At 40.3% G+C, this 133054-nt stretch overlaps 2 protein-coding genes and 1 long non-coding RNA gene across 5 annotated transcripts in view; 2 read left to right on the top strand and 1 right to left on the bottom strand.

Moving 5' to 3' along the window:
• mtfp1 (mitochondrial fission process 1) overlaps positions 1-2005 on the top strand; it is a 6390-nt gene extending 4385 nt beyond the window's left edge. The window contains exon 4 of the mRNA XM_026296695.1: positions 1-2005. This exon is cut by the window's left edge and continues 179 nt beyond it. The gene's annotated coding sequence lies outside the window, so the exon portion shown is untranslated.
• Positions 2006-11895: 9890 nt separating this feature from the next.
• LOC113125070 (mediator of RNA polymerase II transcription subunit 13-like) lies at positions 11896-79398 on the top strand. 2 transcript variants are annotated; one of them, XM_026298350.2, is made up of 31 exons: positions 11896-13303; positions 27510-27747; positions 53979-54063; positions 56121-56204; positions 65435-65580; positions 66178-66384; positions 67291-67455; positions 67874-68030; positions 68139-68243; positions 68744-69400; positions 69706-69919; positions 70431-70509; positions 70643-70764; positions 70983-71079; positions 71275-71489; positions 72203-72381; positions 72639-73567; positions 74177-74356; positions 74531-74760; positions 74876-75074; positions 75159-75441; positions 75539-75791; positions 75897-76085; positions 76197-76420; positions 76541-76683; positions 76947-77105; positions 77304-77468; positions 77752-77912; positions 78329-78493; positions 78681-78790; positions 79214-79398. In XM_026298350.2, exons 1-31 carry the CDS (start codon positions 13232-13234, stop codon positions 79344-79346), a joined length of 6345 nt encoding a protein of 2114 aa, XP_026154135.1. In that variant the 5' UTR covers positions 11896-13231; the 3' UTR covers positions 79347-79398. The 2 variants fall into 2 exon arrangements, with proteins under 2 accessions (XP_026154135.1, XP_026154134.1); XM_026298349.2 differs by having other exon boundaries at positions 71272-71489.
• Positions 72980-85526, bottom strand: LOC113125073 (uncharacterized). Of its 2 annotated transcripts, XR_003295097.2 has the most exons (9): positions 85473-85526; positions 79392-79519; positions 78348-78496; positions 77863-77927; positions 77279-77450; positions 76903-77135; positions 74874-76676; positions 74149-74351; positions 72980-73414 (listed from the first exon to the last, which is right to left on the bottom strand). It is a non-coding gene; the product is annotated as an uncharacterized LOC113125073 (long non-coding RNA). The 2 variants fall into 2 exon arrangements; XR_004463189.1 differs by lacking the exon at positions 85473-85526 and having other exon boundaries at positions 74149-74279; positions 79392-79516.
• Between the last annotated feature and the right edge of the window lie 47528 nt (positions 85527-133054).

The following is a 133054-nucleotide window of genomic DNA, read 5'->3' as shown; positions in this document are numbered from 1 at the left end:
CAAGATTCCACAGTTATGGTAGTTAAAAATACATAAGACAAAACAGAGTTTATTTCCAAATTGTAAAATATATAAGATTTATATATATATATATATATATAATATATAAGTTAAAAGTGAAATCATGCTTTGTGAAGAATCTCCTTGGGCATCTTTAACTTTAACCTCTCAGGGCAATTTCAGTAGCAGCATCAAAAATGTTTAAATAGGAATGTGATAGTATGAAATATGTATACTGTAAATTTTCCATTTGACATAGTGAAAGCCTGATTCTTGAAGCATTCTTCAGCAGGGATATGTTGTGTTGATATATATTCTTGTGGTCATGTATACACAGAAAGACCTGTGGTTGCCCTCATGAGCTAGAGTTTGGAGTCGTTTTTGGGGCCTCAACTCAGTGACCACTTGTCAAGTGATTACATCCAAATCAGCCATATTTGGTGGTACTGTAAAGATGGGCCAGTTTGCCATGATATCCCTTACTTATATTATTGACCTAAAGCTAGTGTTAGACTGTTTCATGTTTCCTTTCTTAAACAAAGCTGTCTTTGACTTGGAATAGATGTTTCAAGGGTGTCTTCATATGCACTTTTTGTATTCTACCCTGTTGTTGTTGGCCTGGCCATGTTGCACTGGGAGCATTTTTTTCCACTATGGTTACAGTCTGTATGCAGTATTTGGTTCTCGTAAACTAAGAACACTTACAATAACACTGTTGTATAATATAGTGAACCTAAAGTGTATGATTATGCACCAAGACCTTTTCTCTGTATGTCTGTAGTCGGAACAATCCATGTAAAATCTAACAAAAAATTTTAGATTAAAAATGTTCAGACAGTCCAAGATCAGACATAAAGCCACTTTAATTCAACCTAATTGGCTCCAGATTGCTGTGAGACAGTATGGCATCACATTGAGTAATCGGACTTTAAACGGCTGCGAAGTGTGGATGTATAAATTAAACAGGTTTTGAGCCTTCTATCTTGTACAAGTACTTTCAATTTAGAGTTACACTTCTCACATAGTTGAGACGACTGCTGTAGTAGCTATGCAGACAACAGTTTGAGAGATTCACTTTGAAGACACAGATATTGTATGTTCATTGTTGCCAAGGCTTCTCTTTGAAGAGCCAAATAATATACTGTGTTTCATGTTGAACTATGCAAGGGAAACAAGACAATGTGTATATACATGAGCTTTAGAAATTACACATATGATATGTAAGGTTAAATCATTCTTGAAAAACAAGGGAAATATGATATAAAATGTTGCTTCAGCTTGGTGGAACAGTCACTTTTAGGACAAAGAGGTAACATACTAAAGGTACTAGTTACCAGAAATGGTAACTGCAAATTTTTGTGTTGGTATTGAGCAGCAATATATTCTATTTCATGTTTGTCACTTTGCCATGATGGGGAGGGAGATTTCTTTTATCTTTTTATTCTTTTTGTCTTTTTAGATAATCTGTGTATAGATGAAAACCTAAGCACAAGTAGAGACCTAAGCACCAAAGTGTTACTGCACCTATAAATAATGTTACTAATTATACCTTTTGCTTTCATGTCAACATGTCTGCAAATTAGTGTATCGCTTGTGAAAACTGACATATATATATACATATATTACATATATGGATATTCAGTCATTTTAAATTTTAGACACAGCTTCATTGTGTTGTTATTGCTACAAAAAAAAGAAAGTGTTTACTTTTTTTGGAACATCTTCTGATGTATTCTTATGTGGCATTGTGTTCGGATGTGGTTTCTCTGAGTCACATTTTCAGCTTTAACTGAAAAAAAAAAAAATATATTACGAAACCTCAGCCTTTGTTCCGTTTACTGTTGTTCACAAGATGGAGATTAGTGTTTCAAATGTGAAAGTGCAACTGTTGAATGCTGAGTCTCCACATACTACAATGGAAGTAGAAGTTTAAATAGCTCTGCTATTGTAGCTTCTGAAACACTGGAGGAAAACCTGTAGTCAAATAAAATAAATAACAAAAATGTTTTTTGTTTTTGGTATGTTTGGTTAATGCATGGTGACACAATACCATGTTACTTTAAGTCTATTGTACATGTTAAATTTATTTCCTTTATTTTTAATATATCTGCAGTGCAGATCTTTTAAAGGCAGAACCTATTTGTAGCTTTGGGAAATGTTGACAGATCTAGCTCAGGAAAAATATTGATGTTTTACCTAAACACAGTTTCAAGAGACTATAAGAACACCATTCTCCAGTGTGATTTCAAACAGCAGCATAACAACTTGCTCATCGTGCCGGCACAGTTTCCATTTCCTGCATAACCTGCCATCACTTTCAGATGAAAGCAGTGTAATTCAGGGGATGGTTTAACCAATGAATTGGAAGTGCTCAGAAGCATGTGAGAGCAGGTGATTTGAAAGTCCAGTTGCAGTAATTTATCCTGATTGAGTCAGGAGGCACAGCTGAGGCCAATTCTCCAGATGAGATGTGTACATAAAAGGCTGAGAACATCCAGCTTGCTCCATGCAGCCATGTTTGTTTTTTATCTTGTGTTTTTGGTGCTTCTGGCCACATCAGGTGCTCAGTCAGGTAAGAAAAAATGGATTTTGCCTAGGCTGAAGGTTTGATCAATATGGGTTAATTCTAGTTGTAAAGGGTCCTGTGGAAAATACCGCACTTACTCCACTACCACTGTCTCACTCATACTCCTGATATATTAACATTATACAGGTTTTCCTCAGTACAACCAGGGCCATTGGGTGATTGCAGATGAGAACCTGCAGTATGAAGACACTGACAGACAATCTTTAGCAGCAGTGGAGAGCATGTGGTCCGAAAGCCTTCCAGAAATGGTTGAGCTGGTGACAGTGAAGGACCAGAGCTGGACACCTTCAGAGGCACATGTTATAAATGAACAAGGTGGGTTTTTCAGTAGTTTAATTCTCCATTGCATCATGTCTACAACATGTTTATCAGTTGCATTAAGCATATTGTCTGTGTGCATAATGTTGGCTGTTTCAGACTACATTCACTGACTGCTACATGTTTTTGTTTCCTGTTATCTGCAGGTGAAGAAAAATATGAATCAGCCGGGTGGAAAATTGCTCTGGTGGCAGCCGTCCTGCTGGTGTCTGTAGTGGGATCTCTGAGTGTGGCATATTACCTGTGTGTCTGGAGAGGAGGCAGGATTCACTATCAGCCTCAGAAGAATTATGCTTAAATAGAAATAAACTTTTGTGTGGAAACTCCCTTTTAAATTTTCTCAATTTTTGACTATTAGAATTGTTTGATTTGTGAAGTTGTCCCATGTTGTTTGCTCGCCTCATCGACTGCCATTTAAATCTGCCAAAAAAGGAAGTGGGACAGGAAAGAAAAAAAAACAAAAAGTCACAAGTTGCTATAAATGGGGATAATTGTTTGCTGTTGAAGCCTTGAGTTAGTGTGGTATGTCCTCTTAATGCACCAAAGGTCAAAGTTCTCTTAAATGGCCAGCTTTTGCTAATGTCATAAAATGACCCTTTGCCCCAATGTGTGTGTATGGATGTTCCTAGATTTGGGGAAAGCTCATACATGTCAGAGCTGCCCCTCAGTTGTCTGTTTTTGGCTGATTTGGACAGACCTATGTACTGTGGGTATTTGTTGGTAAAACAGAAATGTCTTTTCTTCCCCACCTTTATTCAGTTATTGTAATGCCCACTAGAGGTCATCACTAAAGTGTTTGTGCCATGCTCCTTCTGTTTAGCCATATAGGACTGCAGCATGCCTTCTGTTGAACTACATAGTTTTTGTTTTTAATAAATGGACCACCAGTGGACTGAACCCCCCCCCCCCTAGCCTTCCAGTGCTGACAGGTCACGTTTCAGCAGGCCACGTTTCATGGCTTATGTTCTTTCTTGAGAGCATAGCTTTAAAAATGATGCTGACATGTATATTTAAAATGGTGTATCATTATCACTTCTATGTTTGTATACATATTTAGAAACTGCATGTTCTTTTGACAATCTGTATCTGTTCAATGTAAATTACTTAATATGCTCAGTGCATAAACAGTTAGCAATATCATACAGACCTGCTGAAAGGTGCTGTGAAACTCTGAATCCTAGGCCTCTACAACTATGATCCAGGTATTTCATTAAAAAGCTGCTGTTCCCCCAATCACCAGAGCTGCAAACTCCAGTTTGTTATTGTTTGCTGTCTTTGGCAAACAGTATTAGCCTGAATCAGAATTATGGTAGAATTGGCAGGCATGTGGTTGGCAAAATCTGTGTATAAAGAGTAATGTTTTAATTCAGTGTCAAGCAAACAGGCTCAGATCAAATCTACAAACATTTATAAGCCCCCTTTGGGCAATATCAGGTGGCACTAGGGGGGCCAAGGAGACAAAAAACTGATGAATTGAATTAATCTCCCCTACTGTGATGGATAGGCCTGTTCACAGGGCTTTGGAAAATGGGAGCATTGTTCATCTGTCACTCCGATTGCCATGTCCCTCTATGATTTGTGCCTGGGTTGTGAAGGCCACAAGTGGCCAAAAGACCTCCCTCTCTTCTTCTCACTTGTCTCACTGCTTTTTTTTTCAGGAATTCCCAGCCTTTCAATTGCTTCCACCCCCACAGCCTGCACTGATATCCATACAGCCAGATGCAGAAAAACAAGCCTCCGGTCAAGACAAGTAAATATAAGTATCTCTCACTTTTGCCTTTTGTTATATGCAGTTTCTGGGGCTGCATTGTAACTTTCAGTGTATGTGTTCATCAGAATTTAGATACAAAATCATTTAATAGGCAGTTTAAAACCAGTCTCTACCACCCAAACAGTTTTATGTCTACATGTAGGATTTAAAGCTTACTATTGTGCATCCACTGAAGTGAATGGGGTGTGTGATTATATGATGAAATCTCAAAAATGGCTGTTTGCCATAATGTAATTGTTACAAATGTTTAGGTAGCACAAAACAGAATTATGTTATTTAAAATAAAATACACAAAATATGTCTTAAACAGAAAATAATTAATGTAATGTTTTATTTAACATATTTTATTTAACCCCGTGTGTGTGTGTCTGTGTGTGTGTGTGTGTGTGTGTGTGTGTGTAGTCCAACAGTTTGTAGTAACAAGCAAAACGAAATCCAGTAATGGCAGTGTGGGCTTTTGCACCTTATGACAGATTTTCTGTTTTCTTTTAAGATACAGATTGTTTAGGCCTAAATTGTGCATTGGTGTTGCCAACTTATTAGCTCTGAGTCTTGAGCCTCTATTGTTTCTCTCAAACACCTGTCCCTTCAAAGGTGCCTGACCCGCCAAAGAAACAGGTGCTAAAAGGTGACTCAGAGGAGAAAACGGCTCTGATTTCTTTGTGGCTTTTGTGCTGAGTGTGGATTAGAAAGTGAGATCTTTTTAGTAACTAGATAATACATTGCTGTCTGAGAACTGAGGATGCCGGTGATTGCTTTGTGAGAAGTGCAGCAGGTGAAAAGGAGGGAAAGCAGTAGCCATGGTGAATAAATACTGTAGGGTAAGGGGTGCATGCTAGACCGATGGATGTGCAGAGGCCCTTGGCCTAGAGTGCATGCTGGGATGGGTTCCAGCCCCCAGGACTGAATAACTAACTAACCCCAAACACAGCAGGATAACCAGGTACAGAAAATGTATCGATGGATGAAAAGAAGAGAATAGATGATGGCCTGACTCTACAGCTGTCTCATCAACATACTTACCATCATAATCTTAATATGTCAATGTTTAACCAATTATAATAATTACAGTATTATTTCAGCTTTATTATGCCAATGTTTACGAATTCATGGCACCAAGCAAACAAGAAGATATTGAGATATTTTTCAGAGTAAGTGAAAACTTTGACCTTCTGGTGGAACTAGAGGAAAAGTCAGAGGATCACCAAAGTCATCTTCCTGGATATCTATAAGGAATTCCATAGTAATCCATGCAGCAGTTGAGCTATTTTAGTCTGGATTAAAGTGGTAGACATGCTGGAAAAATAGACCAACGTTACTGTTTAGGTCGTTAGTCACAACTAACAAAAAGCAGCATCAGTCCATAGATGTAATTTGATTCCCGGGGAATTAATTAAGCAAAGCAGAGATTTTAGCTGTTCTTCTGTGAACCTGTGAGTTCCAGTTATAAATCCTGTTCTTTGATTTGACACCCAGATAAAGGGCAGAGTGAACAAGACTCCCCCTAAAATAGCATAAACTAAAATGATTAACACAATCATTAGTAGGCAATGGGCCATAATTTTATTAGACTACAAGGGTGGTTACTACACTGTGAGCTTGCTCTCTTTCAGATACACACACAAAAACAGCTCCCAGTGGCCCCCTTTAGTGAGGGACGATGTTTGTGGAAAGGCCATTTTAAGGGCACTAACTGAAATGTTTAACGCTCACTGGTCGATTTATTGAGGTCAGCAGAAGGCTACCTTTTGAGAAACATAAGAGCAGGCTATATGTTTGGATTGATTTTCATGAGTGATTTTATGCTGTGAGCAAAAGAGAAAGAAAAGACAATCACGGCACATCAAATCATGGCACAGAAAAAGGGAAGGCAACATGAAAAATCAAGGACAAGGCCAGAGCCTTGTCACTGAACGTTAAACTAATAAATATCCATTTCTGTCTGTTAAACAAGAAGACAAAGAGCATGAAGAATTCTTCTAAATGAGGCTTTTATTTTGATCAGGTTCTTTACTTTGGAAATAGATCAAATTAGCCCATTATTGGTAATTCACAGTTACTGATTTTTATTTTGAAATTGTTCAGAAAATAAAGACAAATGTACTTGAATGAATTTCAACACATGAAAGGTCAATAAATACAACATTTAGGGTAAAAATGCAGGATTTAATAAAATAATCAGCACAAAACGCACATACAAATAAGTTTAACAAAAACAACTTATAAAATAACTGATGCAAAGAGAAATTTTTATTCATGTAGATCAGTATTTATTGGCCAAACGTACTTCCCTAAAGATTCAAGTCAAACCAAAAGCAACATGACGGTGCTTGTTTTGACTGAGAAACTGTCAGTGCTGAAGTGGTGATTTTTTTTATTTTTTATTTGAGTGTGTACAGTGTGATACAGGCTGTGTGCTCTGAGCGATGGTAGAGCTCTCTCTCTCTCTCTCTCTCTCTCTCTTTGTGAAATGAATTAGGAGAACATGAAAACTGAGCAGACCTTCAGCAATACATTATGTATGAGGCGCTTGAAGGCTCCTACTGAATTCTGTTCAGGTGGCATCAGAGGGTGCAGCCAAGTGGAAATGCTGGCTGGTCACTTAAAGCACACCATCAGTGGTAATCTTTCTACATGAAAGCGCCGCATACGGCTTGGACTATATTCTGCTACTTACAGATTGAAATATGCAATACAACTATAGGTTTTTATTGTGGCCACAGAGGAGGTTTACTGGAGTAACAGGGGATTAAAGGCTTTGTTCTAACCTTCAGGCTATCTCTTTAACCTGCATGACTTTAACCTACTATTTGCAATTTAAATTAAAACCTATATTTTTGTTACTGTCTTGCGCTTGATTTACTAGTCACAACATATCTAGTGTAATCATCCCTGTCTGCAACATCAGAAGAGGCTTGTGGTGCACATATCAGTGTATTAGCGAGTCTGACATCTTGACAAAATTCCAAAATCAGATAACGTACCATATGATTCCTCATCCTCTGTTGTTATGAGATAACATCTAATTTCCCATCTCTCGAGTCATCTTACAAAGACATCGCCTGCTCCTCGTGAAATCAATATGCTGCGGAAACACCATTACAACAGTCTTCACAGTGGTTGAGTGAATCCCTCTAGATCACAGATGAGCATGCACACAGAGACACACACATAAAGAAACAGGTGCACAAGCACGCTGTCACCTCCAGTGTGTCGTTTGATATAACAAGACTAATTCAAAATCTCAAAAACCACAAGAGTGCTCAGTGTGATTTAATTATTTTTCAGTGCCCAGAGACAAACTGTTGGCATGTTGAGAAATGTGCATATAAAATCAGACCAGAGCAAAACCAACATCGGGATGAATTATACTGGGCATAGTGGGCTCACAGGGGAAATGTCAGCAGATCCTTTGCCAGGCAGACAGTACACTACAGTCATTAGTATTAAAGTACAGAGGGAGGTAACATCTAGCATCACAAGGCTGGAGAGGCAAAAGAAAACAGCAAAATATTAAAATATATAATAGCACATTGCAGAGCAAAGCTAGATTTACTGGATCATTATGTCTTTCAATGCGCAAAAAAAATCTTCACAATGTTTTATTCATTTGCTAAGAGTAAGAGTATACAGCCATGCTTTCTATTAGGCTGGAGGCACAGCATTGCTTTGAGCTAGCATGCTGATGTTTAGCAGGTATAATCTTTACCATTGTGGGCATTTAAGTTTTGCATGTTGGCATGCTACCATTCCTGACGAAGGTGAACAGGTGATCATTTGTGCAAAAAAAAAAATGTTGTGCCAATCCGTCAAATAAGTGTTACTACACAGGTTATTTCAATAAAATGCTACATGCTACATTTGATAATATTATATAATCTCTTGAACTGAATGTCTTAAATCATGTGTGGGGTTCTGGTAACTGGTGATAGACTGATCGTTAAAACAATAGCTAGTTTCAGCTCAAATTTCAGGGAAAACAGCCAATAGACACAAAACAAGTGTTTAAGAGGAAACAGATATGCGCATATTCAAGGTATGCACTCAGAGAGTGTAGAGATACAGTAAACTGACAGGGAGACAAACACTCTGCAAACGCAGAGCAGTTAAAAAACAACAACAATGAGCTGATTACAGTCTAAGAGGAGTTAGAACTGAAGACGTTCTGTGATTTAAAGTCTCTCCCTCTCTCTCTGTCTCCAGCACTGCTATAATTTTCCTGGGTGGAATGATGGATGAGGCGGTGTCAGCCCATGTTCATTATAATGCACACCATCTATTCTTCTCAGCCAGACTCTCTGCGCTCCAGGAAATGCCAGAGAGGTATTGGACCCTCAAAGAGAGGAGAAACTCTCATCTGATTTTATGGAGAGAATTTGCTGTTAGGTGTGTGTTAACTCAGTGCACGGTGATCCATCAATCACTAATGAAGATACTGCAAGGCTACTGCTCTGACTTAAAAGTACCACATTCCTCTCTAGGTAAGAATGATAAACACTCTTCGATGTCCATGCAAGCATAATCCCTTGCAATATGCTCATCCTGAATTATGAATGAGCACTCATACAGTTTATTGTATATTCTGTATTGTGTTGTTTTGGTGAAATGTAAAGTTCCCCTGTAGCATTTAAATGCAGTGTCAGGTCTAATGAGTCTTTTACTCTCCAGTTTTCATATTAATAATATTATACTGATATATTACCAAGCAAATGTGAGCTTTGTGAGTTATGCAATGAATTTATAGCAGCAAATCCCCACATAACTGGTTTGTTTGGTGCAGCCTGTTTTAATGTGGTGATTTACTGTCTACTTAATGTTATGACTTGGATAAGTTTAAATCTATTATTTTTTTATAATTTTGTATTATTTAATATTTATTTTATGTTTTTTCATTTGTTTTTGCTTTAATTGTGAATAAGAGAAATATTTAAGATTTGCAAATGATGAGAAACCCTGTTTTCAAAAAACACCCACTAACGCTTCTATTATGTATTAGTATAAGACAGGACCCTAAACAAAAAGTTTACAAATACTTTAGCAGATTAAACACACATGCAAATGTCTATCCACTCTTTCCAGACTAAGTCTAAACACATTGTCTAGACAAACACATTATCTTTAATCAGCGCAATAATGCAGCTTTTCTCTCCACACACAGATCAAGCCAGTGGGGGCCTGATGAGGGGCAATGCGTGGCATATTGAAATAGATTTATTCAAACTGATAGCATCTCATCCCATCAGCTCCACACCGTGTGTGCCAAACAGTGTGTGAGAGTCTTTTCAAAGCCTTTACGGATGTATTGAACTAAAAAGGGAGAAAAAAAGTGACCAAATGAGGTCTGGATCATTCCTGGAGCAAAGGGATCAATAACCGCCAGGCTAAGCGCTTGCTCATCCATCTGATTCATATCTTTTTTTTCCCCACTGCTTTTCAGATATAAGAAGAATCACTAAAGGCTCCCTCTCTGTGGCAATATGTACCAGATGCAAGTTGTTTTCTCAAATGCATAAAGCTGTATGATGTTATTAATGTGAGACTGGTAGTTATAATATATGGAATATGTCAGTATATGCTGATCTTTACTAGAGATATAGGGCAGCACAGGGAGTTGTCTAGAAATAGCTCACTGTTAGAGTTACGCTCTGAGGTGACATATCTTACATGTAGAAATAATCTTGCATTCGGTCCGGAACAACTTATAAATTATAAAATAGAAAAAACACTACTGACTGTGTGCGTATGTTTATGCAGGTCACACAATGGTGGGTTGACAACCGATCACACTTGTTACCTCTGCTTCTTTAGGCAGGTGTTATTTTTAAAGGCTCTGACCTGGGGTGAGTGAACTTTGCTCATCACTCTCTCTTAAACATTTAGTCTTGAACAGTCTCAGATAACTTTCATGTTGATACACTGACATGCAAAACAAATCTCTGGAAAAAGGCTCTGATAAGAAGATAAATGGTTCATTTTATTAACCTACAATGTGTGCATTTAAAAATCATTTCTGTTTTATGACTGCAAATGAAAAGGTCCACATTTCATTTACCCGGGAGGGACAATGGGGTTGAGGGATAAAAGCTTATTGACTGAAAAAATTTCAAGATTTTTTTTTAAATGTAGGGAGATCCGTGTACAAAGGTCTGCAGCTATTGATTAATACTTGTTTATTTATGGCTAAAATTCTATTCAAAGCAAAGCAGTCGTGTTACTTTGGTTTACAAATCCAGCTGTGTTCCACACCTGGATTTGAGCAGTTTATCCCATTCTTCATGGCAGGTCCTCTCAGTTTGCTCAGACTCAGACTTACATTACAAATCTACATTATTTTCACCTTATGAAATTTATATAGCAAATGCCTATTTACATACCCAGCAGGTACTGAACAAAAATACCATTCAGTTGCTGTTGTGGTAATTGCCACCTGCTGAACTGAAGTCTGATATTCAAACTCCTTATACTGTAGCTCTGTGTTTGCTCTCTACCAGCTCCTTAGGGAGCTGTGTTCACCAGCTAATTGTAAACTTTGTCTGTCTGGTGCTGGGGCAGGTAAAGGTGCAAACCTCAGAATCAAAGCAAAGAGCTTGTTGATAATTATTTGTTGGCTGACCCATGTCAGCCACACCTTCCATTTGTTTATATAAAAACATTATTTTGGGTAGGTTTCATGGAAGTCAAGTATTGTTTGAATAGCTGAAAACAATACTTGATTTAAAAATAGTGCATCAATAATTTTCAAAATAAAATAAAGATCCAAGTGCAATCAGGTGACACATTTGCTGAGTGTTAAGACTAACCTACATAGATGTCTCTTATGAAACAGTGTGAGCGCAGAAAGTCATGCTGACCTCTATTCTGTCACATCCTCTGTTGTGAGACCACAGTTACATTATGTAACCGACGCATAAACATAATCACACCCTGCAGCGATACAATAAACATATTACATTATTTCTCTTCATGCACTTTAATGGACGCACGACCAAAAACAGCGGAGTTACATTTACAACAATAAAGCAGACCCCAGCAGTGCTGACTAGGAGCGCGCACGACTGGCACGGCGTCTCCAGCGTCGCATCCAGTCTCTTTATCAAAGATACTAAACAGTCCTGTAATCCCAGACTTTGATCACGTGAGCGCAAACTTGGCCAAATGGGAAGGCGAGTCTCGGTAGTACGTTTCCGACCGCCATTACATTACAATGCGAGGTGGGTTGGACGAAAAATGCTACAGCGGCGCTTCGCGTAAAGCAAACAGACACAGAGTGTATACATGACACACTCCGGGTACGCGCACACTTACGCTTATTTACCAATATAATAACAAGATAAACAGGAAGGAGTCGCCGCCGGGGAAATCACGCACACGCTGGGGATTTAATTCAACAATCAAATCATTTCTCGAGAAGGAAGAGGACGCGCTTTTAAATGTCGAGCTGGTTTAGGAAGAAGATTCTGCAGCATGCACCATATTCTTTATGTCAGTGATCGGCTCCAGACAAGGACTGTCACTTCTGCTTGAACTGTGTATTTAAAAACATTCATATGATGTGTGTGTGTTTTTTGTGCAACATTGATGGTGTTGCGGCCGTGAGAGGACGTTTCGTAATGATTTTAAACTGAAAGGAAGGAAGGATTTTTTCAAGCCTCCGTCTACAGCAGCCTGCTTGTCGTTTTCCTCATAGTTTTTCTTGTCTCAACGCTGTGTGACTCATGATTCAGGTTTACTGGGAATCCGCTCGACTTTGTCCGCCCTGCCACGGAGGAGCACTCTGGGCTTTTCTTTTTTAGCGACCCCCTCGTCTGCGGCGCGTTGAATTCAGGAGCAACAGAGGGATTAAACATTCCTGCTCGCAGCGCCTGTTTGCGCGACGCACACTGGGCTACATTGTGAGAGGAACGGTTGTGGTAAGAAAGAAGGCTATAAATAGCTCATGCAATTCTCGAAAACTATCACAAGTGGTGCATCAGCTTGTGGAGCAGACGGAATCAGATATCCTGCATGTAACGTCTCTAAGTTCATTGCTTTGCAGAGCGGCCAAATATTTTTAAAGAAGTTTTGACTTTAATTTGACAATCCCCCCCCCCCCCGGTGGGGGCTGATCCTCGGCGCGGAAGAAAGGAGTCGTTTTCCTATGGATTATTTGATTTCATGTAGAAACTAACAGCGGAAAGCCTGATATGGAAACGGGCTGATCCTCCTCTGTGCGTGGATTGAAATGGATACATATCTATGCTCTCAGCCTTTGACAGCGATCAGATTTGGAATCGCCCTGACCTGGATCGTAACAATGTTTTGATCCCCGCACACGCTTGGATTTACAACATTATATCCGCTGGGGCTTCATGGATGCGTTCTGCACTTCTTTTTGAAAACGCCCATTCCTCTGGCCGACCATCCCGAGTCTTATTATCTGGACCTCTTGTGAGGTTATAAGCCTGTTTGTTTTGGGCAGACTCGTAAGGGAACCGATTTGTCAGCCCCGCTCGGTGTTTGATACCGATGTAGGATTCCGACATGCCCAGCACTGACGACCCCAACGGCGGACGATTATGACTACAACGGCGAATTGGGTGGCTAACGGGGCAAGCCTTGAGGACTGCCACTCCAACATCTTCTCTCTGGTACAGTATAAATAAATCATGCTCGTTACAGACACGCGAGGCAGCCGTGGGAGGCACGCTTAAATGTGTGCGTGCCGTACAAAGGTGAACCAATTGCTGCTGTTGTTATTTGACAATCATTAACACGGGTTAGTGATCTGCGAAGAAAAGAAAAAAAAATTCAACCCAAATGCTTAAATTGACACGACTTAAAAGGAATAACTGCAATTTATTATCTTATTTCAGCCAAAACATGCCTCTTAATGCGTAAAAATAAAATGTCCAGATCTCACCAAAATAAATAGAGCAGTTATTTATCCTGGTGTTTATGGGTTTAGCAGATAAACAATTGGTAAACATTCATTTTTCATCCCATCCAGAGAGCACAGTGAGCTCTGGCCATTATCCTCCTCCCCTTTTAACAGTCATTTCACTGGAAATCGAGCTGGAACTCTGTTGCATTGCCAAGCAACTAACTTGGACAGAAGGCGTACTGCTGCCTCTGTCAAAATGTTTGAGCAGCCAGAAAACAGCAAATGAGATTTTCTGATCTTCAGCAAAATAACATCCCTGTGCAGAGTTTTCTCACCGGGTTTTAAATGGGGAGATTAGAGAAAAATGGTGAGTGTGGATTGAAAAGCACATGAAATCTTGAAAAAGAAAAAGGAAAATAATTATGTCTCAGAGATAAGAAGGCTAATAAGACTTTAACAGACAGCGGAAACAGCACTTTCACACTTGGTTTATCTGAAAAGGGTGTTTTTGAATCTATTGGCAGTAACATTCTTGCAGGACTCAGTGGTTTTGAGGGTGGAAGAGATTGAGCAGTGTGTTTTCACAGTTTTCATCCTGCAATCAGCGAGTTAACTCTCCTACTACAACGGGCAGCCAAGTGGAAAGGCATGCAATAGACTGAGCTCAGGCAAAGGCTGCTGAGAACCACAACAGCAGAGAAATCCTGAGGGCTTTTTAGGTGACCGTGCACGTTTGTCAATCAGCAACAGCAGCCAGCCTCAAAGCTAAGTAAACAAATGTCACATGGCATGGATTTTCATTGTTTTTCGGTGGATAGAGAAGAGAAACAAACCATAGTTATCACACAGCTTGCAGAAATCCCTAAAAATTCAAACAACACTGGAGTTTTTTTTCATTCTGATGTTGTTCAATCATTCCTGTGACTGGAAAAGGAGAGAACAACGCTCCAGTGTCAGACATCTTAAATTCTCTCAGTCTGACACCTACAGTCAAAAACAGTGGTGACGTCTCTGTCAGCGTCTCAGCCGAGGTTATTCCCTTGTGGAAAAAGCTTTCATTCACTCGCTGTGGCATTGTTGGCCATCGTGGTGGCCCTGTGAGCATCCCTTTCAAACTGCGGGAGAAAGAGACCATCCATCAGCTGGCTTGTTGAGAATATTTATGACTGGCTGGTGCCACAGCGGTTACTCACTGGCAGCACTCTTAACAGGGAAGTCCAGGACTGAACATAACGCTAATGACACAGTGTCCTGCTACAGAGTGTGACTGAAACAAAGAGACAGCGCAGGCAATTAGAGGGATGCAGATAGCATCCTGATGTTAAGAAATGAGACACACATTTACGTTTATGAAGTGGAGACTGAAACCTTTTTATTGCCACTGAAAGTGAATGGCTCAAATCAGTAGTGATTAGTGATTATTGGCCAAATAAAGGAAAATTAAAAATAAATGCTTTTATGAATAACTGTACAGGTATGCTGTCTTGGATTCTACCACTTATTACTTTCACTGTTAAATCAATTAACTGATTGACAGAAAAATTATTAAAAATCTAGTTCATTTAATAATAATCAGATTTTGCTAAGGAAATGTGAGCTCACAAAGATTCTAAGATGTCCCACTTTTCTGTATGTTGTTATTGAGAATGGATTACTGCTCATCCATCAATCTAAAAGTGTCATCTTTTATTTCAGAAAATTGTGACATTGACATATTTCACAATTTTATGGACTAACAACACGCCAATGATAAAATATTCATTAGTTGCAGGCCCAACATGGAAATGTAAAGTTCCAGATATGACAAAAAAAAAAAAAAAAAAAGGAAACTGAGGTGGCATATTTAATCTTTTCTGCTGGCTCAAATTTGCTCTGTTTTTATGTAAACATCTTGTGACTAACTAGTGTGTTCTTGGGTCTGACAGCTTGTTGTACAGCATTCCTTCATGCACTAACCTTGTCCCTCACACTGATTTCCTGGCCGTTACTACAACCTGCATCTATAAAATGTACTTTTGAAAGCCTAAGTGCCCATACTGTGGAACTTTATGGGGCCGCAGCAGATTACCGTCATGTGCTCTGTGAAGTCGGTGTCAGATACTTGAGATTGCTGTGATCACACAACCCACAAAACAACTGTCTTGTGTGCTGGAGATCATCCATCTGTGACAGAAAGCAAACAAGACCCTTGTAAGTGGGAGAAAAGATCTGTGCTGGAGAGCTGGGTTAAAGTGGTGAAGGAGGAGGGCAGGGTGAAGGACGAGAGGAGACGTAGAGGAATGTTTTCAGCTGAAGGAGGGAGTTAGAGAGAGAGAGAGGCTGAAGGACTGCAGCGGAATCTGTTTTCATTTTAGGAAAGTATTATGACTGATGTGCATTTCCTGACTGCTAGCCTCAGCCTGTCTGAGAGACAAACTGAGAGTGAAAGAGTGAAACAGAGCAAGAGAGAAAATTAAAGATGGGGCAATGTAATGAGAGAGAGAGAGAAAACAGCCATCTTTCCAGGGACTGGACAGGTTCTTAAAACGGAGTCCCAGCCTGAATATGTAAGGTAAGGAGGACACAGTTAAGATCTTCTCAACACAGGAAGCTTCAGTGTGTGTGTGTATACTGTGCACACTGTAAACCATCCAGACTCAGGAGACAAACTTCAAACACCCATCACATTACACACACACACACACACACACACACAGATGTATTCACAAACACAAGCGCCGACACAAAGACAGGAAAAAAAAGTAAACACCCACATGCCCACACAAACACATGCATCACAAATGCAACAGACAGGCACAGTAAATTTTTCCACACACAACTTGTTTTATCACTTTTATTTGGGCTGCGAAAGCATCCTATATCCCAAGGACGCAGGCTTGTACAAACATAGGTAGAACGCAGAGACCTTAATTAAAGGACTTCTCCTGTCCCCTCGACAAAGGCTCGTGGAGTGCAACAATGGTAATTAAGTGTTCTCAAGTGGAGGTCTAATGTGATCAACTAAGAGGTGCTCATTAGCCAAACTGTATTCCAATAGAGATCTTGCATGTATAATAATGATGCTACAGTCTGGTATGGAAATAATGTGCTGTGGGATGCAGCTGAGGGAAACCCATTACCAGCAGTGTCTTGATTTATGGCAGGTGAGTGGCCGTGGCTTGTAAGAAGAGGCAGGTAATCAGGAATGGTGCCTTTTTAATATAGACTGTTTGCATTTCCTTGTTATTAATGGCAGCGGATAGTGGGTATTGCAAGGATGTTTAGGTATGAAAAAGAGGCAGTTGTTGGATGAAGTGTGTGTCATGATCTGCTGAGCCAAAGAATTGGTCAAGTTGCAGTTTATACAGGGCTGTGTTCAAATTATTCAATTGTTATTATCATTTTTTGGTCTTTTCCTTTTGTTAAAAAAAATAAAAATAAAAATCATCACTAGGTTTATCCTTCAAATCAGGAACTGTAATCTTATGAGATTAACTTCACATTCGCCTCATAGTGTTTAACTGTGAAAATGATAAACATGTGGTTTATGTTGAGATATCTAAAGATGACATTGAAGCGACAGCAGTGTCCTCTCACATAAGGAGAGGATCAGTCCAGGTTTCCAAGGCAGCAGCCCCAGTCTTCTGCTGCGTGCCCTATGGAGCAGCTCCATCTGGTTGCTTCTCACTGAACCGTCTACCCCCTACGCCCAACCTGTGCTTTTGGCTCTGCTCGCTTGCAGTTTTGACAGCTAGCACTGGCTTCACCTTGAGTCTGTGTGCGGTGCCTCCCACTAGTCTGCCCCTGTCACTGCTGTGGGAATCCCTTGTCATCGCAATAGGACTCAACCAGACAGTGGCCCACCTGTGTGAACATGGCGTGCTGTATGTCAGGGACACACATACAGGTTACTCATATAGTTTCCTGCCATAACAAAATGGCCTGTGACGAGCATATTGTTGTCGACTAGCCTCTGACAGAAATAGGGTGGGGTATGGATTGTGAACAGGAAGACATGACTCTCCTTGCTTTGTGCATGTTTTTTACTATACATCTCTTTTCTACTAAATTCTCCCATGTGTAGTCATGGATCTTATCTGCACAGTAGGCTTGTCAGGGCCCTGCCACAGAGGTGAAGAACGGTTCAAAGACAGACGAGGGGTGGACGAGAGGGAGGGACCTGCCGCTCGTCCTGGAGCTGGGGATGGGATGGGCAGGAGTATTTTGGAGCACAGTGGCTTGAGTGTGAAATATGTAAGCTCCTCAGTGCCAGCTGTGTTCTATTCTTAGTGCACACTGGTGTTTCTGCATGTGTGCAGGGCGACAGAAGGCTGAGTGGGAAAGGAGGATTGGCAGGAATGGGTAGTAGCTGGTGCCACTGAGTGTTTGCAATAGCTGGAAAGTTGGTTAGTTAGTTGGCATTAGGGCAGAGAGATGCATAGACAGATGAACAAATAGATGTGTAATTGGCACAGTGTTGCTGCTGCAGTGTTTTGTGTATGTCAAATTTCTGTGGTAGAAGTATTATTAGCTTAAGTAAAAATACCCCACTGCAACAGCACAGTGCAGTACTCCACTACAAATACTTTTACACCTATAAATAGTTTGTTCCTCTTAGTTGTCTTTTATATATAATGTACAATGATGGGTTTGGATTATTCTTACCTGTGCATCAACCTGTAAACTGACTATTAATTGTAACTGCTTTTTATATGCTGAAGATTATTTAATACGCTTTGTGCTACAACAAAACCCTTAACAGGGTAAGTGTATAAGTTATTAAGTTCTAAAAGTCTGTTTCATTTGAATAATAATGATGATTCCAACATTTTTCATTGGACATAAACTTATCCAAAAGTTTATCTTATCACGCTTAAATAAAATTTCAATATTTTATGCTAAGATGTACTGGAATAGACACATTAAGAATGGAAATGCTCAAGTTAAGTACAAATACCTTAAAGTTTACTTAAGTTCAGTAAATGTGTGCAGGCTTAGATATTTCCCCCAAATGCTGGTGCTTTCCCCACAGATTAGAACCAGTTTCCTTCTAACTCTTAGACTTCAGAGATACTGTATATTGATACAGGGCCTGTGGTTTGAACTGAAATTCTAAGGCCTGCTGGCTGATTGGTAGAGAAATGCCGTGGATCTCCGTGTCGTCACACAGTAGTTCTTGGCTTTGTATCAGGGAGATTGGTTTGCAAGCTCTTCACGTGACCACAAACGCCTTGACAAAGATGATTTCTTTAAAGGGAGAAATTGCCCTGCTTGTAACTGGGCAAATATTTTCTGCAAGCCAGACAGCTTTGCCAGTGTTACGGTTGGCTGGGATTCAATTGCAGTTAGAGCACACTTAGGTAAAGGCTTGTCTTTTAGTGCTGCAAAACAAGGGGAGAGAGAAAACAATGTTGTCGGCTGTGCTGTTGCAAATTCTAATTATCATGTGTTCATGTTCCATTGAGAGATTATCTGCGACCAATCAGACGGGTACTTGATGAGAACAAACACATTATGTGAGGACCGTTGATTCACAGCCGTTTTTGGTGCATTGATTCTTCCTGTGCTGCCACACGGTCTCTCTCTCTCTCTCTCTCTCTCTCTCTCTCTCTCTCTCTCTCTCTCTCTCTCTCTCTCTCTCTCTCTCTCTCTCTCTCTCTCTCTCTCTCTCTCTCTCTCTCTCTCTCTCTCTCATCTTGAATTAGGCAGACACCCATGATTTTTCAGATGCTAATGAAAATTTGTACAGCTCAATTTCATTCCTGACCTGCTTCACAGAATAAATGGATGTCGCAGTATAATAGCGTGGCACAAAAGGTTTGATAGTGTATTTACCAGACATGTCTGGGTGAGCAGGGTGTCACAGGGGCACAAGTGTTCAGGCAGGATGGTGTTTGAAAAGAAATGGACATGCAGTGGTACCGTTGCATCTGTTTAAAGGAGTGAATGGACAAGAGAGGAGCCATGGGAGACCGTGTGCGCGCAGATTGTGTGTGTGTGTGTATGTGTGTGTTAGTAGCAGTGCAGAGGACTGCAAGTGATAAAGCTCTGATTGCCTGCCACTCCCACTTTGTAAGCAAACAACAGATTAGAGACAGCAGCCAGGTGAGTTGCAGGTTGAAACCTGTTCAGGTGTGACCTAAAGTGAAATTAATGCTGAACCTGCCTACTTCCCACACACACACACAGACAGACAGACACACACACACACACACACACACACACACACACACACACAGATCTGCTTTCAAGGCTTTTTTCTTTATATTTTGTTTATGTGGTGTGTAATGAAACAAGGAAAAGTCATGCTGACTTATGTAGGCCTGCCATTTTATCTGCAATAGCATCCCAGTGGAAAAAATCAATGCAGGAAATTACAAGCCAAATGGGATATTTTTCATACCGCTTATGCCCCATTTGCCCAATTTCAGGAACAATCACGCTATTAACTACTTGTAGGCATTTCAGAAGCCTCCGTGCAGTGCTAATTGTACAATTACTGTGCTGAATAATTTTTTAATAAAATTCAATTCATTCTCTCACTAAAGCAACTCAGTGAGTAATCCTATACTGCGCTGCTGATGTGTTGCTTCAGGTAAACCCAGCACTCTCCTGACGCATGTGTGACGTGCTTTATAATATCTTCTGCCAAATTTCAGCTCCAGACATAAGAAAAGAAGTGGAGGTGTAGACACAGACAGTACACTCCTGTGTTTTTTAGAGTTAAGTAAGGGACTACAGAAGTGCTTGAAATGTTATATTTCCACTGTAACCCTGGAGACAGAAATCTCAAAAATTGAATACCTTGCTGAATTCCTACAGATGTTGTATGTTGCCTAGCAACAGTTTTTACTTCTCTGTCCTCTGTTTTTCCTTCTTTGTGATCCTCAGTATTTCTGTCTTTGTCTGTCTTTTTTTTTTTCTCCATGCCCATGGCTAGTCACAGTTAATTAAGTTACACCAGAGAGATGTAAAGCAGAGACTGATTTATTTATTTGCATGTTAATAATTTAGGCTAAGCAGGGCCCCTGTGTTAGCCTGTCCTTAAAGGCTTTAAAAGCAGCCTGACGCTGCAGCTTTGTCTTGTGTTATTTGCCAAATGGCCGGGGATCCCGTCAGCCTGTTTAGACTGGGCAGCGCCACTGTACACATTGTGTTGCTTTCCTCATTGGTCTTCCACTCCTGTCACCTTCTGTCTCCCACCTTTCTTTGTGTTAGGTGAGAAGTCATGGCTTGATGGAGGCTTTCCGCAGCGTGATTGGCAGGTCTATCCGTCACTCAGCCCTTGGGACTCTCTCTGCTCTAATTAGGTCGCTTGGCTTGCTCACCTCCCAGGGCTGGATGCTACAGCACAACACAGATCAAATGACGGCCCCTTGTTTTGCAGGGACTTGTAAAGGTGCCGACATAAGGCAGAGGAAAAGCATCTGTTTGCTGTCTGCAGCCCCAGAGGCCTTCTTTCTACACCTGTTTGGTGCTTTAGTGTCACTCGTACTCCCTCAAAAGTGCCGTAATGTGCATCAGTCATTTGTGATGTAAAATGCCAGAGGGGTGTGAGACTCCTTGTGGGTTAATTTGATATCAGGGGGGTTAATTGATGAAGGGGGGGGTCGTTGCCTGTTCTGATTTCTGCCACTCGTTCTAACTGGTGACTTCTCACAGCTGACTTAGCTCCGCTTGTCTTTGTCAATGATTTTTCAGCTTTAGCATTGTATCCCCAGCATGTGCAAGAAAAATGGTGTAATCCTTAAGATTTCAGTGCTGGTTGATTTGATGACATCTTGGTTACTGTGGCAACGGCACGCAGGGTGTAATACTATAGCAAACTCTTGCAGAGCAGCTGCTTTGTCAGAAATATAGCAGAAAAGCAGGTAGTGTCTGTTTCATGTGCAGCCAAACAAACTTTAATGATGAGCTCAGTCCGTATTTTGGTTTTTCCATCAAACCATGAGCAACTGGTAGTTCTCTATACAACAGCAGAGCATGGTAACAGAGTTGACTGGATATATAAAACTGATCTACTGTCAAATGGCCAAAAGAAGTGTTTTTCTTATTTTGTAAACATTTCTGAGGAATGGTTACGGTCAACACTAAACTCTGTGACAAATATATTTTGTTTCCTCTGACTGTTTCACAATAAAAGCCACCCCATGATTTGCCAGATGAATGCTCTTAATATGAGCTGGCTGTGATATGGCTGTGGGAGAGTGAACAGTAAACAGCGAGACTGATATCAGTGAGGTATAATTACAAACAGTGCTGGGGTTACATACATGCATTGGTCTCTGTGTGTAGGCAGACAAACTAAACCAAGTGGGGAATTGACAGCAAGTTACTGTACAGATTGGCACCTACAGAATGTAAATACTGTTGAAAAGTGCAGACCACACAGTAATTGGTATCAAATGCGAGGTCTGATTTAATGAAACCTGTAACTTACAAAAAAGAGCGTTTCTGCTGAAACTTAACTACCTTAAGGGAGTTACATTGAATCAGTTTTTTCTGCATGCCCGTTAGAAATAATCAAAGTCCTGTGTTCTTTGACATTGAATCAAAGCCAGATAGTGTTGCACGTGTCTGATAAACACACCGAGTCTTATCTAAGGAGTCGCAGGCATCACTAGAGATCTGAACACACCCCAAATATTGGCAGCTTGTCAAGTGTCTAAATAGATTTGACATTGATGAGAGAGCTATGCCACTCTGACAGAATAAGTGTTTCACTTGTGCCAGAGTAGGTAAAACCGCTGATACAAGCTGTCTCTCAATTGCCTAAAGTACCTCTTTTGTCAGACTATCGGACTGTGAGGCTCTCCGCTGTCTAGAGATTCCTAAAGAAGAGGCATGTCTCTTAGATGATGCTCTCTGTCAGCTTTGATAGAACATCAGACACCTATCCTCTTAGATGCAAATTTGAATGTTTACAAAAGCTACAGCTCTGATAGAAAAACATTAATAATGAGTCTCAAACAGCTGCATATAGCCAGCATAAATATATTGGTTCTTTATTTCCTCTGTAAATGCATACACTTTTAATGACTGCTTGGCTTTAGTTTCATGTACACATTGAATTCTTGTGTTATCAGTCATTAGCAGTTGAATGCTCTACATATACAGTCATGTTTGAATATGTTATCAATACATGCCTTTTTCCTATCTCGAGCAACAAGTGTGTCAGTGTTATGTGTGTGAGTGTTTTAAGTAGACCCAATACGCAAACATGTATTCAGCTGCATTTTGAGGAGTTCAAGAGATCCATTCAATAGGTCTTGTGAGTTTTTGAGAAATAACAGTGGCAGCAAAACATATTCAGTCTGCAGATGCATTCCTGCAAAGTGCATGTCAAGTGTGTTTTCCTCTCAGCTATCTAAATAATGAGGGTTTCCTCTGCATTGTAAAGCTCCTGGGCTTTAAACAGCATGCAGTGTGCAGTATACTGCTTGTGCGTGTCAGTCTCTAAACCAGCTGGTTTTTTTAACGGGATCTTCCTTTCCGTTTGTGTCATGGTTAACTGTACCCACGGCTTTCTGTTTGAACGGTGTATGCTAAAGATGAAAGAGTAACATCCATATTTTCTTTTGATTATAAGCACATGTCTGGTGCACTGAAGTTGACCTCTGTTTGGGATACAGAGTAAGTTTTCCAAGCCTGGGCTCAGTTTATCTTATATTCAGGAAATTATTTTTAATTCTCTAGTTTTAGCCTATTAGGTTCCTATTCCTGTCAATTCTAAAAAAATACAAAAGCATGTAAAATCAATGACAAATCAATCTCAGTTGAAGAAACAGATTTTCATGCATGCTTAAAAGACTGATTTTTAATGGAATACTACAAACAGTGTGCAATTTTCCACCTCCTCTGCTAACACAATAATATGCTGGGAACATACGGTTAGCTGTCATCTTTTCTGTTTACTAGACAAAAAGACATAAAAAGAAGGAGAAGAAGAAGAAAAAAAAAGAGAACAGGAGAGCGTAAGATACTCCTGGTGTATTCAATAGGCATTCGTGACAGTGAGAGAGTTCTGTGAGATGAGAGGGAGAGTGGAGACGAGAAAGATAATAGAGGTGAGAGTAAGGTCAAAGCTCTGGTCTGTCTTAGCAATGGAAGGAAAAGCTCTTGTTTTTGGTCTTGCTCTCAATCAGAAATTGAGGCAGCCAACCTACAGAACAAGGAAGCTTGGAGGAGTGCTGGGTTTATTGACAGTGAAACAAAATCCGCTGTCTTTTTCCTTGACCCTTTTGCCTTTTTACCCCTGTGATAGTGTTTAAAAGAGATGGAGACTGCTGCCTAGAATAATCGTTGATTTGCTCTTTCGTATTCTCAAGGATGGTGAGGAATTTGGTGGCTTGTTGAGATGTTTGCTTTGCTCTTTTATCCTAATAAATACACGATAAACACACCATCATCACCACCACCACTGCAGGCACAAAAGAACATATCAGTCTGGTAAATCCTGATTTTTTTTTTTTTTTTTTTTGCAGTTTTTTTTTTTTTTTGCAGTTTTACCTGTACCTAGAACATATACAACCAGTGCATTCTACAATTTATCCTTTTAGTCTAAGCTTCAAGTCTGCCCTCCAGCAACCCCCTTCCCCACATCTTTTTAAACTAACAATGGCAGAATGATAACAAAAATAATTAAAGGTTGTTTTTATTCACAGGAGTGACACGATTTTATTCACAACACTGATTTGTCACTAAAGTTGGAGATAATAGCTTGACATGCTTGACAGGTTTTCTTTGCCTTCTCTTGCGTGTTACAAGCGATAATGTATTCATGCAAATATGAGAAAGGGCTGTTTGTTAGCGCTGCCTTTACTCTGCCTTCAGAGGGCTGATAGTCAGGGTGAAGACTGCTGAGAAATTGATCTAGGTACGATCAGTAAGAGTGTAGCCTTCACAGGCCTTCACAAACTAAAATGAACATACAGGACAGAAACGCCCACTAAAATACACAAGGATAGAAAAGCAGATCTAAGCTGTCATGACTGAAAAATAACTGGACATCAGCCGGAAAATATGTCTGCCTCCTGATGCATGTCAGTGTTTTAGAGCACTTCTAGTCTGCACATCATCACAGCTGCTCTGTGCGGTGTGTTCATAAGTGTGTCAGTGTTTGTGTGTGGGCATGTGTTTGTATCTGCCCGCGAGCATGTGACTGTGGTTCTGTTCCTCTTCCTGCAACTGTGCCACAGCTAATCCTCCACAGGAGTTCAGTGGGGTGTTTAGGTTAGTGCTTTACACATGGTCAGAAAAGCCACAGCACCTGTGTGTGTTTGTGTTGTGTAATTTGCCAAATGTCTGGTGTTTTCAGTGAAATATAATCCAATAGATTATTATTTTTAAACCATAATACAGCATATTCATAGACTTTTTATTCAGAGAGAAAGGTGGAAATGTACATATACCCTATCTAGCAGAGTGGATCTGTGTGCTTTATATTACTGGTGAATTACCATGAAATTTAGTAGAGATATACTATATACAGTATTATACAGTGCTTGAATTTCCTTTTCAGGCATTGATTATCTTATTTATTTTAAATATGGGTTACTTCCCCAAAGCATGAACCCTACTGATGTTGGTTATGGCGTAATGGTTCCTGTAGTGCCGTTGTCATAACTACCAAATGTTAGTATACTCACACACTGAACATTATACTTGCTAAACGTCAGCACGGTAACATTGACACTGTGAGTATGGTAGTATGCTGACTTTAGCATTTAGCTCAAAGCACCATTGTGCCTAAGTACAGACTCACAAAGCTGCTAACATTGCTGGCAATAGAATATTTTGTGGGTCACACACAAATTATTGCTCTGGCCAAGATTATTTTTACCATGTCTTAAAACATGTCTGAAGGGGCTCTTTAACAGTCACTTCATCACAGAGCATATGTCGTCTTATAAAACTTGATTTTCTTTACTGTGAATATATTTCCTGACATTTTACTTCTCCGCTTCTCCTCCTCACTGCTGATTCAGTAGCAGTAGACAGCTGTGTCAAACAGTGGAGGAACTTTTGACATTGACTGGGAGTGACGAGGCAGTGCAAGCAGATGTCTTCCTCTTTGCTTTGGGAGAAACGCCATCCTTGACCTTGTCGTGGCTAATTTTAGGGCTTGGCTTATTACAGCACCAATGTTTATATCTCCCATTACACACACTGTCATTACAAGAGGGACAAGCTTGTAATTATGGGTGCATTCTACAGTCAAGATGTTCCTGGGGGTCATGTGCATAAGTCATATGCACTCACTAGGATGAGATGCTGCGGTGTATATATTACTCATAACGTATCTTCTTTTTATTTCCTCAGATGCATTCTTTTGGGTTGCTTTTAGTTCTTATTTGGATGTATCCCTGCCGCACTTCAATACACACTTTGAAAATGCAGACAGACTACCTTGGTCCCTCTCTTGACCTCCACCAAAGCTGTAGAGCCTTCTTTTCTTCATCCATTCAAAAACACTACAGGCTTTAATTTTCTTCGAGTGGCTCCTTTCTACCTGTCTCTGTGTTAAAATGGGTCAGTACTTTTGTACTCTCCTCTCAGCTGGTCTTGGATGGCTTGGTGCCTGGGCCAGTGTGCCAAACATGAGCCTCACAGCTGGGTGAACACAGGAGAGTAGGGCAGTGCGACAGTGTAGAGACCCAACCTCACAGTGAGAGAGACCCCCCCGCCCCCCCACACTCCCGCCTGCCAAATCTCCGTCCTGTTCAACGATGCCTTTGTGCACTCTGCTCATTCGTGCACAAACACAAATACAAGGACACAAACAAACGCAAACATTTCCAAAGCACACATGAGCATCACACAGTCACTAATGTTTTTATGTTTCTGCTTGTTTACATATATATATTCAATTACACAATTTTAAATAATGGTCTTGTTTACTCTCTTTGGTGGAGTAGAAGTTTGCCTTTTTGTCTGACTCCTCACTAAATGTATTATGGCAGAGCGCCTCCACGCCCAATTCTGTAATAGGAAACACAAACACCTATCGTACCATTATTAAATGGAGAAGATGTCAGTTGCTCGGCCAGGCTCCAACCATTGACCCCAAAACTATTTTTTATTGTCATGTCTCTCGCACTCTTTGCAGCTCCCTTCATATTTTCAATTCTGTCTCTCCTGTAGTAGTTCATTCCCCGTATTTCATTCAAGGCCATCTTTTATGTCTCGCTGTCACTCTCCAGTAGTTACACACATTTTATTGTGTCTTTACAGCAGCAGCGAGTGAAGGTATCGGTTAAACAAGGTTATAACAACACAACAGGGAGACATTAAATGTACTTAAATGCTTACACAAAGATTATAGCAGTACAAACAGGACGCTGGTGAAAATATAACATAATTAGACAGCATCTGTGCAGTTATTGATCGAATCAGCATTCTCTGATGAAACACTGTATCGATGTACATTGCAGTATGGTGCTTTATGGTTAACACTACACTGACAATACAGCTGTGGTTGCAACTGATGATTATTTTTGCTGTCTGTTGAGCGTCCAGTTGTGTTCTTCATCAACGGACTAATTGTCTGATCTGTAAACTATCATAAAATAGAGAAAAATGCATATCACCATCCCCCCCTGAGTCTGGGATGACGACTTCAAATCTCTTTTTTTTTTGGGGGGCCAACAGAGTGAAGATACAAAAATATAAGAAAGATAAGCCATTTACAGCGATACAAAACAAGCAAATCCTCAGATGGGAGAAGATTAAACTGCAGTGTTTTTTTTTTTTTTTTTTTTTTTTTTTGTATTTTTGCTTGAAAAATGATGACTCAAAACATAGATGGATTATCAAAATAATTACACATTATTTTTCTGTCAATTGACTTATCAGTGAATCAGTTAATCTTTTCTGACATTACATTTAACCATGCTTGAACTGAAGACAGTGAAATTGCGTTAATACTAGTTTTGTCATGTTTAATGGGCTGGTTACAGCTACAGTGTTTTGATAATGATTCTTGTCTTTCCTAGGCGGAGTTGACGGGCATTAAATGGCGTTGCTACAGCTTCCGCAGTGGTGGGGAGTACGGGCCAGTTATCTCAGCCCCGGCCCAGGACGATCCGGTTCTGCGTAGCTTCATGCGCTGCATACAGGCCAACCTGCTCTGCGTATGGCGACGCAAAATCAAACCCGATGCCAAGGAGCTGTGGATCTTCTGGTGGGGTGAAGAGCCCAACCTCTCCGACATCATTCATCATGAGCTGGAAGGTGAGTGAGAGATGAAGTATGAGTGGGGCTTCTCTGTTCTATCCATCCCAATTAATTTTCCATCCCATCGCTCTTCACACCAGCTTCCGTTTATGCGTGCAAAGTTTAGGTTAGAGGCTTGTACAGACTGTATAATTTTATGGTTGCTTTTTATTATGTTGCATTGGATTATATAGACTGAAGAATGATTACATGGAATACAGTTATCTTGTGGTTTTATTTTGTGTAAAACTGACTGAGAAGGGGTGAAATATGTGTTTTGTGTTACATCTGATGTGCAGCATGAATCTGACTTGTATTACGGTGAAGCATAATGTCAATGTGTGTTATACATGGGGTGTGTTGTCTAACATATAGCAGGGTTCTGTACTGAAGCTGCCTAGTCTGCTGCAGATTCAAGCTGTGTGCTGTGCATTTAAGATGAGGGCTCATTGATTTGTTTTATGTGGAATAGTTCTATATTTGAGCATGTACCTAAAATATGTTTGCTTTGCAACTCAAGTGTTTATGTGCTGCTTCAGGACTGTAACTAGAAGCAGACAGCAGTAGAGGAGATTTTTCTTGTCAGTATTTACTGTGTGTGTGCGCGTGTGCGTGTGTGCGTGTGTGTGTATGTGCGTGGTTACTGAAAATTACACTGAGATATCTCACTTGAAAGAGTGCTACTGTCAACAATATTGTCTCTATTTATAGAAACATTTGCATTATCTCGCTGCGCATGTGTGTAGAAGCCTAACATATCGACTAAGCCTCGGGAAGACGGAGAGGAGGAAACAGGAGAGGGATTATATCAGGTCAGGAGGAAAGAAAAGCAGGAATATTGGATGGGAAGGTTGAAGTGATAGTGAGAATTTCACTTTTCAGTTGCCTATTAAAGCTGAATTGATGTGAAAATGCCTTTCAGTTATTGCAGTAGATATTTGACAGATGTTCTTACTGCAGTTGGGGAGAACTCTTTACTCAGACAGCAGAAGCATGTATAATAGATAAAGATGCACTGTACAGTTCAGCCTAGTGATGTTTGCATTGCATGGCTTTCTTCATCGCGTCTTCAAACCTGCAGTTGATTGTTTTTATTTGTGGCGTGCACCGATCTTGTAATAAATGGAGAAAGTGATCACAAAAGTCAATGTGCTGAGCGTGTTGCTGCATTCAGAACAAAACTCTATCACCTGAAGCCACACAACAAGAATGTAGCAGTGTGAAATTTTTGCATTACATCACCTATTTACAAGCTGCTAATGGTAAACCATGAGTTGTGACTCTGTTTGAGTGGAACAGTGGGATCTAATAAAGTTAATGATAATCATTAGCCTATTGATTTTTTTTTTTTTTTTTTTTTTTTTTTTTTTGTAAATTTTAAGATTGCAGATTTGTCACTAGTCTAAAGAGTTTGGCATTATTTATCAAAATATCTATGGAGACCATGAAGACGTATTCTGATAATGAGTGTCAATTTAGTGAAGGTACTATTAAAATAGCAGTCAAAGTTAATTTAGCATTTATTGATGGAATAAAGGGGAAAAAAACTCATTTTACTACATTTTAGATAGAAATATATTTTTCTTTGGCAGTTTCAAATGTTGAATAATCAGTTACACTTCCTTTGGAGCCTGTTGCTTTTCTGCCCTTTACCTACACCTATAGGCCTTGGTTACAACAGTAACCAGCCACTAGTGACTTTGGTGTCTTCTTTATTATTTTGCACAGCCTGGCAGTGAATTATTGTAATGGTGGACTCTCAAACCTGCTTTTATTTTCTGCTTCAACAAGATACTTTATCTGAGCTGAAGTAGAATAACTGGGCATAAAGTAGTGAATGTTTAGTGCATTTTTTTTTTTAATTCAACAACTACTTGTTGTAGGTCTTTTGGCACAAGTGTTATCACTGAATTAACTATTACACTGGCTGGTTAATACAGAGCCTGTGGTAGTGTGGGAGGATGCTGGGGGAGGATTAGTCTATAGCACAACAGATGCCCAGACACTCACACACACATGCTGCATAAAATTATGATAATATGACTTCTTTACTTCTCCTGTAAAATCTCACAGGTCTCCTTGTATAATTCATAATAAGCACTTAAAATAGCACTTGGGGGGTGAGGAGTTGATAATTGTTAATTAAAGTGAAGCTGGATTTCCTCCAAATTAGAATCAGTCGTAACACAGGGAATATCAGTATTTTACCTAGTCTTAATTTCTCACCACTCTGGGAATGTGCTATGTGTTGGCTCCCCCCCTCTCACTCCCTTTCCCTCATGTCTTCTTAACTTCTTACTCTCTTCTTTCTCGCTCAGTCTCTCCCTTGTGGAATTTGTCCTTTTTTTGTTTCTTGCTCTCCTCTTGCTCTGACTGACCTGGTCATGACTTTACATATCTATTGATGTGATGCAAAAATAACTTATTAGTCGCATCAGCTGCTTTTCATTATTGTCTCTTTCAAGTAAGATAATTTCTGGGTTTGATATACCAAGAATCCAGTACATGTCAGATCCATATACGAAATAAGCTTTTTATTTTTTATTGTCATAGTGGAGATAGTCATTCATCGACAAATGCTGATTTACACGTTTGACAGAACAGCTAAAGCTGTTGAATTGTCAAACACATTTAGTGTGAATAAATAGATCTTTTTTTTTTTTCAAATCATATAGCATTAAAGCAATGTGGCTTGCCCTGTTTTAAATTAGCTAGATGGCTCAGAGTGTGGTCTGCCAGCAGAGTGAATGGTTGAATGGTTGGATTTTCATATGGTATTTTTGCCATATGATGGTTAAGAAGAGGATGTTGCCTAATGTGTCTTACACAACAATGAAAAAAAAAGACTGACTATACAATTTTCACAGTCCAGCTTTAAAAAATGACTTTAGTTGCACTTTCCAGTCACTGAAAAACTGGAAAAATGGTCAAAACGCACAACAAGGTGAAACTAGAACCATGACGGCAAGCTGACAAACAAATACATGGGCATAGGTTTGCAGTACATTCATTATTCATTCATAGTTTTACAGTATATTCATCATTTGTTCGTGAATCAGAATCCCATATTTACACACAGACTGCATTCCAATAGGCAGATCTCAGTTTAGCTGCATGAGGAGGCTGCAGAGGGGACACAGAGGTGAATTTGTCTCATGAACAGAAGTCATTATTTAGCGATGATAGAGTAGAAATTGTAGTATAAGTGGCATAATAATTTAATGACAATATCAATTGCATGTTAACTTGCCTGATGTGTGACTTTTACAAGCTGACATAATGTAATCATTGCTCCAGGATTATTATCAACAAAAACCAAAGTTCAGAATGACTGTATTTGCACTTTATTTCTCTGTTCTGCCATTATTTCATTGTTTTACCATTTCAAATAAAAGCCTCAAGACAGTAGCCGTTAACTTAGCTTAGCACACACACACTGTACACATGGAAAAACAGCTAATTTGCCTCTGTCTGAAGGGAACAAAATCTGCTTATCAGCATCTCTAAACCTCACTAATTGACACTTTATTTTTGTGTGTGTAATCTATACAAAAATTGAAGTGTGAAAAATGACAAAAAAGGTTCTGGTTTTGATATGACAGTCGCACTAATCTTCACAATCTAACTTTCCACCCGAAAGCAAAAAAGAAACAAAAAAAATGTGCGAGAGTTGCTCTTATAAAGTAGTTTCTATTTAAACTTTTAGTTTCTTATTGCTGTATTTTTCAAGAATTATGACTAACTCCATATAACAGCCCAAGTGTTGGGCAACTATCTTTTACAATTTCCTCTAAAGAGTATTCTTCAACTTTTGAGCCCTTATTTAAATTAGCTTCAATAGATTATGCATTAGAACTATATCTAGTGGAGTAGACACTGCACTATTTATCAGAAAATGATAACTTTAGAAGCGCTGATATGTTTGGTTAATTATTATCCATGCAAGCAGAGTAATATGTTATATACACAGATAAGTGTTTGATTTGCTGTAGCTCGTGCTATATTCACCAGGCGGCCTATTTGATGCCCACTTGATCTGGGGTGACAGGGAAGATTTCCCTAAGTACATTTGTTTTTCATATAATCACACAAAATTTTGGAAGCAAGGGGGGGAAAAAAAGACAAAACAATAAAAAATTTTTTTACACTTAAAGTATTTACAGAGGCTGTTGTGATGGTGAAACGATAAGTCCCACAGTGTGATTTGGTAGAACTGTTAAGTGTGATATTGTTTGAAGGTGATGAGTCTTTGCACTAGAGGTTAAGCCTGAATAAACTATGCCTTTGAGGTAGTGCCAGCCTGCATAACCTCTCTGCTTCTCCCACTGTAGTCCACCTTTCTCTGATGCTGTCTTTGGTTCAATGACAAGTGTTTAAAGACCTTATTCAACACACAGTGGCTTGATTTTTAATATTTTTTTATATTGCATGGCACTGGCCTGTAATGTATACAGCACATTAAAGGAGTACGTGCGTTGGGTAAAGTTTGAGATGAAACAGGATTAATGTGTTGAACAGGTTGAGTCATCAGCATGTTGCCCGCCCTGCTAAAGAGAAATTGACATATTTTAGGCATGAGTCATAAATGTGAATGTAGACACACACAACACACACAGGCACAAGTTGATGTGTGACTGGACCTTGTGATTATCGAACAGGAGAGTCACTTTTGTACCATTTAGCACATATACATACTATATGTACAGAAGACTATAGGGAAATTATCATCATCACATCATGTACACACACAGACCTTTTACTTTGTGTGTTTGTGGGAATTGTTGCAGAACTTGAACACTGGCATCATTTACTGTATGAGTGTTCAAATAACACAAAAACTTTCACTCTAGATATTTTAAATAGTTAAGTTTTAATGTTAGTTGACCTATAGCGGCATTGAGTAATTACAACAGAAGCAAATTAGGAAATCACATGGCATAGTATAGCGCATAGGAAGGAGGATGGGGTGGACACAGAGCTCTAGAAAACACAGGACTTTCAGACAGACTGTTGTTCATTTCCCATTTTATACCAATAGTCAAATGTTTCTTTTAAGCATGACTTTTTCATAACTTGAGCTGTATGTTTACTTTAATCACAATGATAAATGTTCTGTAACCTAAACAAATTTGTTATTTTAACCCAGACCACAAACTTTCCTTAAACCGAGTTCTTTTTTCATCTGAAGTTGACCAAGCTATGGCCACTCCACAACCTTAACTGTGTCATTATTATCTTAACCATGACAATGAAGGTCGGGCATCCCAGCTGTAACAGGGGCACTATTTCAGGTCACACTCTTATGGCTCATATGAGAGTGTAGTAACCACCATAATAACCCATATGGTTGTTTAGATTGGAGGACTTATTGGGTGTAACCAATAAAATGAATGATTACTCTTTCACTGAAACATCCCAGTAAGTCTAATATTAAAGCTGTGGTGCTTTAAATAAAAAAAGTCCATTTAAAAGGGCTGGGTAGTAGTTTTTAAATATAAAATTCAGAACAGATGCTTCAGATCAGTGTGTGTGCGTGTGTGTGTTTGTGTGTGTGTGTGTGAGCGAGACCGAGACCGAGCTGTAGACGGCAACATTAAGGTGTTCTGTTCTGAAAGATGAATGACTTTAAAAAATGTGTCTGAGTCATGTCCGGTGTAAACAAGGCTTTAGTCATTCCTGGCTGTGTAGAAACACAGTCAGAAGCCACATCACACCGACCAAAGACAGGCACATTAAAACCAAATGGTAGCCTACTTTACCGTCAAAGGAAAGAAAAAATTTATTAATGAGTGGGGTGTTGACAACAAGAAATATGGACAGTAATTACACCATCTGATAATACTTTTGGAAAGTACCAAAAATGCCTGAGTAGGGTGTGCTGCTATACAGGGTATTATCTTAGATGCGTCAGGGTATCAGGTGGCATTTCTGCATGTTGATATTTCAGTTTTTATTAAAAAATTTACTGGTTAAATGTTCAAAAAAAAAAATTCCATATTTAACATAAAAAACTTCACAGGGGTTCCTTAGGGTTTACTACTGGGCCTCCCTCTTCTTACACTCATGTCTTTGGCCCTGTCTTCACATCATACTATAGCCTTTCCCGCAGCTGTGAAACCAGGAACATTCTGTCATTGCATTCGATCCTCTGACAGCTGGGAGTATGACACATGGGGACTGATAAAGTTTCAACTCAGCCGAGCGACGTTCATCTGTTTTTGACTTCCTAACATCTCCGTTCGAATGCTTGTCCACCACCTAAAGCTCAACCTTGACAAGACTGTGCTGCTGTTTTTCTTTTGGCAAACCCTGTATAAGACCTCCCCATAAATACTGTCAGAACTACAGGTACTTAGGTATGAAACTCCTGTGGGAGGCTATGATATGAACCTACAACATCTCCCAAAATCAGACTACATCCACCAGCATATTCCTGCCAGTTTTCTTCTTCACCTCCATCTGCATCTCAATTGTGGAACTATAGCCAAAATTGTCCTCGGTGTCCCTAGATTTCTCCTGTCACATAGCCCCTAGACTACATGCACAACTATGCATACTGACTTTAAAAACAAAGCTCATATGCTCAGGTCATGACCTAGACTCCTGTCGGCGCTCTCTGTCCTGATACAATTGTCCAATTATTTATCCAGTTTCCTGCAGTGGCCTCCTTTCTTCCCTGTGGAGGAATTTTCCCACTTTCCCACCAGAATTAAAGAAGTAAATGTCATTACTTCTCCTCCAGAACAACTTAAAAACTCACATCTGTGTTATATCTCGGTCTTTATCTATCTACTTGCATACAAAGTGGTGGTTTTAATAAACCTCTTAGCTTATATATTGCTTCACTCAGTGTCTGCGATGGTGAAAAAAAAGCTGTTGCAATAGTTTTTTTTGTGTTTTTCCATAGAAGTAAATTTTTTTCAATTTGTTTAATATAAACTTTTTTGTTTTCTATTCCAGTAGTAAAAAATTAAAGCCTTCATTAAATTAAATGCAGAGATAAAGAGTCAGTAATAAGTGGTAAATGTGCTGTGTGACCACTGAACATTGCAGCTGTTGAGGTTGATGATTTATGAATTTCAAGTAATTACTCAGAATGAAAGCATCAGCTACAGTGGATCGCTAAATTAGAAATGTCAGCTTGTTTTGTCACCCCACAAATATTCTCAACTCAAAATGAGAAGTTTGATACAATAGCATTTTCTTAATGGTTTGTTAGGGTACAGTTACCTGTTTAGTGTTCACAACAGAAAACTAAGGGCTGATGACTTTGATAACACCACAGGCAGTGCTCCTGTGTGCGCCACCAAATCAGCATGTGGTCAAGGTGAATGCAGGAGCAGGAAAGGACCATTGATTTAACACTAGCAAGGATTGGCGCATTTATGTATTTCATTTCATGTGTGATTATACATGTGAGGCTGCAAAAATAATTATCTTGTGCAATTGGATCCGATGTATGTGGCATAAGTATTTTGATGTATTTTCGATATTTGTGTTACCTCATAAAGTTCACATTGCAGATAATACATAACACATCCATATCAGTCCATATGTTTTTAAGCAGGAGTGAGCCTTCTACCACCCTGAGTTTTCTTTTTCTTTCTTGATACTGTAGTAAAGCTGAGAGGAATACAAAGTAGGGGAAATCCAGCAGAAAAAGATTGTGACTGGAATCAATCCTAGCTGGGGGTAAATGTTGTTCCAGAGATGGGAGTCTAAACCGCACTGTCTCAGAAAAATTATGTGCATATTTAATTCAAAAATGATTTTGAAAAACTGCAGACTAAATAGCACAGGGATACAAGGCGGTAGAGGTAATTAAACACCCCATGATTCATTTTACCTTTGCAGAACAGACTCACCTGCAAAGGGTTTTTTTTTTCTGTCATTATCTTACTTTAAAATGATTTTCAGCATCATTCTGCTGTCTTTCTGCTTTCATCATAGTTACCAGTGAATGTGAGAGCAAAGTGAGATAGGAGTGAATTAAAAAACCTGGGTCGTGCATATCCATTATCAGCGCAATGGTTGGCTGCTGCAACAAAGATATGTGACCAACAAGTGGATTAGAGCAGCAATGCTTATGAGAAAATAATCAGAGATAATGGAATTAGCAGAACAGAGAGAGAGTGAATTGGACATGTCTTTAGGCACTGTGTTTAAACAAGGCAGAAAAAAAAAAATCTGTGCCAAATATGTACAGGGAGTATGAAAAGTCTGTCTGTCTGTCTTCTGTGTTAGAAAGCTGCAGCTGGGTGCTGTGCCCTTCAGAAACAGACCCAGTTGCCATATTTTTTAGAGCTGGAGGGCTTGTGGAGTGTGTATGTACACACCATGACAGGTTCCTACGTACGTTTGGCTCAACTGCGACTGTTATCATTTCTTGTGTGTGTCCGTAATTGGCCAAGAGTGTGTGTCTGTGTGTGTGGGCTGGCAGAGGTCGCAAGGTAATTGTCCTGTGAAAAAATTGTTGCCAAGTGTGTGTGTGAAGCCGAGCACAGGAGGGAAGGCTAACCTCTGCCTCCATCTGTCCACGTCTGGCTGTGAACTCATAATCTGGCCTGTGGAGACAAACCCTCCTCACCACTTGCCACCTGCTTCAAAAATACAGGTTAGATTGAGGTTATTGCTGTTATGGATCCGCTGGTGAGGATGCTTGGTTATTAATGGTCCATACATAATGTCCTGTTTATTTTAGGGATCTATTCCTCCGCTGGTTCTAAGCCAGTGTTATTTTACATTAACACCTGGAGCCTGATTGTTTAAATTGAGGGCACATTTCACAGTATCTAAGAGCATTATAAATTTCTGATATGAGCAGTATTTCATATATGAAGAAAGTCTTAAGCCAACACCAGATAAGTGGTTATGCTTGAATCGTGACAGTTGGTTAGTGTGCACACACAGATGCAGCAGAACATTACAGCAAATGTGAAATGGGTGTGGTAGGTTTTATGCAGATTAAATTAGTTAGATACCATACATATAATGTTTAACTAGAGCTTGATTGATAAATTGGCCGGCTCGATATGTTGTCAATATTAGTATATTTCAGATTGATTGGTATTACTGTGTCTGTCAGCTAAGAAATTGCACTACAGAAAAGCCAAACTACCTTTGAGGTCATTTAGATTTAGTGTCAGGATGGAGCCCGGCTGTTTCAGGGTTTATGCGTAGCTGACTAACTGGGTACTTGCGTCATATTTAACTGAACAGAATCTATTTATTTATTTATTTTATACAGGTTTTCCAAGCAGGTGTGAGGTTTATGGTAACCTCCCCATACAATGAAAAATATTTGCACCTGTCCACCTAATAGTGTTCATATGCTGTGCTGTACAGCCACAGTCTTCTACTTATGGGCCTCCTTGAATCAGTGATGGCTTGAGTGTTTTGCTCGAGTGCATTTCAGCAGCAGTTGTTAAATGAATGGAGACCGGTGTCCATCTCAACTCTCTGATTATTGCAGCCTGGATTCACACTGGCCACCCTAAAGTGCCGGCTCTTCACGATTTACTGTGTGCTCTACCCAACTGATCATTTTGATGATGACAGTGAGCAGGTGAATATACCGTATACTGTGAAATTTAACCTTCAAGGTTATACTGGCACTGACACACTCTCAGGCCCATCCATGTAAAATGTTAAGATTTGGTTGGTAGTTTGGCGTTAAGGAGTATTTTATAATCCCTTTCCCCCCCTGGCTTTTCCCTTTACTTCTCTCTGTTATTTTTTTTTGCCTCACTCTTCTCCTTTTTCCACCACACCTACCCAGGCATTGTTACTGATATCACCATAATGATACCATACAGTGGCAAATTAACAAGAAAAGAGGAGAAGTTGTCACAGGCAGTGTTACAAGAGCTTACAGCTCTCTCTGCATACACAACAGAAATGATGAGGGGTGTGCAAACACGTCGAGCCGATCCTCCCCGGATGCATGTTGAATAATGCTGTCGGAGAGAACAGGTGCCAGCGCGCAGACAGGAAAGTGTGTTTCTGACCTGATAATGTGGGTGAAAGTGGTAATTTCTCTCCACACAGGTTTTGTTAGAAAGCTTTCTAGGGTTATGACTTGTAGTCATAAACCGGTGAATAGGAACTGGATGAAAGGCGTTAAAGATTAACAAGACAGGAGCCACATGGGTCAATTAGAGTTAAAAAAAAAAAAAAAAAAAGCAGACAGGAGGTGAATAAAAGGGAGTCAATGATAGTGAAAGGCACTTCTCTGAACATAGAAGGTATTAGGTTATTTTTTTAAAGAGAAATATTCTTTATTAAGAACAGAAACTTTCTAGTAACATTTATATAGAGTAGAGAGTGGAGTCTTTTCCATAGATGCAGTAACATAATTGTACTGTGTTTTGCACTGAAGTGTATCCCATTACAGATGAAAGTGAAATTAAATGTGAAAAGACAAAGACCTGCAGATCTGGTCTGAGCTTTTATTGCATCAGGTGAGTGCTGATGATAGCTTTTTAATAGAGGATTGTTCGAAGTGTGTTTCCTGCTAATCTGATTCTCATAAAAAAATATAGCCCTGATCTCAAATGACTCCCAAGCCCCTTTTCTGTGTCAACAAGTTTTTCCTTGGCATTCATTCTCTTCTCTAACGCTCACCTCTTCCAGCTCTTTTTCTCTCTCTCTCTCTCTCTCTCTCTCTCTCTCTCTCTCTCTCTCCATCCTCTCCCTCCCCCTCCTCCTGCTACTCCTCCTCTTTTCAGGCTTTGTTGTGCTCTCTCTCCTCCCTTGTTGTTGGGGTTGCTCTCTGTGATGTTAGGGTGGCGAATGTCTGCGAGCACACTCAGTTCCTTGGCAAATAAAAGGTGGGGGTGTACGGTTGCCAATCAAGGCCTACTCCTTCTCTTTATTCCTCGGGGGGTTTGTCTCAGTTTTAGCTCTCAGAAGCAAAACTCAAACAGAGGGAATGAATAATTAGCCTCCCAGTTTTTGCTTGAATCAGGAACTAGGTCGCTGGCTGACACATGTCTCAATAGGGAACAAACTTACTGAAAGAGGAAGACCTACGGAGGTTGTAAGAGCCCCCTGAAGAAATGCTGCTTCACCTACTGAGAGGGACACAGAGTCAGAGAGACAGAGAAGACACAAGTATTTGACTTTTTTTTTTTTTTCTGTCTGGCTTTGACTGGTGAAAAAATGAGTCACACGTGGAAAACAGCAATTCCATGATAGCAAAAAAAAAAAAAAAAAAAAGGGAGAGAGAAGAAGAGAGGAGGGGCGGGAAGAGTGGGAAGAAGACGAAGGGAGGAGAAGGACAAGGGAGAGATACATGTAGTGAGAGCGAGGGAGAAAGGGAGGGGAGTGTGTGTGACGGGAATTCATGCTTCAAAAAGAAGAAAAGAAGTGGTTTGTTTGGAGGGAGAGAGGAACATCTGCGATTTCTCTTTGGGCAGTTAGATATGCAGTTGGTGTGGTGTTCTGCACATGTTTCTATTATTTTCTCATTTGCCTTGCTGCCAGCAAAAACAACGTGCACTTATTTGAAAACTGGCCACTTCACACCTCCTGTTCACATCTTTCTCAAATGTGGAAGAAAGGATCAGTCTGTCCCTCCAATAGGACTCTCTGATAGGATGGACAGATCCGTAGTGCAAAGAAGAGGAGCAGACCTGGTGGGTACACATGGGGAGAGGAGGGACAGTGAGCTACAGGAAAACAAGGAGCCAAGTGAGCAGGCTAAGAAGTGAGGAAAATATTGCCTCAGTCATGTTCAGTTGTCTGAAAATGTGTGGGGAAGGATGGAGAATCTCTGATTTCCTTCCCGCCTCCTTTTCTTCTCTCCACCCCTTGTGGGCTGTCAGGGCGTGGTCTGTGACCTCCTGACCCTCTATAGTTGTGTGCGTGCGTGCGTGCGTGCGTGCGTGTGTGTGTGTGTGTGTTTGTGTTTGTGAGAGAGCGAGAGATGAGATGGTAGGACTGAAGTTTCCCAGCTGCATGGGGAAGGGGTGGGGGTGTACGTTTTTCCTTTGCAAGCTTTCGGTTTTAAAAGAAAAGCCAAAACTGAAAGAATGAGAGCTTTGTGTCTGTGTGTCTTGTGTGTCTGTGTGTCTGTGTGTGTCAATGTGTGTGTGTGTGTTCACGTCTTAGAGAGAAAGAATGATATAGAACGAGATGCAGACAAAATGAGGGACAGAGAGAAAGTGTTGGTGAAGTGGACAGAAGGAAGAGAGTTTGGTAGGGAGCTGAACTGACGCTGTGTAAGTGTGGAAGGGGCACAACAGTGAAAATTGGAAACAAAGTTGATGGGTGGGGCGAACTGTGAGATGGAGGATGGAGGGAAGTACAAGAAAGAGAATGGAAATGAGAAAGTATGACATTTCTTGATTGCATTCAAGAAGAGCAGCCACCCAGTGCTTATAGGGAATACAGGCTTATAGGAATCTCATCTGAATCAATGATGTATTTTTCTTCTGTACTTTACCTCTGCAGCTCTTTACGAAGTGCTCAACTGCTGTTTCACGTTTAAATTAGAAAAAAGGAAACATGTTTCTCAGGCTTGAACTGTAACAGCCTTTTATGGGATGATCTGGAAGGACAATAAATAGAAGTGCGCCTCTTACGAGAGTCACTCTGTCTTTAAAATGTGTTACTTGAAAGCAAGTATAATGTGACATACAGACATACACAGTAGATCATGGGCTGATATCACTGTTGCCTCAGGTTGAGGCTCTGACACCCACCATACTCTTCTGTTTTGCATTTCCATTTTAGCGTGTAAGTACATTTTATTTATTTTTTTATTTACTCTTGCCCACAGTAACCTATGTGTGCAATAAAAACTTAAAAGCATCTGACAGTGAAGAGGTCAGAGCACTAAAACAGTCTGACAGCATTCTGTGATCACAGTAAAATAATGTAAGAAAAATGCAAGAATTTACATGGTAGATATGGACAAAATATTTCTTTTATTTTGGTTTAAAACATGTATCTGTCAGCTAGATCACTGCTTAAGGCTTACTGTGGTGGTTTACCTTGTCAGGATGAACAGTCAAGGGAAAGATTTTTGAGGCAATTTTGTGATATTTTTTTTTTTTTTTTGGGCCTGGCTATGTGCTCTTCAGTATTAGTTAACTCTGCAGTCTAGCCTTCAGCAATTAACATGCACGGAAAAAAGATCAAGATCTGATAAAGTCACCAAAAAAGGACAAAGTTATCTCTATGTCAGAAGAGCATCTTATTTCAGACTGAATTCAAGATCAGTTTTTGTATTTTGCTTCAGGGCATAAGAATTATGATGCACAGACTACAACCAAATTGTTTAACAATGAAAATGACTCAAAAATAATACATATACATACATACATAAATTAAATACATATGTTCTTAAATAAATAATTAATCATGGATTAAATTGAATGAATGCTGTTGTTTCCTTCCATCCTCCATTTTGAGGATGAGCCAGTTGCCTTTGATATATCTGCTGTTTGTGAGGCCTTTTAGCGTGTCGACAACGGCCAAATCAGTTTTTTTTCCCCCTGGTGTTTTTATCACCAGCACTGAAAATGCTGATTTTGTTGACACAATCTGTGTCCAAATAATAGTCAGCCATTCTCCTACAGGGACTGCAGCTGTTTGTTAAACTAATTTGTAATTATGAAAAGGACTCTTTTTTTTTTTTTTTTGGATACTGACAGGTTTTCAATCGCGTTCGACCCCGGGGCCTGTCTGTGTGGAGTTTGCATATTCTCCCTATGCCTGTGTGGGTTCCTTCTGGGTACTCCAGCTTCCTCCCATACTCCAAACACAAACAGACTGGGGTCACCTTTTACTAGCTAAGGTGTATATATAATTTTTTCATTTTTGTTCATTTGTATCCAGTGGGGATCAAAATCGCAGTTTGGTGTTGGTGAAAAAAATTCTCATAGCATTTATACAGAGCTATTCTTTCAACACTGGTATCTGTTTGTTCTTAATCTTGCATAACCCAATTTCTTGCTTACATGGACGAGGTCTGAAGACTTGGGTCATAAAAACTATGATAATGAAACCCTGTGTCAGGGAACAGTGATCATTTCATGGGAAAACTCTTCTGGATTGTTTCTCCTCACACATTTCCATCCTTAGCTGCAATGCTAAGTACATTTACATTTTACCAACAAAATGTTCAGAGGTAAAATTGACTTAAGAGTTAATTCTGCTTCATCTGATGTGGCCACTGCATTAGATTGATAGCAGCCACTTAAAGATTTGGTTCCTGCAGCATTAAACAAATGTGCAGACTCTACCGGGGTAGAATGTGGCTAATTCATTTGAATTGTGACCACAACATCCAGATTCAGTATTTGGTATCGTTTTGTTGATAAGCTATTTTGTTTAGATTTCTGCAGGTCCTTTAGGCATTTGATCTGAATCTGGCTGCTATGAGAGATTAGAGTGAATATGTAATGATAGGTGATGTCAGAAACAAGACGTCTTTGCTGATTGGTTATTTTTTTAAATCATTTTTAACTGTTGATGTCTGCAGTGCAGTGCAAATCCTGGCTGAGAAATGTGTCATCATAACATTAAATACTCTAAGGACCAGATCTGGGAGCAGTGCAGACACCCCTGGCACTGCTATGAATGAACTGCTGCTTGGCATGCCTGGAGAGAGAGGGGAGAACCCTCCATCTCTCCCTCGTTCTTGAGAGAACCAGAGAGAGAGCTTTGCTGTCAATCTGTCTCTATCTCACTCTCTCCTCTCCCCTCTAGTGGCAGTTAGGAAGCCCTGTGGAGTCCCACTAAGCCTCTCAATAGCTGCCCTGCCTCCCACCTCAAGGCCCATTCACTTCTAATGAGGTGCTCAAGTGTCTGTGGCTTAACATGAGGGTCAACACCACAGAAATGGGCCCTTTTTACAGCGCTAGCTTCAGCCGCTCAGGAATATACCAAAGTGATTAATGATATCATGCTGTTATATTTTAATCTATTACAGTAGTTTCAGTTTAACATGCATCAACTAAAATACTTTTTTTGTGAACCAAAATGATCATGAATATTTATTGTCTTCTTTTTTCTACTACAGCTTGCTTACATGATGTTAGATCTAAATTATTCTGAGTACTTACATATATTAAATTCTCAGACATCATCACTTTAAAAACAAAATGATACTTGCACTGATATTTGCTGGGCCATTGGTTCCAGCACTACTAGCTGCTTGACACTTGACACATTACTGTGACACCTGCAAGCATGCTGAATGAATGGGCATCAAAGGAAGCATCATGTGAGCCCACCCAAAATATCAAGGTCCCAGACAGACATGATGCATGTGAGGTGACATTGCAGACAACAAACCAAAGCCACTTCAGGTGCAGTCACTCTGCAGTCTCCCACTTCACCAACACATCCTCCGGAACGATGAATCAAACATTGTTTTTGATAATTTCTCAGTATTGATAAATGCGGTGCTGTGGTGTAAACTGAGGTACAGGCTGTGTGGTTTCACTGCTGGTGAAAATAATGCAAACCCAAGTGAGTCCACCTTCCTTTAATTACATGCATTGGCTATGAACAGCTGCAGGCTGCACAGTTCAGTGTCAAGTTGATGTCATGGCTGGTGAGAAGGAGAAGAAATGACCTATAAAGGATATAAATGAGAAGAAAAAAAGGAGGAAGTGGAGAAGTGAGGGTTTTTTTGATGGTATTTAATTTTTCTGTTTTTTTTCCTTGATTCTGTGTCACTGCCTTACTGCTGTTGAGCTTGAGAAACTGTGTGCAAATCCATCCCTATATTTAACACACCATGTGGTGATTTCCCACTCAGCTGCCATTAAACCATTGCAGAAGAAGAGAGCACAGTGAAATTGCATTAGTGTCACTGGAATCTATCAAACAATAGAAAGGATATATATGGCATATATTTGAGGCCGGTTTTTCAGTGGTGCTCACAGATGTTTTGATCTGATGCCATTTTTTATGTCTTTGAGTCTGTTTCCTTTACATGTTGTTGCATTGTATTTTTTATTAACTTTCCCACCTCAGCCAATTCTAAAACCATGTTTTTGTAATATTTACCTTTTTCACTTTTCCCCCACATCTTTTTATGCCCAAATTGAATATGTCCATGAAAACTCTTGTCTAATTTTCTTTCCTTCATTCAGTAAATAATCCCTTTATGGCCCCTTTAAAGTGTATCTGACAATAACATCCATGCTGGTGTGATTTCATTCAGATGAAGCGCAAATGCATAAAATCCAGGTGTTTAAAGACCTATGACACATGGCTGATGCCGTCACACAAACCACCGCTGGAGCTGCTCAGAAACATCTGTCTGCGAAAATAGCAAACTGTAAATATGAGTAATCCTTACCGCATTCAGTTATGTAAACTGAAATAAACAGTTGCTGTTGCTTCCTGTATATCCAGACAAACAGCATTAATTCTGTAGACACAGTAGACAGTGTCTGTTGAAGAAAAATTTGATGTGTAACAGTTTATTCAGCTGCAGCTTAATAGGTATAACACTCCAAATTAGAAGGGGAATACACTTTATTGATCAGCTAACATTACTTTTCATGCAGAAGATGTCCAAAGAATAGAATCTAAAAAAGCTACTGTATATCAGATTAATATCAATTTTAATCTTAATCAATCAAATTCTTTAAATCTCAAATGGAAGAGCACGAAGTTCTGTTCAGTATTAGAACTAAAAAGAGCACACCATTAAATCTTCTTCAGCAGAGATAGATTTATGTTTATTATTATTACTGTTATTATTACTGTTGTTGATTTTCTTGTATTCCTATGCTGCAATCCTAGAGGCTAATTCTGATTATACGAGACCACAGAGACAAAACGTGTTTTCATGACAATGTGTGGAAAGCAGTTCAGAAACCACATCCCATTCATTTATTTATTTCCCAGTGACTTATGGGAAAACACTTAGCACTTAGCATGCATCCATCCACACCATCCCAAACATCAAAAGATTTCTGTGTGGTGTGATGTTGTTTTGTGTGTGTGTGTGTGTGTGTGTGTGTGTGTGTGTGTGTGTGTGTGTGTGTGTGTGTGTGTGTGTGTGTGTGTGTGTGTGTGTGTGTGTGTGTGTGTGTGTGTGTGCATGCGTGTGCGTGTGTGCGCGTGTGTGCGTGCTTTCTCTGGGTTGAATGAGCTGAGTGACTGTCAAATTATGTAAGGGTGTGGGATAATTCTGTTGGCTTTTCTCTGCACAGTTGGCTCTTTTTTTGATTGTCAGGGTTGGCGAGCGGCCAGCGCAACACACACGCACACACTCTGTAACACACTCCTCTTTCTCTTTCAGCAATCATACAGTCCATTTTTATCCCTTTACCTTATCTGTGATTTTAATTCCATCACTCAGTCTCTTTTCTTGAGTCTGATTCTTTCAATCATTCCCACTAACTACAAACGTGTATTTTTCTAGGAGATGTGTTCATGAGTAATCACTTTTTTTCCTCTTGATGTTGGCATAATAACCCTAGCTACGCCACTGGCTCTACATTAATACTGTAAATATCCTATAAATGATAAATGACACCATCAGTGCTCCTAATGCCAAGCACTGGAATCGCGCAGTATTACTTGAAATCAACACTGAGCTGATGAGTGAGCCGATAAATAAGTTAAAGAGCTTACACTATGTCTCGGTATGTATTAAAAATAAATTAAAAATGCTCAGAAAGCTGACAAAACGGAGGGATGTTGTTAGTGTCTAGAAAGTGTGACAACACGAATTAAATTGGAACAGAGTGATATGTGCTGCCTGTGTTGCTGACTTCATAGGATCATCTGCACCGTAAGCACCGTTGCATGGGGGTGCAACCTTGTGCATGTACTAATTCCTCTTATTTCAATTATTATTTTCCCTTCTGTCATGCCTATGATGATTGCCATCCTCTTGAGTGTGCAAATTGTGCAGATTATTTTGTTTGCACATGGGGATCCTGACCCCCAGAGACTTGCACCTACTGATCACTATTTAGGTCTGTCTTTCCTTTCTTTGTGAACTCTTTTCTATCAGCAGACATGCACTCCTGTTTTGTGTGTTCACCTCGTATTTTCTCCACTCTGCCCTGTCCCTCTAGTAATCAGTATGCCTTACACATGCCAGGGGAGGTGCTCCCGGCTCCTCGTATTCACACCAGGTCATCGCTGCAAGGAGTTTGACATGCTGTGTAGCAACAATAGCAGAACCTGTGTGAATAAACCGCTATCAGTGTTGTTTGAATTTGTTGCATGAGTTGTTTTGTGTGTACGACTGCAAATTCAGATTTGTTTTGCAAAGGTCAGTTGCACACACGGTGAGACGCGAGCCAGTTTCCTAAAATGTGCTCTCAAAATTCCTGTTTGTGCTTTGTTTAGTTTTTTCAAGTCAAATTTCCCCCATAGTCAGAGCCAACGATAGAAAACAAAAGTGCTGTAAATTCAGTGTGCAAAGAAATAATGGAGGGGGGGGGGTTAGGGTGTAAGGGTATATTAAGAGCTGCTGTGTTGATATGACCTGGGTTAGTGCCAACCAGCCACCCACCCATTCTTTTCCTCCACTCTCACCTCAGCCTGACTGCAGCTCAACTCTGTCGGTCCAAGTGGTGCTACTGGGGGACAAAATGCTAACATGGATAATTTGGTATACTATCAAATACTCAACAGGCAGGCATTTACTGTACTTGCTTTTGTGTGCTTGTGTTTATATAAATACACCCATGGCACAACATTCACACCCTAGTCCCTTTCCTTGCTTTTCTGCCTGACTCACCCCCACAACTATGCAAGCAACTCCAGCTCAGTCACCTAATTGATTCCAGATTTCCCCCTCATCCCTTCACGCTCAGAGCCTCCTCCTCCTCCTCGTTGTCACTGCTGCCCCTTGTTCTATCCATCTTCATGGGCTTTCTGGGTCTCAGTGCCTGCCGTATGTGCATTCAGCTTGGTTGCCATGGGTGGTGAAATATAAATTAATATGTGACAAGTTCCGTTATGCCATTTTTATTCTTTAATTCTTTTAGTGTCATGTTTTTGCTGTAGACTGGGTCATTTTTCATTAAAATTTGTAAATAACAGCATCATGTGACCTGACTGGCTAAGACTGTTCTATCCATTGCAGGCAAAAAAGAAAAAGTTATTTTGTCTCCAGTTTAAAAGATTGTAAAAGTACATTTTTGGAGCTTTGGACACTCAAAAAATGTTGTTATGCTGAGCTGACAGATGTTCCTGAAAAGTTTTGGAAATGGTGTCACTAGAGCGAATGAATGTGTGGGCGACTGTCACATCCAGTAGACAGGGTGGGGGGCGCAGGGTGTTTTCTGTCTAATGATCTGAAGCGCGGATAGAAATAAGGTGAGAAAGTCTGTCCCTCTTTTTGTTGTGGCACAAAATGCAGTTTTACTGTAGAAAACTGTAACCTCCCTGAACCTATAACGTGCATTGTGTTCCAATAAGCATATAACATACCTTCTTTATTGAGAATGCACGTTATTTACATCTTTATGTGTAGAGCATACAGTGAGATGGCCAAGGCTCTGAGCACGGACATGGTTAAACTGCGTATTACTAATACGTACATTAGTATTTACAATGTAAACTGTGAGGTCTGTAGGAGCGTATAAATTCACAGTATTTACAGTATTGTGCTGTATGTTTTAGATACAGCACAGTTTCATTGTGCAGGGCAATAAGTCCATAAAGAACCAACTAGAGTTCACGAAGAACTATTTTTAGAGGCAAGAAGAACCAGGAGTCCTGCAGCAGATGGTCAGACTCCCACAGAGCCCTGATCTGGGCAGTGTGGAGTCAGTCTGGGATCACACGAAGAGACAGAAACACTGGGACAACCTGGATCTGCAGAAGAACTGCAGCAGTTTCTCCAGTGTTCTGCGAGGTACCAGGAGAAACTGTGTGCAGGTCAAACCACAGAGAACTGCTGCTGCAAATAATGATAGATTTAGATTTTTTTCCTTTTACTGCAACTTTGTGTGAAGCTAATTGACAAATGAAAAGCTTTAAATGTAATTTATATTAAAAGCATCCCCTGTGTATTTTTAGTCCCTAAAGCTTTTGCACAGTACCATACAGGTCACTGGATAAAGGGACAGTCAGATGCTGCCAGTGTCAGATACTGCTTGACATTTCATTGTCCTCACCTGATCTTGTAATGAATCTTTTGAGTCAGCCAGTTCAAGGCTCATGTGAAAATTGAAAAGAAAGGAGTAATAACAGACCTTGTGTGCCTGTAGAGCAGTTCTTTTCCGTTATGAACCATAAAGACAAAATAATATGCAGTTTTTCTTTCTACCTAAACTCTACAGCATTCCTCCACAGCCAGAAAGAGTGGGCTCAAGCAAAGAGCTAGTGGCTCCTGCAGAGGAGAGAACGCTTGACTCTTACATAAAGCAGTCATGCTGTTTCAAGTTGATGCTAAAGAGAAATTGACAAAGTTGAACAAATGGGACTAGATATATACGTAAAAGCCCCTTTGATGTTTTAACCATTCAAGAACTGCCAGGGCTAATGGCTGGAGACTATACTAAGTTCAGTGGAAATGTATGTCTAATGACAAACAAGCTGATTTTTCAACCCTGATGGAGAAGCTTTCATATTCAGTTATGGTAGCAATTACTGTGCAATGGAGCCCAGAAGATAAAAATCTGAGTTGTTACAGTTTGTATGTTATCACCAATAGAGGTGGAGACTGTGGCTAACATCCCTTACTTGTAACCGTGGTATGATGTCACTGATCCGCTGAGTACAGCACAGGTCAGGGTGCTCTCCCTGATTTGCCCTCAGACCAGGGTTTTGAGAAGGTGATGCTAGAGGTTTTTTTTTTTTATTTGTTTCTGTTAGAGAGTTACCGTGACACTGCAGGTGTGTGTCTTAGCGCTTGATGCAAGTCTAGTGCTAAGAATTTATGAACAAATTAATGAAAGACAAGATCTTAAAATCTTTAAAGTTTCACTAACGCTTTTTTTCTCCCCCGGGGGAAAAATGAGGCCTGTTTCATCTCTGATTAACATAAAACTTTATGATCTGTAAAGTTCAGGAACTACTGCAGTTTCTACAGTGGTTGGTGTTTACCTGCCACACCTCAATTTAGAAACGGCATTAAGCATGAAGGTAAAGTTCCTGAATAATCAGTTCCTGAGAAAGGCTTTCCTATATCCTGATTTCTAATAAAACTTCCTGCAATAGAAAACAGGCCATGCTGTGAAGTGTCCTTGTTTCCTTACTTTACATGAATGCACTTAAGATAGAGTACAGTACCTATTTTTTTTTTTTTTTTGTTCCTCTTGAAGGTGGTGTAGTTCATCTGTCCTACCTGAATTAACTCTGGCTCAGTATCAGGGTGAAACAGCATATTATTACCATGTTAACAGCTAGTGCTATTTCTATACAGGTAGAGGCTGCAAGTAATTCTCTCTGGGCTTCTTGTGTCTCCCTACACACTATTATTTTTGCTATACTGATGTCCAGGTGAGTGTTGCATAGGAAATTGGGCCTGGGGAAGGTTTGTTGTTTACAGTCAACCAATCTGCCTGATATCACACTGCCCCTGCTTTGAATTTTCCCCTTTTTTATTCGGAGAATGCAGCTGAGTCAGGAGATACAAAAAGTCATAAAGTAAGTAACAGCGGAGGGATTGAGGCCTTCCTTTCAAAGGTCACAAACTACTTTCAGAATCAATAAACTTATTTGAAATTAAAACTAAACAATTGCTTAAAGGTGCCTTAACTACGATTTTAAACAGTGTCTGATAAATGAATTGAAAATGAGTTGGGATGTAGTGGCTCTCAGTTATACTACCCCCTGTTGTGAGAGGTGTCAAACCTGGAGTGGTCATTTAAGACAGTCGGACTTGAAGGACTTCTTGGCAGATAAAAAATATGAACTAGTCCCTGTCAGACCAAGGATGCTGTTATCTCATGCACAGAGTGGGACAAAGAAAGAACAATAACCATGGGTAATGTGGGTTTGGCTTTTGGAGATAGGCAGTGTTAAATGCAGACAAAGGACTCAAATTAGATTCAGATGTGGTGTTCTTCCTTATGGATGGGTTAGTATCTAAAGCTAACATGTTTGTTTTGGTAACACTAACAACCTGACATTAGTTTACCTTTGTATTAAATCAATATGATTTTAATTTGGGAATACTTAGAGCTTTGTGCAATGTTATTGTTTTGTGCCACATTAGCAGTAACCAGGGTGTTCTACTGGATTACACTAGCCCCTCTGAGTAGTTGAAAATAAATTAGGTAGATTGCCATTAGGGTTTGATGTGTAATATTTTACTGAGCAGTACCATTAAATGAGAATAATATATAGGGATTGAGCTTTGTTAATGAATACCAATAAATCCACAATTACTTCTCTCTGAGCTGATATAAGCTGCACTGCCTGGTCGCTCTTACAGCTCATACAGTGTTTTTGAAGCAGTCAGCTTTTTCATTTTGGCCTTTTAATTTTCTTGGGTGACATCTTTACACTTTATTTAGCACCTCAATTTATACAGTTATAGTGTGAGTTTTACATGACAACTTTACACGTGTCATTTACATCTGCAGTTTCTCACACAGCACTTAGATTACATTGTGCTGCTGGCTGTGTATGTGTCAAACACATGCATGCTCAAGTGCAAATACAGTTTGATTATCTTAACATCATATTAGTATTGCAGCAAGATGTTCATGTGGAGCTACTGTTTACAGTTCTTATGTATACATGAATGTATCAACCTAATATATATCTGAAATTCCTACAGTACAACAATAGAGTACGGTAAAGTTATTTGTGTGTCCTGCTTTCTTTGTTTCCCTTCTATCAATCTGTGCAACCTTGTAATTTTTCTCTCTCTCTCTTATTAGTAAAAGCAGATGAGCATACTAAGGCATGTTGCCATGTACACACACTCCATGCACTGCATACCCGCACACATCATTTGAGCATACAGGGAATGTGTGCACACACACACACACACACACACACACAACAGAGACCAACCTCTGCTCAGACATGCAGCAGGGCAGCTAATTAGTAAAGTGGCACTGGGGTTTTGTGTAAAACCACGCACACATACACACAATGCTTGTTGTGCACGCATTGCCCAGTGAGAGCTCATAGCTTGCACACTACAGAGACACCACTGGACACCAGGGCTGCTGGTGTTATTGATTCAAGACAAATGAACAAATGAGAGTGGGAGAGAGAGGGAGCGAGAGGAGGAAGGAAATGTGTGGAGAGGGGGTCATCGCATGCGCCTTCTCTCCCTCTCAGATCAATACCAGCCTTGTGTTTGTTAGCACAGTATTGTAGTGATGAGTGGTCACTCCCACCTAGTGGTATGAGACCAATACAGTCGGTGGACCCAAAAGAGAGGGATGTTAAACGAAATGAGAGGGAGAGACATAATGAAAAAAGAAAGAGGAACTGAGTGATATAAAAAGAGAGGGGTAGATACAGAGAATGGCACAAAGAGACAGAGAGGTGGAAATATAGAGTGGTAGTGGCGACCCAGTTCTATCACAGCTTGTTTGTGTTTGGGGTGGCGCAGGAAGGGGAATGGAGGGGTGGGGGAGTGATGTGTGTAATAAACTTACATTTGTAAGGACATTACCTCACTGTACACACATACTGCACATGCACACAAAGTCAGAGCCAGCACTTATATATGCAGTAATGCACTTTGGGAACCAGTTCTTCCACACACTACATGCATACATACATAATCACATAATTATAATAGTACACAGTTATATGTTCATAGTTCTGGAGCAAATATTTGTACGCACTGCATATACACAAAAGTGTTTGTTTTCCTAAAATACAATATAGGACAAAATCAATAAAAAAATTAAGTGTAAAATGTTTGCAGCACATACTGTTGCTTAATTTTTATCATTTTAAATCTATATTTTTTTACTTACCTGGAGGTGCATAATCAGTTAGTCAATTTTTCTACTTTTGGGTCGATGCAGGATGGAAAACGCAATTAAACCTAATTTTAAATGGATTTGCTTCTTAAAAAAAATCAGACTATTTATCAGTGAAACTCAGTAAAACCAAAAATCATAAAGGCTCAGTTTAATCTAATTGAGACGGAGGTAGATTACATCCAGTTCCTTTAAAATCTTTCGAGCATGATGCACTTCCCTGAAGCTCAGGCTATGATGAATGATAGACCATGATGTTTTAAAGCCCTGTTGCACTTAGCTGTGCATTTAATGTGTACAGCATGCATCTCCCATGGGCCATCTGTGTTCCTCCTCTGATTAACAGGCAGTAAAAAAATGACTGACTGTGGTAAAAAATAAAAAAACAATTTAATGCTCATTTCTTCAAGTATACGCAGCATGCATCCCTATAGGATATGACTTCTTTAATATTATCAGAACATTCTTTTATTTCACACTTCCTTTTTCTATATTTATAATGTTTGTGTGCGGCTGTGTGTGAAAGCTTGTGTGGATGCCCGACCTTGTTTGCTTGCAAGAGTGATTTGTCACACCTTGTGTTCATATGGTGCAGGGAGCTGGTTGTTTGACAACTACAATATAAAAGGGATCGTCTAATGTGGATTATATGTTTTCGGGCATTTAAGTATGTGCTGTTACCACACATTGTATCTGCTATGTCCTAATCGACAAATTAGGAAATGAAATATGGACAATTGTCTTCTTAGTCTTCTCAGGGGTGTGTGGTTCAGTGTTGTTGACTTCTGGGTGGGAGATTTGAAGGAGGTTGAGGAGTCAGTGACACAGTTTTGGAGTAACAGGGGTCAGGAGCCTGCTGTGAAGCTGGTCATGATGGGATAGGAAGATTGGTTGTGGGGGGATTGGCTGTGTGGAGGAAGGAAAAAGTTGGGGGATTTTTAAGAGCGGGAGAGATGGAGATAGAGACAGTAAGAGCTAATGAGCTGGAGCTGGAGACTTGGCATTCTGCTCATGGTACTCGCTCTATCTCTCTCCTCTGTAGAAGAGCTGGCTAGAGCGAGCTTCCTGTCTGAGCCCTGAAGCAGGAGTAAATGAGGGGTGGGGGGAGGAGGAGGCGGAGGGGTGTTGGAAGCAATAGAACAGAGGAAGGAGGAGAAGGAGGAGGGTGAGGGGCGGGAGGGACCAGTGTTGAAATTGAATGCCAAGGCGCCATATTCTTACTGCCAGCGTTTCCATGGTTACAGGGTAATTCTGGCGAGTAAGGAAATTTCATTCACTCTGGTATGAAGAAGAAGCAGAAGAAAAAAAAACAGGAGGGAAATATCAACAAAGCAACAGAGGAGGAGAAATGATTATACAAAAAAAAAATCACACAGAAGAGGAAGAAGAAGAAAGAGAAAACCTCTACTAGGGTTTATGCCACCCATCCCCCAGGCGATCTGCCTCTGCCTCTGTCTGTCATTCCTTTTTTTTTTTTTGTGTATTTCTGCGATGCTTGGTTTGTTTGCCACCACCCTGTAAGCAAACACAACACCCACCCACAATCTTCCAATTCTTCCAGCAGCCCTGCAGGTATATGGCGAAGAACAAAGAGAAACACTGTTAACTGGCCGCAGTTTGTGTGCGCGCGTGTGCGTGTTTGTGTGAGTGAGTGCACGTGTTCTTTCTTCTTGGGAGGATGGCAGTGGGGTTTGGTGCCTAGGTAGGGTGGGAAGGCAGGGAGGTTAAAGAAATCAGGAAGGTGCAGAATTATTTGACATCCATGTGAGCCGGCTCCTGGCATGTCACAGGCTCGGGCAAAGTACAGCTGATTTCACCACGTTTGTCTCCAGGTGCTTAAATTTCAAAGGAAAACGGGCGTTGAGCTAAATCTCTGCATGCATGTATCAGCCTGAGCACGTCTGCATGTGTGTCAGTCTGTGCACACACAGGCACGCTCTCACTCTCACTCTCCAGCTAACTGGGGTTGACAACTGCATGGGGTTTGACTGTGCTGTTGCTGCAGCCAAGCTGACAGCTGTACAGCCCAGCGCTCTCAGTACACACGCACACACACACACGCACACACACACACACACACACACACACACAACCACACAAATGTACAGCTTCATTTTAAGTGTCGTTTCTGATACGATGTGCCGGTTTTCTCATCAGCACATGCAGCATGTTTTGACAGAGTAACCCGTAAACACATGACACTGAATCATGTGTTGTTTATTATCCTCAAGCTGGTGTGTGCAGATGTTTTGCTGTCACAGAAAATATAATTGAATGTTTTCATTGAGATAATAGACTATTAAGATTTATAATTTGGTAACACTTTTTTTAAAAATTTTTTTTATTTCCACTATCTTCCAGTGGCCGAGGAGGGGTTCTGGGAGTGTGGACTTCCCTACGAGTGCAGGACTCTCCTGTTCAAGGCCATACACAACCTGCTGGAAAGGTAAAACCATTTGCATTTACCAGAAGAACTTCATTAGCTGCACACTGAGGGTTGCAGTCAGGCTGTGAGTGACTTACATAGAATATAAAAAAAGGAAAAAAAAAAAAAACATGTTATATAACAGGCATAGTTACATACATATTTTATGACGTATATAGCTTTACTGTGCAGATTTTTTTGCACATTGTTACTTTTCACTTTCGATTTCCTATAAACAAAATGCATTTGCTCGAGTACGGTATTGAAGTAGGATTTTAACCTAAGTTTTCATTTTATGTCACTTCATACTTGTACTCTAAATTTATCTGTCAGCTTTAGCTTGTATTTGTGTTACAGATTAAGAATATACCCAGTGTATCCAGTTTTTAAAACATGCAGCACCATTACAGATTAAACTATTCAACCCTATCTTATATGATTAAATAGTTCAAATGAGTTTCAAATTAATGTACTAAAGATCCTTTAAAAGATATTTTTAACTTTATAATAAGAGGTAAAGAAAACTCAAATATTCAACAGAAGCACCACTTTAAATTCAATATTTAACTTCAAAATGATCAAGAGAGATGTTTGGAATTACACACAACAATCATCAATAAAAGAACTTTAAGTCTTATTAATAGACTGCTATAGTTTTCTTCCAGCAGCTTTACCTTAATGAAATTATAATCTGAGTGCTGAATCACTTGCTCAAGTACCCAAAGCTCTCCTTTCTGAGTCAGAGCCATCTGTTAAATGAAGCAGTACATATTTGCTCTCTATTAAGTTAAGCATCAGTGATCATCATAGGGGGCAGGCTGAATTAACCTTCCTATTACCTTGAAGCTAACTCCTCTTTATAGCTCAGTATTTCAACGCAGGAGGGATCACTTCCACGTTCGCTTTCAAATCGCACCGATGTCACTGGCCTGTGTCACAGGCTGTTTTTGTTATTGTTATGTCATTTAGAACAACCATACGTTAAATTAAAAAATAATGCAGTAACACAAACAGAGAAAGTTATACCTAGCAAAGGTAAATGTTATGGATCATTAGAAGGGCTAAAACACTGTCAGTGTACAAACTGTGTGGATTTTATAGGATGTGCTTAATTTGCCTTTCAAATCTCCTGAGATGATGATTCCTCACAGGATAGCAAGGCGTAATGCTCAGCTGTGCTTTGTTGTGTGGCTTGGACTAACAGTGAAGACATGAGGGGGTTGTGGTTGGTTGTTGTCCCAGTGTAATCAGTTAGGGTGATATTTATTTTGATGAGCACTGCTCAGCATGCTTGCTCCGTTGATACATATGCATATATAGTGCAATGTTTTTGTTTTGTAGTATAAGCTCCAGTGAAGTGACTTCTTAATTAAATTGTTTGGTTAGTTTCTTGGTTAATTATATTATAAAATTAATTGTTTCAGAGATGCTGTGATAGTTGGAAAAGAAATGCATTGAAAAAAAATGCAGCAAACATGTTAAAGCTTTGGCTAGCAGAGCCTGACTGAGGGTGGAGGAGACCATAAAATGATTGTGTAACACCTTGACCTGAGTCAGACGATCCGTCAGGGAATTTACTGGCACCTGCACACAGAGACAAGACAAACGTTACTGAGCGCTGAGTTTAGCCTGTGAAAGGACGATGAAATAAAATTTAAAAAGTGCATATCCAAATAGGGAGCAGCATGACTGAACTGTTTGATGTGATCACACTTTGACCTGAAAGAGAAGGGGCTTGGAAAGCTCTGTGCCGGGTGCACACCACACTGAGGAAAGCAGATTAACAGATTACCTTTCCTTTTCCTGTGCTCTTGTCATAAACTCCACGTCTCAGACGTTGCTCAGCTGCAGCTGCAGGCCAGTCCCTGCTACAGTTTTGAAAGTAATAACAGTGAAACAAGTCTAAGAGTCTGCCAGCCACACTTAGTCTGAAGTATTCTTCTGCACACTTTGTGGCTTACGTTTGTTGTAAATAAAAATGACAGAGAAGACATTGAACTTTTACAAGGACATGTAAATACAATGTCTAATGAACAGTTTCCTTGTCTCCCTCTTTTTGAATCTCTTTTCTGCTGCAGGTGTCTGATGGATAAGGGATTTGTTCGGATTGGGAAGTGGTTCTTCAAGCCACATGGACTGGAAGAAAAGTCTTTGGGCAACAGGTAAGTGAGCGATCAGCCCACACACATCCTCGTCACATATCATTGCTGGGATTCTCTGGAATTTATTCGTGTTTTTGTGCCCATGTGGTTTCATATACGTTAGACTGTGAGAAAAATATACATTACAGAATTACTACGGCTGGCCTGTCATGTGATTCGGTGTTTGTCAAGTCTCCTCTCCTTAATGTTCCAGTGGCTGGTTCATGGTGTGAGATTATTAAAAACGCTGGATGGTGAACAGTGGTGAGAGGTGAGAGCTGGGCTGAGTGGAGCTCTCACAGCTCTGTCTCTCTAAGGGTGAGGGGAGGGTGGCTGTGTGCATGCCTGTGTCATGCTGTGTAATTGTGTAGGCAATGTGGGAGACAGACAGAGAGACTGAAATGGAGTAAAAAGAGGGGCGGGTGTAATGACAGTAGCTCAACTTGTTGCTTCAGCCATTATAGTTCCCTCACAGATCAGTCTGCCCACTTCAGCTTCTTCTGCTGGTGAGGATGTAACATTCCTTACATCTCTAACATAGTGATGCTGAAATGCTGAGTTTTCAAGTAAATAGCTCCAAGGAAAACATTTAGCTAGAAATCAGTCTAAAATAGGACTTAGAGGCAGGAAACAAAAATCATCCATTTTCTTGTTTTTACTTTGTAGGTTTTGAACTGGAGAGCTGTAAATTATGTTGTCATTTAAATGTGGTGCAAATTAAGAGACGCACAGGAAACTCTCGCACACTGAAATTTGCTGATTTAAGTGCACTGATGTGTTGTGGCAAACTCAGGTTTGCTGTTCAGAGCAGGTGGATTTCTCTCACACTGCAACTTGAGAAAGTGTCTGTCACTTGTACACTTGTAGTGTTCTGATACTTACAAACGCTCCTGTGTAGAAATACTAAAGATAAAACCTAAGTAAATGAGTAGGGAAACAGTAAATGTACATGTTTTGTTGCAGGAGCCATTTAATAATTTAGTGAGAATGAAAAGGATGTGAGTCACATGCAATAACCTCACCAGATCTCAATATGAGTGAGATTTTAGCTTGAGGTGTTGGACACTATTGAAGCTGTTCTGGTGTATCATTGTTGGCAGCTCATAAACCTTCTCAGACACATGCTGTTTTACTCTTTAACTTATAAACTATCTGCACATATAATATTAACTATAATGGCTTGTGAATTAGTTTATGTAAATGTTAGCGTATGTAGGACTGTAGCATTTGTGTCTGACACTGTGTCTGAAAGGACACAGAGAGAGACAGACAGAGAGAGATAGAGAGAGATAGAGAGAGAGAGATGAAGGCCATAGTCCCTGAGTGTGTGCAGATATAGTTGTGCTCATAACTTTTTTTTAAATGCCATAAATGATCATACAGAAAACTTTCCTTTTATAAGAAAGATGGTATCTTTAATAGCTGCTCCTTTAAAAGGCAGACACAGGTTCTGCATGTTCAGTTATATTTTGCAAAGAAAGGCCAATGTTTCTGAAACTGTGTCAGACAGGTGTGTAAATTTATTAGCACAACTGTATAAACTGAATGCCAAATAACCTGGTGGCATTCTCTCTGCAATGGATATCAGTTATTATATCTAAACTTTTTTTTTTTCACTTCTGGCAGTTTACTGTTTACCTTTGTACTGGACTTAAACTGCTTAATATTCAATAAACATTAGAATAATTGGAATGTCTTTTTCTGTTGCATCATGTACAGTAATTCCTCTTCATTTTGACAGCTCTGTATGAATATGTTGTCAAGTGGTATGCCCCCTGCTGAGCCAGTCCTGACTTGTACTGAGTGTGAATTATTGAACATCCTGGAAGGAGAGACAGAGAGGGAGAAGGGGAGAAATATTCGTCAACACACAGACACAAACAAATACAAATCTTATATAGATGTCTGCACTAGCTGTAAATTCTCAGGCTTGCATTCTGCACCATGTATCACATTGTGTAAGTGAACTATGATGATTTTTCCCCACATATCTTCACTGCTTGCTTCCAGCACACATTAAGTCATAAATGCCCCCTGCCCAACACACACACACACACACCCGCACGCACGCACACGCACGCACACACACACACACACACACACACACACATACTCACTCACCATGCCTTGTTCTTAGAATAGCAGTGCTGCCCTAGAGTTTGTTCGTTTGTTCTAATACGGTCATGACAGACCCTGCAGATTTCTTGACCATCAGTGAGACATACACTGACCTCCTGCCTCAGATACAACCAGCTCCTTTGTCTTGTCTTCACTCCCACACTGTTCCTTTCACCTCCAACAGGGGGCACTTCAGTGCTTATATCCATGCCATGCCCCTTTACCCGTGCCAACTCCTGCTCCTTGGTGCTCCTGCCTTTGTCAGGCATATCTGCTGTTTATCTTATAAGTGGCCCCAGGGAATAGTGAGGATTGGCACATCCAGCAGAAGATTCCCAAACCAGCCTCTCCATCCCCCCACCAACCTACAGTAACACTCCTACTCTCTTTGTGTCTGAATGGGAGGTAAGCACTCTAGGTTGGTAGCGGATTGCATCAGACGCTGAGGGGAGTTAGAGCGAGAGAGAGTTACAGGAATACAGCGAGAGGCTGAGAGGAGAGGCAGGAGACAGAGGAAGAGCAGGCGGGGAGGCTCAGTGTATGTGGTGGGGAGGCTGGGATCGCCAAACATGGGTGGAGGGGGGGGGTCGTAAATTAATCATTACTATAGATGGCTAAATGGATGTATTAGAATCTTTCTCTCTCACTAGTGCAGTCAATTCTATGCATGCCAAGTACAGTATAGAGTATATTTGTTAATCTAGGTGCTTTTAATGGTCATATAGCGATGCATAAATAATGTTTGTGTTTTACTGTGTAACAGAGCAGTCCTCTTGTACTGGCCATGAAACAGAAACAAGTTGCACCGCCTGTTTAAAGTACTCGTTAAAAATCTCCAAAACCTTTAGCTGACCTGACAGAAGCGCATTATTAATACACTACAAGTCATCTCCTCTCCTCTGCTCTTACAAGGTCATAGAATCTCTTGAGAAAAAAAAACGTATAAAAACCTCCTCCTTTCTCATCCCTGTTCCTCTGTTCTCTATATTTTACTAATACTGGACATGCATCTCCAATTAGCCAATAGAATTAGTACAATATATTTACTGATGCCAAGATTTTTGTTTTGCACAATTAAAATGTCATGGTAAATGGAATAGATATATTCAGTAGAAAGTCCTCCTGAGTATAAAAATCTTAAATTCAGTCACGTGTCTGAATAGGAGGAAAGCACTGTAGGTTGGATCAAAACATCAGACGGTGCTTTCAGGGACTTAAATATACCTTTATTCTTCATCTTGATTGCAAATAGAATCAAATGTAATTTCTAAAAATGATTAGGAAATGTAAAAGTTAAGACAGCTTGTCTTGACGTAAATTCAGTCTTGTCTGGGACCTGATGGTATTTTAGAGTTGTTTCTGTGTGATATGTGAATGGTGTACACTGATGTGCTAGTATTAGGGGCCAGCTGACTGACTGGTTGCAAAACTGACTGACAAGAAAAAAGTCCACTGAAGTGGAAATTTATTGACTAACTGGCAGACTAGATGGAGGTGGTGAAATAAGTTACTGGTTGAATGAATGATGGACTGAGTGAAATATTTTGGCTTGAATTACAGTTGTGAAAAATCCACTAACAAGGATTAGGGGTTTGGAATTAGACCTTTATGTGGATATTTACTAAACCAGATGCGCAATACTGCCAGATGCCAAAATTATTACGTCCTCACAATTTTTGTATTCGGCAGTGTATTTACCTTGTGACGTGAATGAGCACAGCTGCAGCAGTGTTCATGGTTTGACTGTTTTTAGTACTTAAGTCAGAAAATAGCCACTATTAAGGAGATGACCCCCTAATTCCTTTTGTTCCTTTCTCCCTTTACTTCTCTAAGAATTTGGAATTTAATTACTATTGCATATTTTAATTGAAAACCATCAGGATAGTGAACTCATTTATGTACTACTTTTACAACTCCAGTCAGGTCAAAACTTAAATTAACCATTTAGCTTCATCTCCTCTTTGCGTCACCTTTTATAATCTTTTCTTATATCCCCAGTCTATGTGCCTTTCTTAGTGAAGTCACTTATGTTTAACATCCCTCACCTGACTAGGACGGTTGTGTAATTTAATTTGTCTCAAACCTTTTGAGCATACTACTCCATTTGCTGCCTCCTGTAATAAAATTTCACATTAACTTAGGTGTTCCTGTTTTTTTTTTTTTTTTTTTTTTTTCAAAATTAGATTTATGTTTTTTGCAGAGCTGTAGAAAAGTAATGTGTGTTCAGAAGAAACGCCTCTAGCTTTGCTTTTTTCTTTCCAAAGCATTGAGCTCTAACCTACTGCAAAGATTAAATTACACTGAAATGTGTAGGTAAAATAACAATTAAAAACACTTTTTAGCCATTGATCAATTAGAATATTACTGATGTTATTACTAATATAATTGTATGTGCTTGTGTCCATCATCAGTACAAAGGCTTTCAGAGAGAGGTCACTGGAAAACCCATAGTATTTAAATACAGCAGCTTATGGATAGATCTATAAAGTGTCTCATTGATTGACTACATGTACTGTGAGCCATAAAAACTTTAATGTACTACAGAGGAATGAGCCAGTGTCTGATGTTATGTTATGTTTTTCAGCTTTTAACTGTGCTATTCAAGTCATTTTTGCGCTTCAGGGTAAAAGTGCAGGGGGGTCACTCTTTCATTCATTCATTGTGCTTGTTAAATATTAAGGTTTGCTGAAATATTTTCATTTTCTCATTTGAACTACATGTGTATTGGAACTTGCTAGAGACAAAAAGCAGAGAACACATGATAAACTATCCTCTCAGTTTCTAATATTACCAGGTAAAATCACTCTGAGCGAGAGAAGAAAGGAAAAACACAGATCAATAGAGAAGACAGTGATACATCACAGCAAGAGCCTCCCAACAGATCATTTTCCTCTTTTTTAATTAGGACCATAGATATGAAGATAAAAGCCCATGGTACCTTGTATTGATGTTCTCACTGAGGTTAGCGACTTAGGCTTTTTAACTTAGCACCACTGGTGTGTGAATAGTCAAATGGTCTGCTGTTTTTCAGGACTTACACTATTTCATCTAATTTCACTTGCAATAGACAAATATTTTTCTGTGCTTTTTATGCCCATAGAGAGGGCACTGAGTGCACAGTTTGTGTCCTTGAGCTTGGCACCTTTTTCCTTGTGAATCCATATATAGTTAGAACAGTGTTTGAGCACAAACATTGTGATAGCAACACTGGCTAAAGCCACCCACTGGGGGCCACTGAATAATACATCAAGCTCACTGTACTTCGCTTATGCTCATGTTAATAATGGTATGTGTTTGTTACGTGTACATGCAGGAGCATATTCACACATCTGCATAAGCCTGAGCATATTATGGATGTTTGGTAGTCTGGCAGGATTCGTTTGTATGGATTAAACTTCATGTGCAAGTGCAGAGGAGGGATGTTTGTATACATGCTGCTCACAAGAGGGTAAACATCCTCTACATCAGTCCACATATGCCACGGGATCTTCTACATTCATGTGTTTCCGAGAGATGTGGTTGGATTGTGCAGGAAGGTTTATGCCACTAGAAGGGTGAAGATAACTCATTATAGTGTTGCTGTGGCAGCAGACGGAGAATTTACAGTCTAGATTAATCCTCCAGATTTGATGCTATCATGCATGTGACTGTAGCTGATGATATCTAAAGACAGTTATAACATCATGGGTTTTAGGTGCCTGTAATACTGGCAGCTTTGTGCATCTTGCACACAGTTGTTTTACAGTTTATTGTTTTCTATCTTCTTTAATCTAATCTTTATCTTTTTCCCTGCTGGTTTAGACACAAGAGCAGCCCGACAACCAAGATAACCATTGTTATGTTGCGAGCATGTGATTGTACACACAGATGCGTGTGTGTCAAGTCTGTGATGCATGTCGGACATTAACCAGCTCCCCTGCTGTCTGGCTGCCTGCTAGCATTCTGATGGGCTGAAAAGACACATGTCGCAACACAGTCACTTTTCCTTTTCTTCAGTGGCATTCAGACATGAATATGATGTGTGTTTCCATCTTAGTACATTAACTGTAGGTGTACTGTATGTGTGTGCGTGTCTCCATCCACATGCACGCAGTCGTGTGTGGTATTTGCACACGTATGCTATCCTAAACTGAATTTCTGCTGTTAACTGTGCTGTATAGATTAAAACATGTACAGCACTGTACATATGGAATCAAATGAAATCAGCACACTGACACACACACACCCATGGACAGTATGTGATGTGTCTGTGTGTTCTCCGACTGATTGATTACACCATAAAATTGTGCTCTGTAGCCACCCATTAAAACTCTGATCTCATCGATATGTGTGCAGCAATTGCAGTGCGTGGCACTGAATTATTCACCTCCTCTTTTCTCTTGTTCACTTGTTTTTTTTTCCTCATTCCTCATTTTATACTGTATTTTTCTTTCATTCTCCTCTAAATTTCCCCTCCATCCTTTTTTGTCGTATTCATGCACTTCCTTAATTTTTCTACATCTAGTGCTCGCTCTATCTCCATTGCTGCCTTTCTTTCTACTCTGCTCTTCCTTTTTTCCTTCTCCTTCTTTCAAAGTGCCCCCCTCCCACCTCCACAACTCCACCTCTCCTTCTCTCCTCTCTCTATCTCTTCAGTACTGTCAGCCCTGAGGCAAGTCTCAGCCATCACTCTGCTTCATTTATTAATACCTGTACTCATACAGCCCAGCAAACACAGCTGCCTCACATCTCAGCCGACTGTTCTCTCTCACACACACACACACACTCACACACGCACGTGCACACGCACACGCACCTGCAAATGCTTGCCGTCTGCACAAATGTCCCAGAGGATGCAAGGCGCCCAGTGTGTCCACACACTCACACCCGCTTACTGTGCAGGAAAATGCCCTTTGTAAAAGGACAGGGGACATCAATCTCCCAGCTGCATCAGCCTACCGAGTGATGCTCTGTTTGTAGTTCTGCTTTTCCCTGACTCGCATTTAATTGCACTTTATTGCTTTTTTAATAGATCTTAGCTCATAATTGTTGCACATTAGCTATTAGTTAGAGTGACTGGTTATATATAGTATATCAGTTGGAATTGTTTACCCAACTAAACTTTCCCTCTCTACACAATATTAAATTGCTTAAATCATTTTAATCAGTAGCCTTTGTTGGACTTTGTAACAGCATGTATAAAAAAAAATTAAATGAATTAAGAGTACAGAGGTGAACCATTTTCAGCACACAGTCATTTCAGCTGAAATACTGACAGACCCAGCCCCTAATTCTGTTGTCTTGCAGCCTGATTTTGAAACACAGAGATAGAGACAAAGACACAAAGAGAACAGAGATCATTTCCAACTGCGCTTCCCTGCTATTTGGCCAGACTTGTGGTTTTATGAGGTGTCTTAAGGGAGTCGTGTTTTTGCACACACATCAGCCTCGATCAGTACACACACATCTCATAAAAATATAAAATAACAATATAAACAGAATTATCAACACAAGAGGGAAGTAAATTCTAATGGATGCTTCACTTTACAGCCTTATTTAATCTGTGCAGGGCTGTTAGGACTGTAAGTCCAAGCAGAACAGAAAGTGTAACAGAGTGAAACACAGAAAATCAATCAGTCAAATAATTAGTTAGCCAATAAAAATAGAAAAACATTTAAAATTTTCCTGAATTTAAGTCTAATTATGTAGATTTAAGCCTTTATATAGAATGAACCACACTTAGAAAATAATGGGAGCATGTTGCAACAGAGATCCTAAAGATCCCTAAATGTAAATTGTGGTTGTTTATGTGCATATGCATGGAATTTAGCTGGACTAGAACTCTTGACTTGCAGCTGTTCCCCTGAGTTTCCCCATGCTGCTATATATAACTCTTCATATGGCGTAATTATGCACTGAGGACAAGGTTGGAGGCCAGTGACATTGAAAGCAGTCTGACTTGTGTTGAGATGTGAATTGTGGCAAAGATGGACTAGTGCTTTGCAAGTGTTTGCCTGTTTGTCGCAGACCTGTGCATGCATATGTATGTGCCTTAGCTCTGTTCTTCCTCCTGTGATTGTGCAGTCCTGTGTTCAAACCACCTGCTGTTGTGAGTTTTTTTTTCCCCTCACTCTCTCTTAGAGCATCAGGAATGTTTATGAAACCTCTTGTCTCCTTGGGTGCAGTCAGCGCCATCTGGAGGCCGTCACGGTTAATGCCATAAGCTATTTGGCTCTCTCATGACTGTGTTTAGTTCTGCCCATGAGTGACTGGAACTGGCCATTTTATTGAATTTGATGATCCATTACGACTCAAATGGAGGTCCAGCTCCCTAAGGGCAAAGGAGATATTGCATAGGCAGCAGGGCAATCACAAGGAGATTACAGTACCTGCTGACTTTATTGTCAGTCTGATATATATATGAACCAAGGTGGTAAGGAGTTTTATAGATTAAAAATATACATCAGCACAGCCGTCTTGGTCGTTAATGATGTCCAGCCAGCCCACTGGTATATAGATATATGCAATAAGGCCCTCACAATTACTCCACTGTGATTAAAAAAAAAAAGAGCAATCCATGACAAACTATTCCTGGGCTGTGCAATAAAGAGAACGATGCATATGTACACATGTAGTCACCACAATCAGTCATAAGCAAATGAGGATTTATACCTGCAATAAGGAGCCTATGTGGGAAATGATGAAGATGATCAATGTAGGCAATGCTCAGCAAGCCTTTTACATAGACTCATTCTGAGTGTATTCTCTAAATTGCTGTTTGGAGAAAAGCACTTATCATCTGTCATGCCGCTGCCTCAATAGATGCAATTCATGGATTTATTTTGTATCAAGTTTAACACAATTAAATGTCATTTCGGTTCAATCTAAATGTTACTTTAATTGGGTTAACAGTCATGTCGCTTAATTCATATGCAATTAAAATGGACAAAGAGGCCAGTGTTTGTTTTACAACGCAAGCACAGATTGTCATTTAATTTGTTTTTATGTTGTGTAGAAGCTGAAGCTCAGAGTGAAGAGTTTATTCATGCCTGTCACTGTAAACACACCGGAGATATATACACCGTCACATAACTGTACTTTTTCCACCCCTCCCTGTTCTCAGGATCTAAATGTTTACTGTCCTCTGTCCCCAGTGAGCACCTGTCATGTTCCTTCTCCTTCTTCCTCCACGGGGAGAGCAATGTGTGCACGAGCGTGGAGATCGCCCAGCACCAGCCCTCATACCACATCACAGAACACCACATCCGCCTTGCGCAGACCTCCATCACACCAGTACAAGGTGATGCCACAAACTCATTGTTGTCTTCTGTGACCTGTATAGACAGAACAAAACAAATATGATGTTGACTAAGCATGCACTGCAATCAAACACAACCCAAAATGTGTTACTACTAACAAAATTAAAATGTTCATTATCTATGAATTATATTTTATATGTTCTTTGTAAATTTCTTATGCAAAACAACTATCTGTAAAACAACTAGCTACTATAGCTCTTAGATAAATGTAGTAAAAAGTACATTATTTCTCTTCAAACTGCTTTGGATGGAACATGAGTGAGTACATAAAAATTGTATTTAAAATGTGCTTAGTCATATCCTGATATAAAAGTTAGTAGAAGGTCCTGATTTGATAAAGATTATATAAGCTTATCTCATGCTCCTTATTGGCCAAAACAGAAATGCTGCCAAACAATTACATGAAATCAGGTTATTATGGGCAAAGTAAAGGAAGTGTATTATTTTGCAGCTCCTCTGTTTGCATCTTTTTTGCACAATATAATAAAATCCAGTATATTTAATGAAATTATTTGAGGTCCCTGCTTAGATCGTGCTTTACATCTTCCCTCTTTCTAATTTGTTTTATCTGTATGCAGTCATCCTGAGTCCATACGGACTGGGCGGCACTCTTACAGGCCAGGCCTACAAGACGAGCGACCCAGCAGCCCGGAAACTGATGGAAGAATGGAGCTACTTTTACCCCATGGTACTTCAGCAGAGAGACGGACGTGTAGAAAAGGAAAAAGAAGAAGCAAGCCAGGCCTATGACCGTAACTGTCATGTGGCAGTGGAGGTCATTGTAGGTACGGATATATGTAACTGTAACTGTATAGAAAAAGGAAAAATGCATCTCCACTAGCATAATGTAGGAAACATCAAGTCAAGCATTTAGACTCTTGCAGAATGTTATATAATTGCTCAGATGTAAATAATAGAAGAATGCATTTGAACATCAGTATAAGGACATTAGATGGCACTGTACTAAACAGTGAGCGACCAACATCACATTGATTACCCTTAGTCTCCATGTAGACTCCCAGGCAGAGGTATTAATGGATGGGAGGCCATTGAAGTGCACATTGGCTGCAGTGATCCTCAGTCTTTTAGCACATCTCAGAGTAGAAAAGGGGAAATGACTGGAAGGTAAGAGACGAGCGAGTAGGAAATAGAGAGAGAAAAGATAGGGAAGATGAGGTTAAAGCCCCAGGGAGTAACTCTAACAGCTTTGTCTAATCAGCCTGATCCCACAGCGTTGGTTTGACCTGATTATAATCAAAACTCTTATGCATACCAGTGACTTTTACATCTAAAGTGGAAAGCCTGTCTTGTCTCAGCTGCCTGAAATAATAGCGAAGAATTGTGTATAAAGGGATTTAAGATTATATGTTTTATATGAGCAGTGAGTGAGAAAGTGTTTTAATATATTAATAGAAAAAGAGCAAGTGCATCACATGTACAATATAGATACTGTACTTGTGGCAACTTATTACACACATATATAGTTTTCACCAACAAAACATTAGTTAATGTGTAGATTGGTGAGGGTATAATGATTCTTATGTGTGTGTTGCATAATAAAGCTGACTCCTACAGACACCTACAGATGGTGCTCATTTGGACAGTTTCAATAAACCTTGAAGGTGAAAGTGAGCAGCTGCCATCCTGTTGTTTCACAATGGCAAATAACGTCCTTCTTTTCATCTTTGTAGGTGGAGTGAGGATGACCTACCCAGCTGCTTTTGTGCTGATTGCCCAGGGGGACCTACCAGTGGAGCAGCCTCCACCTGCTCCTGCAGCTCAGGGCCTCAACAGGGAGTCGAACCACTGCAGCATACCACTCACACCACCAACGTCACCAGAGCAGCCCTGCTCAGGTACCAAATACTGTACACACAGAGACCTTATATGCACACATACAGTAGGACATTAGATAGCACATTATACTTACGTGTTGACATGTTGGAACCTCTCAGAAAAAAAAACTTAAATGTAAACCACATTACAGTTAATTTATCAGTACATAAATGTATTATGTATTATTTACTGATTAATGAAAACAGAAGTATATTCTGTATGTGATGAAGAGTTCTATTTATTCTGCTGTAAAATTATTCTTCTGTTATATTATTATTCTGTATTAGTATTAGTAGCCAATTCAATGTTATATTACTTACTTACTCTCTAACCAGCAGATGGAAATTGGAGTAAAAATCTGTGCTGAAATATGACACACCTAATTGTGTTTGACAGTCTTGTGCTCAGTAACATTTGTCCCACCCTTCATCTTTTCAGCGGACAGTGGCTTTGTGACCTCCGTCTCTAGTGTCCCCACATCAGACGGCAGCATGGGAATCACTAGTATCAGCCCAAAGCATTCTGGGAAGAAACTGTCTTGTCAGGTGGTCCATCAGGCTTGGAGGGAGTGTTATCTCAACCAGCATCAACACACGTAAGTTTCACTATTGCTGAGTTTGTTTCCTCTGTTTGGCGTGAGGATTATGGGAGTGAAGTGATGCAGCTGAGCTGTTGCCCTCATGGATCATTTTGTTCCCTTTAGACCGAATCAGCCGACTGATGCGACGCCTAAGAAGGAACTGCCAAATGGAGTTACCCCGTGGGACTTCAATGATCTGGGAGCAAGAGCTCACTGCAGCTGTTCCAGGTAGCACAGAGCTGAAACCAAGCTGTTCAGTACCAGCAGTATACAGTATATAAGGCTGTTTTTATAATTGCCAAATAGATCTTCAGGTTTAAAGGTTGCCCCATTTAAAACTTTGCTTAGTACATTTTTAAATATAGGTCAACACACTGTATATACTGTCTTAAATAATATGACTCTTACTGTAGAAATGAGACAAAATACTACTGTTATTGTAAATATTACATATTTTATTTTGAAAATAATACACATATAATAGCTGTCTGAGAAGTCTTCGTTAGCTGATTTTGGGATAATAAAGATAAACTCAAACTGCTGTTTAAACTGTGATAATAAAGCAGCAACTCTGTAATTATGTAATTAGTTAATACTTTGCTTCTTAGTGCCAAGAATAATGAAAACCCTCATTAAAATATACAGGTGCTATAAATACTTGGGGGTAAAACAAATTCTTGTTGGTATTTTCTATTTTAATCGACTTTGTCTTGTTCGACTTGTTACAGGTTGAAGCAGCAGAAGATGAATTTGACCATCACATCCATGGTCAATCCCCAAACTAGTGCCAATGCAGCTCAGTCCTCTGGCCCCTCATTATATCCTCCCTCCCTGCCCAAACACAAGACCAGTGACAAGACAGAAAAGGCTGACAAACAGTCCAAGAAGCCTGCCATGATCCCCTTCCACCATCGACTATCTGTCACACAGGAGACCCCTCTAGAACAGGAATCACCAGGAGGTCCTCAGCTTGGGGGTCTTGTAGTGCTGGAGCCACCGTTGGAGCCTCTGGCCGCTCTGCCAAGCTGCAAGTATCCCAAATCCCTCTCCAATGGCAGGAAAGCCCCTGAGTCCCTTCTCCATTCGCCGATGTCTCCACTCCCGCCCACACTCAGCCCGCACCCTCGGGTGCAGGACGCAGAGGTTTTGGATGGTCCTGTGGATATGGCTGTCTGTCCAGATGGGGCTTCAGGGCTGGGGTTGATTACCAGTGAGACAGCTGTGTATGCAGCTTTGCTGAGGCAGAGGGAGAATGGGGCTGGCTGGTGGAGAGGCTTCAGGACTCCCAGGACTGATAAGACTGACTTCAGTCCCCCTGAACTCCCCACTGATAAAAGAGAGGAAGTGAGGACAGAGATGGCCACAGAAGGAGCTGCACTGAAGAGGTAGGTCAGACACACGATAGCAATATTTTCCAAAAGGTCAGGTGTAGCTGGGAGGGTGTAGGGAGAGGAGGATAGCTAACAGTACTGATAAAGGATTCTGGGAATATTGTATCGAGCTACTTGAGAATACCACCAGAAAATATCAGCAATAAAAACGTGCAGATATTTAGGAATTTAGCAAGTTCATTGGCTAGTACTAGAGCTAGAAGTACTATTTATGATACAGCCAGTGAAAGCACCTGCAGGACAAACAGAATGAGAAACTGTTACTACTACACATTAAAGATTGTATTTGTCTCCCGCAGACTATACACACAGTCTCACAAGAGATTTAAACTCTCAGAGGAGAGGGTGAAGGACCATGTCCACACTTTGGGCCTGTTCCAGCAGCCAGGTGTGGAGGCACTGCGGGAGTCTGGGGATGATCCCTACGATTTCAAGGAAGGAGACATTGAGTACACTTTCTCCACTTCCAAGAGATTAAAGGGCCAAGGGCGAGAACCCAGCAAGAAAGCAAAGGTAAGACAACACAGTTTAAAATACAATGTAGTAACAGTTGATATTCTGAAATGATATAATCAGAAACTATATATTAACTGGGGATCACATGATCAGTTATCAGCAGAGCACATCGTTTTCTTTTTCTAGCTTGCAACTGTACTGCTTGATTTAATATCAATGCTGTCATAAACCTCCTTTCCAGCTGCTGCGCTTTTCAGTGAATGTGCTCTAAAACTCCACTGCAGAGTACCTGCTGAGCACCAGCAAACACCAGAAAGACATAATTAGTGATGAGCTGTTGGAGCATTTAGCAGCTGAGGAGCCAGATATTTCTATCAGGAGTTAGTGGAGACCAGTAACAGAGCGAAAAGACAGCAACAATTGGACTTAAATTCAACAGTTTACAATATTAACATGTGATAGCATGTCAGTCTTATAGTCAGATGTTTTTGGCTAAAATGGCTAAAAATATTACAGTTTTAGTAGTGAGCTGAGAATTTTCTTAATTTTTCTCAAATTACTCCACCAGGGAGAAGAAATCACCAGCAATGGCGCGCTGCCTGATGGGAAAGATGCTATGTCCATTTTTAACTCGGCTCCAAAATCAGGTGGGGTATAGCTTCTGCCATCAATATCATACAGATGTTTTTCAACAGATTGAGTGAAATCAATATTTCAGAGTGCAGTGTTTCATGAGTATTTTTGAGCAGCTGGTCTGAAGTTGTTTGTGTGTTCTTTTAGATGAATCAGGTCAGGATGACGGCGCTGCCAAAGCCAATCCTTCTCTGACCAGAGAAAAAGATCTGGTGGTCAATATCTCTGATCTGGACAACCTGTTTGATGAAGATGAGGAAGACCTGGGGGTGAGACATTGTGGTTTATGTGCTACTTTTTCACAGGTGTTTTATTGTTTTATATTAGCTGTATGACTCTTTCTACAGTTGCATGCTCTGATCTTTAGTGGAAACACAGACAGGTCTTTTTTGTGTTTGTATGTATGTTTTATGCTTCAATATTCTCAAGCACAAAATATTGTATTTAATAAAACTGATCCTCTAATCTTGTGTGTAATAATTTGTAGACTGTTTACACCAACCAGCACTCAACAAAGCTGTCGGTGTCGACAGAAGATCGCCCTATGGGGAAAGAAGGCAGAGTTGCAGTACCTTATCCATCAAGTGAGTCACTTTGATGAGAATTTAGTTTTGAAATCTCAACAAAATATATTTTAGTGGCATCTAACCTACCTGTTTTTATACTTATTATGTCAGTATTTTTTGGGGGGTATTGCAATGATCATCTGTAAAGTATATTTTTTGTCTCTCTTCCTTCTCTCTTCATCTCTGCTCTCCATTTCTGTCTCCTTTCAGCAGTAGCAGACCTCCAGCGGATGTTTCCCACCCCACCTTCTCTAGAGCAGCACCCAGCCTTCTCTCCCATCATGACGTATCGTGACACCCCGAGCCAAGAGCCACCTGTCCCCAGTGGAGCAGCTGACCATTTGCCACCTCTAGCCCCCACCCAGGTTATTGAATACAGGATGGAGATGGAGGAGGGCATGGCCAGTCCCAGGCAAGAGGATATCAAGGTAACAAAACCCTGTTAACATCAATCCCCAGTTAACAGCACAGACAGCAGCATATTTAGATTTGTGCATCATATCCTAAAACGTGCACTGGGAAAAATGGGAATTTTTAAGGGGATAGATAAAAGATTTTCTTTAGATTGTACTGCAGCCTCTATACTATATACTACAGTTATACATGTTACCATACTGGAAAACACTCATCTATAGCTTAATATGTCCCCAACAAACTCACCACTTTCTCCTGTGTAAAAAATGTTTACAAAAATCTACAGTTCACAACCTTTTGTGGATGTTTTTCAGGCTTTGTGACTCCATAACGATTTATGTCTTTAGCAGGAATTTATAAGTCTAAGCACTGAGAGCCACAGACAGACTGAGAAAGTTGGAAAATATTGAGAGACAGACTAATGCACTGGGGGTTTTGGTCTTTTAATGGGATTTGTTGGCAATAAGAAAAATCGCCTGCCTTATCCTTTAAGACCATGACAGTGAATTGAGTTCATTCGGATGCTCTGTACAGTCTCTACATGTGCACCCAACAGATTATACATAATTTTAGAATCAAAAGGGACTAGTTGGTGTTGGGGAGATGCATCCAATAATGCAGCCACTGAATACTGTGAAATAGTGAAAATACAGTTTTAAGTTCAGTTCAGTGAAATGTTTCTCTACTGTATGTTTACTAAACGATGAATATTTCTCCTTTTATCCAGCCACAGATTGGCTGTTCCATGTTTGCTCCACTATCCTGCCTACCCAGCCAGAGTCTGCCACCACTCAAGATTCCTGAGCAGTGTTACTATCGTCCATCCTGGGCCCTTCTGCCCAAAATAGAGCATTTCCCCACAGTCATGCATCACCAGAATAGCACTTTCATCAGAGATGGATACACGTGAGTAGTTGACTGTGCCAAATTATCATGACATCTTTGATTTTCATGAAACGCTATGCAGTAAGCATTTACTAAAGGTTTAAAAAATGTTGTCCTGGGTTATTACAGATGTTATAGCTACAAATACAAAGAATAAAGTCTTCTAAGGATAGTAATGTTAGTTGGCTCAAAAGATTTTAATGCACAACCTTTCAGATCTTATTCCACAGTTTGAATAATCTTGTCTGTTTTTGTTTCCTTCAATGTGTGTTTTCCAGAAACATCCCCAGTGTTAACACCCTCACAGACCAGGAGTACGGCCAGATGAGTGCCACCACTGCCTCTGTGAGCACCACTGTTGGCATCCTCCCATCCCCTGCTACTCCCCGCTTCTCTGTGCCCACTCCACGGACCCCTCGTACACCACGGGGTATTAACGCTGCAAGCTCTGGACAGGGTTCGGTGAAGCAAGATGGAACTGAGCTTAGTTCACCAGTGTCCACTCCTTCCACCAGCCTGCCTCTTAGTTCTGTAGAGCCCTTGCCTCGGCCAGGACCCTCCTTGCCTGAGGCCCACAGCTTGTACACGATCCTTCTGCTCTCAGACTCCGTCCTCAACATCTTTAAAGATCGCAACTTTGACAGCTGCTGTATCTGTGCCTGCAATATGAATGTCAAAGGGGCAGATGTGGGGGTTTATATCCCTGATTCCACCTGTGAAGATCAATACCGCTGTATGTGTGGCTTCAGTGCCATTGTGAACAGGCGGCTTGCCCATGGCACAGGCCTCTTCCTAGAAGATGAGCTGAATATATTTGGTAGGACGTCCGAGGTAGGCCGGGCGGCTGAGCGGAGGTTGGCACTTTGCAGACGGGACCCAACTATGGGAGACCCGAAGGCCAAGCGGCCACAGGATGCAGCCCCTGCCTCTCCGTCAGTCATGATTCTTTTGCAGGAACAGTGCTCCCAGCCCATTTCTTCCCTGGCGTCACTGCATCTCCCTCTCAGTTGTTCCTGTCATGGCCGCAAGGGGGCACTGGTCCAAAGCTGGATGTCTGAAAAACAGTGGGCAGATGGGAGTGATGCCTGTGTGGAGTGCTACAATGCCTTGGAACAAGGACTGCAGTATGTGGATAACCCCATAGGAGGGAAAGTAGATCCTGCTGTTGTCAGAAGTACAGCTTTTCACTCCTGGCCTCACATGAACGGTAAGAAGCATGATTTAGCTGCTAAGGAATGGATTTGAAAAATATACACAGATCAGCCGCAACATTATCACCACTGATTACAATGGCACCTGACAGTGTAAGGTATTAGGCAGCAAGTGAACATTCAGTCCTCAAAGTTGATGTTGCTAGAAGAAGAAAAGCAGGAAAGTGTAAGAATTTGAGTGACTTTGACAAGTGATGGCTGGATGACTGGGTCAGAGCATTGGAGACAGGGCCATGGGCATCCGAGTCTCACTGATGATGAGGTTGACCTACTGTGGATTAAACTTTAAATTCCATTCATCCTTTTTAAATGATTCAATTTTTGCCAATTTCATGTGTACACAGTATTAGGCAGGTGGTCACAATGTTATGGCTGATCTATGTCAAATAACTCAGGGCATCACTGGGATAAACAGTGTGTGATACACTTCCATAATTCAAGTTCTCCTTCATAGATTGCAATTTTTTTTTCTCTTATTTCATCTGACTAGCTGCTTTTGTGTTTTCTAAAAGATGTGTTGGTGTTTTATGACATCGTTTGTGTGTACATCTTGTAAACATGCGCATAATTCTTGTACCTGTTTGTATCTCTGCTGAACTCCGCAGTGGTGGACATGAGCATGTTGTCGTCCCAGGATATGGTTCGTATGCTGCTGTCTCTGCAGCCTTTCCTGCAGGATGCCATCCAGAAGAAGAGAACAGGACGGACCTGGGAAAACATCCAGCATGTTCAGGGTCCACTCACCTGGCAGCAGTTCCATAAAATGGCTGGGAGAGGCTCCTACGGTGAGACAGTGCATTCTTTTTTTTAATGCAAAAAATACATCTCCTGTTTTAGTGTTTTATTCTGCTGCCTGTAATACTATACTGTACATCTTAAAAGTTGTAGTGTGGAATACACAGATAAGCAGTCATTAAATTTTAACTAACTAAATATCTCACTGTTTCTCTGTGTCTAAGGTTCTGAAGAGTCACCAGAGCCCTTGCCCATTCCTACAGTGTTACTGGGCTACGACCGAGAGAGGGACTTTTTGGCGTTATCTCCTTTGGCATTACCTTTTTGGGAAAAGTTACTGTTGGAGCCTTATGGGGGACAGCGTGATGTGGCCTATATAGTGCTGTGCCCCAATAGCCCCTCTTTGCTGGCAGCAGCCCAGACTTTCTTCCAGGAGCTCAGCGCTGTGTACGAGGTAGGATACTGAATGCCCAATCAGAGGAATGGTAGAATTTAGATTAAGATGGTGAATATTTAATGTCGTTAAGTGTTTATGATGAGAGAATGAATAGATAAAACTCCACTTACAGACATGCCGCCTTGGGAAGCACTGTCCCCTGGCCAAAGTGTCCAGGGATGGCCTTGTCCGTGTAGGTGAAGAAGTGGAGGCAGAAAAGATGGATGAGCTGGATGTGGATCAGTGGATGACTGGACCTTGGACTGGACAGCAGCATACTGACAACCTCAACAAGCTTAAACTCTATGCTTATGCCTGCAAGCAGCAGCTAGGTGAGGATAATTAAACAGACTAATCTATGTATGTTATGGTTTTTTTTTCTCCATTCTTCGTGACACACATTCTCCTTCTTTTAGGTCCCCAGCTGACAGTGCTGCCTCTGGACAGCAGTCTTTTGCTGCCTCCTAAAGTCCAGCCTCCTGTAAAAACCACATCCTCAGCTCAGCCTGCTTCTTCTGGGCAGCCTCAGGCTTGGGGCCCTGATGGAGACCAAGGTGCTGCCAGTTCAGCAAACACGCCGACCCCAACTGGAGCAGCCACAGGCCAGACAGGGGAGACAACCCAAGGAGGAACCAGCGAATCTAAAGGGCCTTCTACTGCCACACCACCAGCCAACCCACCAGCAGAAAACCCTGACCTGTAAGATCATGTTTATTGGAGGAAATGACCTCATTTCAAGCATTTTCCCACACATTTTAACCACTCTTTTTTTTTTTTTTTTTTTGCTCTTTTTCAGCACTGCTGAGCAGTCTAGAATTGGCATTCCTACTCTGACTGACTCAATGGATAACCATGCCAACCCACCAGCTATTGTTATTTACATAGTGGATGCATTTCTTACATCAAGTGGAGCAAAAAATGAAGGCGGTGAGGAAGAAGAGGGTGACGAGGTAGACACAGGTAACATTTGGCTGCTGGGGCTTCTTCGCTGCTACACAGACATGCTACAGACTTTGCCTGAGACAATGAGACCAGCACTGGTCCTACAGGTAAGAGGACATTTTACAGACAGATTTACACTGCACAGAATTTACTCTCATTCTTGGGATCACCATTCTTTTACAACATTTGTTTTCTATCTTTATTATACTTAGGTGGTGCCATGTCAGTACCTTCTCCAGCCAGGCAGTGGTGAGAGCCATTTGTACCTGCAGCACCTCCGCTCCCTGGCCTTCTCTTGTTACTCCCAGTGCCGACGGTTACTGTCCCAGCAAACACATATCAAGTCCCTGACTGGCTTTGGACCTGCGTCTACTGTCAATTCTGTACTTAAAGGTCCAGAGGTGAGCATAAACTTCATACTCTTTTGTGCATGTACATTATAAACACTGTGACATACCAACTTATAGCTTTAATTTAACTTTCTGTCTTGAAATATGAATTTCTTCCTCCAGCATCCTAGCCCACTGCAGCTGTACTCTCCCCCATTCATTCTTGGTCCAACTCGTCCCAAGCAACCAGAACCAGGAGAGATATTGGCAGAGGTCCCTCCCAAATACAATGTGCTCTTTGTAGGATACTGCTTATCACATGACCAGCGCTGGATCCTAGTGTCCTGCACTGACCAACAAGGGGAGCTTCTGGAGACCTGTATAATCAATATTGATGTACCCAACAGGTGAGAAATAGTTTATGGTCTTAATTGTGGGTGGAGTTTTCCAAGTTGTTGTACGTTGGTTGTTTTGTCAACAGAACGCTCCAGTCTTTCTAAGTTTTTGATCAATTTTTTTCACTACAGAGCACGGCGTCCCAAAGTTTCAGCCAGGAAGATGGGACTACAGAAGCTGTGGGAGTGGTGTATAGGCATCATCCAGATGACCTCACTGCCCTGGAGGATTGTGATTGGTCGATTGGGCAGACTGGGACATGGAGAGCTAAAAGGTAATTTAAAAGAAAGTGTTTGGAAGCTTACTGTAGCAGTCAGGGCCAGTATAAAAAAATATATATTTGAGTTCTGACTTTTTTCTCAAAATTCTGAACGTAGACTTTCTCTTAATAACCACACACGAGTTTAATGTATAATTGTAGCAAAACTTTGTTTAAACTCTTGTTATTGTTATTTTTAAAGAAACAGATCAAATGTGCAGGAGAACGGTTCACTTTTCATATTGTTCTCCCTCTCTGCTCTTCTCTCTCTCAAACAGACTGGAGCTCGCTCCTTGGGGAACATTCCCTCCATTCAATAGGGCGCCAGCTGAGGGAGGCTTGTCGTATGTGTGGGATCTCAGCTGCTGACTCTCCCACCATCCTCAGCGCCTGCCTGGTGGCTATGGAGCCACAGGGCTCCTTTGTGATCATGCCTGGTTAGTAGCCTGTCCACATTGTCTGCCAAACTGTTAGAGGATGACAAAAACACACAGTACTGATGGTTATCACAGTTATGGTTCTCATAATAGAATTAAATACTGCATAGACTGTGATTTATTTAGTTTCACACTGACCCAACAGTAAGTATTAGTATAAACGGACACCTCACCTCGGCTGTCTTCCTGTTTATCCAGATGCAGTAACGATGGGCTCAGTGTTTGGCCGCAGCACTGCTTTGAACTTGCAGACCTCGCAGCTGAACACACCTCAGGATGCTTCCTGTACACACATCCTAGTCTTCCCAACCTCGGCCACCACTCAGCTGGCACCCAGCTCCTACCCTACGGAGGACAACAGTGGTAACATCTAGCAGTCATACTAGTTCAAATTTTACTTGAGACCCTTGTTTAACAATGGTTTAAATCTATTATTCTGGTCCAACCGGGGGCATCTGTGTGCTGCAATATTTGCCAGTAGTAGTCAGAGACAGCTTGTTTAAAAAAAATGAAATTCTGATCTGGACTAAATTGTGCTTTGGACTAAAGAATATTAATTTTAGTAAGATATGATCCTAAAGTGGAGAGTTTGCATTGTTTATTATTTCAATTAACTGAACTGTTCTCTCTCTGATTCATTCCTCAGATCTGTTTGATCTGCCCTTTCCCGATGAGCTTGAGAATGACATTGGCCATGACATGATGCTAATCACAGGGAACCTGCATTCTTCCCCCAACACCTCTCCTGTGCCCTCACCTGGCTCTCCATCCGGGATGGGAATGGGATCTCATTTTCAGCACACCAGGGTGAGTCAAGCATCACTGGAAAGAAATGAACGAAGGATAAGCAATAACATGCACTACAAATAAAATACATGCTGCTAAAGTTACACATTAATTCTTCATCATTATTTTGGATGAAATGCTCTAAATCTTGTAAAGAAATGGAGCTGTAGAGGGTTTGAGCAGACCTGCTTGTGGACATCACTATGAAGTCTCTATTTAAACTAGTTTTTGATACTGATGAAGAGCCCAGATAAAGTATGGCAGCACAGAAGAATTTAAAGTAACTTATGTTAGATCTTTGTGCTGTGTATATCTTTGCCATATTGACCTAGATGGAAACATTTGAATGTAAAACTGTTTAATATAACATGTTGAAATATTTCTGCTGAGGAAAAAAACTCATTGTTGTCATTTGTGGCTTTCTCTCGTGTGTACAGAGTCAGGGAGAGCGCTTACTGTCCAGGGACAATCCACCAGAGGAGTTGAAGCAGCAGCCATTGGCTCTGGGCTACTACGTCTCTACTGCCCAAGCAAATGGACTTCCTCACTGGTTCTGGGCTTCCTGTCCGCAGGCTGAGAGCCAGTGTCCACTTTTCCTCAAGGTACTCAAAACATTATGTGTTTGAGTGGGAAAGAGAAAATGCCAATAAAACTTATCATAATAGAGATTCAAAGAAATTAGTTAAATAGATCTAGAGAAATTCTCTAGTTATGTGATCAAAGGCTGCTCACTACACAACCACACCTCATTCAACATTTTACATTGTGCTGTTTGCTTTTTCCTTTCAGGCTTCCCTCCACCACCACATTTCCATAGCCCAGTCAGATGAGCTGGTTTCAGAGAAGACTAAGAGGACACCTCACCCCTTAGACTCAAAGACCACCTCGGATGTGCTCAGGTAAATACATAACACATGTTGTCCCCTTAGTTTCCTTTATCATTTGCAGTATTTGCTTTAACTGCTTGTAAAGGCAAATACTGTAGTGTAAGTAGAAAGAGGATAAGGCTAGTCAGTTTGCTATATTTGCAGTGTTTTCAACAGTAACAACAATGAACTGTCTCTGCTCACAGTTAAGTAATAATAAGAAAAAAATAAAGTATTTAAGTACCAACATGTGCTGTAATCAATTAACCAATAGTTAATAAAACGAACTGCTCTACAAAATAAATAAGAATGTAAAACCCTTTTACACTATCATAATCAAGCAAATCATGTTAATTTCTTAATGGATAAATATTTAGAAGATTTATTTGAATACTTTTAAAAACACAGAATTTATTACAAATGTCCCTGATAAAATTGTATACTTTTCAAATGCAGATTTGTATTGGAGCAGTACAACGCCCTCTCCTGGCTGACTTGTACCCCTGCCACCCAAGATCGCCAGTCCTGCCTCCCTGTGCACCTGGCTGTGCTAATCCAAATGTATAATGCCATCCTGAACATGCTTTAGGTGTGTGTGAGACTTCAAGAACCAATTAAGAGGACCGATGGTTACCTTTGTTTCCTCTGTGCCTACGCTTCCTTCTTCTGGGCACCAGAGAGCACCAGAGCTCTTCTGTTGTTTCGGGTAGACATGGATTTAACGGCCACACAAAGGAGGGGGCAAGTCAGACTCTCCCACACCTGGAATATATAATTAATAAGAAGAGTGAATTTCTCTGAACAATAACTTTGGTTAACCATGACACTGTACAAACCCAGCTTGTACCTTCAAAACTGGCTCTGTGCCAGTTATGGTGCTTTCTGAGGGGGAAACAGGTGGACTGATCAACTATGCCCATTGTACTGACATATCCCAATGTTAACTCTCTCCTTATCTAAATGGCATGATGTCCCACAAGGGTGACACCTCTTAATGGCATTTGCAGATGACATTTACAGACACTTTGTATGATTCTCATTACATCCTCACATGGGAAAAGGGACATTCGTGCAGGGCCCCATTACTCCATAGTGTACAACCAGCAAAATGACATGACAACACAACCATGTGGCTTTGTAACATCATGTTTTTACATTTTGTATAGAACTGTACCGTTGAGCTTTTTGGGACTTGCAGACAGATGATGTAAGTTTTACCTTTACTCTGAAAGGGGCAAATGACTTCATTCACTCCAAAGGGGAGCATTTGATAACGGCACTTTTTTTCCTCACCTTCCAAAGTGTTGTAGATATGAACACAATGGAAAATATTTGACCAGTTAAGACCTAAGTGTTGTTTATAATGTAAGACATACATTTGCAAAGAACTGAGACTTATTTTTAATATTTAAATCAAGAAAATGAGAAACTAAACAAGGCCTTTTTCCCAATTGACTGTTAATTGTCTTGGGATCTGAAATAAAATTACTAATTTTAATGGAATTGTAAAGATGCCATATTTATACAAATTATATCATGCCATAGAATTTGATATATATGTATATAAATAAATATATATTACCTCTTCCAAACAGGCACTTAATAATAATGGGGATGGACACAACCATCTCTGTAGAAGTGGACACAATATGACCATTTATCAAAGAAAATGCATTTGAGTTATTCTTTTTTATTTTTTACAGATACTGAACATTTTAGCTTTTATTTAATGAGTTTAAATTAAACTAATCAATGCAGGAGATACAGTATACTGTATATTTATAAGTGTTCCTCTTCTGCAAAAAACTTGAAATAGGAAATAGAAGACCATGATATTTCAACATTGCAAGGTTATTAAATATTTAAGAATGATGCTTTCTTTGATTGGCTCTCCTAAATGATGTCAAACTATTAGAAAGCCTGTCTCATCAGCTTCACTCAGTCTGTTCTTTGTTAGATTCCTAGCATATTTGTATATACATTTTTCAGCTGTGTTTTTTGCAGTTTCTTAAAGCTGTACATTTCATGCTGGCTGGTTTACTTTCAAGTGATTCATATCAAAGTATTTTTTGCTGTTAGCTTTTTTGATATACAATATACAGTGCAAAATTCATTTAAGTACAGCCAAGAGGTTACATTGCCAAGTATGTGTACACAAATGTACAGACAAGAACAAGTTTGCAGAAATTTGTTACATCTGTCATTACTTTGAATATTCAACAGATCTACTTTAGTGGGAGAGATCTGTTACTTTTACACACTTTTTTAGTAAATTATTAAAACTCTTGGAAATGATGTTGTGTTCAGTGTGTGTTTCAGTGTGCTTCATCTACCCTCAAGCCAATTCAAACCTAAATCTGCGCATCAATTTCCTCTGTGTTATTTATCTGACCACATCTCCCTGAGCCGAACTAAGTTTTCTGATATCCCTAGCCTACCATAAGCAACTGCTAGCATTCGTTAATAGATTAATCATCTATTCTCGTGTTTAGCCCACGTGCATGGTACACTCATGAATATAAATATAAGCTCGTTAATATTCATGAGCTTATACATCCCTTTGATTGGTACATTGAACATCTTTTGTGTTCCACAAAGCCACTGACCTGAGTGTCAGAAGTCTGTTAGTATTAGACAGTTTTTCAAGAAGACAGTACCATGCAGTGTTGTTTCAGGCTGGTAATTTGATTTCACAGCTGAGTTGGGATACAATGAAACTGATTCATCACCACTTCCAAAATGCAAAAATCTAATATCATCCTATAAGCCACTCTACAGCCAGCCAAGGTCTTTCACTGCTGTGCTATTTAGATATGTTAAATCTGTTTAAGGGTTAGTCTCAAATTTTCTGTTTCAATTCATCCATTAGTTACGGTGGCCGACAAGGGCAAATGGGCCGCAACAGCCAAAACACACGCAAGAGAGAAAACACACGCAACAGAGAAACGCTGCAACAATGAAAACACTAAGTAGCTAAGGAAATGGCACTGAGCCATGAAGCAAGTGCCATATCAGTATAATACTGTGCTCACAACAAAGTCAAAATCAGGTCTGAAAGCTGCTGGAAACTCTAGGCCACAGCATGTTGATGTCTGATTTCATTCAATTTATGGCATGCGATCTACCGCTGCTGTTGCATTATTTTGGAATTAGTCCAGAATGAGGGACAGTATCAAACATAGGCAAACTGGCCTGCCTTTTAAGGTTGGTGTGTGTTTATCAGGAAGTTTGGGATTGTGAGGTACTAGAAAAATAGTAAATGCATTTATGAAAACAAATATTAAGGGCTTTAAAATTAGTTCATTCTGTAAATGTGATGATTCTCAAGGATGTCCTCTTAAGGAGAGGTATGCTCTTTTTGTGTGATGTAGCAGGGGAGTTAGAGTAGGCTATACGAGGACAAAAGAAAGACATGGTGAAGGAGGCTGTATTTGACCATCAGGGTCACATAAAATCCTTGAGTGGAAAACTGAATTTCAGTAGAACATAGAAAAGCATACTGGACAACAAAACTAGACAAAAATTCGATGTTTGAGGGACTGGGCAGCTCAAGGACACCAGGAATGAAAAGAAGCAGGTAACTGGAGAGTAAAAGCTACTGAAGAGTCACTTGTTGTGGTGGGGCTGTCTAATGGCCATCACAACTGGAGGAAGTGGACTCTTAATTGACTGCAATGTGTTTTCCACAGATGGCCTATTAGACCATGGCCATTCACCTGTTCTCTGGCTTGCCAAGTGCACTACTGTAGCCAAATGGCCTATAGACAGGACAAAGGCGGCCAGGGTCTGACCTGATATGGCACTAGCACAAACAGAATTAGAGGTCAATGACATTTTATGTCACTTACTGCCTACAGTGCAGCATGTGAGATGGCAAGGATGTTCAAAGGAGAGCGAACACTAAAAATCTAGCTTGTTATATATATATATATATATATATATATATATTTATTTTCACTGACTATGGCCATAATTTCAGATTCACATACAGAATCAACCTTATACAGCATGAACAGCATGAGAGTAAGTAAAATTACAACAATATATCTAGATTTCACACAAAATAACACAACCTAAACTCAAATCAAGGTAAAGAAACTAATAATACTGGCTGGAAATACTGCTAATTTCTTTAATTTGTATAATGGTAGAATGAGTGCAGTAACAAACAGTAACATTAGGTATACAGTGGGTACGGAAAGTATTCAGACCCCTTTAAATTTTTCACTCTTTGTGTCATTGCTGCCATTTGCCAAAATCAAAAAAGTTCATTTTATTTCTCATTAATGTACACTCAGCACCCCATCTTGACAGAAAAAAACAGAAATGTAGAAATTTTTGCAAATTTATTAAAAAAGAAAAACTGAAATATCACATGGTCATAAGTATTCAGACCCTTTGCAGTGACACTCATATTTAACTCACATGCTGTCCATTTCTTCTGATCCTCCTTGAGATGGTTCTGCTCCTTCATTGGAGTCCAGCTGTGTTTAATTAAACTGATTGGACTTGATTAGGAAAGGCACACACCTGTCTATATAAGACCTTACAGCTCACAGTGCATGTCAGAGCAAATGAGAATCATGAGGTCGAAGGAACTGCTCAAGGAGCTCAGAGACAGAATTGTGGCAAGGCACAGATCTGGCCAAGGTTACAAAAGAATTTCTGCAGCACTCAAGGTTCCTAAGAGCACAGTGGCCTCCATAATCCTCAAATGGAAAAAGTTTGAGACGACCAGAACTCTTCCTAGACCTGGCCGTCCAGCCAAACTGAGCAATCGTGGGAGAAGAGCCTTGGTGAGAGAGGTAAAGAAGAACCCAAAGATCACTGTGGGTGAGCTCCAGAGATGCAGTAGGGAGATGGGAGAAAGTTCCACAAAGTCAACTATCACTGCAGCCCTCCACCAGTCGGGGCTTTATGGCAGAGTGGCCCGACGGAAGCCTCTCCTCAGTGCAAGACACATGAAAGCCCGCATAGAGTTTGCCAAAAAACACATGAAGGACTCCCAGACTATGAGAAATAAGATTCTTTGGTCTGATGAGACCAAGATTGAACTTTTTGGCGTTAATTCTAAGCGGTATGTGTGGAGAAAACCAGGCACTGCTCATCACCTGCCCAATACAATCCCTACAGTGAAACATGGTGGTGGGAGCATCATGTTGTGGGGGTGTTTTTCAGCTGCAGGGACAGGACGACTGGTTGCAACTGAAGGAAAGATGAATGCTGCCAAGTACAGAGATATCCTGGAAGAAAACCTCTTCCAGAGTGCTCAGGACCTCAGACTGGGCCGAAGGTTCACCTTTTAACAGGACCATGACCCTAAGCACACAGCTAAAATAACAAAGGAGTGGCTTCGGAACAACTCTGTGACCGTTCTTGACTGGCCCAGCCAGATCCCTGACCTAAAGCCAATTGAGCATCTCTGGAGAGACCTGAAAATGGCTGTCCACCAACGTTCACCATCCAACCTGACAGAACTGGAGAGGATCTGCGAGGAAGAATGGCAGAGGATCCCCAAATCCAGGTGTGAAAAACTTGTTGCATCATTCCCAAGAAGACTCATGGCTGTACTAGCTCAAAAGGGTGCTTCTACTCAATACAGAGCACAGGGTCTGAATACTTATGACCATGTGATATTTCAGTTTTTCTTTTTTCTTTGTTTTTTTCTGTCAAGATGGGGTGCTGAGTGTACATTAATGAGAAATAAGATGAACTTTTTTGATTTTGGCAAATGGCTGCAATGACACAAAGAGTGAAAAATTTAAAGGGGTCTGAATACTTTCCGTACCCACTGTATGTCACTCATAAAGTTACTCATAAAGCATGACCATTAAAACCTAACCAACCTCATTATGTAAACAATATGAGCTGCTCCTTAGCTTATCTGAAGATTCAGAAAAGACACAGGGATTTCCTAAAACATGTAATCAAATGGATGATAATACTGCTGTCATATTACTAACAAACTAGATTAGAGGAATAACTATCATTATGTCACCAAGCTATCCTACCACAAAGAGGCTATTTTGGTAGCTTAGCCTGTGCATGCTTTGACTTGGAATCTGGCTAATTATCTTATGAAAACCAGGAAACCATCATTGATATTGACTCCTCAACTACATACTCAGCTACAAGCCACCTTGACTCCTTCAGAAACATTGCCGACAACACAAACTGCAGCTCCAACTTTTGTCCTGGCCTGTTATAGCGATAAGTCACCACTGGCATATTGGCACATCCTAAAGCATTAAGGCAGGAGGTCAGTCTATTTTATTGAAATCTCTACTTGGCCTTCAGCTGACCTTTAGTAGTCCACAATTAAAAGTGTGCAATGCCCTGAATTCACAACTGATTTTGTTATTGTACTTTAAAACCTTACTAGAATTTTACATAGCCTATAATTTTGGCAATAAACAATGAATAGAAAATACACAAATGAATAGTCTAAACATCCTGAACACTGTTTGAGAGTATATAACTCTGTTTTTGTAGTTTTAAATCAGACTCTAATCTTGGCATGTGAATTGGATTTAATTTTAGATTTTCTTTAAATAGGTTTTGGTTATTTGCATTTTTTTAGATTTAATCTAGTTTTAGTAAAACCATGTGGAAGATAACAGTTTTTGTTAGGGACATTTTTGTCCTATTTTTAAAAAAAATAATAAATAAGCATTTTAAGGCTACAACTGTCGCCATCTTTGTTGTGTACAGTTACCATGGTTACCATTGTGTCACTGCTCCATACTGCTTCTCAGCTTTACTTGCAGACACTTAAAAAAAAAACAGAAAAAAAAAAAAAAATTATCACAATTTTATCTGGATATACTGACTTACTTTACAAAGTAGCTTAGATAATACTAAACTTAAGGTGTTATATTACTATGTTTTTATGAAAACGAATCTGTCTATTACTACACACGTATAACGTAATAATAAAGTTTAGATCATATCTTATAACTCCTCCTCCTCCTCCATCACTGCTCCTGCGCCTGAGAAAACAGCCCATACAGACGAGAGGTGTATGTGAAGGATCAGCCAGTCCGTCACTGCAGATGACCCATGAGACTGCTCCGCTTGCAGGATTGACTTTGGCAGCACAGAGAAGCCTCTGCTGTTTTGACGTCCCCTCTCCCTCTGAAGTGGAGGCAGCTGGGAGCTGTAGCTTACACTGTCTTGAAGATGGTGGTGATGTTGCTGATTTTTCTGAACTTTAAACAGAGAGAGAGAGAGAGAGAGAGAGAGAGAGAGAGAGAGAGTGAGTGAGAGAAACGGACATACAGCATCATTTTACACACACACACACACACACACACACACACTCCCTGTCTGTCTGTCTGTCTGGTGTCTGTCATGGCAGCCTTTAGCCAACAGGCATGGGAGGGGGGGGGGGGGGGGGGGAGTGGACACTGTGGTAGGTCCTGTCTCAGCCTGACCACTGATATTCAAGCCAGGTCAGCAAAGGTTTAGGGCTCTGTGGGAGCTGTGGGTGGCACAGGTCAGGGTCATCATCATCCAACGTGACAACCATGAGTTTGGGAGGTTGTCGAGCCGATAGCACCAGCTTTAACTTGATTTGACTGGTTTACAAATGGCTTTGTCAGCAGGTTTGGCAAACTAAGTAGGTCAGTGGGGCAGATACAGCATTAGTTTTTCTCAGAGGCAATTCCAGTCTATAAGCAACATGTGGAACCTGATTTGGGAGGTGTGGACTTGCGTGACATGCCTTATTTGCCAGCACAACTTGACATCATAAATTCATGTTACTTCATGTAAAATAGACACTACTTGTAATACCTGTAAATCTATATAAGGTCGGCGAGAGATTTTTAAATATTTAACTAAACTAAAAAATGCTACCACCACAATATTATGAAGGCAAAACATATTTTTAGTGCTCCAGCAGTGAAATATTACATTTCAGAAACTTAACATTTAGGTTCTTTCTAGAAAAAAAAGGTACTGCACATATTTACATTAACTGGGGGATAAGGGACTTGGTTTAATAGTTCTACTATTCAGCTATATTTTAAAGATTACAGTGGAAGTGGAAATAACACTAATAGAGGAGTCCCATTGCTATTATTAGGACATCAGTATTCATTCCAATTAGTACACTCACTTTTCCACAGGACTCCGACGCTAAGCCAGCTCCAGCCGAGCAAATCCTTAGCCATCTTCCAGATGGCTCCAAGGAAGTGCAGCTTTTGGCGCAGCACACACTCAATGCAGAGAGCCATCAGCAGCTTTTGTTTAAAGGGTCCCTGCTGAAGCGACAGAACATCTGCCAACACAGCACGGCAGCCTGTTTGAAAACATCTGATTTTGTCTGGGAGTCCTTTCCATCTCCAGCCTTAGCATTTGCATAAATGGTTTTTGTTAGAAGGGCCCCCAAAAAGGAGCACACAGAGTTTGCAATTTCCCTTTCTGCCATTTTTTTGTTGCAGGGCATTATATCCTTCAAGCCAAATGAGAAACCCACTTAACACTTTAGCCAGTGTAAATAGAGGAAGATAAAAGCTCTGGAAACTTCAAAGCCAACCTTGTGTGCCTCAGTCTTGTACACATCACAATGCCACAGAAAAAAAAAAAAAAACAATTTATCATTTATGTCAGATATAAAAGGTTGAAGGACATTAGTCGTCCTGATGCCACAAGCGATCCAGGAACGACCGAGTGGGGAAAGAAGACCTAGAGAAAACCAGGGATAGGGGATTGGAATTTGCAGTAATTTTGTGAATTAGGGATATGTTTTCCAATAATAATTTTTTACATGATGACATTAAACTGATGAGGTGGGGAAAATAATTTTTTTGTAAATGATATGCAAATGACAAATTCAGTTAGAAAATTCTGTCATACTTTCTACTACATGTACTGTACATGTACTGTGTTGTGCAGAGAGAGATGATTGACCGATCTGCCTGCTGATGGGGGCAAGAATATACTCAGTATATAAGACTTTGTGGTGACCTTAGATCTGTAACATCCACATCTACAAGATGAAGTTCTTTAAACAAGCACCCTTATCATAGGAAAACAACAGATTAATTTCTTACAGATACCACTGTATATCAAATTATTTAAGCAGTAGCACTAAGCCAGTTCTTCAAACAGGGAAATTGCAAACTGATGTGTGTGGGTGTAACTACCGTGTGTTGGGCAATGTGATTTGGCTCACATTTTCCACCGTTCGAAAGCTGACAGCTGTAGGTCCTTAAATGTCAGTTTGTAAAATCAGTGATTCATTAGTGCTACTATTCATCACAGTCACATTTATAAGCACTGCTGTTACTTATAAGACGCTTATTCTAATACCAACGTCACTATTGCTGTTATGAAATAGTTCATTGTTTTCAGAATAAAATATGAAGAACTTATTGATTCATAATAAAGTATTCTTTGTCAGCAGTAAAGCACACAGATCGTCTCTGCTGATTCTTAAAAGAATAAGCCATCGGACACTTCAACCCCCGCTTGGCAGCATGATGAGACCTATCAACGCCTCTGAGATGTAAACCACAGCCTCTCCATGCTCATTGTTTCATTATTTCATTAATTATTTGACCTAATTATTAAGAGGGGGTTCTGGGCTGGAGCTGTGATTGGCTGAGGCATGTTTGAAGCTGCTGTAAAACACCCAACAACGGCACACCTGTGACTGAATCACAGTGAATTTTTAATGTTACATACGCTGATGGAAAACTGCCACTCACTGGTAATTATACACTCCTGCCTGTGTCCCTTAGCAACTGTACTGTTTTGTGCAGAAACAGCCTATTGTTTAACTGCATTGCTTATTACTGATGCAATGTCATCTACGCCCACAAGGGAGAGTTGTTAGTCAACGGATGATCTATGCAGTTGCCTAATAGAATAATTTGAACAAAGGCTTAATATAATATTCAGTTTTACAACTTTCCCCTTACACACTCAGCTTGTGACCAATTAAACAAATGACTGTCAGAATTGCAAATAAATACTATGAACAGACAAAAAGTATATAGTGGTTAGCGGTGACGACAAAATTTATTAAGCTCTATCAGTAAATGGCCACAGGAAAAAAAAAAAATTCTAAAGTTTTTTTGGGAGTTTTTGTCCTGTCGTAAACACAGTGACACATTCATTAAATCTCTTTTCAGATAGAGTCAACTTTTCCAACTCGTTTCCACTTGAAAAAATGTAATTTTATTTGCATGAACAATTTGTAGAAAAGCTACAAAAAACAATCTTGCTCAGCAAGAATTTGTGTCCTCCAGGCACTTTAATATACATTATTTATTATTATTATTATTATAAGTAGTAGTAGTGGTAGTAGTAGTAGTGATAATTGTAGTAGTAGTGAAGACACTAAAAATATCCATTTGGTCACCAGACTAAACATAAACTTTGATTCTCTTAGAAGATCAAGCGTAAAAGTGTTTTTACTGACAATATTTGTTTTGACCTGCATTTCACGGTGGTTTCCATCCCTTAAAACTCTGTTAGAAACACTTTCTCATCCTCTTTTGCTTTGTCTCCCAAACAGGAGAGTGAGATGCAGAAGTCAAGTACCATATAAATAAAAAAGGTCTTGCCAGGGGCACTTACACTGCAATCTGCTGGAAATTGTAACTTAGCTCAGCTAGTCCACTCAAGTCACAGTGGAGAACGCGCTTCAAATCAAAGCCAGAATCACCAAGTCCTGTAGTCATTTGAAACACAGGGAGTGAGGAACACATAATAATGATCCATTAGCTTTCTCTCCTTCTCAAGACCTGCCTCTTATGGTAAGATAAATCAGCTTACTAGCATGACGGAAACCGAGAACATAAGCACACGTTCCTCTTTCCTCACTTTTAAGCTTCCTTTTGTTATTCACCTGGAGGATTCACAATTGCATGTAAAGCAACACTATTATGGAGGAGAAATGTGATGAAACATTCTTAGATCCAATGTTGTGCCTGTCTGCCTTGATGTTCACAACAACTGACATGCTATCAAGGAACAGTGCACTTCCTTCTGCCATGAGCCCAGTATATGGCGATTATCATTACAATAACAATGACAACATTCATCTGTTTGAAACAAAGGTTTATTGGCCGTGTGTATCAATGCTACAAAAGGTAGCAGGCAGGAGTGAGCCTTGCTTAGCTGCTCGAACAGTTTCTATCTTTCCGTCTTCTCCTGAATTGCTTGCTCTGGTTCTAATTTAGTCGTCCTAATCATAAAAGCATCAGCGAGCTGCCGTTGCAGAGTAAACCAAGAGGTGAAATGTGGCCCTAAAAAATTCTATTTTCACTCAAGTGGACCAACGGGGAACATGCATAGACAGACACAGACTTCTCAGCTGCCAGATCAAATGGCAGAGGTTGATTATTGGAGACAGACAATAAACAATGTGTGTTTTCTTGGTCGTCCCAGTAAGCACACAAGGTGAGTTACACCTCGACATCTGAATATCCGCTTGTAATAAACAAATACCAGCTTATATTTTGAATGTTCAGCTTTTACACACAGTAACACCCCGATGTGCCGAATTGGTTTCACCAGTGAATGAACTAGGAGAGGTTAGCCTGCGTTTGAGCTGATACCTTTCGGGGCACGGGGTCCAAAGGATGCTGTCTATCCATATTCTTCGACATTACGTTCCCCATCTAAGCTGGCAGGCCCTCTGACTGCATATAATTTGAGTCATCAATCTCTATTTCTACACAGCAGATGTTTCCCCATGTCAGCAGCCCCCCCCCCTCAACAATGCAAGATGGAGAACCCTCCTCTTTTAAAGTGTTTCACATGAGTCTCTGTTCTCTCCTATTCTTCTCTTCCGTCTGCCCCACCAGCCTTGGAGATCCCATGGGACAGTTTCCTGTGTCCAATTCTGATGGTGGGAAAACATATTTTAAATGTACCCAAATTAAAAAACAACAACAACAAAAAAAAGAAAATAAAAACCCCACCATAGTGACATTTAGGAACAATAATCACTTATTGTGTTTTTTCTTTTTTGCGGTGGGTTTAATGACTCATTTATTCAGAAACATAGAGTGGGATCCTGGAACCTCTGTGGTAAAAAGACACTGATGGAAGATGATTAATAGGCAAGTGGAGTGAATGATTGCTGATACTGGTATCATCACTGATATATAATGTAACATGATTGAAATGCTCATGATGAATAATCACATTCCTTCCTTTTATATAATTTTGTGCCAGGGAAGTGCAAAATGATTTATTTATATTAGACAAAGATAAACCTGGTATTGACATATTGAAATATTTTGTGTGGCATAAACTCATTTTCAATCTGCTCCCATATTAATCAGAGAATGGTTTTAAATAACCCATAGATAGCCTACTGTAAATGACTGCCTGATCAGTTTTTAATGATTTTTATTAAAATAATTATGACCTATAATAATATTACAATATTTTCTATCATATTTAATTGTGGGCTATGATATATAGAATATGAAATTTAAAGAAGGAAGAAATAAATGCCTGGTCTCTTGGGGGAAATATTTAATGAGATGCCTTCACTTTTGTACGATAGAGCTTAATATGTTCCTATCACGTTTTTTATTATTATTATTTACAAATTAAGTTTTCAGTAAATTTAATTTAGAAAAGGTAGTCTTTCTAAAGGCTCTCGTTTATAATTCTGATGATTTTTATTATTAAACAGCGAACAAAAAAAAAAACAGGCCTCTGTCTATTAGGAAAAAATATTAACATAGATTTATTTTGCATTGAAAATTTTGATTTTTGGTAAGATGGTTCAGATTTCACAGTTCTCAACAGGAAAATCTGTTGGACTCGTGTGTGATGTCTGAAGCGCTAATTAGGCCCGACATGTTTTCAAAGTCCCCCCCCAGGAGCGACCAGGAGAGACTCTTTCAAAGAAAAACCATCTCCCCACCAAATAGTCCCAAATAGTCCCATGCAATATTTCCTCCCCTCCTCGGCAAATGAGTTCGGGTGGAGGAAAATTGCAGAGGTCATTAGATGACTAAAAAAAAAAAAAAAAGAAAAGAAAAAGAAAGAAAGAAAAGTGTCACAGTTTTCATTCTTTGAACTGAGCCAGGGGATGTTATTGTATCGATTTTAACATGATAGACCCAATTAGGCTCTGAGGCTTTTTCGTCCTGAAACGGATTTTGTGCTAAAGACGATTTTGATTGTTGACATCAAAACTGACTCAGTAGCTATATTTTGGTTTTGGCAAACTATATCTAGAAGTCAGAAGGATAATGGCTTACTTTTGGCGCAGGCAATATTTTATAATTGTCTAACAACCCGAAAAAAACGACTAGAACATAAAACATAAATACATTTTATATTGAAGGGAAGCGGGTGGATTAATACTTTGAGAAACACTGATGGACATTAAGTGGAAAAAAGTAATCATTTCTCGGCTTGTAAAAAACATCTCACAAAAGTGACTGACAAAGTGACCATAAATCACTCTGGCCAGTTCGGAGAGCAAAGTGAAACCGCTTTAAAAAGAGTTTTCTTGCCACTGCATGGCGCTAGGGAACTGCAGGACACACGGCACGTTCACAGGATACACAGACAACAGCAGTAAGGAATCCTAATGAAAGTGAATAAAGACGAAGTTATTGTTATTATTAACCTATTATTATTATTATTATTATCAGCAGTAGTAGTATTAGTATTTAGTAGTATTGTTGTTCTTCAAATATTTTTTTCTTTGAGAGGCTGGATTAATATTGAATTGACACGAGTAAAATAAGGACTAACCCATTGTTTTCTAACGCATGTGACTGAGAGCTTATTTTTAAAGGACGCTGATATTTTATATTTTCCAGTGAACTTCGTTTACATGCATCATTTTTAACATTCGCATGAAATCATTATTAGAAGTAGGTGACATTGTGTAAAAGAACAACAACAACAATAATAATAAATTGATTTCTTCCTTCAAAATAAAATATGTTCAACTGGAGTGAAAAAAAAAATCTGTTTACACTAAATATAGAAATGCGTTTACTGTGTTCATGGATCGCATTCAGCAAATAGCTTCTTAATATTTTTGCTAGTCTGTCAAATCATAAATATGAAAAGAATACGTGCCTGCTGTCTTGTCTTCTTACTAATTTGGGTTAGTTCAGTACCGGACTCAGGCCTGCTGTGTCTGCGTCTCTGCTCCACGGAGACAGTGCGCACAGTGCGTAGCTACTGACTGTCTACCTGGCTCTGCTGCAGCGTGACACCGTGCACTGTACCTGGCACGCTCCCCTTCATCACACACACACACGCACACACACACACGCAGTCATGCTGCACTTTACAACCCCCCATAAAATATACGTTACTACAACATCAAAGTACTACAACTTAGACAAAAAGTCGAGGAAATAATCCTAGTAAAGCAACGTCCCTCACTGCAAATACACTAGTGCTTTCCACATTACCCACATTCCCCCCCGCCCTCTCTTTGTACCGGTGGTGCTCCCACGTTGAGAGAGCTGAATGGTATATGGATCAGTAAGAGTCACACAGTCAGCAGGGCTCTTCTCTGTTTGCCATTGTCACTGTTGGGCCAGTGTGTTTGCACTATCACAGTTTCAGGCGGTGGGCTCGTTTCCAGCGCCTGGTTGCTGACAGCAGCAGAAGGCCAATCAGTACGGAGCCTCCCGCCACCTTTAGCTGAAAGAACAATACTCCAGGAGGAAAAAAAAAAACATCGAGCTATTTATTTGAACTTTGAACTCTTGGAAAGTTACAGTTCGCAGGTGATTTTACCATAAAACAAAGGTTATGTTGCCATTTCAAACGCTAACAAGCCTCTTGATTCAATGAAAAGTGGAAAAACAATTTTAGCAGCCTGTTAGAAAGTAATTTCTAAGTTATTTAAACAATGAATACTTGTAGGCATTTTGTAGTGTATACCTGCTGGATGCAGTTTATAAGTCTAATGATAATTTTATATTAATAAATGAACAGCAATTATTAATCATGTTGAGTCTTTCGGGGGGTTTCATCTAACCTACTTGTAGTTGAAGTGGTGGGTGGTGAGTCTTGTCTTATTCCAGCAGATACTAAAAAAAACTTACTACAGTAGACCATTTACTGATACTGACACTTTTACATTAGACACAACAATATATTACAACAGACATAAACCCATTGTTTATGGCTAAGAGGTCTCACCGTTGCCACTTTGTGTTTTAACTGGAAAATATTTGGAAGTTATGGCAGATATTTGAGGATAATTTGAACAATTCATAAAAATCTGTCTGTATTGAATTCAGAAAATATTATGACTGGTGTGACAAACTCTCCTGTCTAAACATGCTCTGCCTGTGATGGATGAATCATGTCTGAAATTATTACATGCCCCATTCAAGAGGAATCTCATGTTTCATTAAGTCTTTACAGACAAATGCACATCATTGTAAAATGCAGGCAAACAGTCACGGGCGGACCAAGCGATGGGAAGCGTGTGATAAGACGGGCCGAGCTGTGTGCAGATGCAACAAGCTGAGGTGTCTCATGTTCAGCTTGACAGAGTAGGAGCGAAGCACAATACAATAATATAATTATGCATGCCAATAAAAGTACTATAGAAGAAGAATATATGCACATACAAACACACGTTCACCTTTTTGACCTTGTCTACAATGAACAAACACACATGAAAATATTCTATATCAAAATACCAACACTAATTTATCTGTCAGCCTCTCAATTTCTCTGCTCTTATCTGACCCACAAATCAACCATCGCATCCTCCGTCCTCCACAAAGAACTTCATTTTTCCTCCTATGAGTTTTTTCTCCAAGCTGCTGGGATCATGTCTGAAGACGAGACCCTGTGCTCCCCCTAGCATCAGATAAGGGCCTTGTTTGGGACTGTCTGTCAGTCAAGAAAAAGCGCTCCTTGTTCTGTCTGCTCTGCTCATATCATCACCCAACACTCCCACTCCCCCAGAACTTCCAGCCCCAAAAAGCGTCTCCAAATCTGATTATTCTTGTGTTTCATCAGGTTGAGAGATTTCGCCGACGGCGTATTGGCATTTGACTTCTGATTTATCCTCTCTCCCTCTCGGCTACAAATGGAGCGCTGCAGCTGGCAGCAATTGCATGAGTAGTATCCGTTTCATTAAATCCTATGCAGAGTATATTGAAGTTTCTCAATCTAGCCAATTTGTTAAGGCACCACTGATAAATTTCACAGCTCTTTGGCACTGTTGTCATTCTATCAGAAACATGTTTATTGAGTTTGTTTGTTTTACAGCAGCAAACTACATTACCTCTAATACCTGTGCTGTCTTACTATGAAGCACTGCCATAAAGGACTTGTGTATGTGCAGTCAAATGCTGTATTTTGTCACCTAAATGGCTACAGTGAGCCAAATTTTGAAACTTACTTTTTCACTACCTCAACCTCGCATTCCTTGGCTGTGATAGTGAAAGCCATCACTGGAAGTTACTCCTCCATGCTGACACAGGCCACCCTGCCTGTGTGCCATGTGAGCACCACACCTCCACGCCACTTCCATTAACTGCCAAAAAGGAGTAGACGAATATTCAGAAGGTAAGACATGGATCTAAAGTGACAGGCAAATGGAAAGTCTTAATTCTGACAGTCATACTCTCTGACACACTTACAGAGACCACAGCAGAAGACAAGGTAGAAAAACACTGAAGTAAAAAAGATAATATTAATAGTATTATTTTAAAAATAATTTCTATCAAAGCAATCCTCCTGCTCTTTGTCGTCACTGGTTTGCAATGACATTTGCATAAAAATATTGGCACTTATAAAAATGTTTTATACCAAACACTGCTGCTTGGATAACAGTGTTTATTGTTGAATGTATCCACAAACTGCTCAACAAGTCTTTATTCTGTTCTAAATAAATCTATTTTGCATACAGATGGGCATTGCGTATTCTGTGGATCACCAAAATTTTTCCTACTCATTATACCCACTGCGTGCGATTGTAAGAGAACATGTGATATAGTGTGTGAGCATCTGTGGGGATTCGCATTTGCCTATGCTTTGCCTGAGAGGATTCAGCATCTCCCTCATTACTTCACACTTCAACATGCACTTAGTCCACTCAGCTTTCCCAGCAAAGCAACAGGCTTTTATGTGCCACACTGGCTGCCTTCTGCCATCGTCTTTTATGAAAGGACGCTGACCCTCACTGCCCTCTATCAGCTGCACCACTGATCAAAGACACTGATATTACAACAAAATTTAGAAGAAGCACCTGCCACTGCTGTGCTGAGAGTGTTCGCATTCTGTTTGCTTCTTGATTTGTGTATGTGAAACTTCATGCGGGTGTGTTTGCTACTGGTTTGTGTTTGCGTGTGTTTGTACTGTATGAGTGTTTCTACTTATTACTTTTATGCACATGCAAATAATAGCTACACACCATTGTGTTTTCTCTGTGGCCCAAATTGCATCCTCTCATTGTTGCAGCAGCTAAAACCATGGCACACATCCTCAGGGAAGAGCTGCTGCTGCTAGATTTCAGTTGAATACACTGAATGCTCAACCACTTACACATATAATTTTGTATTGGTGAAAGTAGGTTTATATAGTGTTACTGTGTATACAAAATGTAAATAAGGCCATTATTTGGCAATGTTTATTGCCATGATGTGGAATCACATAACACCAAATAAATGGACTATAAAATGGTTTGTTTGTGATGGTATCACTTGAGCCTGGAAACCTTTAACTGAAACTTGGCCTCCATTGCTAATAAATGCTACTACTCAATTTTAGGGTTGCCAGGGCAGCCAATTGAAGCTGGTTCAAGGGTCCCCAATATTTTTCCCAGAACTGCAATTGTGCTGTCACAAAGCATGCATGCAATCAAATGTTCTGTCTCATTGTGACCACATTCAAAGATGAATTGGTTGTAGTCCTCATGTCCATGGGCTTCAATTCGGGTGCACCACTCCATTGGATGGAATCTTTCTTTTGCATTAACTCTTTTGCCCTTGTGTGATGATGTCTCAGGAGAAGTTCGAAACATCTGAGCTCAGCAGAGATGAGTCCCCTTAGGGAAATTGAGGACGGGTAGTAGTAAGGTCATCCAAATAAAAATGGGAATCCACTTTTTAGTTATTTCTTAATGTTAAAAGATCTGAAAATGATGGATGTTATTGGGCTGCTATTTTTGCAGACAATTATATTGTCAAATTTGATTTGTACTTTATTTAATAGCCTGAAAACTGCAGTGCTCAGTGGTTTAACCCTGGGTTCAAAATAAACCATTTTCACTTTAGATATGTTAGGATTAAAACTAGGGAAAAATATATTTCGCAAATACATTAAATTATGATTAATATAGTTAAAGTCAAGCAACTAACTATCTTAGTATCATGTAGGAAAGAAAATTATGGTTAATTGAATTGTGAATGTTTATTGCAAGTCTCTAAAGGGACACAAAACCTTGTGTTACAAGCCCCCTACCACCCTGCAGGGTCATGACCTTCAGACACCTCTATTCTGCCTCACTGCACACCAGTTCCTACAGTGGCACTGAAGACTGGCAAGGTAGAAACAACAATATTACAGCTGTTAGTTTAGGAACTAGTAGTGATAATTTAAATTAATACCAATAGTCTGTATTAACATGATTATGCCTTACTCTGTCTTGCAAGTGGGAAAGTGAAGAAGAATAGATTAAATGAGCACACATGACTATAAAAGTATTTTCCTTTTCACCCACTCCATGTCTTCCTACTTTAGATCTTGGTGAGATAATGAGGACTTGGCTTTGCAAACATTATTTCTGGCATATTGTAGCAGCCATCATCTTATTCATGGCCTTAATTTTAATAATCTAGGAGCTAATATGCTTCAGAAAGAGGGAAAACACACAGAAAAACGTGAGCCCAGCCAAACATTGCTTTCCTACCCTCACCAAGGAGGCCACTCAACAGGAACATCAAACGCTTGCTCTCTCGTGCTTGGCCCATGTTAATTGTTCATCTATTGTTCCTACATAGGTCCCTGGGAAACCAAAGAAGTAGAAAATGGGCAGAGAAAGGAGGGAGAGAGATAGAGAGAGAGAGGGAGAGGGAGTAATAAGGGTCAAGCTGAATAAATATGTTCTAAAACAATATCAGGTTGACAAAGGTTTTGATGCCTTTCCTTGGGCTCTCTATTGCCGGTATCCCCATTACTCACCTTGATTACAAAAGAGAGCTAATTAAAACAGACATGTTCTACACATATGAACAAACTAGTGCATGCAGTAAGTGGCCAAGCTAGACCTTCCCCACAGAACAGACCAGAGAATATTTATGTGAAGTGGTGCCCTGTGCTCTGCAAACCTGGCTGAATTCTGATCAGAAAACATAACGGACCTTTGTACAAAGGAAAGCGTGTTCCATCGATGTGGACAAATGCCATGATGTTGTGTTGACTGTTAGAACTTTTTCGTGTTAATTTCATCCCTCATATAAAATGTTACTGTGTGATGAGCACAATAAAACTACTTAAATACTTTTAAAGGGGAACAGATTTTACACATCATCTGTTTACATTAGCCACCAGTAGCATAACACAACCAAATCTCCTACCAGACCGTCTGTGGTCACGTTGCTGTGTTTGTAAAACAGACAACAGGTTTTGATAAGAAAGAACAAATGTATAATAAAAAACACGATATCTCTGGTTCTGCGTTGACTTTTGGCTAAAAGAAAACATTGTAAGATAGTGTCATAGGAATGCAATGCCAAATTAGTGCTACACTCTGTAAGATATAGATTTTTTTGCTTAGTTATTTATATGAACTTTGTATGAAAAATCATACAAAATAGAAAAAATACTACTGCCCAGAAAGTCATTCGGCCGTATCGGCAGGACGCCCAGTATGATTTGGATAGGTTTATGAAAAAAAATGACAAAATCATATTTTATGTTAAAATAATTGTTTGAATTAGATCTTCGGAAATTTACTGCCTCAGGCGGTACCAAGTTCTCTTCGCAGGAGATTACTGAACTTGTTTATAATTGCTGACAATTTAAAGCTTAACTTCACGTCTGCGCTAGACGTCACCGATGGAATAGATTGACTAACATTAACAACAAGCCGATAAATACTCAGCCGCTTTTCTCTGATTTTGCCACGCAGGCTGTGAGCGGACAACAGGCAGTCGGCCAGCAGGACCAAGGTGACTGTGAGTTTAAAGGGCAGGGTTCAGAAAAGTAACTGACCCCATCCTGCCTCACACACTCCCTAGCTGTCCATATTTACGAGGTGTAATTTTTATGTGAGTGCCAGGCAACAACAGGTTTAAGAGGGCCAGTGTAACCTTCCTGGGGCCCAGGGTGACCCACACCCTGGCTACAGTAGTTTCCTTGGGCCACAATTAGGACCAGGACTTCACTGAGTCAGCCCACCATTATACTGTACTTCCACAGAGCCCAGACTCCTGCTCTCTCCAGTCTACATGTGTTTGAAACAGTCATATCTCTCTCATTTCATGAACGAACAAGTGAACATTTTGTACTTAAAATAAAGCAACTAGATTTGGACAGCTAGTTGGACATTGTCAACATCATCTTATAAGACAGAAAACTTGGAAAAGGGAGATATGTTTTGAGTTTAGCTTCCTTCAGATTAAAAAAAACAAGAAAAAATAAAACAGAGTAGTTCAGTTCACAGTTGTCTGCTTTCCTTCTTCCTTCCCTCTCTTTCCTCCCCTACTGCCCCTTTCTCTACTTCAATCCCTCCAGCTTGGTGAGCTGTGACAGTTGCCACGATGCCCTGCAACACAGTGAATACGCAGCAGGAGTTCACTGGGCCTGGCCACACAGACTTGTCACCACAGTTCAGCATCAAACCACAAACTACCAATTAACTCCTGAGCCACCCCCACCTGCCCGAAGGCACCATGACCTGCCCCCCCTTCAGTCTGCTCCATTCCACACAGCTCTAACCCCCCCACTGCCTCTCAGCCCACTGAAATGCCCTGTGACTCCCTGACATACAGATACACAGAGATATTCTTCCCCATCTGTGTGTGTCTGTCCGTCTGTCAGACCTCTGAACTTTGCAGAGGAGGATAAAGTCAATTGGTCTGTGTTCATTTCTGGCATAGCCTATTGTGGCTATTACAGCTTATCATTTGGTCACAACACAGAAAGACATGCTGCCTTTGGCACAGAGCCTGGAGAAACACTGAGGCTCAAAAAGCTCGTCTTTGTGTCCTATAGCTAAGTTAAGCTGATGGTCTTTTAATTCTGCTTGTGTGCAAAAAAATATTTGTTCAAATTCTTTTTTCAGTGGTTTTGTGGTAACTGATAAGTTTCCTGTACTGCAAACAACATTGGGCATATATCTGCTTTGGAAGTCATCACACCATCCAGTAGCCCATTAGCACTACTTATCCGGACCACAGTCACTCTGCAGCAAGGAGCAGTGGCATCATTATATCATGCCACATACCTTTGTTGTCACTGTCACAGTACTAACTCAGGGTGTAACACTTTATAAACAAAAATTACTTGGTTAGATTTAGGCACAAAAATCTTCGTTAAGTTTAAGAAAACATAGTTTGGATTAAAATAACTGCTTCCATTACAATGAAGGGCCTGTGTCATTGTCCTTGTCATTGCACTTGTCAGCACACACTCAAGGTTTCAAATGGTCACAGACCTAGATACAAAAGAAAATGTCACTCTGTACTACACAATTTCCAGATTAACTTATGTTATTATTATTATAACCACTAGAGGTCCCTTAATTAAAACGTGATGAAGATATGTGCAACGTAAAGCTGTGTGTTAGCTGTGGCTCTCTACTTTTCTGTTATTTCTGTCTTTCTACAGCTTCTGCGAAATCCTCAACCTCGACTGCTTAGGAGGAGAATGTTTGACCTACAGTATCATGAGCTAACCATTCATCCTGTACGTCTGCGGGGCTCAGCCCATTTTCCTGTTCCACAAAAGACATTCTGTTATTAACATGAACACGTCACATGGTAGAAGATGACACATCACCATAGCCGCAATACTGGCTGCAGCTTCTATATCTCTCTACACCCCATCCCCTCAGCTATCAGCAATCCCTTTCACCATCTGCGTGGCCCAAATTACAGGATCTCTGGGCTCGGAGAAATGCTTCACCACTGTGTCATGTTGGAACCTCTCAGTCTTCTTCATGTAATTGTTTTTATCATAAAAGCATATCTGTTTTTCTCTCTCTCTCTCTCTCGTGAAGAGATCAGCTGTGAACACATGGCTACAGATGGCAGTGTGTGTCGAACATTTTTGCAGATTTATCAGATGCCGTCTGCTAGAGGATAAAACCTGGTCAAAGAAATGCAAATTCATACCGATGCACGAGCACAAGGTCCTATATCATCAGCCATGCTTACACCATCCTTATCTGTATATACTCATTCATGAAACAAAAATGGGGGAGAGGCAGCAAATGAGTTTAGCTTATTCTTATCTGACATTTTTGTGTTTCTTAGCCTCTCCAGTTACTATTACCAATAAAAATGATGGCTAAAACGATATAAATATTATTAAAAATGTTGTAAATTGGAATGATCTTTTTCACGTAAGTATTATTTTTCACTCTGGCACTTATGGTGTCTTTTTCCTGCCTGTTTATTTATTGCCCCTTTTCTCCCCTCCAAATATGTCCATGTGATTCATAGGAGACATGCACTGGGTCAGTTGTTCACAGTACAATAGTGAGATAAGATTTGTTTAGGTTTGTGACATTAGGGTCTTCCCAGTCTGCTACACTGTACGGCTTCCTGTGAAACACAGTTGCATCAGTCATCTTGAGTACTCACTCAAGGGAGGTGATATGTAAGGCCAAAACCTTTTGAATGAAAAATGATGTGCAGCTGGCATTAACCGTACATTGTGATGGGGTAAGATTATCAGAATACCATCAAGAGCACACCCTCACCCACTTTACTCTGAAAAGGCTTATTTTGGAAAGACCAGGGTCACGGTAGTCTCAGCTGCTCAGCTTCTACCATTTACCATCTGTGAGAGTTGAACCGAACAAAGGTGACGGGGCATTTTATCAAATTTGGACACCTCTGCTGACAGTACAACAATGGAATCCACATTTTTCTTCCCATCTGTGGACACATGATACGACGAGCGTGAGCTTTCACTTTACGCATATCCTCTCATCTCCTTCTGGTTCCACAAATCACCTGTCGACTCTCCTGCAATCTCCCAGAGAGTCAAAGGGCACCTCCTCATGCTTGTCACTCACAGCGGTGTCCAATTTGAAGCCTTGGACTGCCTGAGTACTTTGGGCCAGGTTGAGAGAGTGAGAAAAAACAACACACAGTGGCTAAAAAGGGAAACAGGAAGTTAGATACAATAGAGGAGACCTTTGATCCATGATGAGGGGGAAGACTTCCCCTCTGGGTGCAAACTATTAATGTGAAAGTGACTCTGCCCATTGCACATTTGTTAGAACAAATAATGGGTCTAAAATTAGCACACAATGGCAGGCAGATGGGCGACACTTGCACCCAGCCATGCGCAGGAAGGGAGCGGGAGGTAATTGTATAAAAATGAGTGATTTGTGGGGGCTGGGGCTGGACAGAAGCGCCGGCCGGTCGGCATCTAAGGCCAAAGATGAAGAGTAGTGTAGGTACAGTGCATATCCAGAGAAATCTGAGGGTCAAGAATCTTAGTTAGGGGTTATTCTCACAGCAATATTATGAATATTGGATGTCAGATATAATATGGATAGTGCATTTTCTGCAGAAAACTGGTGCTGTTTTCCAGGAAAACACGTAACATCCAGGTAAGTGGATGAATAATAAAAGGAAGTAGACAAGTTTCAGTTTGACAAAAGCCTAAACTGAATTGTAACCACTCTCCAATAGCAGATAAGACCTAAGGACTCTTTAAAAATCCATCATGGATCCACATTCTGACTAGCTCACCATTAGTGCACAGCAAATAAAAACCAAGAAGCAGCAGAGATTCCGTCTAATCCAAAGACGAGCTCTAAAAACTTTCGGAACCACTGTTCCTTTAACGAAAACAACAATTACAAAGCCCCAATGGAAAGAGGATTTGATTTGCGAAGGTTTTACAAGGCCAAAAGGAGGTTGAGAGAAAGAGAGCAGCCTGTTGTGCATTAACTTTTTTGGACCGCAGAGAGTTTTTCCCAGGTGCTGAGGGATTCCAGACATGCTGATGTGTTATTTTGTGCTTGTGTGTGAGTGCACATACACCAGTGTGTTATTTTATCATTTATCACTGTAACCTAAAGAACATTGTTGAAAGAGAGGTCATCTGTGTGTGCACAAAGACATAATACATATGCATAAAATAAGTACCACTAAACCCCCACCCCTGCCTTTATCACCACTCATTCCTTCAGTTAACCTTAAGAGACTAGACAGCAGCAGGGATTATAAGATCTGATTTCTAGTGAAAATGGCCATATATGGATGGATGGATGGATGCATGGATGCAAGAATGTATGCATACACAAACACACCAACCACCACACACCACCCAGCATTAAAATCAGCGAGCCCCTAAGTTGTTTATGTTGGTGGATGTAAAACTGTTAAATGTTTAAGTTGCTGTGCACTAAGAAGCTGCAGTGCCATGTAAGTTCCAGTCTCCCCCCAACTGATTAAAGGCCCCGAGGTAGAGGGGCCCCTACTGAGGACACTTTCCACGACCTCCTGTAATGAGAGCGGCAAGATACAGTACGTGGTGAAATTTGGATGTGGTAACAGACAATACGGTCTGCTGGGGATCATAAAATACCTGTGCCAGACTGAGTTGGAAGAAAGCAAATAATCATTGTTACTCATGGGTGTATCTCTATGAACTGGACTGTGTTTATTGGCAACAATATAAAAAGGAGTGTTAGTTTTCACAGAATGTCAGCATCAGCTAACCTTTCTTTTTTTTTTTTTTGGATCAGTATTCAGAAATTATGGCAGTGTGTTATATAGCTACCATCCAATATACTATCATAGGTTTAATGCAACAACACGATGCAATGAGACAGGATATTCTAAATGCTGAGACAGAGGGAGAGGGGTAGAGAAAAACAGTGTCCCCAGCTGGTTTTGGCTATCTAATAAACATGTAAACACACTGCATTCTCTACCTCATTAGGTGATTGCAGAGGCTGCTTGCTCTCCATAAATCAGGGCCCAGGTTATCAAGGCCTCTGATCTTAACTGTAGTGGGCGCCCAGCTGTCTACAGCCGCACTGACTAGGAACAGCAGGCTTGGAGGAATCCAATTCCCTGCCTCTCCCACCTTTCTCATTTTGCAAATAAAAGAGGAGATATGCTTGTAAGTGCATGAGTACACATGTTAACTGGTCATCAAATTCAAGGTATGTTCTTTGTTGGACTGTAAAACTGACATTACAATGTCTCTTTTAAATGTCAGGTGAACTTATTTGCTAGATCTGTGTTTTTCCATTAGATCCCAGAGGTGTTACTGTGACATCAAGGAGCACTTTTACTTATCACAAATGTGAGAAATGCATAATCTACAGAGAGCAAGCTCGACTGATAGATGAAAGGGTTAAACAAATGAAAAACGGCTGTGTGAGTTTGACTTCAACTGCCTCGTCACACCACCATAAATGTTACTACCTGCCAGGTTCAAGCACAGTATCACTCTCTTATTCCCTAATGTAAAACACAAGCTGGCTGTGTGTTAGCCACCCTACTAAATGTTACAGTGATTACTTTCAATGGATAGGTTTTCTTACAGCATCTTCAAAATTGCCAAGACCATGTGTTTCCTCTGTGCTTTTCTTTGGCTTATTTGGTTCAATATCTAAGAGGTGTTTATTTACAATATTGACACCAAAGGAATGAATGCACAGGTGGACCACTGTGGTCACCTGTAAAGCTAATTTAACTTATGAAAAAGGGCCCTAAAAATAATTCTAAGATGGGTTGTAAATTGAGTAATTAAGTGCATAAAGTCTTTATTACTACATTTCAAATAAGAGAGTTTCATTGTCAGTGTTCTCTCGAGAGCATTGGATGCAAGACTAATGTCAAAATCTCCACAGCTAATTGGACAATTGAGGTAAATTACACCATAATGTGCAGAATTGCATAATTAAACCAGTGATCATGTAAGTGGTGAAAAGATGTGTCATTGCATTAAATTTGAGAATGTTTAAATCACTTGCGTGTCATTGCAAGGTGAATTAATTTTCCAGCTACTTCATATATTAAATACTCAGGCAAGTTAAATGCAAGAGAATCCAGTGGGAAATGGATGTGTTAAGAGCTGGAAAGGATGCCAGGGCCTGCTCAGTACACTGAATCTCTTTAAGAGCTGTAGATCCTATTTGGCCTGCTTTGTGTTGAAAACCTACCTCTTTGGGCTTAAAATTCAGAGCTTGGGTTTCCAGGCAAAGGGTGAGGAATGAACCTTTCTTTAAGCTGAGCCCACGAGACCTTGTCATTAGCTTATCCAGTAACAGGTGGATGGAAATGTTAACTGCTCACAATGACAGAGCCATTTCATTGGATAGTTAGTTTGAGGGTGTAGGCAACCTTGCTGGCTGTATTGTTGCAGCTTCAGTGTGGGGACATGCTATTGTTTACCCTCCTTAATTTAATATGGAATTGAAATTTATTATAGAATTGATCTCAAATCAAAGCAATCTTTGATATAAGCACACAGATAAAAACAAATAAAACAATGATAGTTAAAGCACTAATTTAAAAATATATAGTTTCCATTTGCATTAGTACATATTCACAGATGGTATTTTAAAGAGAGGAACCACAATGAGTCACAGAGTGCAGAAAGCTTTTGTCAATAAGTTCACTTATTTAAACATGTGACACCTCTGGCCACACCCAAAACAGTATTTTCACTGCAGGTGTCTTTCATGGCTCTGCTCCATTTGGTCAGGTCGACGTGCTGTTTTCTTAGAGACTGGAAAGGGTGGGGAGACCCAATTAAAGTGCAGGCACATCACATGAGCACAAGATTGAATCTATATTTGTTGAAAAGCTACCAGGTAGCAGAGATACTACAATACAGAACCTATTTTCTCTTTGATTCAGTCATAACAAGCCAAATAATGCTTCCATTAGTCCGCATTGTTTACCGTGCTGATCGGTACACATGACAGTTTGTTTAAATGCCATAATGGGCTGTCAATTCAATTCAGGTCAACCTATGCCACACTGTGTGCAGAATTCACAGTGAAAACCATGCTCAACCAACACACAGAGCTCCAAAACACAGCACAGTGCTGGGCAGGTTTTTGGTGACAGGTGTAGAAAAACTATGAGACAGTTGAGTGTTGGAATAAAAACCAAAAAGTGCCCTGGGATTCACTTAAGTAAGGAGAATTATTTATTTCACTTTCCCCAGCAACATTTGCTATGCAACAATAAAATTATTCAAACCACTGCCCCTCTGGTCAAAATCTGGGTCTGTTTTGCCGTTGCTGCCTCCACTTCATGAACAGATATGTTCGTTTAAGAGCATGTACCTATGCCAGGAAAGCAGAAAATCTGATATGCTATAAACATACAGTACATCTACATTTTTATTCATAACTGAGTCCAAAGCTGATGCACTGATGCATGTATCAGACAAGATCAATTAAGAGAGATATGCTGGGCAGCAGGTAAAGGCCACAAATACATAAAAAGAACATTCTGGGAGAGTCAGTGAACCCTTGTGTATCATAACTTACAATCTGTTACAGCTGATTCCCACCATACTACAAAATCTACCCTAAATTTTCACTTTTCATCATGAACTATACCTTCTAAAATACTGGAATACACATAAAAAAAAGGTTTTATATGTTTTTAGTCCGATTGCACAATTGCTATGACAAGAAGCACCCTCGCGATGGCAATGCTGATACTGCCCTGAATTGTTCTAGTGACACTGTTTCATTATACGCTTGATGGCTGAGCACAGATGTTGGCCTGGCAGAAAATGAAGAGTTTGATTGTAATCTGGGCTTCTATTGTTACTCACTTAATGCAGTGAAGTGTTGCAGCAAAGAGGTGAAAGAAAACAGAAGAGAAAAGAAGAGCCTCAGCTCAAAGATCAGCCAGATGAACTGCTCTTGGTGTGATTAGCTGAGCTGGTGCACGTGAAGTTAACAGCTATTGACAGGCCAGGCAGGCCACAACTACTCTTCACCTCTAATCAGCCTTAGCCTTTAATCAAGTCTGTGGCTGGGACACGATCTCAAACTACTGATGAACGGCACTATTGGATTTCCTCATGACCTGGATATGGGCTACGCTGAAATGTATCTACTCTGCATCAACTAACAAAATGCATAAATACTTTAAATATGTTGACATTCTAAGGCTAGCTATGCATGATTTTAACCCTGAACCAAACAGCATTAACATGCATCTCTTCCACATTTGCACCAGCTCCTGTTGAATTTTTTTTTTTTTTTTTACAAACTTAAGGAGTCTGTTGGCGTGGCTGGCAACATGTAATGTGTGTAATTTGATGGGAGGCTGCAGAACAAGGAAGCAAGGAATATCCTGGCCACATCTTTAACCTATTGAGGCAGGATGATGTCATGATTAGAAGAGGAAATTGGGATCCCTCCAGAACCTAAACACCCCAAGGCTGTCAGGCCAGCCATCCAGACGACTGAAGGGAGGCAGACTGAGCCAGAGAGAGAGAGCGAGAGAGAGAGAAAGAGAGAGAGAGATAGAGAGAGAGAGAGAGTAAGAGAGACAGTGAAAAAAGGAAAGAGAGAGATGCGGGCTTGGGTTAACCCACAGTGTCAAGATCAAAGCGTAGCACCACTTGGCTGACAAGGAGGGGCACACTCCAGGGATAAGTGTGTGTATATGTGTTTTTGTGCGTCTGCAGTTTGCCTGCCATGGATCTCATTCAGCCTGCCCGCCTCTTCACCCAGACCTCATGTCAAATGTGCTGTGCTTTTAAATATATTTAGCCTTATCTTTCCTTTCTTTTCCTCCTCGACCAATTCACTGCCTCCCACGTGTGCGAGCACAAACACACACCTCATACACGAACACAGTCCGTTAAACAAATCAGGCTGTGACGCTCTTCATGGCTTCCTTCCCTCAGCGTGGTGAGACACCATGGCGATGAGGTGAAGGAGACAAAGAGCAGACGCTGGAGAGAAAGAGAGCAACAGAGACAGTAAGCGTACTGCTTTGTGCTCATACTCAGAAAAGATCCCCTCACATAGCCCCACAACACTTAAACATACCCAGTATTATCACGTGTCAAATCCCTAAATGAGTTAACCACAAGGCTCTCAGCTGAAAGCACAGGAGAAACTGACAGGTTATAATGATCAGGGGTGTTTTGACATTTGCTGGTTCTTAGCAACATTAAATCAAGCTCAAACAGTGATCACTGGAGTATTTATCTCCTCCTGGTCCAAGAACTCAGCTGAGTTGACCTGGAAGAGGGCCAAGATGGGCACAAGGGTTTCTGCACACACTACAGTCATTTATTTGCCCTTCATCACGTCCCTGGATGGTCTTTTTCTTTTGACTACTCTAGCCGATCAGAAGCACTTTTTGTGTTATTCTGACTCCTGCAGCAGGAAAGCCCCAGCTGTGCTTTCCCAGCTGAGCTTCTTTTTTTTCTGATAGTGGCAGTTTATCACTCCAAAGGTCATGTCCCTAAAATGAACTCTGAAAAAGAAAGAGAACTATTCAGAAGAAGATTCTGATGGGTAAAGAGCATCCTGTACTTGAACTGACCTACAGCATAGGTGCAGCACTCATATCCAGGCAGTATGATCAAGATCATGTGTATGTAAGTGTGTGAATGTGAGAGTGGGATAATAAAACAGGCAGTGGTTCATAAAGGGACATTTAACTATGCTTTTACCACACAATACTGAGAAAAGATACTAGAATGTGCTGATAAAAAAACAAATTTGGGGCACTTGATATGGTAGCTCATATAAAAAAGCCGTTTTTTTAGTTTCAGACCACATTTTGCTCACAATAACTCCTCACAAATCCCTTCCCTCGATGTATAGCTTTGGGTCTTGTTCTGTTTGGGTGTGTTGAAACAAGCCTGGCCTCGCCCTGAGGGCAGGACTGTGAGAGAATCACTTAGAGCTTTAAAGGCTCATGTTCCTGCGTCTTGCCATGCAGAATTTGACTGGCCTTATGACCTCCAACACTGTGAAATATGTTCTTGCCAAAAACTAAAACAAACAAAACATAATTCTTCAACATTTTCTCCAACAAGCTCAACAAAGACAGCGAAGAGAAGCAGCAACCAACACGTGTAAACAGTGTCTCCTGCAGTAGTTGGCCGGAAGATCAATGCATTCGCAGTCGTACATCTGTCTGAGGGAAACTTTGCAGGTGTTAGCTCTGTGTCAGTCACTGAAATGATTTAAAACCTCATCAAGTTCACTCATTCTTTCTGTAAACATGTCACTCTTTAACGACAGGGGAGCAGATTTTGGACATGATGATTTAGGGTAAAAAGACAGCTGGGTCAGTGTGGGCGTTCCTTGCAGGCAGATAGTTGGGCTGTTTGTTTTTGGCAAATACTGCTAAAAGACAAGAACCTTGACACTTCAGAGTTGGGAAATCCAAATTTGATTTACTCAATCATAGCAGACTTCAGAACCACAGCAACTTCAGTGGCTAACATTTCAAGGGAGAGTCGACGATGTCAGTCATGACAATATGACATTGTCACTTATTGCAGGAACATTAAATTCAATTTAAGAATGGAAAAAATAACCACATCACTCCAGTAAGTTTACTTTTTTTTCCTGATATAACAGAAAACTGATGTAATAAGCATGAAGTCTAGGTTGACTTCCCTACATAATTATCAGTGCAATATGGATGTATTTGAAGAGGATATCCAAGACTTTAACTAGCGCTCATCAGAAGTCACCTGATCTCTTGTGGAAGTGCACTTTAAAACCCACACTCCCTGGCATCCTGAGTTTGTTTAAGCCAGAACCTTCACTTCCTGCTGGCATGTGTAAATGTAAATATGTATGATAGCATTAACATGTATGGGTATGACTGCACTTATGCTGTCAAAATCTCAGTGAATGGTAGGGTAATTGCTCTGATGTCCATATGTGTGCATTTCTGAATGTGTGGTTGTAAAATGTGTCAGCCCCAGGATGACCCCCGTACTTCTTTTTCAGCTTGGCCAATTTCACATGAGCCTGCACCGGTTCTGGGTGAGAAATAATAGGCCTGGCACAGCTCTGGAAGCTATTTGCCATCAGTGTGGATTGATTGGAGACACAGTCTGGCCCCTGTCAGCTTGGTGGAGGGATAGTGGAAAGAGGTTGCTGGTGAGGTTGAAATTAGTGAGGAGTAGTGCAGGGCATATGGGGCCTCTGGTCTGGTGTCAGGCCTGATTAGGAGGATCCTGGGCCCCTGACACACCGCATACAGCATGCAACCAATATACCTTACACATGTGCGTGCACAGTAATGCACATACACATATGTATTCAAGACATTGTGCCAAGTGCCTCATGGGGAAATAATCTACAGAGAATAAGCTCATCTCATAGACTTGCTTTGGAAGAACATTGTGCTGGAAGGGACTGGCTCAAATCTAAAGGAGACAGAGGAAGATGATGCCTGTACAGGAAGAGGGAAAGCCAGTGAAGGAATTCTCATTGAGTTACTCCCTTTTCAGATCAATGTGGGCTGTGCCTGAAGATTTCCTTAGCTGAAGCATGTGAAGGCTCCCCTCCATAACAGATGGGGGGAAAAGGAAATTGATGTAAATGTCGTCAGGATCTCAAGAGCACCTTTTTGTAGGCAAATCATACAAAAGCTTTTACGAAAAATGTGACAAGGCTGCCAAATGTAATATCACTCCTGACATGTGAGTGGAGCGCACTTCAACAGTTAGCCCATCAAAACTCGCTTGATCTCACACTTGTCGCGATTACATGACACATTAAAGCCATTTTAGCTGCCATTTCCCTCCCTTTCCCACACCCAGCCATCGCAGACTATGTCACCTGTAGGATTACTGTAGCTCCTTTTTAATAACATACAGTTGTAATACACAGTTTTGGTAAGCACAGCGCAGCTAGGCAAACATAACAGTAAGTTAACAAGAAACCTGGTAAGAAAGCTGGACAGTAAAAATAGTTAAAACATGATAAGAAAACGAAGTTAATATGTTTGGGTTGGTTGAAATTGTTGGTTTCAATATTCTAAGCATTTTCAATTATCTTTTAACCCCCATTCATCACATTTTATGAACACAAGTCAATTGATTCTCATGTTGTGTACTGTGCTCATGGCTAAGAGCGAAATGTTTTTCACATTCTTTTCAATGAAATTAAATAGAGAATGTGATGGTATGCAAAATCAGGAAAAAGAGAAAGACTTGAAAGAAAACAGTGACTAAACAAAACATTTTACTATAACCCCAAAATTTGGTCTGTAAACATTTATGTACGTTTATTATTACATATGTATGAGAATATTTAAATAATCTTTCTACTTTGTAAAATCAATTCCAAACAAATATATTTGAGTAAACTGTTAACATGAGATAATTTATAAAAGTGCATTTAGGAAAACCTTTTTCTTAAGCACTGAACTGAGCAAAAGTAAGGAAACAAAGAAAAAAAAAAAAAAAAAAAAAAAAAATATATATATATATATATATATATATATATATCTAAATGTCAATGGAATCTCAAAAGCTTTTTGTCTGGAAATCAAAGAAAAGCTTTTTAGAAAAATGTGACACAGCTGCCAAATATAATAATACTCTTGGAGAGCGCGTCCAACTGTTAGCCCATCAAAAGCCCGCCTGATTACACTCGTCGCGATTACAGGAGACATTACTGCCATTTCTGCTCAGACGTGAATCAAATATGAATGGCTTTTCTCTGTGAAGGGCGCCGAGAGGTAACGGATGTCTCTGAAAGGAATTTGGAGGTGAAAAGTTATTTTTGAGACAATTTTAGGGAGATGGTTCTACTGAAAGATGAGAGTCGATGGAGAGATGGAGATGACCCAGTAAGGGCAGAGAGGGGGAAATGAGGGAGAGTGGTGACAAGGTGGAATGGGAGTTGAAATAAGAGGAGAACACATACTTTACTCCTGACTATAGGCTATTCATATAGCAACATACAGCAGTATATTTTAGACTCACAGCTCCACCTGTTGTCATACTTCACCAATTTAACTTTCACATTCACTCAACACATTTTAAGTCACAAAGGATTTCCTTGTTTACATGGTGCGGCGAAATATCAATAAAGGAATCTGAATCTCATACTTCAGAGTAACATATAAAGTATCACAGGACATATGTGTGTTCACTGTTCACTATGTGCTTCTTTCTCTTTGGTGCGCATAAATATGTCAACATATATAATTATATTCTTGATCTGGGTTATTTATAGGTATATGTATTACTCTGTTCTACTAATGTGTAGCTAATGAAGTTTAATAATAATATTTATCCTGATTCATGTCAAATATTTTCTCTTGCTATCATAAAATAAGGTGAAACTGTCCAGCAGCTGTGCACAGGTGAGTGCAGCTATTGAAGAAAAACAGATAGTAACATATAACCCTAACCACAGAATCTAAATTTCTAATTTTTAAATTAAATAAAAAGTTTAATTGAATTACAACATTCTGTGTAACGTTGCTTTGTCCATAGAAATCTCAATTATAATATAGTTAATTGGTATATCTAATAATGTGCCCTGTTTAGCAGTTTCAGAAGTCACTTCATCATCCTCAATTTGTCTCTAGTCATATTAGATCTTGGTCCGATGGTGAATTTGTTCATTTAAATAGACAAATACTTCAACAACTACAGTACCGGAAAGATTTTTATAGACATTCGTGGTTGTAAGAAGATGAACCGTAATGACCAGGAGCTGTGATTTTCAATCTGAGCAGCTACTTGGCAGCTTGAAATTTAATACACACGTTCATGTTCCTCATATGATAAATTCTGTACTTTGATGGCTGATTAAGTTTTATTCCAGTCTAACATCACCAGATACACATTTCCATTTGTTTAAAACTTTTTCTCACTTCCAAATGCCTGCAAAACAAATGGATTTTCCATCAGTCTCATTTGTCCCTTGTTTAGTACTAATTAGAAAATGTTAGCATGGCAAGCTAAGACTGTAACTCTGGTAAAAACAACACCTGCTGAACATGTTAAAATTATTATTTCGTGCATGTTATAATGTTGTCATATTGCCATTTAACACAAAGAACTGATGAGCCTAAGCACAAACTCATAGAGGCACTTGCATCTTATTTATCAGTCAGTAATTCAAATTCAACAGTTTATGATCGACTGGTAAAGCACCTAAAGACGATGTTAAACCCTGGCACTGCAGGCGAGTCACGACACAATCTCACATCATAAATCAAAACATCAAAGTCTTCTCTCCTTTTTTGCTTGTACATGCTCGGCATGTTGCTGTGTGGATATTCCTCCTTGTGTACAGTATGTATGAGAATCTCCACTATCATCCCTGCACCTCACCATGACAATGAAACTGTCACACAGTCAGACAGACAGTCAGTCACTTTCAGCCATGAAATATTTAGCAGTACATGCTTATCTCCTGACTTCACCACTGTGCAAGGCTCCAGTATCTATCCTTCATTCTCCTCCATTACTCTTTTTCCCCACTGATAATGCCAAGCTGTTTGTTTCACAGTTTCCTCTCCCTAATGTCCACTTACTGTATGTTGCTCTAATATACTCCAACCACATTTTACTGCTGCAGGGCATGGCCTCACAGCTTTATGTGTGCTGAGAAATATCAGTAGCAAACAGAGTCTGTGTAGCTAAAAGAGCAGCCTCAGGATGGCAGGGGAAAAGAGCCTGCTGTTAGTGCACACACTGCCCTACAAAAATAACCAGTCACTTCCCTCTTTTTTCTGTCTAACTCTTTCTATTTCTCATGATTCCTTTCTTTATTTCTTCCATTACCGCTTTTATCCACTGCTTTTTATTTATTTATTTTTTATTTCTTCAGCAGGTACCTTACCTCCCAGGTACCTTACCTCCCAGCTCTTATCACACCTCACTTTAACTCCTCTGTACTTCTATTCCACTGGCCGTATCTTTGACAGGCAGGGATTACATGCAGGTGCTAATGGGGGCTACTCTACTCTAGATAAGCCCCATTTGTCAACAAGCTGCAATTTACATACCAGGCAATGCCTGAGTGAGTCGCTTGCTTATAGTAAAACCTAATCAAAGTATGATAATCTGAAATAACTCAAAATAAAGTCATTACTTTTCTATTACGCCACTTGCATATTATTTCTTCAACGTGTTCTTTTCGAATATCACCCTAATTTCCAGCTTCTTTGGCTGGCTTACAAATGATATATATCACATGGCAAATCGAACTCTAGCCTTATATAAAATTAGACAACTTATACTTCTCACTTGAGTTCATTTGCTTTTCTAAAATAAACCATTATTGATTTTTAAAAATTAGGCCTACTATAAATGTGTTGGACTGACCGACTAACCTTAATCAGCCATGCTGTGGTAATGGGGCCATTGAGTTGGGATATGGTGAGCTCTGAGCCCTCAAATCCAGCAGGGTCTGTGGATGGCGCCACTAGTAGCCAGCCAGTCTCACCCCCACCTCCGTTCTCCTCCCACCTCCCCAGTGAGGAGCACTCAGAGCCAAGGTCCAGGAATTAGCCCCAGCACCCGGCCAGACAACAGATCAATGGGCCCGGTCCTGTATTGATAGGACCACTTGGGCTCCAGAAGTGCCTGCTAATCCCTGCAGTTTATCAGCCACACTGGCTGCCTGGATCTGTTGTCTGCTACAGTTCTCTGTTGAGCAGACAGGCTTGTGCTTGTGGGCACACATTCTCACACGCACATACACACTTTCCTGTACACACACTTTCTTGCATCAAACCACCACTCACACACCACCTCTCTCCCTACCTCTCTCATCATCCTCCCCTTTTCCCTCGAACATGGCGTCAATTGCATTACCTCGGGTGTTAGGGCCGTAGCTATAGAGTTGCCTTGTTTGAGTTAGCCGTGGCTGGTTGGCTGTAACTAAATCCAGTGTCCTGGTAAAGGGGCAGGAGGCTGACTGGCTGGTAGACAGAATGTCTGACCGGAGTGTGGCCCATTGATTTTAATGGGCTTTTTAGGGGGCCTAATGATGGGAATCTGTTCACGCCTCGGTTGTCACGCCTAATTAAGCCAAAGCAACAATGAGTTCATTCACACTGTCTCAAGTTACTTCTCCTACCCCTCCCTTTAGAACTGGGTTTGCTCATTTTAGCCAGGGTGAAATGACTGGCTCTTGGCTCACACACAGATAGGAGACTAGATATTTTAGAGCCATTTTACCAACTACAACTTAGAATTAAAAAAAATAATTTTTTTTTCAAATAGACTCTTATGCTTATGGCATATGCATATACATAAATTACAATTTTTTATATTTTCCTTTGATCTATTGGTATCTTAAGGTGGCCTCAATGCAACATTTTAGGTGTATTTTAGCCAAGAACTCAAGTCAATCCCAGTATTTCACTACTGACTTGATATATTGGTGAGTTATAGCAAGTGCTGAAAATCTACATGGAAGGGGTCAGTGACACCAATTTGTCATCAAATGTTCAGACACACACACACAATTTGATTCAAACAGCAATTTAAACTTGAGGGTAACACTATTTACCTATAGTGATGTTAAATAATTAAACAGTAAAGATACAAACTCTTATTGGCTAAAAAAAGATGTCTGTTCCAGCAACTTTGTAAAATTCTAAAATGCAAATTTTCCTTCAGCTGTCCTCTATTATCCATAATGGCCAGCTTAACATACATACTTCTTGTATGTTTTTGTGTGTATGCAAACGTGTAACATAGTTAGTTTAACTCTCCTGTGAGGTCAGATTGAATAGTTTCCTGTCAGGCTTGTGCGACAGCTATATATCAGGGGTGATGGAAAGGCAGATAAACAGCAGGCACCACCTTGCTCTCTGGCCCTGTTTGTGTACATGTGCTTTTAGCCATCCACTTAAATGCCAGGATTAGGTCTGTAAGGAGGTAATTGCATGGTGAACATAGACAGCAGTTGCTGTGGTGTGTGACTCAAAAGATCCATAGACACCTTTTGTCAACCTTTACCTGCGCTTTTGTCTCAGGGTGGAATGTCTTTCTGTGGCAAGGAGAGGGAGGGAAGACGAGGTAAGAGAAAGAGTGTGTACTTTTGTCTGTGTGAGTGTGTGGGCATTACACTACAAACTCACAGAGACATTGCCTTTGCAGTGAAGACTGTTTGCTCATTCTGACATGAATGCTGTCTAAAGCAGGGGAGTGTCTGTAAATATTGATCTACTGTCTGTTACTGCATGGAGCACTCTGCTCTGCAGCAGACTAATTCACTCTCAGGCTTTTCTCTGTTCATCTCCCGTTCCATTCTTTAGGTTGTTTAACATGGAGACAACAGTTCGAATATTAAATGATGAGGCATACAGTATGTGGAGGCTTTTGCAAGATCTAAAGGTAATTTTAGTGACAAGGAACAGTGGCTCCCATACAACTCTTATTTTTGAAATAATCATTTAGACATAATTTAGACAATTTAATGGATGAACTTGCCTCACTGGTGTTTGTGTTTGAGTTTCGACACAAAGAGCTTTCAGTGAGAAGATAAATGTGAAATCTGATACGGTGATGCACATGACAGAAAACTGCAGCACTTAAATATTAGCAAATGTGTGTGTGTGTGTGTGTGTGTGTGTGCGCGCATGCATACTACACTGTTGGCACTGAGCAGTGTCATGCTTCTTCTGTATGTCATCTGACCTCGCACCAACACTTCTCCAAAGCAGGTCTTGTGATTAGTGGAAAGACAGGAATGACAGCCCCATTTAGGGGTCCTGACCGTGACTTCAACCCTTATCCTTTAGAGTCAGGATGAAGAAAGACTGAGAGGAGAGAAATGAATGACTGCCAATTGCAGATACTGATGCATAAGGCCCTGCAGCTATCATTAAACTTTTCAGTCAAAAGCAGGCTGCGATTTAACAAGGGATGGGTTCTTAGGTAAACACTAATGTAGAGCATGAAAAGAAGGGGCTGGGAGAGGGTGGGGTTTGTCTGTATGCGAATGATGCATGTGTTTTTCCTAAATCTCAGCAGGTATTGTCTGTTCGTGCATGGTTTCACTGTACTGTGTTTATCCATTAGAGATTAATTGTGTGAGGTCTTTGTCAGTACGTGCTTTAAAAGATCACAGAAACACGTCGGGGATTGTACATCTTCACCACTAAGTTCATATGGCGCCTTAAACATGGCCCTAAGGTACTGCGATCAGCTGGGGGCCTTGATGACTTTACTTCTGCTGTGTCTGGAGTGTGTCCAAATAGATAGCCCTGACAACACCACTTATCTTTAGCTAAGCATTGCACCAGTTTGTCTCATTGGAAGCCTGGAGTAGCCGGATCATGCCTAACATGACTTTTTGACACCATAAACGTATAAACTCATCCTGACTAAAAAATATAAACTACATCCATCCATTATCTACACCCACTTATTCCTATTTAGGGTCACAGGGATCTGCTGGAGCCTATCCCAGCTATTTTTCAGGCAAAAGGCAAGGGTACACCCTGGACATATCACCAGTCCACTACAGGGCCACATATGGACGAAGATTCACACATGCTCACACACACTCCTATGGGCAATTTAGAATCACCAATCAAACCTGACATATATGGTTTTAGACTGTGGGAGGAAACCAGAGTACAGGGAGAACATACAAACTACACAGAGAAAGGTCCCTGTTGGGTTTCGAACCAGGAACCTTCTTGCTATGAGGCAACAGTGCTAACCACCAAGCTACTGTGCTGCCCTTATATAATAACTAGTTATTAGCAATCATCTAAATTTGCATACAAAGCAGCATGTCAACTCTGTAGCGTGCATTCATTACTTGAACACACTAAAAATGGGTATTCCGCCCCTTCTAATCAGTGCCTTCACTCTTCTAGGGCTAATTTTATAGCAAGGAGTTCCTTATTGCCCACGTCATAGTTGCGCTCGGCCGGGGATAGACGCCCGGGAAAAGAAGGCACGGGGATGCAACTTGTCATCAGACTCCGCGCGCTGGGATAGAATAGCCCCAACTCAACAGCACAACACACACTGAAGTAGAAAGGGAATGGAGACACACAAGGAAACTGGGAGGACCGATACTGCCGCCTCATGACAACTTGCTTGTCGGTCCCACTACTTCTGGAACCCACCCATCCCTGCCTGGACATAATCTTCACACAATAAGACACAAAGTGACATGTTTGTTTTCCCCTGCCACTCTTACATAAAATCCTTTGCACCACGATAGGGGTTTTGGTAAGCCCCCAAGGCTGTTGGAAACAAATTCTCTAAATGCTGCCTTTTGAAAGGCATCTCACAAAAACAAAGGCATCTTTTTCAATTTCTCAACATCATGAGAATCCTTTACAAGAAACACATTGAGCAACCATGCTGCATTTTTGCTGTTACAAAATTGTTGTTTTATCCCTAATAGTCTGGTTAAATAATCTGCTAAAAACCTCAGACGAGTTCACAACTAAATTGAACTGGTAAGGACAGCTGAAATGTCAGGCATCATGAGGGCGGACGACATCAAAAACCGAGCTTCTAAAATCTGAAACGCAATTCTCCTTTAATAAAAATGAACTGATGGCCTATATGATATGATATAGAATTTACTTGTTATCTGAACAGAATAGCAAAATTATTTCACTTATTCAAAAACTCAAGGCACTCAAGGAGAAAATCTTTGATCAGCTGCACTCTGCTAAAGAATATCACCACAGCACATGTATGTACAGACTCCTGATCCTTAAGATGCAATACACACACACATCCATCAGCGCCATGTGGAGACCGTATTCACAGCTGTCTCAGTCGAGCAAAATCAAAGATGGTGGCGCCTGGTCGACATGGTGAACATGACATCTTGTCCTTGTGTTTTTTTCATCCTGACAGCCCCTGGTTCTTGTCACCCCAACGCCATCCTGCCTGCCTTCATAACCTGTTGGACAGCACGGCATGTCACAGGCCCGGGCCTCTTGGCGTGTCACGGGGTTGATCAACCCAGTGTGACAGCTACCTGACGCCTGTCTGGCAGTGCACCTCCATCACTGTCACGCTCTCACATTCCAGCTTTTCGAGGCCCCATCACAAGTATGATTTATAGTTTGGAAAATAGTGAACGCTGGAGCAACGTTTATGAACTCAAGCTTCTCTTTTTTTCTACATTCATTTCCCAGGCAACCTTATGCAGTACTGATGTACGCAATTAATGGCATTCCTAAGATTATCGCAATTTTTGTAAACCGAGTGTGCTTTTGAAAACTGTTGTAAAATCACTCTAAAGCCCCCTAGTCCAAGGGTTAGAGAGCTTGGAAAACATCTTTGTATGTTGTTGTTACAACAATCAGGGTCATCTTGATGGCTGACCTCTCTGTTGTTCAGGCCACGCTTAAACAGCAAATATGTGTATTGAGGTGCACCATTCCAAGCCACCCGCAGACACTGAACAGGCCAGTGATGACAGATAAGTAGCGAGACGAGCCCTGACAGGTCACGGCTTCTAACACGACGAGACATCTAATAAGTGGCGTTTTTTCTTATAGCCAGACACAGACACACACACATGCTAGTGAGCATGAGGAGAGTTTTTGGTGGCAAGAGATGAAAAAGTAGAGGGAGGAAGGAGTTAGTGAAAGCGACTCCGAAAGTTTCACTCCCTCAAGCCTCCATATTGTAACGTTTTGAACAGCATGGAAATAGTTTGTATTTTCGCATTTTTGTTTGCATGATCTTTTAAACAGTCAGCAGCATTGAAAGATCATTTTGTCTGATTTTGCTCTTTGATTTCATGTTTACGTGCCCTCACCAAGATTCATAAATGAAAGGAAAAAATTGAGAATATCAACATTTTTTTAAAAGTATCGTGTTAAAAAGCACCAGATTATGGTTTTGTTTGTTTATGCTGGGTTTTATTCATTCATACTGTGTTCCTGAGGCACATTTAAGTGTACAGAGATGAGGTTAGCAGCTGGTCATGTCTCTGCGATGTTTCACATGATTCAGCCAGTGTGAATAGCGGTGTTTGTTAGGAATGAGTAAGGAAAGGGCTCTTTGTCAGATTCGGGGGATTTCTGAGAAGAGGGCACAACCTTAAGTGTTATGAAATAAATTTACAATTTTGAGGGGAAGATTTCTGTGAATGTTGAACATATTGTTTATGAATATTAAAACAACTGAATATGTTTTATGGCTTTAAGGTAATTTAAGGTACAGAAATGGCAGGTATAGGTTTCTGCCCAAATAGTTTTTTGTCACATATTTTGCAAGAGTCGCTCAAAAACAATTATAAAATATATTCCCCTACAGTACTTCTAGACGAAAAACATTACACAATGGTCCAATGAGAAATTAAATGCATCTTTCTTGCTATTTTAAAAACAGAAGAATAGGTTAAACATTATTAGGTTTATTCTTATATTGTAATATTTAAAAAAAAAAAAAAAAACCTTACTTCTTTAACTTCCCCTTGTCAGAAACATTTAAATTCTGTGTCTTCTGACAGCACAGTTACAATTCCCCTGTGGCGCCACTGATGGATGATTTCAGTTTTACTCGGTAACCCAAGACTGTTTTGCAGTCAGCAACATTACCTGTTTCCTCACCAGCCTTTTCAGTCCAGCTGGCACTTAGTCCACCTGACACAAGGGAGATGAATATGAAATGCCTCTTGCTTTGTTTCCCTTTACAGCTATTGTTGCTTCTGTGATTAGATTTGCGGCTGCAGTGCCCTGTAAGCCGATCTGTGCGTAGGGTGCAACCCTTCAGTACCGTGGCATGATGCACAACTGGTTGCTCTTGCAACAGATTTTATAGCTTCTGGCATGTGTTGTCCGTGGATCGAGCCGACACTGATTGGGCCATTTCGGCAAAAAAAGATTCACAGTGGGGTTGAGATGGTAGCAGTGAGATTATGTCTTAAATACTATAAAGATCCAAACTTTATAAGTCAATAATTAAAACTAATTCTAAAAGAAGAAGAATGATAATTTAATAGCATTTAAATTGTACCACATTTTAAAAATTAAAACTTTTTATTTTTAATTCTATTTCAGCAATACAGTGATAGAATCTTTTCCCATGTCCTCCCAGACCAAAAACTCTGAAACCCAGCTTGTAGCATTCCTCTTTGCTGACACTACTCTGTCTGCGGGCTCTGTTCAGCAGCTACAGTCAGCAAATAGCTTCCCCCAGTCACTTCTTGCTACCCCTAACCCATAGCTATACAAACTCTATTTAGCTTATCTACCCCCAAAGAGGTGGTTTCACTGGATGGGAACTGCATCTGTTAAAGCATGTAGCTGTCAGAGCAACTTAGCCACCAGCCTCTCAGACGTAGCCCAGGGGGAGCTGTCCTTTCTGGGCCAGTGAAGCCTGATGTTGTTTTGGGGCCTCGGCTATGCTAGTATGTGTGTAGCTAAATTGAAAGATGAGTTGGATTAGTGTAAAAAGACTAATTTCACTGTCTTTCAAAACAGACTGCAATAAATTCTAGCCTTAGAGGGCCAGCCAGTTGTGTTTAAAATTTGAAGGCACTTGGATATACAGATTGGCTTAAGGGCTGCCATGTTGATATCAGTGATACTGGTGCCAGTAGTGGAGGTGGTGTGTGTGTGTATGTGTGTGTGTAGAGGGAGTGGGGTTTCTGTGGGTTGGTTGTGTTGCTCATTTTGTGGTTCTGTAACTCCTTGTTTCAAAGACACACAGGGTCCTTGGATTTCCAAGTGTTTCAACTGGAAATGTAAAACTCCAAGATCACTCCTCAGTTGCAGCAGAGCTGATTAAATCTTTTACCTCTGCAAAGAGATGTGTGTTTTTAAAGAAAATTACAACATTGCCACTCTAACATATATTTCCTTCCCATTGCTGAAAGTATAATTCATAGACAAGCTACTTCACCGCATGTGTTTGAAGTGTGTTTGGTTAAAGCTAGGCTCCTTCCCAGTGTTTTTCAGGATACGGATTACAAAGATTTATTTTAGGAGTGAGGAAGAAAGTGTCAAACTCACAGACAAAAGACTGACAGATATGTAAACACACTGACAAAAAAAAAAAACATACCCATGAGTACAACATGACCTGTACAAAGACTGACAGAAATGACACAAAAGGCTATGTTTTTTTGGATGAAAATATTCAGAAGTTAGCTGCCTCTCTACTCTGGGCTTCTTGACGAACAGGTGTCAGTCACAGATACAGTGGACAGATTAGGACAAGTTTGTGAAAGTTTGTCAGTGATGGCAGAGATTTTGAGATTACAAGGGAAGAAATAACACAGGAAATTCACATTTTAATCAACATACAGAGGATTTAGCAGTGGAATATACTCGGGGATCTATTCATGTTTTTAAGATATTTCTCACTGTGTTGGGGTATCAGTAAATAATGTGACCTAAGCTGTCAAATCTGTTGATCTTTACTGATATATGGGGCTATAAACAGCTGGGAATGGACTCCGACACAAAAACTCTGGTGTACAGTATGGGTAGAATAGATTTAAGATGTGACATTGTTTTATTTATGACAATGCACATCTGTTTGTTATGATTTACACTGTGATAGTTGGATATTATGCTGTTGATGTAGTCTGCTAATTGCGGCTCTATGATCGCAATAGTTAATATAAAAATGACAGTTTAATTTATCCAATTGGCCAACTTTTCTCTGTATTAACTGATGCCTCTAGCGCCAGCCCCCTTTTCCAGTGCATCTTCTAAGAGCCTGCAGTCGAAGAGGGTCAATAACAACATATTACTGAGCTCTGACAGAGCCGCAGACAGTCACAATGAGACAGGATCAGCAAGTCAGCAGCACCTGCCGTTCTCTGCATAAGGCCCCCAAGCACATGCACACACATACAAACACAGAGCCAAGGATGCACAAGCAATACACTGACAGGCACAAACACAGATGAATAAACACAGAAAGCCTCTAGAGCACACACACGCACGCACGCACGCACGCACAAACACACACACACACACACACACACACGCACGCACGCACGCACGCACAAACACACACACACACACACACACACAGAGCTCAGCCACAGCTTAATCTAATCAAGTGCGATGGCTAGCTCGATTAATAAAGCCAGCTATTGACTTCTAATTGGCGCCACTCTGCTCTGCTAATTTCCTGGGACGAAATTACACTAATGCGGTTTGCCTGATGGAGTACTTATAGTTGGCTCCCAAGAGAGACAGGCCTTCGAGACAGATAGATAGCAAGGTTGGAGAAAAGCGAGAAAGAAAGAGACAGAGAGGGAGGATGTTAAACTTTGATAAAGATCGGAGGCTGTTGTTTCAGTGCAGACCATTTTCTAATCAGTGGTCTGCTGTCTTTAGAAATGTCATCCAGGCCACTGTGGCTGCACTGCTCACAGAAAGAAACACACAGGCAGAGATAGAGGGAGACAGAAAGTGAGAGAGTGGAGTGCAGGACAACCGGAGCTGCTGACTTTCACTAGTGGAGTGTAACACTAGCCACCTGTCTACACACTAATGAATTCTCTCCAAACCACCCACTTCTGAGCCAGCCGCTGCACGCACACACACTCGGTCAACACACTCTCCCTACGCTCTGATCGCATTAGTTTTGTCAGGCAAACCTCAGATATCTGGTCACAGTCAGAAGAATGTGTGAAACACACACACACAATGGAAAATATTTGCATCTCCTACTACAGCACTATTAAAGATAAAAGATTATGAATAACATGTATTTCAGTATAAAACAAAGAAATAATTATTTTAATATTATTATATAAAAATACACTTTGAATTCAAGCAGTCAAGTACACCCTTACTGCCATCTTAATTCTGTTTTCACATAAGGAAAATTTTCATCACGACATACTGACAGATTATCTTGTGAATTTAGCACTATCTCTGTTTTAAGAGTCTTAATCCATATTCGTAATCTCAGTTCCTATGACAAGTAATTCTTGAGTTGCATTCACAATCCCTCAGCCACACGTCATAATCCCCAGTTGACACTGATCTTGGAGACTGCAGCACCTGCTCCGTCTCCAGATGAGAGGAAAACAAACAAAAAAAAAAAAAAAAACAGTGCACCTTCTTTTGGTGCTTTTTCAATTTGTTTTGTTATACCTGAAATAGCAGATTAAAGATTCATACTGTAAACACATTGCTGGAAATAAATATGTGGATTATATGAAGTAAATTCATCATCTAAATATACATGCAGTGTTTATATCAGTGGCAGTGTTATTGTGTGTTATTATTTCTGGCTCCTACAAATTTCAAAACAAAGGAAGATAAACAGCTGATGCTTACACCCCCCAGTTTTCTGCAGTGTTTATGTTACTACATGAAACTCAGAGACACTGGAGGAAGTATCACACAGAAATAATGTAAGTTTTTCTTCTAGAAACTTCTTTTTTCTAGATCTTTTTTTACGATGTGAGAATAATATCCTATATCATATTGATTCTTATAAATTATAGCATACCAGCTAGATGTCTATGCTGCATGTCTGGCTATGACAGTTTGTTAGATCTGACAAACTACAATACACATGCATACTACTTCACAGTATACTGCATGTTAAACATTTTACATTCAATAAACAGAACACATTCAGTGAATGAGTGAGAGTTGGAAAAAGAGTTTTTCCTTCCCTTAATCTTTTTAATCCCTGCTTGTGACCTGGATTGTGGCAAGTTGTCTTGATCCAGTGTTAAGATCCCATATTTGGAAAAGGATTGGTGTGTCTTTGATGACCTAGATTACCAGTAATCTTATCTCTTCAGATTAGGAAAGATTAGGAGAGTGCAAAAAATCAGGTACTTATCAAGCCACTAGAGATTTTCTACTGAGGTAAAATAATAAACATTTTCTATTCAATATGGAAGCAAAGTATGAATTAAGTAAAGCTTTAATAATATTTCATTTCCTGAACTGTTTTTTTCTCTTTTTCGCTGTATTGGAAATACAAAAGCTGATTATGCTTCTTAAAGATCTGTGGAATAAAAACAACATATTTTGGGTGATGTCAGATATTGGATGTTAAGCATTTGAAACTGACAATGCATTTAATGTGTCATGAGTTATTTGGACAGTTTTTTGTTTTTTGTTTAAATAACACTTGGATTCAGATATAGACAACTATGATCAGCAGTGTTTGTGCTGCTTTAATTTGTCTGAAAGCTAAATTAGGTGACGGTGGTGAAAAGAGGCTGAATCTTCAAATGAGTAAAGTTACTAAATTACTTTGCTCGACCGTGTGTATGGCCTCATCCAGAATAAATAAGATATATAAGATTTTCGGTAAATATCGGAGACGGTCACACACACAGCACCAGGAGTCTGCACACCGACTTAAACACATAGCCACAACCTTGGAAATAAAAAACACACACAACCAAGAGACACTAGTTCCTATTGAACTTGGGCCAAACACACACTCTCTCAATTAGCCGGGGCCGCCAAAGCGACGTCAACGCGAACTTCCAAACAATAGGCACAGGGGATTCATAAAGCACAGGGAGGAAACATGAGCTAATACCACTATTCCAATTAAAGAAACATTTGTTGCCTCTGACACCTAAATGTGATTCTCCACAGCTGTGGCGTGCTCCAGTACAATAGTAGGTCTGCAAGGGCAGGGTTTGTTGTATTGTTGGCTGTCGATTGTGTGAAAGGTTGAGTCAGGCCCAGGCCCGGTCTCTTGAGAGCTATGCTTCATCACAGCAGAGGAGACCTTTTGTTTTCCCTTTTCAAAGGATTTCCAGCACTCCCTGCTCCAATCATAGCCTGTATTCATAAAAAAGCAGAAAGCTCAAGTGGATGGTGATGGAACATATAAAAGTACTTGGCTCTGTCTGTGATGTTTACTGATGATCGTTGCCTGTGGTGAAGGCTATTGGGAAGACAACCCACATGTGTCCTTTGTGAAATACTGGACAATGATTCAACGTGTACACACAGTTACACGATAATACTGCATGTGCATGTGTTAGATTGTCCATAATCATGATAATCTTGAATTAACTATATTATTTTTAGGGTTTATTCATTGTGTCAGTATTATCCTGTACCCACACACTGTCGTATGAAGCTGGTATGTAGTTTCAACAGTAGGGGTCACTCTTCTCTCCTCCCTAGTGGAGTGTTAAGATTAGACCTAACACAAACACACACGCACTGGGAGGCAGAGATTCATTCATGCACACGTGTATGTACATGTGTTTGTAGCATTGCACGCCTATAAGCATGCATGCATGCAGCCTCCAAAATAAAATCAAATACACACTCCCTGTTCTCCCCTGTCCTGCAGAAAGGAGTGCACACATCATATCACAGTAACATAGCCTCCTTCGGCTACAGAACCATTTCTTAACTTGTGGTAGCTGCGGTTAATGTCATACAAGAACAGCTACTGAGACGCCCATGGACTCAGAGAAGCTTCCTGCCAGGGGACTGTTACTGACTAACCCAGGCCTGGCGTGTCAGCTTTCCCGTGGCCCAAAGGGAAGACCTTTCACTCTGAGGAACCGTGGCTCCAGTACACACTACATGCCCAGCCCCAGCCCAAATCTCTAACCTGGCCACAGAAACCACAAAGTCCTGTATCCAGTTTAAATTGACAGGATAAGAAAACACTGATCATCCAACTGCAATGAAATATTCAACATCAGAGGAACTCCAAACATAATATATTGTATATAAACTATATGCTTGTGTAATACTGTAAATATGCTTTAATATCTGATCAAGCTGCCATCTGGTTGCCCTTCTTACATGTTCAAAGCCATAAGAAACAAACAACGCTAAACATGTTTTTGATTCTCACACAGAAAACAAAGGGAAATCAATTTACTGCATACAGGAAGAATTTTTAAAAGCATGTTTAAGGAAATCTTTATATACACAGTATGGAAGAAGTGATGGCGGGCTGGGATTTCTCTTGAATTTTACCATCTTTCCTTTGTACCGTCTGTTAGCACTGAAGCATTGATGAAATCCAGAGGTAAAATAGCTTTGGTGGGTCCTTTTCAAATCTCTCATCTCAAGCAGGCTAACCTGATCCTGTGCAGCCAGACTCTGAGCCGGAGATCTCTGCACTTCCTGGTGTCCCACTAATGATTGTTAATGATGTCATCTGATCAGGACAAGAGGATGTGTGCGGGTATGAGTATTTGTGCGTTCACAATTCGGTCTGTGTATGCGTCCGTGCATATATTCATGGGTGAAGCTACCTCCTCAGATTGAGTTGGGGGTCATTTTATGTTGGCGAGGAGAGGGGGCTGGGGGCAGGAAACGTGGTGGACAATGAACTCAGTGTCTGTTCATACAAACATAACTGTCTTCATCTTGTGTCTGAGCGGGAGGCCTCTCCTCCCACATACTTAATCCCCACCCCCCACCCATTACTTATAGACCCCACTACCCCACCACCCCAGTCAGCCAGAGCAGGGGTCAGATGGTAATTACTGTTCAGCCCTTCCCTTTAAAACCTATTCAGCTCCTTCAGGACATGGACAGGACCTGATCGCAAATGACAGTATTAATTAGGTTTTCTAGCTACAGGTAGCTCCCTATAGGTAGGAAATCCAATGCCTTCCTTCCAGCTCTGAGTATCTAGGATCTTTCTTGATGTTTCTGTGTAAATAGCTATCTTGCTGAACCAAAATGCTCTAAACTGACTACCTTTGATGCCTTACAAAGTAAAAAACAAATTTGCAAGCACCAAGCCAATACATTACTACTTTTGTGTTCATTACATGTGATGCAATACAAACAATATATACATTAATACAAGTGGCTAACAATACAAACTTGTTCAATTAATGATGTAATTTAGTGGTGGTAATAATGCAACACATCAACATAAACCCAAAGCTGCCTTTAAGAATTATGTGCACATACTAATAACACAGTTACAATTCTTACAATCAAACAGGATTAGGTTATCTTAATAACCAGCTGCAGACTGTTTATTAGCTGTCCAAAATACACAACACATCTGCATGATGTTAAAATCCTTTTTCTTCCTTTAGTTGTTTTCATCATACATAGGCTTCTGAACCATTATTCACTAGGTTCAAACTTTGTCTTTCATGATTTGGGGTTCTTTGCTGCCACTAAAATTTGTTTTTCTATGGTTAGTGCAGAACATAATGTTGCAGCCAACTGCTTATTTAGAAGATTTGAAAATTTCCAAATTCTGGCACCATCTTACCTGCAACTGCTACTCAAGAGTAAGCATGAAAGAAAACATATACTGCACTCAGAACAGCAACAACAGAAAACAAAACCGCCACTGAAGCTGAAGTTTTGGCTACAAGGTTTCTGTTAGTCTTAACTTTCTGATTGCTTGAATCATATATTATTATAGACATCTGCTATATATGTAATACATAGCTAGTCTTTATAATGTAAAGGCTAACAAAAATGCTATCACAGTGAGTCATGAAATATGCAACCCCATGTAGTCAGTGTTTGAAACGAAAATGAAGCATGTCCTTGTATAAACAGACTTTATTTACATTTTCAACATGTAAGCTACTACCTGTCAAAAATGTATCCATATATCCACACATCCATTTAACCTAATCATGTGAAATGTAAACCTTCACAAAACATATTCTATATGTCGCTGCAATCATCCTCTGCCTAGATTGAAATCAGTTAACTGGCAGAATCAGTCACTGATACAATCGTTATGCCACAGTATCTGCATTCCTAGATACACTTCACATGCATTAGTGTGCATCTGATCAGTGCTGGCTGTTTTCATATATCATATTTTACTGTTCCAACTCTGTCACTCAACCAGTGCACAGACAGACATGCGCATTTACAGTTATGAAGCAGCTGAACTGCATGACTGGAACATGCAGACCCAAGTGACAGAAACATGTGGAGACAGGAAATAAGCATCATTTCAATTATTTTACTGCTGTTACAAATGGAAAATCATAACAGTTTCCATATCTCCACCTATCGGGACCCAGGAGAACATGGCCTAGCTGTTAGATAGCCTAAAAGCTGCATCCGTCTCACACAAACAATGTTTAATGATTTCCTCATCCAAACGTAAAGATGTGGGCAGACAAGACATTATAAAAGCTTTGCAGATAGTGCTAATGGAGCCGTGGTTGTTAATGGGCCAGCAGCACTCTCAGTGATAAATGATGCTTATCATACTCAAAGCACCAAGGATTTGTTACACTTCTGCTTCTGCCCATCCTTTGATGCAGCAACTGATAACACCCTAACAATCTGTGGTATGGTTGCGCCCTACCATGCACGCTGTAACATAGTGTCATATAAGCTGTTTCCATTTTTTTTAATCTCTAAAACACATTTTGATGTTGTTCAAGAACGTATACTGAGTGTGTGAGCCTTTACGTGGTTTTAGATAACATAAAAGAGCAATACAATATTTTGAATTATATTTGTAAAACAAAAACCCATACTACTGTCTCCACCATCTACTCCAAATGTCTGCTGATCACCCAATAGTCTCAGGGGTATGTGGTTGACAAAGGTAGGTCATAGCCTTATTTGAGTAGCCTTGTCTGGGTAGACAGGCACAGGAGACTGCAGACCACTTGCCAGTCCTATGACGAGTCCTTAGCCAAATGGGTGTAATTACATCATGTTTGGCTCCTAGCTCATTGGTGAAGGGGGGGTGAAGGTGAAGGGGTATGACCCTGCACTTCCAGAACATGACCTGGGAATGTAGACATGAGACTTGAGTCTGCTTGTGACAATGGCTAGCGTGGTGACCTGGCTAATGGGCCACAGCTGATGTCCTCCAGCACCCATCTGTTCTTTCTACCTCCATGAATCCCATGAGGTGAAAATGTTTGGATGGAGCAAAAAGACTAGTATGCCAGTGTTATTTGATTTTGAAGAAACTATAATAAATAATGTGTCAATTATAGCCCAATAAACAAAGTGCATTTTGGGTCCTTTATATGTAAGGCTTTTCTGTACTGAAAGTAGAATCAAAACAATAAGTGCATTTGCATTTTGACAATGCTTCAAATATTCTGACATAAAAATCCATTGCTCATGTGATTTCTTTTTGCAAAATATCATAAACTAACAAAGAGTACAAATGCACACATACATCAAAATTATATTTTACTATACCAGCTCTGATACAGAAAACATATATCCTCATTAACCATGAACCGACCCAGGAAATTTATATCATCCTGACTAATACAGTTGTCGTTTGATCCTAGTCATTAATGCACCATTAGGACTATATTTTATGTACTATGTTATGCAGCACTCACTGCCTTAGACCTTACTATGATTAAAATGATCAATATCCAAATATATGTGGTTCTAGGAGGAGAGGCTGTTTTTTTTTTAGTTAGAAAGTAAATTGAGCCCAAACTTTTCTGTCAAAGCAGTGAAAGACATCTTGAAAATTTGTGGTAAATCAGAGGCAGATGTGTATGTTTATAAAGATAAATTGAATTAAAGGCTAGTCCGTGCTTTGTTGCCCAGACTCAGGGTCCTCAGTGGCCTTCTAATCATGCTGTCGGTGATTTAACTGGCTTCAACAGGTAATGCTATTTAAGGGGAACTAAGGCAGGCACCAGGAAATGAAACACGGTTGCCTTAACATAGATTGTAGTGGCTTGACTCTCCCCCTTCCACTCAAAACACCCCTTCCTCCATCTTCAGGCCTTGTCACAACCATGGCCAACTTGGAGTAAAATGCTTTCTATGGCATCTGTTACTGTGACGACTAAGCTTGTGCACAGACATGATCATCTATACATGAAGCAAACCAGAGTATTCACCTCCACATAGAAAAATGCCAATACACACATGCACACAAGATTTTGCAGTGGTCTTCTAATCATGCTGTTGGTGATTTAGACACATACACACACACACATGCATATTCTTCACCTGGCCAGCCTACATCCTGCTAACAGGCCAGGCTTCATTGCCTCTTTACCACCAGGACTTCCTAATTTTAAAAAATATATTGCCCGTCCATTTGCACATGATTTTTTGTGCTAATGCATGACATAGGAGCTGATCCACCCAACCGTCCATTTATTATCTAACCAGGAACACCCAGGGTTGTGAGAAGCTGGAGTCAATCCCAGTTGACACTTGGCAAGAGGCAGGGTACACCCTGGCTTCTCAGGGCTGACACACAAGAAACACATACACTCACATTGATACCTACAGGCAATTTGGAGTCAACAATTAGTGTAACCCCAAACCGCATTTATTTGGACTGTGGAAGGAAGCTGGGGTACCTGGAGAGCAAACATGTAAACTCCCTGGGGCAAAGGCACCAGGTTTGAATCCTGTTTGACCCTGAAACTTCTCGCTGTGTGATGGCACTACTGACCATTTTTCACTATTTAGGATTCTTTTTTTCAGTAGTTTTGAATGTCATCTCAGGACTTACTGAGGCTTCATTGTGACTTTTATTTTGAAGCAGTTACTGGTTGCATTGACTTTGGATTGCTACCTTTTTGTTCAAAAATATCTATTTAAATATATCAGACATTTTCATTACTTTATCGTTGAATTGAAATATTTCCTCTTAGAGGAAAAGTGCAGGCAAGAGACACCTGACAGTTTGGCAAATTATTGGCTTTGACTATGCCCTTTTTAATGTGTTCAAACATTTTGGTTCTGGTCACAGTTGCTGGAAGCAGAGCAGGATGCTCATATCCCAACTGCAACGATTTTCTGCCTGAAGTTCCTTAAAAAAAAAAAATAATAAAATAAAAAAATTAAAAAAAACTGTGGTTCTCTAGGTTAAATTCAATTTATATACATTTTCTGACATCTTTCTAAAACAGTGTACTTACTAAACTGAATATTTGTATGATTTGAATGAAAAGAGTGCCAGTGGTTGCTCGGAGTGTGTGATTAAAGGAAAAGTTTGACATTTTGAGAAATATGTTTTCTTGCTCAGAGTAAGATGAGAAGCTTCATGCCTCAGGTCTAAATGGTAAATATGAAGCTACTGCCAACAACCAGCTAACTGAAAAATAAATGACATCCACAATTAAAAATGTTAGCCTGAGTTCACTAGTGACTAATATATTCACATCATTTAGACATTTAAATGGAATTATCTTAACACTATTATCCATGATGTCCACTCTGCTACTTCCAAGCCAGGTTAAGTGTCCTCTGACACAGCTTGTCTAGTCTCTAACCCCCCTCCCTGTTTCTCCTCAGGCAGACCCAGCCCTCCTGGAAGGGCTTTCATAATTCCCAGTCAGGTCTGCCATTTTTCACCTTTGTCTAAAAATACAATGGTGGAGGAGGGGGGCCTGAAAGATTGCTCAAGAATTGCCGGAACAAAGGGAACGAACTTGGATGGGCTAAAAATACAGCACAGCGTGTGAATACGATAAAGAGCCATACGAGAGGACGCTGACAAAGCTTTACTGACTTTCAAGTGGGAGAACAATGTGGCAGACACTTTCAGGGCGTTTGGCTACACAGTGTGGCGGCTGGACAGGCTGTGAAGCAGGAAGTCAACATCAACCTACAGGAGAACTGAGGCCTGCTATAATCAAGCACATAAAGCAAGAGTGAAGGAATAATAATTGCTATGTTTAGAGTTAATACTAGAGGTAATACTAAAGTTCGACGAACACCTAAGGAACTCATACACAAACATACTGTGTGTAGTGTAACCTGTAGTGAAACAGAGAGGGGTTGAGAAATGGTCCGACAGGAAAGTGCAATGTGAGATGGGCCTGTGACCCCTCATCTCATCGATTCAGACAAGGAGGGCTGCACTTAATTACCTCCAATTTTCCCTCAGCCATCACTTTCCCTGTTGATCACTTTTCCCTTCAAGCGAATGTGTGTGTGTGTGTGTGTGTGTGTGCATGCATGTGCTTGGTTTAATGTGTGTATGTCAGAAAGAGGGGAAGAAAGATAGAAAGGAAGAGGTATATGTTTTCAAGGCCAAACCGTTTGCGGTAGATGTGGTGCTCTGGAAATTGTGGGCTCCCTCATGTGTAATCTGATTTCAATGGCACTGCCTTTAGAGGTTGAGTCAATCTGATTTTCTGCTTTGACTGAGTGACTGGGGTGATATGTGTGTGTGTGTATATGTGTGCATGTGTGTGTCTCCACTATAGGAGGTTAAATACTTACAAGGCACCACTCAGTCAGTCGCTTTCATGGTGAGGCATCGTGGGAGCGTTTGATTGGGTGAGTTACA

The sequence above is a fragment of the Mastacembelus armatus genome, chromosome 12 (genome assembly GCF_900324485.2).
Source record: "Mastacembelus armatus chromosome 12, fMasArm1.2, whole genome shotgun sequence".
Lineage (NCBI taxonomy): Eukaryota > Metazoa > Chordata > Actinopteri > Synbranchiformes > Mastacembelidae > Mastacembelus > Mastacembelus armatus.
Note: the sequence above shows the minus strand (reverse complement) of the source record. Positions and strands in the feature narration are given on the sequence as shown.

What these genes read in the sequence shown, in the direction of transcription:
- LOC113125070 (XM_026298349.2), top strand. Translation starts at nt 13,232, where the DNA reads ATGACTACAACGGCGAATTGGGTGGCTAACGGGGCAAGCCTTGAGGAC. An exon ending in GCTCACTGCAGCTGTTCCAG is followed by an intron (nt 68,244 to 68,743) that starts GTAGCACAGAGC and finishes GACTTGTTACAG; the next exon opens with GTTGAAGCAGCAGAAGATGA. An exon ending in GGGACATGGAGAGCTAAAAG is followed by an intron (nt 76,684 to 76,946) that starts GTAATTTAAAAG and finishes TCTCTCAAACAG; the next exon opens with ACTGGAGCTCGCTCCTTGGG.